We start from the raw sequence: 128,586 nt of genomic DNA, 5'->3' as shown, positions 1-128,586 counted from the left end.
CTTCCGCCCACCCTGGAAGGGCCCAGAGGAAAAAGGAGGCTGGCTTACGCCCAGACAACAATCCAGTCCCAACCACTGTCAAGACTGGTGTCTCAGGGGTATTCTCCCTCTTGAATCCCCATAAAGGGAGTCTCAGTTTTTTTCTCCACATCTCCCTGCCTGACTTGTTAGTAAATTAAAAGGTGTGCATGCTAAGTTGCTTCAGTTGTGTCTGACTCTTTGCAACCTATGGATTGTACCCACCAGGCTCCTCTGTCCATGGGATTCTCCAGGCAAAAATACAGGAATGGGTTGCCATGAACTTCTCCAGGGGATCTTCTTGACCCAGAGATCGAACCCACATCTCATACGTCTTCTGCAGTGGCAGGCAGGTTCTTGACCACCAGCACCACCTGGGAAGCCTAAGTTAAAAGGAATCATATTTAAATTAAAATCCCCTTTGTAACTGCTAGATAAGATGTTGATCATGACCTCTTGGATCCAGTGTGGAGCTCTAAGTCTGAGGAGGTCCAGTGTAGGACCAAAGGTCTCTAAAGTCCTAGCCATGGCCAACTGCTCCTTCGAAGCTTCTTGGGGCAGGATTCTTGGGACATTTGTTTCATATTTTGACATGGCCTCAACCAAGATCGGCGGTAAAGAATCTGCCTGCAATGCAACAGACCCTGGTTCAATCCCTGGGTCGGGAAGATCTCCTGAAGGAGGGGTTGGCAAACCACTCCAGCATTCTTGCCTGGAAAATCCCATGGACAGAGAAGCCTGGCTGGCTATAGTTCACGGAGTCACAAAGAGTTGGATACAACCAAGCAACTGAGCACGCATGCACAACCAGGATCACAAGCCCCCAAGGTCACAAAGAACCTGTGATCTTAATCATGACAATGAAAACTATCTTTCCTGAAACACAGGGTTTCCATTTCTGCCTTCTTGATACTTGGGAGTTTTGTTTGTTTATCAAAAACCCTTCCAAGGGGAACCTGGGTCCATATCAGGGGTAAAGAATGGATAACCTGCCAAATCTAGAAATACTTGCACTCCATCCTTGGTTTACTTTATTCTCAATCCTGTTTCTATACTCGTTTTGGTTCTGAGAGGGACTCTTTTTTAATTTTATTTTTTGGTGTATTCAGGAACTGGTCCACTGGCCTGGTAGAAACACACCCAGCAGATGTATATGCCAGCCCCTCACCATTGGGCCCACCTGACTAGCAGCAGACCGGGTAGGGACATCCTGTGGTCCCTGGGGTGCCACGCTGGTCCCACTGGCTTTGCAGCCCTACCTACCCTGATGCCCGCACATCTCAACTGCTGGACCACACGCCCAAGAGTCTCAGTGAGTACCCTGAACAAAGAGAGCCCTGAAACGATTCTGAGAATGGTTAAGTATATCTTTTTTCTGGCTTTTTCTGAATGACTATTTTAAATTTGGCTTATCAGATGTAATTCTGCTCTTACCCATAAGTACCAGTTTACCTGACCAAATCACCTGGCTGAGAGTATCGAGTTTTCGAAGGAACTGGCTGGCTTCCTCCCACCATCCTCTCCTATTTCAGACATTTCAGCACAGTGGCCTTTGTTCTCCGTTCTTAGGGCTTCTATGCGTCCACAGGGGGCCAGATGCTTTCTAGGCTTTCCGTAGTAAATGTTAGATTACTTTCTTTCCCCAGTAATGGAAAAATTTTTCTTCTGACAATGTAATGGTGCCTGGAAATAACAATAAGGAGGGGGAGGAGGGGAAAAGATAGAGGAAGAGAGGGAGGAGGGGAGATTGGAGGAGGAAGAAGAAGATGGGGGAAGGAGGTGGATGAAGAGGGCTTTGCGTGAATTTTTAAAAATTTCTGTTGTGATATAGATAAACACACAATTACAAGCAATAATGCAGAGATCCCTTTACCCTTCTCACCCAGCAAACAGTGACACCTTACACAACTATGGTGCAATATCACAACCAGAAAATTGACAGTGAAAATAATACAATTCATAAGCCGTATTCAAAATTTCACCAGTTTTACATGCACATGTATGTGTATGTGTGTTGTGTGTGTGTTGAGTTCATTGCAGTTTCATCACATGTGTAATTCATGTGACCGTCACTGCTGTCAAGGTGCAGAACAGTTTCCTTGTGATGCCTTTTTATAACCCCCTCCACCCCACCCTCCACCTCTGACAACCGCTGGTCTGGTCTCTATCTCTATAAATTTATCATCCCTCAAATGTAGCATAAGTGTAATCATTTGAGCTTGCCTTGTTTCCACTCAACAGCATTTTCTGGAGATTCTTCACATTTTTAATGTGCATCTCTAGTCCCTTCCTTTTTTTTTTTTTTTTTAATTGCTGAGTGTTTCACAGTATCCAGATACCAGTTTATTTGACATTCACCTGTTGAAGGACATCCGGACTGTTTCCAGATTTTAGCTACTACAAATAAAATTGCTATGAACATTAAGCTAAACGGTTTTGTGTGAACATATGTTTTCATTTCTTTAGAACAGATGCCCAATGTAATTTTGCTAAGTTGTATAGTCATTGTATGCTTAATTTTATAAGAAACTTCTAGAATGGCTGTACCATTTTCCATTCCCACCAGCAACATTATCAGTGACCTTCATTTGCATTTGGTGATGTCATTATTTTTTTTAAACTTTATAGACAATCTCATAGGTGTGTAGTGATATCTCACTGTGGTTTCAATTTGTATTACCTTAATGACTGGTGCTGGAGAAGGCCATGGCACCCCACTCCAGTACTCTTGCCTGCCAAATCCCATGGATGGAGGAGCCTGGTAGGCTGCGGTCCATGGGGTCGCTAAGAGTTGGACACGACTGAGCAACTTCACTTTCACTTTTCACTTTCATGCACCAGAGAAGGAAATGGCAACCCACGCCAGTGTTCTTGCCTGGAGAATCCCAGGGACAGGGGAGCCTGGTGGGCTGCCGGCTATGGGGTCACACAGAGCCGGACATGACTGAAGTGACTTAGCAGCAGCAGCAACAATGACTGGTGCTAACATCTTTTCTTACCCTTGTTGTCATCTGTATATCCTCTTTATTGAAATGTTTGTTCATGTCTTATTTCTGTTTTCTAATTGGATAGCTTTTTTTTTTTTTTTACTGTTGAGTTTGGAAAATTCTGTACATATTCTAAAAAGTTAGCACTTTGTCAAATATGTGGTTTGCAAATATTTTGTCTTCATCTGCATCTTGACTTGTCATCCTCACCGCAGGATCTTCCACACAGGGAAAGCATTTAATTTTGAATAAGTTCAATTTTTCCATTTTTCCTTTTGTGGATTCTACCTTTGGTGTTTAGCCTAAGAACTTTTTGCCTAGGTTCAGAAGATTGTCATCTATTTTCTTTTTTTTATTTTTAACTAAAAGTTTCATAGTTTTACATTTTGTAGTTAAGTCAATGTGTTACTGACCTGGGTTCTTGAACACTTTAATCAAATGAAATTGATGAGGCCAGGTGAGGAATTCAGGCAAGGCTTTATTGAGACTCTTCCTATAGCACCAAGGAGTGAAAACAAGTAACTGTTTCCCTTGCTTGCTCTTGAGGGTAGGGGTGAATCCATGGGCTGGGCCAGAAGGTGGCTCAGGTGGTCTGCCCGCCCCCTCGGGGGTGCCCTGTGCGGGGATCACACATAATACCTTGCTTTTGCTCTCCACACCTTAGAAGGGGTATTTGGGCTTTTGGTCTTTTTGTATCTTTTGTTCATAATTTGCACCAACTACAGCATGTTTGCAGCTATTTTTAGTCCCTTTCTTTGTATTTTGTTGCTTAGGAGATGTTTCTCTAAGTGTAAACACTGCAGCAAAGAGTCCCAGGTGCCTGCCCATCTCTAGTGAGTGATCCATTTTGAATTAACTTTTGAATAATGTGAGATTAGGTTAGTTCATTCTTTGCCTATGGATGTTCATTTTGGTATATATTTAAAGATTAATCCTTATAACAACCTTCTGAAATAAGTATAATAAATATATATAATTATATATAAATATAATATATAATATATATAAACATAATAATACAAAATGAGTATATATTGTCATCCCATTTCCCAGATGGAGGAACCTAGAGAGATTTGGTAATATGACCAGTGCCCAGCTGCTGATAGGTGGGAGGAAAAAGTTATGGTTTGAATGCAGGTCTTCCCGCCTCGTGGGTGTCTCAGGTAGCGCTAGTGGTAAAGAACCATCTGCAGGAGACATAGGAGAGGAGGGTTCCATCCCTGTATTGGGAAGATCCCCTAGAGGAGGGCATGGCAACCCATTCCAGTACACATTCAGTACACTCCAATATACCCACTTCAGAATACTCCAGTATTCTTTCCTGGAGGATCCCACAGACAGAGAAGCCTGGTGGGCTACAGTCCGTAAGGTCACAGAGAATTGGACACGACCGAAGCGACTTCTATGCACACACACTTTCTGACTCATGTGCTCTTACATTTCAGCCCTGTTGCCACTCCCTCATTCTACCCCTTCTTTCTGGGAGAATCTTTTTCCTGAGCAGACATCCCAGTTTCCTGAACACATTCCTTCATCTTGACCAACCCTGCCCTCACCTCAGGTCATGGGCTACAAAAGGTTGGAGCCTGCCTGAACTGGTCCAGGTGTCCTTCTGTGACACATTGCAGGGTGCAGAATGGGGACTGATTGGGGAACTTCCCTGTATGCAAAGAGCTTGTCACTCCAGTCTGGGGAAAGGCTCATATTGGATTCAGCATCTTCCAGAGTATTGCAGAACTGCACCTCCAGCTCACTTCACTGGTCTGGGGATGGGAGCCCACCACTCCCCCAGAACAATCACACACACACACACACACACATACACACACACACTCATTTAATAATTCTGAGTCCAGAAAATTTTCATCCCTGATCTTCTAAAATAAAATATACTGATAGAGTCAACAGGAAGAACTGACAGCATCTTGGAGCAAAATTCCTATGGTTAGAACGTGCTTCTTGCTCTTCCTGGTGGGACTGGACCATGGTCAGACTACTGTACCTAGTTCATTTCCATTCATCACACCCATTTCCTTTCATGGGCCGAGGGCAGTGAAGGTGAAGCTTTCCTCTCCAGCTCTCTGCTCTCTACCCACTGGCTGTGGACCTCCCAAGCAGGCAGGACCTAGGAGCTTCTGCACTCAGACCACTGGGAAAAAAATCAGCAATCTCTAAATTGACTTTGGGTTTTTCCAAATCCCTAAGCATCAGCCCACCTATTAATGACAAGTCCAGGAACTCTGTGCCACTGTGACTTTGCATTCAACAAGGGCCCCTCCCCTTACTTCTCTCAGCGTTTTTCCAAAGACTACTAGGCTTTTGTCCTCACTCACTTTACAGAGATAAAGGAAGCCCAACTGCAAGAACATATCTGTTTTGTAAAAAGTGAAAGTGATAGTCACATCTGACTCTTTGCAACCCCATGAACTGTAGCCCGCCAGGCTTCTCTGTCCATGGAATTCTCCAGGCAAGAATACTGGTGTGGGTTGCCATTCCCTTCTCTAGGGAATCTTCCCGACCCAGGGGTCAAACCTGCATCTCCCACATTGAGGGCAGATTCTATACCACTGAACCCTCAGGGACTAGGTATACATGCATATCTATTTTGCCAGATTCTTCAGAAGTAGGGGTGCCTGATCCCTCAGCTTGGCTGTTTCAACAGATAGGTCAACAGTAACACATCCTGGGTCCTTCCACCCATGCTGTAAAGAAGAGCAGATGAATTTAATTCAGGACCCTGGCAATCTGTCTTGAGCCCTGGATGTCTTCTCCCGCAGGGATGAAGCTCCAGCATTCCTGTGACGGTTGCTGCAGAGGGCCAGTGGCAGCTTCTGGTTTCTTGCTCTCCCTGGAAAGCCACTTCAAGTGTTACTGATCCAAGGAGAAGTTCCTTAACTGATTCAGGCCATTTGACCCTGGCATTTCCTCCAGTGGTCCAGACAGATCATGTTGAAGGTCAGAGAGTCATCCTTCCTTAGGTCCAGTGGGCCAATTTCCCAACCTCCATGCTCACTCACCCAGCAGAAGGTGAGAAGCATCTCCTTGGTCTCCTGATAGTCATGTCCTCTGTCATCATTGGGCTTCCCTGGGGGAGGGTCTGAGACTTGTCAGGAGCAGGCACGGCTACTCCAGGGACAGTAAGTTCCATCGTGCTGTCTCACTCCTGCCAAAGCAAGCCAGGGCCTCCCTCTGACATTGTAATTAGGGGACATCTCCTGTTCTAGAAGCAGTTTCCATCACCTCCACCCTCTTCCAGGGAGCATAGCCCCATTCCCCCTTTTCTGCCATATCCTTTAAAGGCTCCATTATGCCCAACCTTTTCCACAGGGACCAAACAGACCCAGGATTGAATCTCAGCTTCCACTTACTAGCTACGTGGTCATTCGCTACTTACTGTCTTTAAGCCTAGTCTTCTCATCCCTCACAAAAACGGAGATATTAAACCTCATAATGTTGTTGTGGATTTAAACAAGATCATATCTATAAAGTATGCATAGTAGGTAAAAGAGCTACTGATCCTGGGACAAAGTTAAGGCTCAATAGTGGCACAGTCTCCAGGCCAACTTTCAGTTCTCCACTCTGCCCACCAGAATTTATCCTGGGCGGGAGGGGCAGGTCAATTGTTATGGGAAGAGCAAGTGCCCCAGCCCCAGCCTGGGATCCCTACTCACCTATCATGCCCATGCTGTTCCCCAGGAGTCTGGTAGGAGTCAAGAATGGACTCAAAGGCAAGGCGTGTCCTCCTGTGGTAGGTGGGCTCCTCAAACTTGAGGACGGTCACTCTGGGAGGTTCCCCGCGGATGCTGGCTCACCTGCCCAGTTGCAGGTGAGAAGTGACCTACCCCTCACTGCCCTGTGACAGCTCATTTAGCACTGCCTGCGCTGGAATGGCCCTGGGAGAGCCACCTGTTTAAGCACTTACAATTTCCCCTGCTCTCGGGGTCTCTCAGGTGAGAGGGCAAGTCCATGGACTGAAGACCTAGAGGCACTCCCCACCCCTACTCCAGACTCAGCACCAGGTATCCTGTATCCTCACTTTACCCTCAGAAGGACCAAGGGACCTCCCACGGTGGATGCAGGGAAAGAGGATGGAAGTAGGGAGTTAGGGGAAGGAAGGGGAGTCCACCCGGATGTGCTTCCCTGGGCCGCCCCCTGGCCCTGCCCTTGGCTGACTTCCCCCCCCAGGACGGCTTCCCCTCCCTCCAGCAGCCACGTTGGCCTCTGCAGGTGGATTTTCTCCCCTTCCTGCCCCAAGTCTCTGCCCTGAGCCCTTGACCAGGTTCCTCCACAGCCTCACACTGCTCTGCGGTCCTCGGCTCCCAGGTTGCCCCTCCTCCCAGCAGACGGGACCCCAGTATGCTCCACATGCTCCCTGAGCCTCACCTCTGACCCCCACCCCCACCCCAGCAACAAGCCACCCCAGGAATTGGACCAAAGAGTTCACCTCCCCGGTGATCAACCCCAGCCCTGGGGCTCATCCCTCTGAGGTTGGGGCCAAAAATCATGCCAGGAAGGGGAGCTCCCTGTGACAGAGGTCCAGTCCCTCACCCCAAGGGTCCTGACCCCTTTGGTTGACCTTTTACATGCAGAGACCGACGAACAAAAAGTCAACAATAACAAAGGGAGCATTAACTCAGTCAGGCCAACAGATTCACACCAGAAAATCTCCGCTACAACTTTTTTACTCCATATTTGTTATGGAGGGGTGGGTTCCAGGTCCCCACACTCTACAATGGAGACCCCCAGCACAGCCCTGAACTTTTATATGCCTCAGGGCATATAAGCTCAGACGGTAAAGCGTCTGCCTGCAGTGTGGGAGACCCGGGTTGAATCCCTGGGTTGGGAAGATCCCCTGGAGAAGGAAATGGCTACCCACTCCAGTACTCTTGCCTGGAAAATCCCATGGAAGGAAGAGCCTCGTAGGCTACAGTCCACGGGGTCGCAAAGAGTCGGACATGGCTGAGCGACTTAACTTTCTTTCTTTCTTTCAGGACATATGTGAGTTGCATAAATAAATGAATCAACTTCCGCACAGAGTTAGATCCACATCAAAGAGGACCGACTGCTCCGGCCCAGACTCCCGCTTCAACTTCAGGATCCCTTCCTCTTGCAGCCCCTGCCCAGGCTCGAGCTGGGGGAGGGGAAAAAAAGAAGAAAAAAAAAAAAAAAAAAAACACAGGCAGAGACTGCGGACGCATTTGAGGGCAGGATCTCTCAGGGTGCTGAGCCGGGAGGGAGCCCCCTTCCCTGACTGGGCCGCCATCGCTGCCGGGGTCCTCAGGCCTCGGCTGGGTTTCCTCAGCCCTCACTGGGCAGGGCCGGTGCCTCCTCACACCACAGGAGGAGGAGGGAGGGCCGCCGCCCGCCCAGCGCGCCCCTCCGGGCCCCGTGGCGCACGCAGGGAGGCAGCCAAGCCCGGAGCGCGCGGGGCGCCAAGAGCGCGGGCCGCGCCGACGCCATGGCCGCGCGCGTGGAGCGGCGGCCGGCGGCCTCCCCGCCTTCACCCGCGACGACGTCGAGGCCTAGCGGCGCCGAGGGCCGAGCGGCGGCTTCGCCGGGTGTCCCAGGCGCCGCAGCAGCGCTGGCGGGCCGAATGCGCGGTGGAGAGCTCCCCGGCCTCCCGCCTGAGGCCCCCAGACCGCCGCCCGCCTGCCCCGCCCCGCTCCTTTCGCCGAGCTTTCAGTTCCTTTAGGGGAGGGGAAGCTGAGGCCCGGGCGCGAGGACGGGGCGGCCGGTCTGAGACTGAGCACCGTCCTCTCCGCCTCTGGAAACTGTCCGGTGGCCTGAGCTCCCCCAGGCGCAGCCTGTCTGTTTCCATCTGAAATACGCTCAGCTCTGTCTGCGGACCCAGACCTGTTCGTTGAAATCCACAGAGGTAAAGTGAGCAGATCCCTTTGTTCAATCCCACCTCCGGATCGGGTCTGGCCTCCTGTTTTGCAGCCTCGCCTTCCTTCGGGGTGTCAGCCTGGTGATGACGGCTCTGGGTGGCCCTTTGCCGCCCTCCTAGCCACCCCTGAACCCACAGAGCGGGCAGGCAGCGCTGGGCTTGCTGAGGAGCTGCGGTACTTGGTTCAGCGATGCTCGGTGACCTGGGGGAAGTGCCTTATCCCCCTGGTGTGGTCCCAGAGCAGCCAGTGCACGCTGCAGGGGGCTTGGAAGGTGGAGGCTGCCGGCCTACTGGCCTGAGAACCTGCCCAGCCCACTCATCTGCCGGCCCTCACAGCGGCACTGCCAGCTGCCCGAGCCTGGCATGCTACAGTCTGTCCTTTTTTATCTTTGGCTCCTCCCAAGTCCCATGATACATGCTGTGGCCTCTCCCTAGCAGGCCTCCTTTTCCCTGGTGCTAACTCTCCTGCAATGCTTCCACCCATCTCTGCCTTCCCACTGAGATGCATCTCCAGTCCCATTCCTACCAGATTGGCCAGGACTTGGCTGTGCCCTGGCCCCTAGTGCAGCCACGGAGGAGGCGCTTTGGGATGTGAAGTCTGAGATAGGCACCATGTCCTCCTCCCAAGGCTCCTGGGATGTCAACTGGAGGTCCTTGGGGGTGCGGGGGACAGTGTGGCATCTTTTCTAGACATTCTCCATGGTCACTACGCAAGCTCCCAAGACACAGCCTCCCATCCCACACAGCCAAGCCCCTTCCTAGTTCCCAGACCCCTTCCTGCTTAACAAATAAGGGCAAAGTGAGACAGTCCCAGACTCACCCATCTTCCTCCTTCAACATCCTGGCTTGGGAGTAGAGTCAGATCATTGTAGAATCTGTCCAGATCATTTACAGCCTTTGAAGCAAAGAGCAAAGGGAAACAGATGGCATTGATAAGACAACTCATGAGACGTTGACAGTAACTCCCATCCCAATTCCCTTTCCAATCCCAAAGGACTAAGAAATTTATTTACAGTAATTAGTGCCTGCCACCTGTGGAGAGCTCCCCTGGGAGTTTTATGGGTATGACTTCACTGGATCCTCCTTTCATCTTTTCATTCATTTGTCCTCTTGATGAATGTTTATTGCTCACCTATTATGTGCCAGGTGCTGTGCTGGACCCTAAGATATAATGAATATAATGATGAATGCAACAGATATGCTTCCATGGTGACTCAGTGATACAGAATCCACCTGCCAAGGCAGAAGCAGCAGGAGACTTACATGCAAACCTAACAATGCTTATAATTTTGCTTTTGCTTATACATTTGTTGTAACACTTACAACAAATTGATAAGCAGAATGTCATAGGAACTCTTCTGCTCTTTGCATGGGTCGATATCCTAGGGTTTGTACCCAGATACCTTTAAAAAACAAACTACCAAATCCATTTGAGCAGTCCAGCTTATGCTGAACTCATGAAAAATTAAAGCAAGGTAGGGTTGTATTGCTGGAGGAGGGCATGGCAACCCACTCCAGTATTCTTGCCTGGAGAATCCCATGGACAGAGGAGTCTGGTGGGCTACAGTCTACAGGGTCACAAAGAGTCAGACACGACTGAGCGACTAAACACACAGCACACACATAGTTGATTAACAGTGTTGTGATAGTTTCATGTGTACAGCAAAGTGACTCACTTATGCATGTGCATATAGCTTTTCTTTTTCAAATTCTTTTTCCATTTAGATTATTACAGATATGAATATTGAGCAGAGTTCCCTGAACTATACAATAGGTCTTCCTTGGTTATCTTTTTTTTTTAAGTTTTTTTTGGATGTGGACCATTTAAAGAATCTTTATAGAATTTGTTATAATATTGCTTCTGTTTTATGTTTGGGTATTTTGGCTATCTATTTTAAGTGTGTGTGCGCGTTGTGTGTGCTAAGTCGCTTCAGACCTGTCTGACTCTATGCGATGTTATGGACCGTAGCCCACAGGCTCCTCTGTCCATGCAAGATTCTCCAGGCAAGAGTACTGGTGTGAGTAGCCATGCACTCCTTCAAGGGGATCTTCCTGACCCAGGGTTTAAACCTGCATCTTTTACGTCTCTTGAATTGGCAGGAAGGTTCTTAATCACTTCTCCGCCTGGGAAGCCCACTATTTTAAACATAGTATTGTATATATGGGGCTTCCCAGGTGGCACTAGTGGTAAAGAACTTGCCTGCCAATGCAGGAGATGTAAGAGACACAGGTTTGATCCCTGGGTCAAGAAGATCCCCTGGAGGAGGGCACAGCAACCCACTCCAGTATTCTTGCCTGGAGAATCCCATGGACAGAGGAGCCTGGCAGGCTACAGTCCATGGGGCACAAAGAGTTGGACAGGAATGAAGCAAATTAGCATGCAAACATGGATATGCAGATGACACCACCCTTATGGCAGAAAGTGAAGAACTAAAGAGCCTCTTGATGAAAGTGAAAGAGGAGAGTGAAAAAGTTGGCTTAAAGCTCAACATTCAGAAAACTAAGATCATGGCATCCGGTCCCATCACTTCATGGCAAATAGCTGGGGAAACAGTGGAAACAGCAGCTGACTTTATTTTTCTGGGCTCCAAAATCACTGCAGATGGTGATTGCAGCCATGAAATTAAAAGACACTTACTCCTTGGAAGGAAAGTTATGACCAACCTAGAGAGCATATTAAAAAGCAGAGACATTACTTTGTCAACAAAGGTCCATCTAGTCAAGGCTATGGTTTTTCCAGTAGTCATGTGTGGATGTGAGAGTTGGACCATAAAGAAAGCTGAGCACCGAAGAATTGATGCTTTTGAACTGTGGTGTTGGAGAAGACTCTTGAGAGTCCCTTGGACTGCAAGGAGATCCAACCAGTCCATCCTAGAGGAGATCAGTCCTGGGTGTTCATTGGAAGGACTGATGTTGAAGCTGAAACTCCAATACTTTGGCCACCTGATGTGAAGGGCTGACTCATTGGAAAAGACCCTGATGCTGGGAAAGATTGAGGGCAGGAGAAGAAGGGGACGACAGAGGATGAGATGGTTGGATGGCATCACCGACTCAATAGACAAGGGTTTGGGTGAACTCCAGGAGTTGGTCATGAACAGGGAGGCCTGGCGTGCTGCGGTTCATGGGGTTGCAAAGAGTCGGACATGACTGAGCGATTGAACTGAACTGATGCACTGTGTATTTGTCAGTCCTAAACTCCCAATTAATTCCTCCCCTCTTCCCCCAGATTCTCGCTGTATTTTGAAGGTAGCACTGACGGGATGTGCTGAGAAGCGGGTTGTGGGAAGGAGAGGAAGAGAGGAGTCCAGGATAATCAAGATCTGTGACGACTAGAGGGACGGAGCCCATTCACTGAGATGGGGAAGGCTGAGCGGGGAGTGGGTTTGAAGAGAGAATCGGGAGTTTAGTTTTAGACACTTTAAATGTGAATACCCAATTAGAGATGCTGAGGTTGCCTGGAGACACTGGGACTGGGTCTAGTGATCAAGTAACAGAACAGGAGCCTGCGAAGGAGGGACCAATCCCACTCCAAGGACAGAAAATTGCCTGTAGGCTATAGTGATAACTGACCAGTGAGACATTAGGACCGGAAACCAGATGAAGGGGTGGGGGAGGTGAGGAAGAGAGACGGTGGCTGTAGCAAATACTTTCAAGCAGAGTAGGTCCCAAGGGGAGTTGTGCACATTCCTGTTTCCATTTTACAGTTAACAGACTGAGACCCAGAGAGTTTGCTTGTTCAAGGTCGTACAGAGATGAAATTGGGATTGGAAAGCAAGGCAAAGTGGCCCCAGATCCTGTGTTTTTTCCACTTCGTGATGGATGTCTTCTCAATTCTTATGATCTCAAAAGGACAAGAGGAGACAGATAAAAAAAAATAAATTGCAGAGGTTGGGGGAGGGGCAGGGAGATCTCTTGAATAGTAGAGAAGACAAGAAGCCCTAAACCTGGACCAGCCAACCTGTCCAGTTGCGGGGGTGAGGAGGGGTGGGCAGGGACAGGTGCCTTTTCCTGGAGGTGAGGCGTCTCTGGCTGGCTTCCCAGGGAGGCCCTATGAACAGATTTCCAGCAGCCTCTGACTGCAATGCCAGCGCAGCTTTGCACATACTTTGCTTTTTTTTAAAAAATGTCATTTCTCCTTAATCTTCATCCCCACTGTCCCCAAACAATCTATAACAATCTGCATATTTGCTGTTCTGTGGGCATGGGCAGCGAAGAGTGAAAGGTTTTGCAAATGCTTATTCTGTAAGGCTTTCCCTTCAGTCTTGACTTCAATTCAGCAAAGATGCCTTGTGCTATGTGTGGCTGTGTGCTGTGACGGGTACAAAGATGAATAATTATAGTTCATCTCCAAAATGGAATCCCATACAGCCATTACAGAGCTCGCTTCAGGAGAATAATGATTCAGAACATGTTCACGCTACCCTGACAGGGAAAAGCAGGTCAAAAACAGCCCACACTATGTGATGGCAAGGGAGAGTGTAGGAGGAAAGAGGGATAGGGAGGGAGAAGAGGAGAGAAACTCCTTGAAATGTATTGTGAAAGAATATAGTAAATTATTAACAGAGGCCAACTGTAGAAGGTTGGGTTGCTGCTGCTGCTGCTGCTAAGTCGCTTCAGTCGTGTCTGACTCTGTGCGACCCCACAGACGGCAGCCCAGCAGGCTCCCCCGTCCCTGGGATTCCCCAGGCAAGAACACTGGAGTGGGTTGCCATTTCCTTCTCCAGTGCAGGAAAGTGAAAAGTGAAAGTGAAGTCGCTCAGTCAGTGTCTGACTCTTCACGACCCCTGGACTGCAGCCCACCAGGCTCCTCCGTCCATGGGATTTTCCAGACAAGAGTACTGGAGTGGGGTGCCATTGCCTTCTCCAGAAGGTTGGGTTACTGATGATTTAATTGGTGAGGGGAGGGGGGCATGCCATGCAGCTTGTGGGATCTTAGTTCCCCGATCAAGGGTTGAACCTAGGTCCTACAGTGAAAGCGCTGAGTGCTAACCACTGGGCAACCAGGAAATTCCCTAATTTTCTAGTCCCTTGATGTTCTACAAGGTATGTGTGTGTGTGTATGCATATACATATATATCTATTACTTCCATAATCAAAAAGGCAATAAATGATATTCTTCCATATTTTTATTATAGTTAATTTACAATGTGTTAATTTCTGCTATATAGCAAAGTGACTCAGTTACATATATATATATATATATATATATATATATATATATATATGTATGCTTTCTCTAAATACTCTTTGCCATTATGGTTTATCATTGGATATTGAATATAGTTGTCTGTGCTACACAGTAGGGCCTTATTGTCTATCCATTCTATATATAAAAGTTTACATCTGCTAACCCAGCCTTACACTCCATCCCTCTATGAACCCCCTTCCCCTTGGAAACCACTGGTCTGTTCTCCATGTCCATGATTCTGTTCTGTTTCATCGATAAGTTCATTTGCATCGTATTTTAGGTTCCACATATAAGTGATATCATATGTATTTGTCTTTCTCTTTCTGACTTTGGTTAGTAAGATAATCTCTAGTTGCATCCATTTGCTGCAAATGGCATTCTCTCATTATTATGGCTGAGTAGTCTTCCACTGTATATATGTACTACATCTTCTTTATCCACTCACCTGTTGATGGATATTTAGTTTGTTTCCATATATTGCCTATTGTGGATAGTGCTGATATGAACATAGGGCTCATATATCTGAGTTATAGTTTTGTCTGAATATACGCCCAGGAGTGGGATTGCCAGATTGTTCAGCAGTTTTTAGCTTTTTTGAGGAACCTCCATACTGCCGGCCACAGTGGCTGCACCAACTTACATTCCCACCAACAGTGTAGGAGGGTTCTCTTTTTTCCACTTCCTCTTCAGCATTTGCTATTTGTAGACATTTTAATGATGGTCGTTCTGATTGGTGTGAGCTGGTACCTCGATAAATATTTTAAAACAGAAGCAGGAGGCCTGTTTAGTCCTCCATGGGCTTGTGGTCTCCTGTGGGAGATAGACATATATAGGTAGCCAGAATAAACAGCAGGCTTTTGGTGGCTGCTTCTGTAGAATGGGCTGACCCCTAAATTCACAGACTCCTTCGCTTCCTGTTTTGTTGCTGGACCCTAACCTGAGCATCTTTTCATATCTCTCTTTCCTCCTCCACCACCTCACAAGCTCCCAAAGAGGTCTCTGGGTCTGTGCAGCCTGGCATCAAGTCTAGTTTGTGTGTCCTGCTAGTTCCTCTTGTAATTAAAGGGTCGCCAGCTTCCATCTTTCACGCCCCCTTCTCCATAGCTCTGATGTGAATTGCCTCATTGAAGAAGCAGCCGAAATGGAGAAGATCAAGTTTCAGCACATCGTGTCCATCTGTGGGATTTGCAGGCAGCCCCTAGGTGTTGTGATGGAGTTCATGGCCAGTGGCTCTCTGGAGAAGATGCTTTCCACTCACAGCCTCGGCTGGCAGCTCAAGGTCTGCACCATCCATGAGACCAACCTGGCCATGAACTTTCTCCACAGCATTAAGCTGCTGCTGCTCCATCTGGACCTCAAGCCAGGCAACATCCTCCTAGACAGCTACATGCATGTCAAGGTTACCCTGTCTGTCCCCTGCCACTCCAGAGTCTTCTCCACAGGAGCTGAATTATCTACTGTCTGGTTGGCCTGTCATAGAGTTCTAAGCAGCTCCCTTCATGGCCAAATACTAAAGGCATGGATCACACCTAAAACAGATGGATACATAGTGAAATTTGGGGCATGAAACTGGGTATCAGGATGCCTGCAATAATCCTCTTTGGACCTCAGTCTTCCATTTCTAATGTGGACAGAATCATCTCTATCCCATTCTTTGATTCAAGTAATGATGTGTGTAAGTGAGATGTTTTTAAGAAGGGTCATGATGACCTTTTGTGTGTTTTTTTTTTCCAGTTCCTAAGACATATTACACTTTCATTCTGCCCTGGAACCTTTGCACATTCTGTTTCCACTGTCAAGAACAGCATTCCACTAGTCCCTCCTTGTCTAGCAAAGGTCTCCTCATTTTTCAGCTCTCAGCCTAAATAACACCTCCTCAGGGAAGTTTTCCTTGATCCACCCCCATGTGCCTCTGTTATATATCCTCACTGTGTCTGTCTCTGCATATTGCTAACCCCAATTGTAAGTATATAGTCATTTATGAAACTGTTTCATTAGTAACTCTACTCCTTATTTGAATAACCACTTAGAAGAGTAATGGGTGTGGGGGGTTCATCTTTCAAAGAAGAAATTTTTTTTTTTTTGGCCACGTTGGATCTTCATTGTGGTTTGTGGGCTCTTTGTTGTGGCCCGGGAGGGGGGGGGTCTTTCTTTCATCGTGGCATGTGGGCTTCTCATTGCGGACCACGGACTCTAGAGCACACAGGCTCAGTAGTTGCACCTCATGGGCTTAGATCCCCCATAGCATGTGGGATCTTGGTTCCCCAACCAGAGATTAAGTTCGTGTCCCCTGCATTGGAAGGTGGATTCTCAACCACTGGACCACCAGGGAAGTCCCGGTTTCATCTTTCTTATCTGCTGTCTGATTCTCAGTACCCAGCCTGGTTGGAATTCAGTGAACTGGCAATTGGTATATGAATGAATCAATGGATGGAAGCAGAGCGTGGGATAAATATACATGGCGTCAGTGCTTCAGGGCCCATGGAAGTGGGATGAACAGAAGCTCACCAAAGGCAGCAACTTTATCCACAGACCCTTCAGGTAATGGCCACACCTACCAAGTACTCATTGTGCACCAGGCACTGTCTAAGTGCTTTTTTTATATTTCCTCATCCAATGCTCATAATAGCTCTACGAGTTAAGTTCTGGTATTATTCCCATTTTATAGATGAGGAAATGGAGGCTCTGAGAAGGTAACTTGTCCGAGGTCATTCTGTCGTCCACGGTAGCTATGGGAGAGAGCCTGTCCTCTCAGTGACTACACAACAGTGGAAATGAGGAAGGCGGGAGGGATGAGGAACTCAGGCAGGTTTCTGGAGGCAAGACCCTATTGCCCTCCCACCCCCACCCTGGGCTTCCTTCCAGGTTTCAGACTTTGGCCTGTCCAAGAGGATGGAACAGTGGACCCAGATGCAGTGCATCAAGAGGTCAGCTCTGCAGGGCACCCTTAGCTACATCCCCCTGAGATGTTCCTGGAGAGTAACAAGGATCCAGGGCCCAAATACGACATGCACGGGTGAGCTGGGGGCGGGGCTCCCGGCCACATACCCAGCAAGCAGCTTGCTGTCAACACGCTGCCTGGACCCCAAGGCGCAGAGGGCAGTACAGGGGTGACGTCGGGTCCCACCCTGCCCATGTGGGAGGAGGAGGGGTGCGGCAGGACTCCGGCCAAAGAGGCTTTGCCTGGGATTTTGTGGTCCACGGGGCCCCTCTGGCTGGATACCCGAGGAAGTCACTCAGGGTGCACTTGCCCTGTCTGCAGCTTCGGGATCGTGATCTGGGAGATACTCACTCAGAAGAAGCCGTACTCAGGTAGCAGGTGACAGTCGTGCCGTCAGATGGGGACCTGGAAGGGACTGTGGGAGGCGGGGGCTTCGTGGGGGCGGGGCAGGTGCAGGTTTATGTTGGGGACCTCACCCTCCTACCTTCCTCCCTCTGCTTTCTAGAGCTCACACGACAGTGAAAGAAAGGGCAAACTTCAGCCCAGACCATGCTTTCTGCCTCTGATATTCTGCCTCAAAATATTCTTTCCTGTCTCTCCCACCCCCAGCCCTGCCAGGATGTCAGGTAAACAGACTGTCAGGGAACTTGGATAATCTAGCAAAGTTCAAAATCAAAGCCTATAACTAGGCCTGCCAGTCAGTCCGGCTGCCTTTGGACAGCAAAGGCTCACAGTGACGGGCCATGGCCAGTCTTGGCCTGGGAGGATCTGGAGGTGGTCCAGAGACCCGGCTGCTCAAATCTAAGCCTCCTGCCAATGCAGGAGACATACGAGAAGTGGGGTTGATCCCTGGGCCAGGAAGATCTCCTGGAGGAGGACATGGCAACCCACTCCAATATTCTTGCCTGGAGAATCCCATGGACAGGGGATCCTTGTGGGCTACAGTCCATAGTCTCAAAGAGTCAGACATGACTGAAGCAATGCTTGTGCATGAACACACATACACACAAACACACACACTCCTCCAAGACAGGGTCCCAACTTGCCTGCTTCCTGATGCTCATGTGTGGGTGCGCCTAAGCCCGGGGCTGGGTTTTGGGAGGAGGTACAGGGGACATGGTAGAGGGAAAAACACTTAAAATGGGGAAGAACTGCAGTCCAACCTGTGGCTTCTTTTGCTGTGTGTCTGTTTCTTGGGGACTTCCCTGTAGCTCAGATAGTAAACAATCTGCCTACAACGCAGAAGACCCAGGTTCGATCCCTGGGTTGGGAAGATCCTCTGAAGAAGAAAATGGCAACCCACTCCAGTATTCTTGCCTGAAGAATCCCATGGACAGAGGAGCCTGGCGGGCTACAGCCCATGGGGTTGCAAAGAGTCAGACACAACTGAGAATCTAACGCTACACTACTAATGTTTCTTAGAGCAGACATCATAGCGGAGACAGACATGCTGCTTTGGCTGCTCCAGAGTCCGGTGGCCCACCATGAGAGCGAGGCCTTGGCCGGGAAGCTGTCCTGCGCAGCGTGCCGGCCCGGGGAGGTGCATAAGTGCGCGGCGGGGCCTCATCTCGCAGGCACTAAGGATGCGCATGCAAGTGTGCGCGCCCCATGAGGCCGCCTGGCTGCGGGGCAGGTGGGGACCAGACTCAGCGCGTGCTCTGCTGGGCAAGCCGCACAGTCGCTCAGGGATACCTTTTCCTAATTTGCTCGAGGGTGCTCTGAGAGCTGGTGGTGGCCGCGGCCAACCCTGAGAAGGACATGCCCTCCCTGACGTGTGTGGGGTTAAACAGGCCCCGTCCTGCAGAGGGCGCCCGTGGCTCGCCCCCACTTTCCCCGCCCTGCCGGTCAGCATCGTACCTGCTCCGCTGTCCTTACCCGCCTCACCAGGGAACCAGCTGTGAGCCAGTGCGGGACTCCGGGCTGAACCCACAGGGCTACCACCCTGCCTTCCCTATGGCCCAGGGGGCAGCCGAAACCCTGGGCCACTCTTTCTTGGGCAGGGCATCCCCAGCTCAGGGCTTTCCCCTAGACACAGCTGGTGGCGGGCAGGAGCGAGGAGGGGTCTCCTGGTACAGGGTGGGAGGAGAGCCCTGAGAGGCGAAGGGAGGAGGCGAGGCCGGCATGGACCAGAACCACTCTGCGCTCATCTGATCCGCCCCCTGTCTTTCGGTTCCCCAGGTCAGTGAGGAGATCTGCCAGGAGCTAACAGACTCTTGAGAGTCCCTTGGACTGCAAGGAGATCCAACCAGTCCATCCTAAAGGAGAGCAGTCCTGGGTGTTCATTGAAAGAACTGATGCTGAAGCTGAGACTCCAATACTTTGGCCACCTGAGCGGAGCTGACTCTTTGGAAAAGACCCTGATGCTGGGAGGGATTGGGGGCAGGAAGAGAAGGGGATGACAGAGGATGAGATGGCTGGAGGGCATCACCGACTCAATGGACATGAGTTTGGGTAAACTCCAGGAGTTGGTGATGGACAGGGAGGCCTGGCATGCTGCGGTCCATGGGGTCGCAAAGAGTCAGACACGACTGAGCCACTGAACTGAACAGACAGCAGTGAGTCCAGACAGGTCTCAGCTGGAACCTGAGAACGCACAGCGGAGGAGTAAGGGAACTCAAACCGATTCTCTGCCATCCTCCCTGGCCTACCTCCTCTGCAGGCCTGGAGTTTGTGTTCCCTTTCTGGGCACCCAGCCCTGAGTTCCAGAAATGCCTGTGTCCCTGGGGGGCCTGGCCCTGCTTCGCCTTCAGGACTGTGTTTTTTTCAGGCTGAACTCCTCCCTCCCTGGCCAGGGAAAGGGGAACATCAGTTTTCAATCCTGGTGGCATAATGGAATTTCTTGAGGGATGAAAGAGTATCTGGTTCTCCTGAGCCATCCTAGAATAATTTATTTACTCAGAATCTCTTGGGGTTTGGTCTGAGCAGTGATTTCCATTTGTTTGTGGGTTGGTTTGTTTGGATTTTTTTTTTCTTTTTGGAAATCGTTGCTTTTAATTCTAATACACCACTGGGTACAGCAGGAGGAAATGGGTCCCTGAGCACCTCTGGAGGAGTTCACATCACGGAGCTCCACCACAAATTTATCTTCAATTTGCATTTATTTACTTTGTGCCAGGCACTTCTCCGGAAGTTCTTACCTACAGGATTTGTCTTCACGATGGTAGCACAAGGTAGCCATTGCTTGTGTCCTCCTCAGGGATCAGGACCCCCAGGCTCAAAGAGGCAGAGAGCAGGTGATGCTAAGTGGTGGAGTCAAGGTTTACTTCCGGACCGGCCCCTTTCTGCCTCATCCTTACAAGAAGAACTGCCAGACTCAGCTGCTGTCTAGGGCGATGGAGCCTGAGTAGAGATCCAGGATCTAGGGAAAGGACCTGCATTTACCCCATCCAGGAAACTCTGTTCCTGGATGGTACTTCCAGGAGGTAGAGGGATGACTGAGATGACCCCTGGACAAAGTCAGAGGTCCTTTTCTCAATCTTGTCTTCCTCCCTTCAGACTCAGGAGACTATTTGAAGCAGGTTCTGTGACTCTTGGGCGGACAGTGAGAGCCTGGTCCCTAGTGATGAGCAGGAGTGAATCTATGAGAACAAGCTCACCACCCCCCTTCACTTCCGGGTAGCCTGGGACCACATGGAGGGGGTGAGGCTGCTGCTGGCTCAGGAGGTGGACGTGGACTGCCAGACAGCCTGCGGCTACACGCCCCTCCTCATCACTGCTCCAGATAAGCAGGCTCCTGGAGCACCGCGCAGACGCCAACCTGGCGGATGAGGATGGCTGGGCCCCCTTGCACTTTGCAGCCCAGAATGGGGACAACAGCTCCACCCATCTGCTCCTGGACCAGGGGGCCCGTGTGGATGCCCAGGAGCACGAGGGGTGGACCCCACTCCACCTGGCAGCACAGAACAACTCTGAGAATGTGGCCCGGCTTCTGGTCTCCCATCAAGATGACCCCAACCTGCGAGAGGCTTGAGGGCAAGACCCCTCTGCATGTGGTCGCCTACTTTGGCCACATCAGCCTGGTCAAGCTGCCAGCCAGCCCAGGGGGCGGAGTTGGGTGGTTAGCAGAGAAACCTGAGAATGCCACTGCACCTCGCAGTGGAGGGAGGCAAAGGGAGGGCCATCCAACATCTGTTAAAAAGTGGGGTGGCCCCTGATACCCTCGACCAGAGTAGCTACAGCCCACTGCACACCGCCACTGCCAGGGGCAAGTACCTTATCTGCAAGATGCTGCTCAGGTATGAGGCCAGCCTGGAGCTGCCGACCCAACAGGTCTGGACACCCCTGCATCTAGCAGCCTACAAGGGCCACCTGGAGATCATCCACCTGCTGGCTGAGAGCCAGGCCGACGTGGGGGCTCCTGGAGGCATGAACTGGACCCCCCCTGCACCTGGCTGCCCGCCATGGGGCAGAGGTGGTGGTGTCCACCCTACTGAAATGTGGGGCTGCGACTCCAATGCCGCTGAACAGTCGGGCTGGACACCCCTTCACCTGGCAGTCCAGAGGGGACGCCCCTTCCTGAGCATCATTCACCTCCTGGAGCACCATGCAGACGTCCATGCCCACAACAAGGTGGGCTGGACACCTGGCCACCCTCAAGGGCAACATGGCCATCCTCAGAGTGCCGGTCAAGGCTGGCGCCCAGCTGGACATCCAGGAAGGGGTTGGCTGCACACCCCTGCAGCTGGCCCTCTGGAGCCAGAAACAGGGCATCATCGCCTTCCCAGAGGGCAGGGAGCCCTCACTGGCCATTCTGGGTGGAACTGAGCTGGGAGCCCAGATGGAAGTTTAGACCACCTGGGGTCTCCTTCCCTGTAAGGAACACAGGCTGGTGGAAGTGAGCCTGGGCTCCCGGCAGGGCCCTTTCCCTGTGCTTGCTGCTTGCCTCTGTGACCTGGAGAGGAGACAGGAACCTGGTCTCCTGGGTGATGGAGGGGCAGGGAGATGGGCACTGAGATTGTAGCTGGGGAAGGGGCCCCTGGCTGGAGACCTCCTTTCAGCCCCTCCTCCATGTGTATCTCAAGCAGACTCTCAGCTTGCTTCTCGCTGCTGCTAAGTCACTTCAGTCGTGTCTGACTCTGTGCGACCCCATAGACGGCAGCCCACCAGGCTCCCCCGTCCCTGGGATTCTCCAGGCAAGAATACTGGAGTGGGCTGCCATTTCCTTCTCCAATGCATGAAAGTGAAAAGTGAAAGTGAAGTCGCTCAGTTGTGTCCGACTCTTAGCGACCCCATGGACTGAAGCCTACCAGGCTCCTCCGTCCATGGGATTTTCCAGACAAGAGGACTGGAGTGGGGTGCCATTGCCTTCTCCGGCTCCTTGCTGCACCCAGACTCAAGCCCCCGCAGAGAGTTCCCTCTTTATTCCCAGATTCCTTCCACCTTTAATCAGTTGCCCCTGAACTCACAGGAGCCCTTGCATCCTGGAACTCACCCTGAAGAAGAAGGGAGGCACAGAGAAGAGGGAAACGCTCCCTCCCAGGTCATGTCTGTATGACTGGGTCAGGGGCAGGACAGACAGACACATGTGTTTGTGGAAGGACGGGCGCTAAAAGCTCAGAGGAAATGTCCACTTCCGGTTGAGAGCCCTAGCCAGGCCCCTGTTGCTACACTGACCGCCTCCCTGGTGGCCCTGGCCCCAGCGCCCAGGTCTGCTGTATAGTCTCTTGTGGTGATGGGAGGGTCTGCTCCAGCTTCTCGTGAGTGATCCTCCATGGGACGCTGGTCCCTGTCCCCCCAGCCTCACCCTCACTCTGTCCAGTTAAATTACCAGACCTAACTTCAATAAAGTTTCAAATCTAACTTCAATAAAGCTGTGTTTCTGAGTAACTCCCAAGAGGTGGACTGAGCTACAGGGCCAGGTTGGATATGAGGGCCAGTAGTGTTAGTACGGGGTGCGTGTGTATGTGTGTGTGCACATGTGTGGTGTGTATGACGTGTACATGTGAGTTCCCACCAGGGAGGAGGCAGGGGGCAGATGCGGGGAGGGGGGGTGGTGATGTCACCTGGGGGCGGGGTGGTGATGTCACCTGGGGTGGGATAGTGATGTCACCTGGGGTGGGGTGGTGATGTCACCTGAGGCGGGGTGGTGATGTCACCTGGTGGGGGTGCAGCTCTCTGGGCTCCGTGTGAAGCTCACTGGGCAGGGACTTCCTCCTGGGAAGCGGCTCAGGGAGCTCTGTCTTGCCCCTGTCAGCCGCCCCCGTCAGCAGGGCTGGGGCTGCTCACATTAGCCTTGTGTGACCCAGCCTAGGCTTGCAGCCAGTGGCTTCTGTTTCCTCTCTGGTTCGGCTAGGGCTGGCCCACTGTTGGGAGGGGGTGGGGCAGGACTGTGGGCGAGGGTAGGAGTGCCCTAGGGGTCCTGTCCAGCTCCTTTCTCCCTCTTCATGATGCTGGAGCAGCCCCTCCAACTCAAGAAGTGTTAGTCGCTCAGTTGTGTCTGGCTCTTTGAGACCCCATGGACTGTAGCCCTCTGTCCATGGGATTTTCCCAGGCAAGAATACTGGAGTGGGTGGCTGTTTCCTTCTCCAAAAGATCTTCCCAACCCAGGGATGGAACCCGGGGCTCCTGCATTGCAGGCAGGCTCTTTACCGCCTGAGCCACTGGGGAAGCCCCCCTCCAACTCAAGGATGTTTGCAGTTGTCAAAGAAGAGAAAATCTTCCGCCCCAACTGAAACAGGGGGGGAGAGGGCAGGGCACAACATTTAAAAGAATGATATAACCTGAGGACATGCCATCAACATTGAAACCAAATGGGTCCAAGACAGCAGAAGAACCAACTCCACTGGAACTTGAGCCTCAATATAGGCTTATGGCCACACATCGGCAAGCTAAGTGACATACCCCCCTGACGGACCCTGACGTTCTGAGGCTAACCATCAAAGTGGGTGATAGCCCAATTCCTGGAAATCTGTCCCCTCAACTCCTTCCCAAAATAGTTGGAATACTCCTCTTACTCATTAGTCTGTGAAATTACCTAGCCCTTAAAACTAACCATGCCATATTTTGAGGCAGCTCTCACCTTGAGAGATGACCCACACTCTGTGGAGTGTAAGTGGGCCCGATGGGTTTAAGTCCCAATCTGAGTTATGCGGTTTCACAACCCCTAACGAGCTGCAATCCCAGGCCTGCCTTCGAGTGTCCCCCTCGTGGGCTGCTGCAGTGCCATTGGCGTAGCCTCTGCTCCAGATCCAGAGGTGGAGCAGAAGACACCTGTTTGTCCCACGCACATACCGAGTGCAGGAGTCCTTTCTGGCAGTGCTGGCAGCAACGTGTCTCCTATGCTGTGGTCTCTGGATCATGGTGCCAGCCTCAGGGGCCTTGGACACTTCTCTCCACACAAACCACAGTCTACCGCAGTCTACCCTGGGAGCAGCTTTGAAAGGGGTCGTGCCCTAGAACACAGGCTATAAATCAAGCCTGCATATTAGGATCTCCTGGGTGAGGTGTGGCAGGGTGAGGAGGAATGTAAGAGTTTTTAAAACACCTGGCCCCACCCTTGAGCAGTTAAACCAGAACTGACCCCACCCTCAGCCAGTTAAACCTAAACCAGGGTGGTGGCGGTTTAGTCCCTAAGTCATGTCAACTCTTGGGATCCCATGAACTGTAGCCTGCCAGGCTCCTCTGTCTATGGGATTCTCCAGGTGAGAATACCGAAGTGGGATGCCATTTCATTCTCAAGAAGATCTTCCCCACCCAGGAATTGAACCCGGGTCCCCTGCTTTGCAGGCAGATTCTTTACTGACTGAGCTATGCCCTGAGATCCTGATATCAGCTGGAGAACAGCCAAGGCTGAGGATAACCGCCAGGGGGCGTCCTATGGTTTTTCTCTCTGTGCCCTTAGCATCACCGTGAAGACGGTCACTGGCCAGCAGCCCAGGGTGGTGGTCTTTTCCTCTCCCAGTTGGATAAGTGGGGACCCCGGGGGCCGGGACAGGGTGAACTCAGTGGGCTGTTCCATCCGCCTGCTCTCTGCTGACTGCCTGGCCCATCCTCCTTGGGCAAAACTTGTAGTTCCAAATGCCCCCTGGGAGCTGTGTCTTTTCTAGAACATGCTGGAGTAAGAAGAGGGAAAGAGGGGACATGATGGTGTTTGTTTCTCCTCACACCCTGAGATCTGAGTTTAGCTCCACGCCTAGGATTCTGAACGAGCCAGAGAAGGGGTGTGGAGCTTCATGTTCAAAGCCAAGTGAGCTCAGATCAATAGTTAGGAAAGAACCACAGAAGGGCAATAGTGTCTGACTTATCCTATTGGGATAAGGGCTTCCTCTGTGGCTCAGTTGGTAAAGAATCTGCCTGCAATGCAGGAGACCTGGCTTTGATCCCTGGGCTGGGTTGGGAAGATCCCCTGGAGAAGGGAATGGCTACCCACTCCAATATTCTGGCCTGGAGAATTCCATGGACTGTATAGTCCATGGGGTCACAAAGAGTCAGACACAACTGAGTCACTTTCACTTTCACTATCCTATTAGGAAGAGTTTGAGGAGAGAATTTGAAGAACCAAGTTAGAAAAAGTAAATGATTTTTTTGGGGGTTTGCACCTATTGTCCCATAAATGGCGAGGATTCCACAGAGATGCAAACAGGATTATCCCTAGGATTCACTTCAGTTCTGATGACCCCAGGGTCTAAACGGTGATTCTCCAGACCCTTGCTTTCTCTACTCTCTTCCTCTAAGAGATAATGGAGTTCACGGTGTCAGGCCAGCTCCAGCCAAGACAGCCCTCTTTTTGCCTACTAGCACCTTCTTCTCCCTTCCCGAGCCATCCCAAGCCAGACACAGACACAGACCCTACAAACACACACAGCTTCTACCCTGAGTGCCATTTCAGCACAGCTGTCTTCTAGGGGTTTCCTAGGGATATTTAGAGTTGGATTTTACTAAGGCCCTTGAAATTCCCAAGGAGAGGATCTCAGTTGAGTTTCAAACCTGTTTAGGGGGGATTGGGGTGGAGGAGGAGAGGAACCTTTGATTTCCTACTGGACATTTCCACGTGGGGGTCCTACAGACCCTTAAACTCAGTGTCCCAAACTGAACCCCTACAAGCCCTACTCCTTGCCCTTTTCCCTCACTTAGTTCTTGTTTAGTCACTGAGTCGTGTCTGACTCCTTGCGACCCATGGACTGCAGCATGCCAGGCTTCTCCATCCTTCACTATCTCCCAGAGTTTGCTCAAACTCATGTCCATTAGATGGACGTGCCATTGAGTCATTTAGTTGCGGGGACCCCAGTCACCAATCTAGGAGTCTTTCTAGACCAGTACTGTCCAACAGAACTTTCCAGGAGGACAGAAATATTCCATATCTGCCACTAACTCCATGTGCTGCTGAGCACTTGAAATGTGGCTGATGCAACCGAGGGATTCGATTTTTCATTTCGATTTGTTAAATCTGAGCAGCCACAGGTGGCTGGTGCATAGACAGGGGAGTCTACCCTCCTCCTCTCCTCTCCCCTCATCCTACCATCCAATCAGTTACTAAGCTCCCCGGGAAGGGCTTTCCGGGAGCTGCAATGTTGGAGAACGACAAGGACATAGCGGACAAGGGGCAAGGTGTGGACTAGCTGGAAGGGGTGGGGACCCCAGAGGCCGGGCAATGTGAACGAGCAACGAGCTTGTCTGTGGGTGTGGACAGTCCAATGGAAGAGCAGATGGCAGGCGAGAGGGTGGGCACTTCACGGGGAGACCTTGACACCCTTCCTAATTCCAGAGCTTGGACTCAGCGTGCGGGGGAGTTGGGAGCTGCGGTCACTCCACCAAGAAGGAGGATTCCATCAGAACAAACTGTGTCTTCCAAAGACCCCTCACCACATGCAGGAGGAGGAAAGGGGTGATGGAGAAGGGAGTCTGCCTGTGAGGGGCCTTGGAGTCTGGCAGAGCTGGGGTGGATTCTCTCTCTCTCTCTTTTTTTTTATATTTATTTATTTGACTGAACTGGGTCTTAGCTGCAGCATGAGGGATCTAGTTCCCTGACCAGGGATTGAACCCGGGCCCTCTGCACTAGGAGCACAGAGTCTTAGCCACTGGACCACCAGGGGAGTCTCTGGGGTGGCTTCTTTACCTAAACTCTAAGTGCCGCCTCCCTCTCTGTAATAGGTACTGTTGAGGGGATGAAATGAGAGGATGCACATCGCCAGTCTGTACAGGGGCCACCTTCACTTTCTTCTCCATGGTTCCGGTCCCACCTTTTTCTCATCATCACTTTGTTCACCTACTCACTACCCTCTGTCTAGACAATCCTCAACACCACTGCTTAAGCCAATACATCCCACCCCCCACCCACCAAGGAGAGCCCTGGGAGATGAAAAGTGAAAGTCCCTCAGTTGTATCCGACTCTTTGCGACCCTATGAACTATCCAGTTGATGGAATTCTCCAGGCCAGAACACTGGAGTGGGTAGCCTTTCCCTTCTCCAGGGGATCTTCCCAACCCAGGGATCGAACCCAGGTCTCCTGCATTGCAGGGGGATTCTTTACCAGCTGAGCCACAAGGGAAGCCCAAGAATACTGGAGTCGGTAGCCTATCCCTTTTCCAGGGGATCTTCCCGACCCAGGAATTGAAATGGGGTCTCCTGCATTGCAGGCGGATTCTTTACCAGCTGAGCCACCAGGGAAGCCCACCCTGGGAGACGGCACTGCCTGTCTAGCTGTCCCAGAGACGCTGATGGGATTTGTTCTGCCTGGGAGGCCTCCTGGTTGTGGGGTCAGGAGTCCAGAAGGAGCAGAGGGGTTGGCAAGCTGTGTTAACAGGAGTTAAAGGCAGGGAGGAAGTCCAGACCGACCCTGGGAACCAGTCCCCAGGTGCGGCACCTGTGTAACCTCACACTGCAGTCGTGAAGGTTCCCCCAGGGAACCCAACTCCACGGAAAAATCCTGGGACTGAAAAGACACCCTAGAAGTATCAAGGAATGAGGGGACTGGGAGAATGTCCCACCAAAGCCAACCCGGGAGGGTGGAGCTCCATGAAAGAGTGCCGGGCTGGACGGAGGATGGGCCTGGTCTCCAGCCCGTGGCCGGGAGTGCGGGAGGCACAGCCAGTGGGCAGAGCACCAGCGGAGCCTTGGGGCTTCCTGAACGCAGGAGCAGCAGCTCAGGTCCTCTGTTCAAGACCATTCACCGCTTTCTGGCCCCAACCAGCACCCACAGAACACAGTTCCAGAGGGGGCTCCAGAGGGGATTCCAGAGGGGGCTCCGGCACCCCCAGGCCCGTTTGCCTCTGGCCCTCCAGCTGGTCCTGCCATTATGCTCACAAGCACAGGCCCGCTCCACGCCCCTTCTCTTCCTGGTCCCGGGCCCTCCTCCTCCCAGTGTGGGTCAGAGGCCTACCGATCATCTTCCAAGACCCAACTCACCTGTCCCTGCCTGTAAAGACATCTCCAGTTGCCTGGCCGGAGACAGTCACTCTGTCCCAACACTTCCTACAGTGAGGTTCCTACCTGGGTGTGAGCCCATCACTGCTGCTGCTGCTAAGTCGCTTCAGTCAAGTCCGACTCTGTGTGACCCCATGGACGGTAGCCTACCAGGCTCCTCCGTCCATGGGATTTTCCAGGCAAGAACACTGGAGTGGGTTGCCATTGCCTTCTCCCCATCACTATATCTGCTTATTTTTGCATTCTATTAGTACCTGGTCCTCCCTTCCCACTCCATCCATGCCTGCTGGGTCAGATACAGGCAGCAGGGTTGTTACTGTAACTGAAGGGATGGCGGTAGCTGCCAGGCAGGGCTGAAGTGAGGAGGGAAGGTGTCGGGGGCTGGGTAGTGGAAAGACCATGAAGCTGGGCCATCCGCTAGCATATGACCTTGTGTGTTTAGTCACTCAGTCATACCTGAGTCTTTGCAACCCTGTGGACTGTAGCTCGCCAGGCTCCTCTGTCCGTGGGATTTCCCAGGCAAGAACACTGGAGTGGGTCGCCATGCCCTCCTCCAGGGGATCACACCGGTGTGTGACTTTGGGCTGCTGAAACTTTCTTAGACTTGGTTGCATCATCTAACAGCTTATCTCCTGCTTATCTAACTGGCTTGTGATAATGATCAGATGCCCTGTGGTCAGAGGGCAGATCTGTTAGTAAGCACTCAAAACATTATTTTCTTGCAGTTTCTCCCAAGTCAGAGGAATTTTTCTCTTGGAGGAGGACCCCAACAACCCAGCCTTCTGCAGTCTTTTGTCAAGGATACTCTTGGAAGGAGCTGACTATTTTTCTTTGCCAGCCCATCCAGAGGAAGAAGGGGTGGCTCTCCTTCAGTACCTTGGGGGTGGGCTGTGACCCTGTGACCTCTTGCAACACACCTAAAGTAGTATCAGGCCAGCTGGAGGGCAGGGCAAGCCCCGTCAGTGGGCCATGCCCCCCGACACACAGCTGCGAGGCCCCAGGAGACATACAAGCACTTCCATGTCAGCAAAGTAAGGCGGCCGTGCCTGCATCTACCAGGAGGGGGAAGGGTCCAGGGCTGACGTTCCAGAGGGCAGAGGCACAGCGTGAGGGCTCAACCTGCTCTGAAGATGAAGAGGATGGGGAACGGGGCAGGGGAAGCGATTTGGACAAGACTGAGATCGGCCGGGGTGAGGGTGTCCCTGCTTTGGGCTTTTTGGCTCTGTAACCCACAGCAGCACCTGCTGTGGGAAGAACTAGACCACAAAACTTGTCTCCTCCTGGCAATTTCCTTTCTATCTTGCCCACGCCATCCTTTCCGTGTCCTGGATGCAGCTCGGAGCCTGGCCTCCTTAGACTACACTCATGGGGCCAATAGGACAGTGTTTGCAGTTGCACCTGGTCAGGAAAACCCTACGAAAGAAACCTCCTGCCTCTCCCATGTCCCAGCTGGTACCACCTCCCTCCCCCCAACTCCCCGCTTCTTCCTCAGCATCTGACTCCTAGCATCTGACCCTGGGGATCTGGGGGTTTGGGGGTGTGGGGTCTGCCTTCCTCCCTCCAGCCTCACACACACATCTCCAGACAGAGCTGGGTGAAGATGGCAGAAAGCACCATCCAGTGAGGTGGTCACGCAGCATCTTCTGTGGACTCGGACCTGCATGGCTCCAACCACGTAAAAGTCCTTTCCGGACGCCCTGCCGGCCGGGGGCTGTGCCCAGCAACGTTCACCTTGCTTTGTTTGCCAAGTAGCAGAGCTGGGATGGGAGAGGGAGTGGGAAGCTGATCCTACCAAGTGCCCCCTTCTCCCCGCCCCCCAGAGATCCACTAAGCCAGCGTCGTCTCTCTCTGCAAAGAGGGTCTACTCTCTCCCCACCAGGTTCCTACTTCCCTTGATCCCCCCAGAACCAGAGGCAAGGGAGGGATGCCTGGTTGGCAGGAGGGGACCTCCAGTCACATGGATGCCCAGACTCCTGCCTACTGCTACTGAAAACCCACCAAAACCCGCTCCTCCTAACCTGCACGCCCACCCCCAGCACATACTCATGTGGTCCAGCTGCGCAAATGGTCATTGTTCTACTCAGTCACCCTACGGGCCACACCCCAAAAGTCTGGTCCCACATGGTTTTCTTTTTCTCTCTCCTGTTTAAAAAAATTTTTTTCCTGACTACAGTGCCTTCTCCTAGCTTCACTCAGGACTGGTCAGGGAAGGGGCTGGATGAATAACATCAGATGCAGAGTTGAAAGGCCTGGGCTCAAAGGCCAGCCTTGACCCCTGACAACCACCCTCCCTATTTGAAAGGTCTCTCCTCTGTAATGGGGCATCATATGGACTGACCACCGGGGGTCACAAGGGGGGAAGACAGCATGTGAGGCAGAGGTGTCTGCCAAGGCCACGGACACAGCCTGGGTCCTGGGGCCCAGGAGGGCGGAGAGGCAGGGGGGCGCAGGCTGGGCCACACATCTGCAGGACAGGGGTGGTGTGGGAAGGCAACCCAGGTAGGTGGGCCCCCCGGCAAGACCCCCAAAGCACACTAGTCCTCAAAGCCCCTGGGTGCAGGCAGCTGACTGCCCTGTTCTGAGCCCACCCGGAGCAGAACGTGCAGTCGCTTCCAGGGGCCTCCGCCCCACCATCGAGGGATTTTTCTGCCATCAGACTTCCTGCCCTCCCCAGGTCCCTACCTATTTGCTCCGGGGTCAAGGCACCCTGGGGCTGCTACCTCCCGAGTCGCCCTCGTCATCTAGGTAAAGAGTGCCACGGGCTGGCCATTGCGTGCCCGTGACAGTGGTCGCCGCACCCAGCCAGGACCCTCCCCAGAGCTTTCACCACCGTTGTGTGATTGTTGGGCTAACGCCTGACGTCCACTGGATTGTGAACTCCGCAAAAGCAGGGAGGTAACCCCCTTCTTCACTGCTCATTCCTAGCACTTCGCTCAGGGTCTGGAGTACCATAAACAGTTGCTCAGTGAATATTCACCGAGTAAGACCATGCTGGGTGGATGGATGGATGGATGGATGGATGGAAGCAGTTTATCCTGCACTACCACCTTTTCAATTCCTGGGACATCTCCTGAGCCCGTGGCCACCTGGACCTCCTCCAGAGCCCAGCAGGGGGTGAACAAGGGACTGAAGCTTTGGAGACTCGCGGCCACAAGCAGACATCTGAAAGTATGGCTGCACTGCGCCCCACCGTGCCTGACCAGGAAGGCTCCTGCATTAAGTGGTGCTTCCTGGCTACACTCTGGGGGAGGGCGCCCGGCGTGCAGACTCCATGTTCCATAAAGGCAGATCAATGATCCTTTGATTAAAAGGCATTCTACAGACAAAGACGGGCACGGAGGCAGAAGCACAGGGGAATGGCCAGGAAAGAGAAAAACAGAGGGCTGCTATGCCCAGCCTGGGACTCCCTTCTGCCCTCGCTGATCGGGGCAAAGGAGACAGTCAGAGCCTGGGCCGCCCCCTTCCACCTTGTGCTCCTGGGTCCCCCGCCATCCCTTTGCCCCCGAAGCACTGAGGGGGGAGGAGGTGGAGCCCAGCCCTCCCCCTGCCCACTCCAGCTGTCAATCTGCTGTCTGGCACAAAGACTTGAAGCTTCGTGACAGCTGTGGGCAGCTTTCCCCGCCCCGCCTCCCACCCCTGCCTGCCCTCTTCCCCTCTTCCATCAGTGCTCTCCCCAACCTGCTCTCAGGCTACCTCTCCTCCCTCCCTCCTTTCCCTCTCTCCTTCCTTCCTTCCTCCCTTCCTCCTCTCTTTTTCTCTCTCCGTCCTTTTGTCATCTCTTCCACCCTGTGTGACCCCCTAAGATTTCTAATGATAACAGGAGTTTTTAAGCTCCTGTTCCGGGTCAAGATCATTCATAGACTGTGTGTGCGTGTGTGTGTGCATGTGTGTGCGTGCGCATGTGTGTGTGCACGTGTGTGTGTATGTGCACGTGCCCTCATGCATGTGCCTTGACTCCTGGGTGGGTAACAGAGCTGAGAGGTCCCTGGGGGTTCTAGCTCCCTTGGGGGCCTAATGTCTTTCCCAGGAGGGCGTGGCTGGGTTATCGACCCCCTGCCCTGAGCTAGACTAGGAGCCCGCTCTGCCCATCTTCTGGAATCGGGTGTTCTGGGGACAGGAGCCTCTCCCAGGGCTTAGTACTATGTTCAGGTTCAGGGAGAAGATCAAAGTCCATAATTAAGTGTTCAGGGCAAGTCAAGTGCTCCAAACTTTTGGTGCTAAAAATATTGTATTTAGCATGCAAATTATGCCCTGACAGCTCCCAGGAGCCTGAGCCCGTGGGTGCCAGCACCTTGTTTGTTACCACCACTGTTATTCTCAAGGTGGTAAGAATATTCCTCCTTCACTGGCTTGACTTATATTTCATTTTTAAAAAGCCAAACTTCTGTTGTTGGGTCAGTGCCAAGTCATGGCCCCGGAAGGCTGCGACCGGTCTGGAGGCCAGGAGGACACCAGGCCACGTCACGCAGTAAGTGGGTCCTGATACCAGACAGGGCAAGGCGCAGGCACAGACCCGGGCAGAGCCGCACCTCAAAGGCCACTGTTTCCAGAAGCCTCGTCTGCCCTGGTGGGTGAGCAGGGCTGAAGCCTGAGCCTGCAGAGGTGCTCGGACCTGGAGAGAGGAGGCGAAGGGCAGGAGGCAGCCTGGCTTGCCGTGCGGCTCTGGTGCTTTAGGGAACCCTAGGGACTCCACACGATTCCCACTGGAAATGTTCTGCCCCCATCCTGCCGACAGGTGAAGCACAGGGCCACCCCACAGCAGCCCTGAGCGCTCAGGTCCACTGGGGAGGAGGGGCCGGGATGAGGGAAACACACACAGGCACTCACCTCTTCTCCTGATCCTCCCAGCACAGCCCCTGTGCTCCTCCGCCACCCCCCCAGCACCCAGTCTTGTCCCTCTGATGGTGTCAGGGCCCCCCCCACCCCGGGGTCTCTCCAGCTCGCAGCCCCGAACACACAGAGCCCTGGCCACACCCGATGCGGAGGACGGAGGGGACGCTGCACCCCCTGCCCGAGGGGGCCTGGAGGGGACTCTTGTCAAAGTTTTATTAGTGTGGAGCATGTGTGGTGATGTTACAGAGTGTGGGGCCTGGGGGCCCCCCCAAGAGGAGAAGCTGCCCCTCTCCCTTCAGCAGCCGCTCAGCCGTGGGCCCCTCTAAGGCAGAGGCAACAGAGAAAGGGGACGGGACTGCGAAGAGGCGAGAGGAAGAGAAAAGGACAGTGGCTTGTGGCAGAGGGAGGCAGGCCCCCCACCAAGGACCCCAGACACCTCCAACCCCGGCCCCAGACATGTGACAAGCCCGCCTTCTCTGCCGGAGTCCCCCTTCTCTGCCGGAGCTCCCGCTGGCCCAGCATTTACTAAGAGAAGGGCTGTACCGGTGTCCGTCAGCCAAGCAGGCTTGGGGTGCCGCGGTCCTGTCCACACAGACCACCCCCACTCCAGGCCTTGGAGACCGGGGCTCCTCCCTCTCAGGGGCGTGGAAACCTCCTGGTGGGCGGGGCTGGGATCAGGACCACTGATGTGGATAAGTGAGGGGCTTCTGCCAGGCCAGGTGGGAGAAGGGGTGAGGAGTTTGGGCTTCGGCTTCTCTGGGGTCCGTCCAGACCTGGGGTGTACGCGGGTCTCCCAGGCCTGACACTGCCTTGGGCCGTGGCCAGAGCTCTGGCTTCTCAGGTGTGGGCCCTGGGGGGCTGTGACTGTCCACCCCTCTCCACCGCCCGCTCCGGCTCGGCCTGTGAAAACCAGGCCTCCGAGCCTCGACACTGGCCCCGCCACCCCAGAGTCCCAGAGAAAGGTCGGAGAAGGCAGCTGCGTCTTTGGTGCCAAGGAGAGAGGGCCTGGGAGTGGGCGGGGGGCCCCGTGAGCTGCCCCTGAGCCCGGGGTCCGCCCGTGGCGCCTCGCTCTCTAGCGCTGCCCCCCGCCGCTCCAAGGTGCGCAGCGTTGCGGGGCGGGAGCCGAGCTAACACTGCAGGGCCCGCGGGCGAGGACATGGCCGAGGCCGCCCTGCCCCCCTTGCCCGCGGCTCCCGGGGCCCCAGGCGGGGCCGCAGGGCAGGGAAGGGGAGAGGCGGGCTGCTGTGCAAGTGGGCAGCAGGGTCAGCAGTGTAGGATCTTCAGGAAGGCCTTGCGGAACTCGATGTTGAAGGTGGTGTAGATGATGGGGTTCACGGCGCTGTTGACGTAGCCCAGCCACGTGAAGGCGCTGTAGAGCACGGGAGGGATGTTGCAGTCACAGTGTATGTTCAGGATGTGGGTGATGAAGAAGGGCAGCCAGCAGATGATGAACACGCCTGCGGGAGAGGGGGGCAGTCAGGGGGCCCGGCGGGGGAGCCGGGAGGGGCGGGGCCCGAGGGTGCACCGGGTGGGGTAGGGGGTGGGGGACTTGGACCGAGATCGCTCGCTGCAGCCCCGCCCAGGCACCAAAGCTCACGCCCAAAAGCCTTGTCTCGCTCACCCTCATTTAGCTGGGCCGAGGAGGGGGGGGAGTTGGGGGGGGAGCCTCAATTAAAGCCTCACTGCCCCTTTAATTGTTCACACTGGGTCTTGGTAGAGGCAAGTAAACTTCCTGATTCCTCAACGATAGCAGCATTAAACACAGTGAACCGTACTGACTTGCCGTTGTAAAATGCTTTCACCACCGTGCATCACTTGATGACCACAACAACCCTGAGAGGTAGTCTCCTCTGCTGACAAGGAGATTGAGAGAAGTGACTTGCTCAGGGTCACTAGGTTCTCAGAGCCACGATGGTACACTGGTCAAGTTCAGATTCTACAATCGGCATGTGCTTGTATGTGTGCTAAGTTGCTTCACTGGTGTCCCGACTGTGCAACCCTCTGGACGGCAGCCCGCCGGGCTGTTCTGTCCATGGGATTCTCCAGGCAAGAATCCTGCCTGAGTTTAAATCATGCATCCTCTTTGATCAAGTTACACAAGCTCTCTGAAGCTCAATTTCCCCATCTTTAAAATGAGCATAATTATAGCATCTACCTAGTCAGGTATGCCGTTGGGTTTGACCTGTGCCTGAAAAGTGCCAGTCCTGTGACCTACCAGCCTTGGTTAGGGAGTGATGGCAGGTAAGGGGGCCTACATTGCTGGATCCGTCACCCAGCCAGGGTTGGGCAGGGCCAGGCTGTGGCCAGCAGCCAGGACCGACTCACCGAGAACAATGGCGAGCATCTGGGTGGCCTTCTTCTCCTTCTGCTGGGAGAGCTTCCTGCGGCTCATGGTCTTGAGAGAGGTCCGGGTTTTGCCATTGGGCATGGACTGGATCTCAAAGATCTTGGCAATCTTGGGGTGGTCTTTGGCATGCCCGTTCTTCTCTGGTTTGGCGGGGCTGTCGGGTGTGCTGTGGAGGCCGTGGTGGGATGGGTCGGGGAGGGTCAGCTGGTGGTGGCTGGGGGGGATGGGGCTGTACCGGGTCCTCTCGGGCGGGCTGGTGCTGGAGAGCATCTCCATCTCTAGCTCCTGGGCTCGGCGGGCGGCCTCCTGCACAGAGGCAGAGAGCACTGGGTGGAGCCAGGCAAGCTCTCAGCCTTTGGCAACCCCTGCCTCGCCTGGCCTCACCTGGCCTCACCCAGACTCCCTTATCTCCCTCTGAAGACTCCTGCAAGCACCCCAGGGTCCCTCTGCCAGAGAGGCAAGGGGGATGGTCACTGGGAGGCCAGGACTGGGTGGGTACAGGACCCAGGGCCCATGACAGCCCCCACCTGCTGGTTCACCCCCAGCCCCTCCCTGGAGCAATCCTCAGGCAGCTTCAGTGACCCCACTGCTACCCTGTGGGGGCTTCATGCCCAGGCCCTTCTCTTCCAGGAGCTGAGCAATACTTGCTGAGTGCCAGCCAGGTGCCGGGAGCCAAGCTGGATGTTGAGAGTAAGTTAGTGATTGACGTTTGATGCCTGCCTCTCCAGGAGCTCATGTTCTAACTACAGAGAGGGCACCCTGTTCCCCCCGCCCCGGCTGACATGAGGCACTTGCACCAGCACTCACAGGTGAGCTCCACTTCTCCTGCTAGACTGCTGGAGGTGCCGAAGGACGAACCCCTCTATCCCCACATCTTCCCTGCTGGGCTGATCTGGAGGGCCCTGATCTTAGGTCTTCATGGCCTCCCAGGTCCTTCCCCATGCCCCCTTATTCCAGGCTTTGGGGGCTCAGCCTGAGCTTCTGAAATGCAGCCTCACTGCGCCCTTATCCTTGCTCTCAAATGGGTCCTTGGAGTCCTGCCCTTGCAGGTGAACATCAACTGTTCAGGTGGCAAGCAGGGGCCCTGCTTGCTGAAGACACCTGACCTGGACTCGGTGTACAGTTCTCCGCGTGTTCCCTGGCCCCCATCCTCTGCTCATGCTGGGGGAAGGGACGTGTGCTGCTTGGACCCCGGTGCTACTATCCCTGGGCAAAGCCTGGGATCTGCTGGGATTCTGGGTTTCTGGGCTCTAATTACAGGCTGCACTGCACTGTGATCCCCGAGTGTACTGCTCCCTCCCTCCCTCCACCAGCTCCCAGCCTCAGGCCCCCAGACCTGCCTGTCTGTCAGGCTGTATGTACAAGTAAAAAGAACATGGGCATGGGTTTCAGAGAGTCACTTAGGTCCGGGCTCAGCTATTCACTCTCTCTTTAGTCTTGAGTGAGTTACCTAACCTCTCTGAGCCTCTGTTTTGTCTTCTGTAAAATGAAGATCCATAAGATCAATAAGACTTACCTCTCAGGGTCACTGTGAGGATTTGATGAGCAAATAGGAAGATGGTAGGTGTTCAATTAATGGGTATGGCCATTAATATAATTGTTATATGGCCAAGCGCTTTCTTCCATTCACCTCCTTGCACTAAGGGTACTTCTCTGTGCCCTGTAGAATTAATTGAGCTGTCTTGCTCCATGCCTGCTTACAAGTGTGTGTGGTGAGCCTGGCCTCAGCTGAGGCAAAGTGGGGGGTCCTGGGAGGGGCTTGTCCCTCGGACCAGCTGGTGAGGTCTCTGAGAATCATGGCAGGTCGTTTCCCTGGAGGCAGACAGACCAGGCTCTGGGTCCCTGACCTGAACACTTACCACTCTCCGCCTGTTCACTGGGAAACTCCCATTAGACTTCATGATAACGGTGCAGAGTTTCATGTCCTCAGGGTGAGTACAGTTGGCCTGTGGAGTGAGCCAGCACATGGGGTCATGATGGGGAGGGGGATAGGGACAGAAACCCAATGCAGGGTAGTCAGATTGGGCTTGGGAGCTCAGAGAAGGGCAGAGATTAGGAGGGCGGGGCCTGAGGAGGCAACTAAGGCAAGGTTGAAGGTCGGTAGTGTGATGCGAGGAGGTGGGCAGGAGGAGGGACAACAGGACTCTGACTTCTACGTGACACCTGCTAAGGCTCTGGCACCCTACCGGGCATGCCCAGTCCCTCTCTCACTGAATCCTCAAGACCACCCTGTGAGATCGGTATTCTGATTCACATTTAACAGATGAGAAGACTGAGGCTCAGAGAGGTTAAGCAACTTGCCCAAGGTCACTCAGCAAAAAAGCGGCAGTGCCAGGATTTGAACATGATGTGCCTAAGCCCCAAGCTCTTATTCCTTCTGTGCCCACATACCATCTTCCTCTGGCAGGGCTGAGTGGGGGGTGGGGGTGGGAAAGAAGTCACAAGACACAGGGTGGAAATGCAAAGGGGGCAGAGGAGGGAAGCAGGTGAGAGCAGGTGAGCAGAGGGAGGTTTGAGCATAAGAGGACGGAGCACAGAAAAGAAGATGGGATGAAGGCATCCGAGGGCCGGAAAGGGAGATGAAAGGCTAGAGTGAGCGAAGGAAGAGGAAGGAGAGGAGAGGAGCAAGCCGGGCGCCAAGAGCTGCTGCGCTCTGACAAAGGTTTCCTTCCGGGTGGTCTCCACCCCCTCCCCACCTCCCCGTCCTGGAGACTCAAGACCCACTGAGGCCCCAGCTCTGAAATCTGCCCTCCTCGTGGCTCCTTCAGCCTGGATCCCAGCCCTCCTCCCACCCGCCTCGCCCTGGGGGTCTCGGGACCTTGAGCGGGGCCTTCAGGTTGGCCCGGAAAGCCCGGCTGCTACGCTTGGTGCTGACGCGCTTGCGCCGCCTGCGGAGGACGATGTAGATCTTGATGTAGACCAGCAGGGTGACGATGAAGGGCACGTAGAAGGAGACGATGGAGGAGTAGACCACGAAGGCGGGGTTGGCGATGATGCACTCATTCTGGTCTGGGGGAGGGGGGAGAAAGCCCCGGGGATGGGTGCGTCAGCGAGGCCCCCCAACCTGGGGCTACAGTGCCTTCCTGCCGCCAAGGAGCAATGTTACAGAGAGTAGGACTAGATGCCTAAGGTGGCCTGGAAGTGTTAGATGTAAACAAATGCGCAAATCAGAGTATTAAAAACAACCATGAACAAAAAGCTGCTTCCAAGCGTTTCCATTAATAACCCCTCATTGCTTCCTCATTCGTTTTGTCATTCAGGAGCGCACAAGTGGAGCCACGGGTTTTTTTGGAAAAAATAATAGGAGAAAATAATTTTTAAAAAGTAGATTATTACTGTAGCTTTTCCTGTGTATGGAGTGGCTGGGGCGGGGGGGGGGGGGTAGATCTGATACCTTTTAATTTTAGGAACAAGACAACTTGGTCCTCTTTGCTGAACCTGTTGTTCCACTGTCTTTCCAAGTTCCCTGTCAGATCTGGCAGATGACTGTGCTGTCTCCCAGGGTCTCTTTCCAGATTAATTCAAGCATGTTTAGCCCCATTCCTGCTTCTTGAAATTCCCACAACACTTAGATTTTGAATCACATGCTTTTGAGTCTTCCCTGTGTCCTGTTCAGTAATGGTCTCCAGAGGCACGCTGGCATTATGTCACCTCCCTCATGGGGGCTGTGCCTTCTCTGTCTGAGATGCTCCTGACTGCCTCACACAGGACCCGGTCACAATGGGCTCTTACTTTCTTCTACGTTTTCTGCTTCAGGTGGCTCAGGCCTGGCCTGGGTTTGGCCAGCCCTTGGGGCTGCAGCTTCATTATCAGGGGTAATGGAGGTGCAGCAGCCTCCCACCCTGGGCGCACACATACAGACAGGCACAGATATGCAGTCTACCAGGCTGTCTGGTCGGCTCCAATTTAATAAACAAAGTTGAAAATCGCCAGGCATCCTCCCGAAACATTATCCCCATTCCTCACCCAACACCATTGTGCTGCAAGCCATTTTTCCTCTCTGATCTTACCAGGAACAATCCAGGAGACCTGCGTCACCTTGACCCAGGAGACTCAGCCTGGCTTCAGTCCAAGGTGGTGAACAGGCTCTTGGTGGGCCACCACCCGCATCCACACCAGGGTTCAGCTCCCTCAGGGGCCAGCTGAGCCCCAGGAGGACAGAGGCAGGACTCACCTGTGTTGTTGAGTCCGAAGAGCATCGGGCAGGAGATGGTGAAGGACAGGACCCAGACGATGGCGATCATGACCGTGACTCGGCGCTTGGAACTGTAACGTGTGTTGTAGAGCATGGGCATGGCCACGGCTGTGTACCTGAAAGGGCACAGGGTGTGGCCCCTGAGTCTGGGGTGCAGGCCCAGGGACTCCTCACTCCACAGAGACACCCCACTTTGGGAGGATGGAAAATTGGTCTCCCTCCTGTTTACCCTAAATCAACCCTTTCCTGTCCTGGACTTAGCAAGGAAGTTGGTGACACTCATCAAGTGCTTAATGACTGACAGGCTACCATTCAATCCTAGACTGTGTCTACCACTTCAGTCTCCCTGCTTGGATTTTAGGTTTCTTGAGGGGCCATGGCCTGGGTCTTTGCACCTGCTGCACCTGTGCTGGGCCCATGGAGGGTAGAAGTGTTTATTGATGGATTGGTGCTTGGGCCCCATAAAGCAAGGATTAGGTCTCATTCAGCAGAAAAGAATAACAACACTAATTGTTTATGAGCCACACATGGTTCTGCTCAGCACTTCTCTGACATCAGCTCCATTCATCTTCCAAGAATCCTGTGGAGGGCAGAGAGTCAGGGCTTCTGGAAGCCCATATGACTTGTGTGTGCAAATTAGTAAAAGGCTCCAAATGTAGAACTTAGCAAAATGAGCAGAGCCTGAGTCCCCTTGGCCAGGTGCCCAGTGCAGGACACAAAACGCTCAACTGACGGTAGAGTCACACATGGGCAGGTGTCATCATCTTGGTTTCTAGACAATGAAACTCGGGTTCTAAGAACATCCACAATCTGCCCAAGGTCACATAAGTAAGAAGTGATAGGGTCTCCTGCAGTCAGGTCGAGCGTTTGTCTTCTATGCTGATCTCTGTCCAGGGATTCTTGGTAGCATTGTTGTCCACACACACCTCCCTTTATGAGGTCTGTCCTCTGCCAGCCAGACACACATGCACACACACATGCATACAGACAGATGGACTCGGGCACACAGCCAGCTGTTCAGCATCATGGATAGAGCCTAACCCTGCAGGAGAGGCAGGGCAGCCCACACAGTGAATGGTCTGGGTCACCTCTCCCACCCTGGCTGGGCTCACCTGTCAATGCTGATGGCACACAGGTTCAGGATGCTGGCTGTGCACATCATGACGTCCAGGGTGACAAAGATGTCACAGTGAATCCTGCTGAATTTCCACTCGCCCACCACCTGGAGACAAACCAACATAATGGGTGGACAGCAGCCAGGATACTGGCTCATGCACCAGAGCTGGGTCTCCTGGGGCAGGTCTCCTGGGGTGACGGGCTCAGCTGAGATCTGATGGGTCTCAGTGATGGGTCTCCAGCCTGGGGAGAAAAGGGGCAGCTTTCTGACATGGGGAGTTTTGCTCGTGGGTGTCCGAGGTCCTTGCCTGGGTCACCCCTCCTCCTAGACAGGTAAGGCCACGCATTCTATGCCAAGAAGTTTGGTAGAAGAAAGAAGATGAAATTACACAAGTGCTTCAGCTTTGAACCTTCATCTGTAAAACCTTTGTGTGAAAACCTTACGACTCTCATGTTACCAATGGGGAAACTGCCCCAGAGAAGGGTGGGGACTCGCCCGAGGCCTTCCAGCTCAATTTCTGGCCCGGTCCTGGCCCAGGTGTCTGGGGGTGGGGGGCCGGGCTGCTCCTTCAGTGCCCAGCATGGGGTATGACACAGAGCTGAGACTCAGTGTCTGTGAAGAACAACAGTGAGGATGTGATTATGAAACAGTGAAGACATTTCTGCTCCTCGCTGCACTTGTAGAATGAAAGAGGGGGTAGCTTTCAGAAGAACAGAACGGGCTGGGGAAGACGTGTAATAAATCATCCCTGGTTCAGTGCAGAACCAGAAGTCCAGCTTGTGACACAAGCATTTTGCACCCTTCTTTCGCCTGACACACACACTCACACCCCGCATGCACACCCCCGCCCCATAACTCCCCTTTACCCATACAGACACACACACTCACTTAGCAGGTTACCCTAGCGGCTGTGGAAGCTTGGGGCAGCTCCATCCCTGGGGACAGAGTCAAGACAGGGAGGTACGACTTGGGCCACTACCTATTGGAGAAGGAGGAGCAGGAAAGCCTGTCCTGGTGATGTGAGCAGAGCAGTGGCCACTCTGTGCGGCACAGCAGGGCTAGTTACAAAGCTGATTCTCAGCGCTGCCCTCTTAGCTGCTCACAGGCGTAAAACCAATTGCTGGCATTAAGGACAGAGATGGGCAGTGCATGGAGGAATCTGTAGCTTTCCCTGGAAGACAGGAAGCCTCTCGTGCGGCACTGCCCTCTCTGGGGCTCATGTGAGGCAAGGGTATCTAAGCACTGGCCAGGCAGGCACGAGGCCAGGGTGGGGGGCATGGGATAGGAGGGGCTTCCCTGGCATCAACAGAGTTTCCCTTTAAGGCACCCCTGGGAAAGTCCCAGGCACACCTGCTCTGTACCCCACCTTGACATCCTCCTAGGGTAGAACCAGTATTTCCAAGCTGCTCTCACCCCCCTGGCAACCTAGGTCTGAGATATCACGGTCGTCTCCTCCATCCTCCTCGCTTCCTTCCCCCTTCCCTGCCTTGCTTACTTCTAATAGACACTTACTGACCATCTTACTATGTGTCCAGCTCTGTCCTAGACTCTGGGGCACAGCAGTGAACAATCCTGACAAAGTCTTTAGGGAGCTCTCAACCCCTGTCCCTAAAGGGTTTCCCGGAGCACAGAAGAAGTGGGAGGGGGGCTTCCTGCAAGGTCCCAGGATCAGCTGCTCTAGAACGCAGGTTGGGGAAATGCTCAAGAAAGTGTGTCAGTAGCCACTGTTTATAGAACATCTCCCACGAGCACTTTACCTCATTTACTGTAAATTAAAGCTCATACAAGAGGGTGCTGCTTATGCCCACTCCTGGATGAGGGGTGAAGCTCTGGAGTACACCCAGATCATGTGCAGCAGGGCCGGGATTTGAAGCAAGTTTTGGGGGCAGCACATCCTATGCTCTCTCCCGAGCTGCCTTGGAAGGGACCATCTAGTTTGTCAAAAGAGGAGAAAATTACGTAAAAAGTCCTTAGATAAACAGGGCTTTCCAGGTGGCGCTAGTGGTAAAAAATCTGCCTACCAATGCAGGAGAAGCAAGAGACACAGGTTTGATTCCTGGAGTAGGAAGATCCCCTGGAGGAGGAAATGGCAACCCACTCCTACAGTATTCTTGCCTGGAAAATTCCATGGATAAAGGAGCCTGGTCGGCTACAGTCCATGTGGTCACAGAGTTGGACACAGCTGACTAGATAAACATATCTAGTCTAGACACAGCTGACACAAGCACTAGATAAGCATAAAGTGGGAAAGGAGTGATTGTAACTGTACAGGTAAACTAATTCGAGGTCAGGAAGGAAAAAGATTTGTCCAGGCTCTCCTGGTGATTTAGTAGCAGAGGGAGGACTGGCCCTCAAGTTTGCTAGTCCCACTTGAGGGCTGTTTCCTCGGAACCTTTGACAACATTCATCAACATCCTTGCTCACATGAGGCTGGGATCTGCAGAACGGGCTTTGTCATTTCCATCAGATTCCACTGTAATGGCCTTGTCAGGGCCTCAGACCCCAGTCCCGAAGATGCTCGTGGCTGTTGACTAAGTCAGTAACTGTGATCTGAGTCTGTTACATCTGCTCTTCTGAAAAATGCACCCAGCAAACCTCCCTTCAAAGGGCTGTGAGGTTGAAACAGCACAACTGGCAACTGAGCCCTGGCTCTCTTCTCTCAGCTTCTCCAGATGCAAAGTGGTAGGGTCAAGACCGGAGCCTGGTCCTCTCACTCCAAAGCCAGCATGCTTTTCTTATTCTGAACAGAATAAAGGATGCACATCTAGTCCCACCTAGCCTCAGGCAGGACATGGGATGGACCAAGGCTCGGGGTCCCCATAAACGTGCCACCATGGAGGAACCGGATGCCGGGTCTGTGGACCCTGTGCGTTTTTAGGTTGTATTGTTTCTACTGTTTGTTTCTTGCTGGTTCTCTCTTAACATTCAGGTCACTTTGAAGGTTACAACCTGTCTGGGTTATGCCAGAGGAAACCAGGGGAGCGATGGCCCAGAGCTCCCTGTGGTCGTGACAACAGGAGGCCCTGGGGACGTGGAGACAGAGGGACCAACCTCCCCTCCCCACCTCTGCTTCTTCTCCTGGATGTCTCCTCTGCTCAACCCGCAACCGTTTCTTGCTTTCTTTGAGAGGTGCAAGCATTTCCCTCCCAGGCAGGGCCTTGCCTCTACAGCACAGGTAATTTCCCCTCGCATCCAGGGCAAGAAGTTCACAACACAGAGATCTTAGTGACCTTGGCATCTGAATACCTGCCCAGCTTCCCATGCAGCCAGACACAGCCCCAGAACCCTGGGAAGAGAAAAGGGCCCCCAGCCAGTTTCCACCCCAGCCCCCTAGTCCCTCCCACATCTACCTGTCAGCTCTAGACAGTGTCCTCCTGGAGACGGGGCCCCACTTTGGGAATCCCAGAGGTTTCTCCCTTTGCTGTGTGATCTGGAAACAGACAGGCAACTTCTCGAGTATGACCAGCCTGTGCTCACGCCACTGCCCTAGACCCTCCCACCTGTCAGCTCTGGACAGTGTCCTCCTGGGAGCGGGGCCCCGCTTTGGGAATCCCAGAGTGTGATCTCCCTTTGCTGTGTGATCTGGATACAGACAGGCAACTTCTCACAGCTTCTGTTTCCCCTTCCTTAAAGTGCAAAGAATAGTATCAACTCAGGAGCAGCAGGAGTATTTGCTGAGAATGGGTCTGTAAAGAGCCCGGTAGCTCCTGGCCCCCAGTGGGGGCTTCGGGCTGGGTGGGCTCTGTCCCCAGCCGAGTAGTGGGTCACCGTGTGGCCCTTCCTAAAGAAACAAGCAGAAGCACAGTTCACAGCCGCCGCAACCTCGAGATCCTGGACACACGGTGGGGTGGGGAGGCAGAGAGGAGAGTGTGGAGCTGCCTCAACCTCGAGATCCCAGACACACGGTGGGGTGGGGAGGCAGAGAGGAGAGTGTGGAGCCGCCGCCCCCATTCTGAAGTCAGGGTGAGAGGGATAAAGATATCAGGCCTGGGAGCACGAGCCTCTGCTGTCCTCGGGGATTCTCGTCAATGACTCCCATTCTCCACGTGACCCAAAGAACCGACTCTGGGGCCCTGGCTCCAGTCACCGTGTGAGGCTGGAGAAGTCACCTAAGTTCTCTGACCATCTAGAAAATGCTGTGAAGACTCAGTGGGGAGATGCTGTCTTTGAAGGACTAACACGAGGCCTGACAGTTATTGCGTGCACACGTGCTCAATCGATTCGATTATGTCCGACTCTGTGCAACCCTATGGACTGCAGCCCACCAGGCTCCTCTGTGCATGGGATTCTCCAGGCAAGAATACCGGTGTGGGGTGCCATTTCCTCCTCCAGGAGATCTTCCAGACCCAGGGATCAAACCCGCATCGCTTACATCTTCTGCACCAGCAGGCAGGTTCCTTACCACTAGCACCACCTGGGAAGCCCCTGGCATTTACTTAGTAAGCACCTTATAACCTGTAGCCAGGACTGTTAAGGAGACAATCCACTCATTTTTGTGAGACTGAGCCCAGAGAGGAGAGAGGGCCTACCTGAGAAGGCACACTGTTGATAGGAACCAGTGAGGAGCCTGGACTCCTCCTTGGATGGGAACCAAGGAGGAGCATCTCCGGGGGAGGTGCCAGAGCTCTGCAGGGGCCCAGACCTACCTCCAGGTAGACCACCCAGGGCATGACCAGCGTGGCCACCAGGAGGTCAGCCACAGCGAGGCTGACGATCAGGTAGTTGGTGGTGGTCTGCAGCGCCTTCTCACGGGACACAGCCATGCACACCAGCACGTTGCCAAAGACGATAATGAAGATGAGCAGGGTGAGCAGCATGGCGTAGTAGTTGTAGTGGGGCCTGTCGGACTTCCCTTCGGACCCGTTGAAGGGTCGGCTCCAGTTCCGGCTCTCTGGATCATCATCATACCAGGACAAGTTCAGCGGATCCATGGGGGCGGTGGGGCCACTGGGTGGCCAGGCTCTGGCCAGGAGAAACGGACACAGGGAGTGAGCAGGAGGACCCCCCAAAGCATACAGTTATCCATGGGAGGCTCGGGGCTAACACCCACCACAGGAGGTTAAAAGAGAATTCTCCAGCCTCAAGATTTTAAGATTGCATCCCCAAATTTTCTTGAAACATTGCAGCCTGCTGCCACTCTTCTGCTAGCAGGTTCTTGCTGATGGTAAAGCAAATGAGAAAGTACCATTTTTTAAAGTATAATAAAATCAATGAGCTTGAAAAGAGCTGATCATTTATTCACCCATTTATTCAACAAACAATTAAGCACATCCCATGCCCCACACAAATTCACGAGGAGTTCTAGCTTCCAGTGGTAAGAACAGAAATATGAATTCATTCCGTCTTGATTCTGTAATTGCTTATTGAACATTGTTCTATATAATGCCAGAAACAGGCAGGAACAAAATATACATAGTTCTCCAGCTCACATTCTAAAAGAAACAATAGCCAATTAACCAAGCAATTAAATGTCTGAGTGGTAGGCATTAGAAAATGGAATGAGGAGAGAGACACAACCTAGATTAGGGTTTCAAAGAAGGCTTTCCTGAGGAAGGGATGTTCAACAAACACCTGCAGGATGTTGTCAGGTAAACAGTTGGGAGCCAGGGGAAGGGTCTAGACACAGGAAGCAGGTAAGCAAATGATGGAGCTGGAGAATGGGTGCTATGTGAGAGGGATAGTGGAGGATCCGGGGCAGCTGGAGCGCAGAGAGCTTGGAATGAGCTGAACTGGAGGCTGCAACGGGCTTGATCCTAGAAGGTTTTATAAATCACTCCAGGAGTTCAGACTTGATCTCAAGGGCAGCAGGAGCCACATGATGAGATTTGCCTTCCAGAGGGAAGAGTCTGACTGCCATGCAGAGAATAGAAGGGTGCTGCTAAGTGGAGAAGCAGGTCACCAGCTGGGAGGCTGCAGGGACCCCAGGAAGAGCTGGTGAGGTTCTGCCTTTGTGCACTGAGAGCCCTGAGAGCCCTGAGAAATGGGCATCTCATCTCAGAGGGAAAAGACTTCCTGAGGGAGGCATCATCGGAGATGAAGTAGACAGAGGAGTGAGCCGGGCATCTGAGTCCAGGGGATACACCCCAGCCAGAGGGAACACGACACGGTCCCAAATAGAAATTAATTCTATTTGGCTAAAAAACTGTAGAGCATAATGGATAAGCTGGGGAAAATTAAGCCAGAGGGCTCTTTGTGGGGCCAGAATGGGTCTCTTAAGCTTGGAGTCCCTGAAAGTTCAGGTACAAAGGAATGACTCCATTGGATTAGTGTTTAGGAAAGGTTGCTAACTGTGCAGTCAGCTGGGATGTTAGCAGGAAGTGAGGTTGTGACTGTAATTCGGGTAAGAGATGGTGGTCCTCTGAATGATGGCGTGGGAATAAACATGGAGAGACATGTTCAGAGTCAGTAGCTAACCTGTCGATTTCATGGAATTTGGTCACTGAATAGATATGGGGTGGGAGTAGGGGTAGGCAAGCCGGGAGAGAAGGAGATGAGGATAACTCCAGATTTCTGCGCTGGGCTCTGAGAGGCTTGGAGATGCTTCTTACTGAAAAAAGAAAGCGGAGGGGCTCAGAGGCAGCAGGCATGGATGAGCTTGACAGCCTGTGTTTTGGTTGTGATTGAAACATAATGCACACATAATACAGTTGGCTCTCCTGCTAACAAAAGTGTTCCTATTTCACACAATGGAACTAAATGAACAGTACTTCAAGGCATTCCATACAGAACTCCACAACTTCCAGGTGTTTTGCTACCCGAATGAATTTGAAATCCAGCAGTTTATTCCAATCGATCTGAACATGGTACCATATCCAAATCAGGGAGGAGGGCACACCAGCCTCGACGGGTCAGAGGGGAGCCCTGGAGAAGGGTCTGCCCAGCTTCCCCTCGCTAACACATCTGCTCTGCCAGCTCTCAGCAGAGGAGGATAGATGATGTCCAACCCAGCACCACCACTCCGGAGCCTCTTAGGGGAAAGCAAAATGCCTAATTCCATGTGGAGTGACATGGAATGCCATCCTTGCAACAAGTCTTCCTGTTCCAAGGGAGCGAAGCACTGGGCCACGTGGAGGCTGCCCTCTGCAAAGCCCACTGGCTCCTCTTCCCATTTGGAGCACACAGCAGGAGACCTGCGTGTCTATATCGATCAAGCAGCAGGGGCTGCTCCTGCCATTCATTTACTCCATCAGCATCTATCGAGCTTGCCGGGCAGAAAGCACTGTGCCCAGCACTGTCAGGGGCCTGAGAAGTCAGAGACACACTCCCTTCCCCCACAATCCTGACTGTGCCTCTCTGCCCTGCTCCTACCTCTGGTTCCTCTCATCCCACCCATTCTCCATGCCCAACCAGACCTTCATTTCTGCAGCACAATTCTGAACCTACATACGATGACAGCTTCATCTGACTGCAAAGGATGTGATCGTTTGCCAAGTTTTTTTCTTTTTTAGATATGCTATCTCATTTACCCTCAAAATAACCTCTAAGGCTTATAGTTCTCATCCTCACTCTACAAATCAGAAAAGTACCTGGAAAATTTCTTTTCCCTTGCGCCTACTGGCCAGTCCTACATGTCTTTCAAAGCAAGTCCCTCCCAGAATCCCCCTGTCCTGGAATTTGTCCCAAGTTCTCCTGGCTGGACCATCTCCCTCCTTCCTGGGGGCTCCCAAGGCATTGCCTTGTGGTTCTGTTCTGGAACATTCTCCATTCGTGTGTGTGTCTGTTCAGTTCATTTGTGTGTGTGTGTGTGTGTGTGTGTAAGCATCTTCAGGGTTACACCATGTCTTGCTCATGCCTCATCTTATTCGTGGGATAAACAAAAAATCATACTATCTTGTTTTTCCCTTTTGATTCTTAATGCTATGATTGGCAGGCAGTAAGTGTTTAACAGATGTTTGCAGAACTGAATCAAAGGGTGAGTCCAACTGGGAAGAAAACCCCTCCACACTTGAAATGTAACTGCTAGCATAACCCATCAGATCAACAAGTGACAAAGGGGAGATGCAACCCAAGAGTATCATGGGTGTTACACGTTGGTCCCCAGGAAGCAGACAGAGGAGAAGGCAACATGCAGATCTACTGGGGATACAGTGATGCTCAGGCCCCAGGGAGCATGTGTGTGTGGGCACAGCTGGGGTGTTCATGGAAGGCTTCCTGGAAAGGGAAGAACTTCAACTGAGACTTACATTATGGGTGCAATTTTGATGGCAAATGCGAGTACTGATGGGTGAGATGGGGGGCGGGGGTGGTGGCTGGGGCTAACACTTACTCCTCTTCGGTGCTGGTTACTCCACAGAGTAAATCTTGCCAAAGGCTGGAAAGGCCTCATGCATTTAATTTTCAAATTGACCATTTATTCTTAATTGTGCTTATAGCGTTTTGTTGATACAAATATAATATAATCACATTATAGAAAAAAATGGGAAAGTATGGAATATGCCTAATTACCTGCAGACCCTTTTAACTAGTGCTGAGTGAGCTCCAGATTCTCCTGTGTCCTCAGCAACCTTCCTAATCGGGGCTGACATCTCTTAACCACAGGGGCTGCCCGGCTGGCTCTCAGACTGATCTGGGATCTGGACATCAGCAAATCTGGACATCCACCCCCACAGATGGGGTTTATTGGCATGAGAGACACTGCTATAACATAGGGGCTGGAGACCAGAACACCTGGGTTAAATACCAACTGTAGCTCTCCTAACTCGAGGGTCTTGGCCAGATTTTTTGGCTTTCCTAAGCCTCGGTTTTCCCATCTGCAAAATAGGGACTGCAGTTTTTGTTGTGAGGATTGAGTAAGGTGATGCATATGTGGCCAGCACGGGTAAACCCTCACGGAAAAATCAAACCTTTGAGAAAACAAACCAAGCAAAATAATCCAAAGAAACAAACAATCAGACAACAAAGCTAAGACCCTCAAGGGATGAAGTGACAGGCGCTGTCCAAATGCAGCCCATCAAGGTCAGAGGACCTGCTGGGCTCCTCCTGTGACACCTGGCCACTCATGCTTGGAAAGTGGGCGCTAGACGAGGAGAAAATTCTGAGATGCAGCAGTTGAGTCATTGGAAAGGAGTGAAGGAAAGAAAAGGTAAAGTGTATTCCCAGACTGTGGTTGCTGGGTGAATCTGAAGACCCTCGGGATGGGGTAGCAGCTGGCCTGGAAGGACCAGCTCTCCCAGCCCACTTGCTCCCCACTGGAGACTGTCGTATTTCCTAGGTTTTAAGGCAGAATTAAAAGTAAGTTGTCTTATGTACCACTCGGAAAGAAGAAATGCCATCAAACTCCAATACAGTTCTTAGATGGCATTGATTGCAAAAGGCATTATGACTTCAGAGACTTTAAAATGTCGGAGAGGCTCTGCATCTTAGCATGCATAAAATAGAGTGATCTGCAGGCATTTCTCTGCTGGCATTTTCTCAGGAGGAATTTTCTAAGAAAGCCTGCTGGTCCCCAGGCTCCCCCTGCTCCAGCCCCCAGCCCCAGCCCTTCCTCTTTTCCTTCTGCCCAGGGCTCCCAGGGGCATCCGTCAGAAGATAGAACAAAGGAGAAGCCAGGCTATGGTCTTTTTCACTCCAGAGGCGCCCCTCCAATTCCTGCCCCTGCCCTGCCCCTCAAATTTCATCTGTGTCAGAGCCTGCACCTGTCGGGGGAGAGCTCTAGGTAAGTCTGGTCTGGCCCTGGGTCTGGAGAAGCCGGGTGAGACCAGCCAGGTGAGATTAGGGGCTCCTATAAGATGGAAATACCACACAAAGCTGTCTCCCTGGATATGCCAGGATGGTCCCCATTTCTTACTCTTTTGAAAAAAAGGAGTTAGGCTTTATGTATAACCCAAGGAGAATTATTCCTACAGTTAAAAGACCTCAGATAAGTAATATTGCATATTATTTTAAAAAAATTTTTTGTTAGAACAAGCATTTTGATTTGGGATTATGAGAACATGATCAACTTGCTCATCAGCCTCCACATGCCACCTCCATCTTCCTCCCAGGGGGCTCCTGCCATATGCATAAAAGCTCCAAGTCACAGTCCCCAGTCAATGTCACTCGATGAGCTCCAAACACATGCATGTTTGTGGCTGTTTCTAAGCTCTCGGGGGGGGGGGGGGGTTAACTGCCTGGTTCTGTCTCCTGGGAGCGGGATGGATGATCTGAGCCTGCTGCAATGGACTGAGCTGTGTTCATACAAAATTCATATGAAGTCCTAACCCTCAGCATGATCCTATTTGGAGATGGGGCCTTTGGTTAGGAGAAGGTCACGGGGGCAGGGTCCTCATAAGGGTAAGGATGTGTGTGTTAGTCGCTCAGTCGTGTCTGAGTCTCTGCGATCCCATGGACTATAGCCTGCCAGGTTCCACTGTCCATGGGATTTCCCAGCAAAAATCCTGGAGTGGGTTGCTAAGCCCTCCTCTAGGGCTCTTCCCGATCCAGGGATCAAACCCAGGTCTCCTGCATTGCAGGCAGATTCTTTGCCAAGGTTCTTTTCAGGCTCTGAGCCAACAAGGAAGCGTGAGGGTAGGGTGGCTGCCCTTCTAAGGAAAGACACAAGAGAGCTCGACCTCTCTTTCTCCCTGCCACGTGAGCACACAGTGAGGAGCAGTCACCTACCAGCCAGGCAAGGAGCTCTAAGAACAGCCTGACCACCCTGGCCCCCTGGTCCCTGACTCCCCGCCTCCAGAACTACGAGAAAGTAATTTCTCTCACTGAGCCCCCTAGTCTAGGTGTTTTATGAAGGCAGCCCAAGCAAGCTGACAAAGACACATGCAGATGCCGGGCCTCGCTCACGGCCTCTTCCCATCCTCACCTGGGCAGCAAAGTGGGGCAACCACTGCTCCCGACCCCAGCCTCATCAGCAGCGGGGCAACTGCGGGGTGGGGCCACCGTGCCCTGACCCCGACCTCATCAGCAGAGGGGCAACTGTGGGGTGGGGCAACCATGCCCTGACCCCCAGCCTCATCAGCAGAGGGGCAACTGTGGGGTGGGGCAACCATGCCCTGACCCCCAGCCTCATCAGCAGAGGCTTCCAGGTGTGCTCTGACACCACCTGTGTTCTTCTTCCTTAACTGCTTTAGTGTGGGGGAAAGTGGAAAGAGCCAGGAGCAAGGGGAGACCCCATCTGTGTGGGAGTCTGCAAGCCTCTGGCCATCAGAGTGCCAGGGCTCACCCAGGCCTCGTGTATCTTCAGGACTCACTGCCTCACCCCTCGCAGAAGGCCAAAGACGTACTAAAAGAACTTCTAGAATCATCCACGCTGGTGGTCAGTACCCCGCCATTGTGCATGCATGCTAAGTTGCTTCAGTCGTGTCTGACTCTTTGTGACCCCGTGGACTGGGGACTGCGACTTGGAGCTTTTATGCAGGAGGCCCACCAGCCTCCTCTGTCCAGGGATTCTCCGGGCAAGAATACTGGAGTGGGTGGCCATTTCCTACTCCAGGGGATCTTCCCAACTCAGGGATCAAACCCACATCTCTTTGGCTAACAAACACATGAAAAGATGCTCAACATCACTCATTATTAGAGAAATGCAAATCAAAACCTCAATGAGGTACCATTACACACCAATCAGGATGGCTGCTATCCAAAAGTCTACAAGCAATAAATGCTGGAGAGGGTGTGGAGAAAAGGGAACCCTCTTACACTGTTGGTGGGAATGCAAACTCGTACAGCCACTATGGAGAACAGTGTGGAGATTCCTTAAAAAACTGGAAATAGAACTGCCATATGACCCAGCAATCCCACTCCTGGGCATACACACTGAGGAAACCAGATCTGAAAGAGACACGTGCACCCCAGTGTTCATTGCAGCACTGTTTATAATAGCCAGGACATGGAAGCAACCTAGATGCCCATCAGTAGATGAATGGATAAGGAAGCTGTGGTACATATACACCATGGAATATTACTCAGCCTTGAAAAAGAATTCATTTGAATCAGTTCTAACGAGATGGAAGAAACTGGAGCCCATTATACAGAGTGAAGTAAGCCAGAAAGATAAAGACCAATACAGTATACTAACGCATATATATGGAATTTAGAAAGATGGTAACAATAACCCTATATGCAAAACAGAAAAATAGACACAGATGTACAGAACAGAATTTTGGACTCTGTGGGAGAAGGTGAAGGTGGGATGTTTCAAGAGAATAGCATCGAAACATGTATATTATCTAGGGTGAAACAGATCATCAGCCCAGGCTGGATGCATGAGACAAGTGCTCAGGCCTGGTGCTCTGGGAAGACCCAGAGGAATCGGGTGGACAGGGAGGTGGGAGGGGGGATCGGGATGGGGAATACATGTAAATCCATGGCTGATTCATGTCAATGTATGACAAAAACCACTACAATATTATAAAGTAATTAGCCTCCAACTAATAAAAATAAATGAAAAAAAAAAAAAAAACAAGAAAAAAAAAAAACCCCACATCTCTTACGTCTCCTGCATTGGCAGGCAGGACCCCTCTGTCAAGTTCTCCCTAATGGCCAGTCCATCTCCAGCCTGGTGTGATACCTGCTCTCTTCAGAGTCTCCACGGCAGAGCTTCCTCAGGAGATGTCTAGGAGGATGGGGCTGCGTGGGGCGATCAGGGCAAGTGGACGGTGGACCTGGGTGTGTCCAGCCCCCAGGACCTCTGCCATTACACTGTGCTTTCCAACTGTTAGCACTTTGTGTGTGTGCTCTAATTTGAAAATATGCTAGCTCTCAAGCGGAGAAGTGCTCCGAGAGCCCAGACAGCCACCTGGGGCTAAACTGGTTCATCGAGAGGGCCCAGGCCAGCAGCCCACCGGGCTCAGACCCGCCCTGCCCAGTGGTGGGGGATGGGTAGACAGGGCAGCCGGGAGGGGGGCTGAGCTAAGGTCACTTTCCAGCCTGTAAACAGAAACAGCTTCCAATAGGTCTGCTGGAAGAGGAAAACCTCTTCTGAAGCTCCACAGTCCGAGGCTGACCCCTCAGTCTGATATTTTCCTCTCAGGAAGGACAGAAAGGCTGTGGTCGCCCTGGTCCCTAGCCCGGCAGGGTGAAGGCAAAAGCGTCAATCTGCTAGAGTGCCTGGGACCCTGGAGGAGAGCTGGAGGGGTCAGGGAGGAGAGGTGCGAGGATCCTGTTCCCTGGTTTGGATTCCCTCCAACAGGGAAACGACAGGGCGCGGGCTAGGAGGAAGGGGTGAGGAATACTTGGCACAGAAGAAACTTCAGCAACCTGTTTCCCTGCTGCTGCCTCCCCTGGGAGGTTGGCATTTGAAGGAGTCAAATTGTCTAATTAAAATTTAACAATCCCTTATTGGGCTCGATGGCGGATGAGACACTGCTGTCTTAAACACATCATTTTTCCCTCATTTCTGAGACTTGAAGCATTTCAATGAAAAAGGGGGGCGGGAAGTGCTTCACATTTGCATTTCAAAAGCAGCTGCTGGCGCTGGGTGGGAATTGGAAGTGAGTGGTAAGGGGGCTCCTCCCCACAACCCCAGTGATTCAGGTCACCCTCTGCGCCTCCAGACCAAGGTCCAGGCTGTGACTTGGGGTGGGCACTCCTCCAGCTCCTCAGGCAGCTCTGGGAAGGATGGGTGGGAGAGGAAGGGGGAAGAAGCCCCCACCCCAACTCCATTCCTTCCTTCTCCAAAGGAAAAAGGAGAAGAGTCTGTGAACAAGGCCTCACTTATTGACCCTGGAGGGTGGCCTCATCAGGGCAGGGGTGCCCAGGGTCCAAGGCCATGCAGCCTCAAGAGCCTTCCGCATCCAGATTTTGGGAAGGCTGGCGTGGGCCATTGACGGGTGCAGTCCCGTCTTACCTGGAAAGGCTAAGGAGCAGAAAGGCTGCTGAGCTGGGGGAGTGGGTGGGATGCTGGGGAAGGGTCTTTGGAATGGGGGGGCAGGAGGAGTGGAGACGGAGGCATATTGAGGAGAATAAGGGAGACTGAGTTGTGGGGCTGGTGCAATGGGAGTGTTAATGCTGCCTCAGGGCTCAGCCTCTCCTGGCCTTAAGCATCTTTCCCAGTGACCCAGACCCACATGCACAGAGGAGCTGGGTGGTGAGGCTGAGTCTGTCAAGCAGCAGCAGCTGGAAGGAAGAATCCCAGTTGATTTTCTGCAGTTTTTGGAGAGGGACCCTCCAGGGCTCAGACAAAGGTCCAGTTCCCAGAAATTCCAAGGTTCTTCCCATGGCTGCCCACGTGGCTGCCTCCCTCTGCCCAGAACCTCAATGCTGCCTGTGGGGGGACAGATCAGGACTGCTGAAAGGAGCCATAAAGAAGGCTGAGCACCAAAGAATCAATGCTTTTGAATGGTGGTGCTGGAGAAGACTCTTGAGAGTCCCTTGGACTGCAAGGAGATCAAACCAGTCAATCCCAAAGGAAATCAATCCTGAATATTCATTGGAAGGACTGACGCTGAAACTGAATACTTTGGCCACCTGATGTGAAGAACTGACTCACTGGAAAAAAAAACCCCTGATGCTGGGAAAGACAGGGCAGGAGGAGAAGGGGGCAACAGAGGATGAGGTGGTTGGTTGGCATCATCGACTCAATGGATATGAGTTAGAGCAAACTCCAGGAGATAGTGAAGGACAGGGAAGCTTGGTGTGCTGCAGTCCATGCAGTCGCAAAGAGTTAGATGTGACTGAGCAACTGAACAATAAAACGAGGAACCTTGTTTGGGGAAAGGTTTAGTGGGTAAACCTGTCTGCAGTGGCCTGGGGGGAGCAGAGGTCACACTGACACCACCCCCTAGTGCTCCTCCAGGACTCCAAGCTTCCCTGGCCCAACCCAGAGTTCCACAGGGCAGCTCGGCAGCAGAACTCAGACCACTTATCTGTGGAGAGAACTGCCCAGGGCTCCTTAAAGTGTGTGCAACAACGTGGGGGAAGCCCTCCCATTTCTGCTGTCCCGCTGTGTCTGGTCCCACCCAGCTGGAGCCAGGAGGGTGGGCCTTTGAGGGCCTTCAGTTACCCAGCATCTAAAGTTGGTGAGCTGGCCCCGCTCTGCCCTGGAGTTACACGTGGTCAGGCATCGTCTCCCACCTCAGAGCCAACAGAAGCTACCCTGGGACGCTCGTTCACTCAACATCAGTTCACTCAACATCAGTTCCCAGCCCATCCCTCCCAGCCAGGCTCAGGACCCCCTCCTGGCTCAGGTCCTCCTCCTTCTCATCCTTCAGGACAGCCCCTCCCCAGCAAGGCTCCCTGATGCTCCAGCACAGAGCCGACCTGTTACTTCAATCTCTCCTGGCGCACATGCTCCTTGGTGGCATTATCACAGGTAAAATTAAGCTGTTACTTGTCTAATTATTTATTTAGTGTCTGTTTTTGCCAAACCGTGGGCTTCACCCTGTACGACTCACACCTGTCTCGACTCAGCGTGGCTTTCTTGCCTCCCAGCATGGCTCCTGGCTATGGCAGGTGCGCCTTAAATGTCTGAGAGGCGTCCACGGGAGGTAGTGCTTCGCTCCGGTGTGAAGGAGCCAGCCCCTTGGTCTGTCTCTACCCTGGTTGCTGTTTCTCCCCTGGATCCTCCTCAAGGGGTACCCAGGAGCCTCCTTTGGGATCTCTCCCTGGCCCCCTGGGGCCCAGTCATGGGGTAGCTGGGATCAGATGTCCAGATGGTTGGGGAATCACTCACGTAGGCCATGCCTGGGCACACAGGGTTAAGAAGCATTGAAAGAAAAAAGAGAATGCTCCACGAAGGTGAGTGTAGGTATGTCGGAAGGTGGGTGGGGAGATAACTCAAATTCTGTAGAAAGGGGAGCACCGAGGCTGGAGGGGAGGGCTTCTGGTCTACCGGAAGTCCTGGGGACCCAGGGTTTGGCGGCAGCATCCAGACTAGCGCCCCCTGTGGGTGTGAAGTCTCAGCCGGCCAAGGCGGCGGCCGGGAGTCAGCCCCTCCTGAGCTCTAAGCCTTCCCGGGGCACGCTGGGGGCGGCTGAGAGCCAGTCCATCCGAGGATCTGCGGTGGGTGGGGGGTCCCAGGGAGAGGCAGCCACAGCTCGCGGGCCAGCTGGGGAAAGGGGGCTTCTGAGTGAAAGCAGGAGACCAGAGGAGAGCGCAACCAGCCTCCTCCACTCAGGCTTCGTCCCGGACGCCCCCTCTGAGGTTCCGCTTCTCCCCAAGGCGGCCAGCGCCCCTGGGTCTGGAGTCAGGGCCTCGTGGCCTCACCCCAGGTCTCCCGGGGGCTGGGCCAGGGTCCCTACGTCTAACAGAAGAGGGACAGATGCACGCGGGAATGGGTCTCTGCCTGACAGTCCCGTCCCTGTGGATTTTGATGGCTCCGTATTAAAAAAAAAAAAAAAAAAAAAAAGGCTCCTCACAAACTGTCAAAGTGTCACAAATTAATTAAGTGTTAGCTGGAGTGACTCAGTGTGGGGAAGGGGTGGGGAGTGGGGGGCGGCGGCACCGTTCTCTGCCTGCTCTGCCTTTTGATGAAAAAACTTCTCAGCGCTCAGCACAGTGCGGATCCGGGGGGCGGGGGGGGGGGAGCTCAGGTGCAGAAGGGCAGGCGGGAAGCAGGGCAGAGGGCTGGGGCTCTGGGGTCCCTTCCCCGGAGAAGGGACCCCGTGGGGACGAAACCTCCAGAAGCTGCTCAGGAAATTTAAAGTCAGAAGGCAGTCCACAGGCTTGTTTTCTGTTTTCTTTCCTCTTCCTCCTCAAGCTTCCCCCAGGAAGGAAAGAATTGGGAAGTGGATCTGGGTTTGCCCCAGGGGCCTGGCTGGGTCACCTGAGTCCAGGGGACAGGACCCCACTTAGCTGCCGAACTCACCAGCAGGAGCTGGAGAGGAAGGAGGACCCGGCCTCAGGCCAACCTCCTTGACCTTTACTTTAATTTCAGGAAAGAATTGAGAAAACACGCTCTTGAAAGTCAAGAGGGAGACAAATCCTGAACCTTATTGCTCTAGAAGGATGAAAAACAATCCTCGCTATCTGGCAGAAAATTGTTCTGCTTTATGAAAAGACACCCCTGTTCATAAAAACAGAGAGAGCGGCCAGTCCAAATAAAAGCCCACATCCGTCATATGCTGGGGACCGCCGGGAAGCCCCTCTCCTGACTCCCTCATCCTTCAGCCCCAGCAGGCTGGCTCAGGGGATGCCAGGGACGTTTCTTTTCCACAAAGGATAAAGCCCTTTCTGAAGGGGGGTGGGAGGTTGGGGGTGGTGGCAAGCAAGCTGTAACTTCAGGACTCCCACGGAAATAGCTGTTTGGTGTCCATATCTCAAAGACGAATGGAGGGTAAAACTTCGCCACAGGAATGCAATCAGCAAAAACCAGATTGTGGAAAATGAACCAGAACAAATGGTATGGTTTCTTCCAAAAATAAATTGCAAGGACACAACAGAAAGAGATGGGGGTGGGGAGAGAGCCTTCACAGTAACAGAAACTTAAATGCCTATCAGCCAATTGCAACGTGTGGACCTTACTGGAATCTTGATTCAAAAGAAACCAACTTTTCGTGACATTCATGAGACAACTAAGTGTTTAAAAGAGTGCATTTTGGATGATATTAAGGAGTTACTGATAACAAGTTTTAGGTGTGGCAATGGCATTCCGGTTCATCGTTTTAGAGTCCTTATCTTTGAGAGAAACTTACTTGAAATATTTACAGTTGAAATTATATGATGCCTAGGATTTATCTGAAAATAATATGAGATGGAAAAGATGAAACAAAATCTGATTATGTAAGCTGATTATGGTTAAAGCTGGGTGATGGATACATTGAGGTTCATTATATTATTCTTTCTAATTGTGTGCATGTTTACAATATTCTATAACTGTTTTTCAAAAATCTAACTTTCTCTTTAGCTCTCATCACCCACTCTCCCCCGAAAACAACATGGATATAAACCAGGCTTCAAGCCAGTATTCCCATCCTGCTCCCTTATTATAAATGCTGATTTCCTTTCTTGCCAGAGGGGCTCCCAGTAGACCATCTCCTTGTCCGCATCACTGCTGTGCCCTGCCCAGGACAGCTGGAGCCCTGGGACCCTTCCTTGATCTAATGGGCTATCTCCTCCTTTTCACAGAGGACAGTGGCTCTGCTGGTAGGGAAGGGAGGTAAGAGTGGATGCCCACTTTAATGACAAACATAGCCACTACTGAACTCCTAATTCTATGCCAGTCACTGTGTGAAGCACCAACCACATGCATTCATTTACCCCGCACAGCAGCCCTATGAAATTAGATACTATTTCCATGTTGCAGACCAAGAAACAGACACAGAGAGGGTAATTCGCCCAAGTTCACCCAAGTGCAGGGCCTTATGTATCTGCCTGCAGGACCCAGGCTCCGCTCCTCATACCAGGGGATGAATCTGGGTCTATAACTTCATCAGGCTATTAGGGCTCAGACTGAAGCCCACAGGAGCCCCTCAAACCCTTCTCAGCCTAATAAAAAGGGAAGATGCAGTCTCAGCCTCATAGTCCTGACTGCCCTTAGGCAACCAGATGCTTTCCAGAAAACGACACTCTAGAGGTCTCCAGAGCATTAGGCTGCCTGGATCAAGTGAGGCAGAGGAGGACAGACATGCTGGATTCTGCAAGGCAAGGAAGAGCCTAGACATATCTCCAGGCTCATCCATCTGGGCCAGTTCAGCCCGCTTTCCTCCTGTCCTTCCTGTGTTTCCTTTCCTTCCATGGGGTTGGGGCGCTGCGGGTCCAGGCATCCAGCGCCCCCTTCCGCTCCCCCAGCCCCGTCCTGGGCTGCTGGCACCTCACTCAGGGGAGGGGCGCACCACACAGTCACAGAAGGCAGTGGGGGGCAGTTTCCCTGCTGCAGCGAAAGGCTGGGGATCTCAATTAGAGCCTCACCTTCCTCTCCCACAGGACAGAAGTAGCTCAGAAGGGCAGTGTCGGTGATGGGCACAGAGCCTTGATGGTGAGCTATGCGCCCACTTGCACTGCGTTACCCTCCCCCATCCCTGTCCTCAACATTAAGGTTTTTTTAAGCAGTGATGACCAGAGAAGAAAGAGGAGGGGCTTCCTTCTGTCCTGAAGGAGAGCAGCCAGGTTGGCCTGGTTGTTTTTAATCAAACAGATAGACCTGGGTTTCAGTCTCATTTCCAACATCTGTGACCACTGTGGCCTTGACAATGTCATAGTGCTGAGCCTTGGTTTTCTCATCTGTAAAATGGGGATGATAAATCCCTCCTCATTGGAGTGGTTGTGAAATTAATGTAGAAAATGCAAAATGAAGGGGTCAATAAGAGGCTCAATGATCAGAAAGTCGTTTCACTGTTAGGGGCAGGAGTAGGGGGTGTGGAACTCTGCCAGGTCCCAGCAAAAGGGTCTCCTCTGAGCCAAACACTATGTTAAAGACTTGATGTGTCTTGTTTAAGCTTCAAAATAATCCATGAGGAAGGTGGTCTCACCCTGTTTTAGAGCCACGCAGAGTAGCACTGTTGCTATCAGTGCCCGCCAGTACCACTATCAAAAGACCCACACTGGGATGAGCGCCCTTGAGAGAAAGAAACCTCCTACTTCTCCGTAGCCCCCAATCCTCTGAACACTCTGGAGGGACTCCAGTCACAGCCAACATTTGGCTCCCACCAACCAGCCCTGAGCTAAAGACCAAGAGATGTTGGGGACACCTGGCAGGTGACCTTGGTTATGATCTTCTCAGAGTGTCTCAACTGATGTTCAGCCACCTTGACTTCAAGGAAAAACTCTAGTTGGCCAGGAACCTTCCTGATAAATTCTATGGCTAAAACAGATGTCTCTACTCTCTAAGGCAGAGGTGGGCCAGGCATCCAGTGAGACCGCAGGGACTCTGAGAGTCCACCATCGGCACTGGATTATTTCATCCACCTGCTGGAGTCTGATAGGCAGAAGAATAATCTAGTTCCCTTAGATGAGATACTTCCCTAATTCTCAACTTAATAATTGATAATAATTTAATGAGAGCAGTCATACCTGAAATAATCATGTAAATTGATATATTTCAAAGTGCCCTACAAAGTCTGCTGCTGCTGCTGCTAAGTCGCTTCAGTCGTGTCCGACTCTGTGCAGCCCCATAGATGGCAGCCCACCAGGCTCTTCTGTCCCCAGGATTCTCCAGGCAAAAACATTGGAGTGGGCTGCCATTTCCTTCTCCAATGCATGCATGCATGCTAAGTCACTTCAGTTGTGTCCAACTCTGTGTGACCCCATGTAGAGCAGCCCACCAGGCGCCCCAGTTCACCGGATTATCTAGGCAAGAATACTGGAGTGGGTTGCCATTTCCTTCTCCACTACAAAGTCTAAAGTCCTATAAAACATTACTGTGCTATTAGCACTTCAACCTAGACCTTCCTTTGTCATCTGTAAATTGATCCCACAGACATCCTCACTAGAGGGTTGGGGGCTGGTGCCGTTCACCAGCTGTGTATACATATTCTTTGGTACTTCCTGGCTTCAGTGTCTGTCCCGCCTCTGTGATGATGGGTCTGTGAAGCCTGCTGGGCAGAGGTTGTCTTAAGCCCATTTATATCCTTAGCATCTCCTCGGGTGCCTGCTCAGTCGTTCAGTCGTATCTGACTCTCTGCAACTCCATCACCAGTAGCCCTCCAGACTCCTCTGTCGATAGGATTTCCCAGGCAAGAATACAGGAGTGGGTTGCCATTTCCCTCTCCTAGTGGTCTTCCTGTCCCAAGGATAGAACCCAAGTCTTCTGAGTCTCCTGCACTGGCAGGCAGATTCTGCACCATTGCACCACCTGGGAAGCCCCTATTGAGAAGGATACCAGCTTGCTAAGAGTTAACGTGTGTCGGTAGTACTGGTGGGTGTTGACAGCAATAGTGCAGCTCTAAAACACGCTGAGACCACCTTCCTTGTGGGGTTATTTTGAAGGTTAAATGAGATACATCAAGCCCTTAGCACAGTCTCTGGCCCAGAGGAGACATTCAGTTATTCCTATTCTCTTGACGGGGAAAAAAATGTAGAATATTGAATTTTGCTTGTCAAAGAAATCTTATCTAATATAGTCCCTTTATTTTACAGATCAAAAAACTAAGACCCAGAAAAGTGTAAAAACTCACCCAAGTTCACGGAGCTGGTGGTTTTCATTACCAGGAATGCCATTAAGGTCTCTAGATGGGCCCCCAGCTTGACCTTACATGGCCTCTGTGGCTCCTACAAAGGGCTCAATAAATAGCAGGTGTTAGCTACCATCACGGCCTCTATGATCGTCATCATCAGCTGCATCTTCAAAGCTATTAAGTCAGCTAAAGACAGGGTGACTCCGGAGGCTCTGTATCTCTCCTCAGTCTAACCTGGATTCATCCAGTTTCTTGTGTATGCTCATCTTGCCCAGAGATACGTTAGCAGAGATGAGCAACAGCAGGCATCCAGGAGCCGTCTATACATCCAGTCCCCACTCAGCCTGTTCACCCTGGAAATAATCCTTTCTTTATAAGCATTGCTCTCTAAACCTGACATTCTTCTCTCGCTTTCCCCTGGATATTGATGAAGCCATGTACATCGCAGGTTACGTGCTCATGGACTGTGTCCTGAACATCTGTTCAGGGAGCAGTCCTGGGGCCACAGGGTGTGTTAGGTTTCTTTGTGTGAAGCTGCTCCTTGAGACAACTTTTGGAGGAGGCTTTTCTGTCCTAAATTCTGTGGACAGAGGAGCCTGGCGGGCTACAGTCCATGGGGTATCAAAGAGTGGGCCATAATTGAGCACGCACGCACGTGCGCACACACGCGCACACACACACACACACACACACACACACACACACACATTCTTCCCCAGGAGTCTAAGGAAAGGGCTGAATCTCTGGCTTTGCTGCTCAGCAGCCTGACATGGCCAAGGCTGGAGACAACAGCAGGAGCCAATAATCCAAGTCCAGGAGGGATGCATGAGATAGAGGATTCCCAGGGGGCAGAGCTGCTCAGCCACAAAGGATAAGGGATATGACCAGAAACCTGCTCAGCTGGAAACCCACCTATGGAGTCAGGAGACAGAGGAAGGGAGGGACGGAGACACACACAGAAAAGGTGCTCCTTGGGGAAGTCACTAAGGAAACACCTCTGGCTGGAGTTCTCACGCTAGCTTCTGATCCTGAGAGTATCTGAGGCGGAACACAAATACTTTCGGTCTTGTCTTGGGACTCCTGGGACACAGAGCAGCTAAGTTCTCTCAGCCCAACAGAGCAAACAACACAACATCGCTAATCAAACTTCCAGTGCACCCACCCTATTTGATAAATCTGCCAGCCTTTTGATGCACTAAGTGAAGATGAATTAGCAGTAATGAGGCTGTGACAGCTCCTCAAGGCACAGGCTGATGGAGAGCTCTGATGGCTGTGGCAGGAGGGAGGCGAAGTTCTTCTCAGGGAATAGTTGGAGCTGCCAAGTTTGTGAAAATAACCTACTGATGCCAAGGCACCTTGGCTTCTCCCCACAAGCCACGTGCTGTCACACACAAAGTGGCTGTCCAAGATGTCTAACCCGCTGGGTATCCGAGAAACAGAGTTGACTGTCTTCCTCCAAATGAGCCTCATGCCATAAGCCCCAACGCAGGAACAACTTTGGGCAAGCCAGAAAATGCCAGAATGTCCAGTTGCCTAAGGGCACCCAGGACTCTGAGGAAACACAGGTATGGCCTGGACTGCATCTTCCCTCTTTAGAAGGCTGTGAAGGGTCCGAGGGCCTCCTGTGGGCTCCAGCCTGAGCCCTAAGAACCTGGTGAAGTAAGACTCTTGACACACTCATGAAGGAACTCTGTCTGCAGGGAAATAAAGGCACCTGTCTCCTGGGTGTCTCTGGGGTTTGGTCCCACAGACCTCACTCCTTGCTCTAGACCCAGACTCACACCCTGGAATAGGGAGAGGAGCCTGAGTCTTGTAGGCAGATACACCTGTGTGCATAAGCCACTGCAGTTGGGTGATGTTGGATGAGTTACTCTCTCTGTGCCTGTTTCTTCGTCTTAACATGGAAATAGTATCTAATCTCATAGGGCTGCTGTGCAGATTAAATGAATGCATGTGTTTGGCACTCCACAGGATGACTGGCACAGAATAGGAGTTCAGCAGTGATTATGTCTGTCTTTAAAGTAGGCCTCCACCCCCACTTCCTGTCCCTACCAGCCAAGACATCATCCTCTCTGAAAAGAAGGAGACAGCCCATTAGCCCAACAAAGAGTCCAGAACACACCAGAACATGCCAGAACACAGGGTCCATCTATTTTGTTGCGTGGGAAAAGTGAAGGTTGGTGATGGCAGGCTGGTAAAATCCTTACTATACACAAGTTTGCCGACTCCTTGGTTATGTTTTCTGCCAGTCCAGCAACAGAGACCCAGCACTGGCTAGCTAACCCCTTCACACCAGAAGCTGCCAACTGGCAACCTATTGGCCGCATTTGGTTTGCAGACAGGTTTTGTTGGGCTCACATAGCATTGTTGAAAGATGGCAACTTGTTGCCAATAGTTAAACTTTGGAGTTGTCACATGAAAATACAGGTTCCCATCAAAAGAATCACAGGATTTTGGAAACACTGGGTCAGAGTTCTCACAAGGGAACAACACTCTGGGGTCAAAAGAGGCAGCCCCCCCCCCCACCTATTTTTGGTTCGTTTTGTTTTAATATTTATTTCAAATAATCACAAAGTTATTAAAATAAATATCTACATTCATATTCCTGGTCCTCATCAAAATAATAGCATTTTGCTATGCTTCTTTTTGTACTGCACCTACATTTTAAAAGCATGTTCCTGGTTAAATTGTCTTATATGTCCCTCCTCATAAACAATCACTTTTATGAGTAAGATTTCTATCTCTTCAATGATCTGTATAATTTTATGGACTGCTACAAATATATGCATTCACAAACAAATATAGTAATTTTGCAAGTTTTTTAACTTTAAAAATGCATGCACATAGTCAGCCACTTGCTTTTTAAAATACTTTTGAAATGTATCCATTTTATATGTATAGTTCTAGATTCTGTAACTTCTGTCCACTATTTTCTATCATGATTTCTTTTTTTCCCAATTATTTTTAATAGTTGGAGGCTAATTACTTTACAATATTGTAGTGGTTTTTGCCATACATTGACATGAATCAGCCATGGATTTACATGTGTTCCCCATCCTGAACCCCCCTCCCACCTCCCTCCCCATCCCATCCCTCTGGGTCATCCCAGTGCACCAGCCCCGAGCACTTGTCTCATGCATCCAACCTGGACTGGCGATCTGTTTCACACTTGATAATATACATGTTTCAGTGCTGTTCTCTCAGATCATCCCACCCTCACCTTCTCCCACAGAGTTTAAAAGTCTGTTCTATACATCTGTGTCTCTTTTTCTGTCTTGCATATAGGGTTATCGTTACCACCTTTCTAAATTCCATATATATGCGTTAGTATACTGTATTGGTGTCTATCTTTCTGGCTTACTTCACTCTGTATAATGGGCTCCAGTTTTACCCATCTCATTAGAACTGATTCAAATGTATTCTTTTTAATGGCTGAGTAATATTCCGTTGTATATATGTGCCACAGCTTTCTTAACCATTCATCTGCTAACGGACATCTAGGTTGCTTCCATGTCCTGGCTATTATAAACAGTGCTGCAATGAACATTAGGGTACACATGTCTCTTTCAGATCTGGTTTCCTTGGTGTGTATGCCCAGGAGTGGGATTGCTGGGTCATGTGGCAGTTCTATTTCCAGTTTTTTAAGGAATCTCCACACTGTTCTCCATAGCAGCTGTAGTAGTTTGTATTCCCACCAACAGTGTAAGAGGGTTCCCTTTTCTCCACACCCTCTCCAGCATTTATTGCTTGTAGACTTTTGGATAGCAGCCATTCTGACTGGCGTGTAATGGTACCTCATTGAGGTTTTGATTTGCATTTCTCTGATAATGAGTGATGTTGAGCATCTTTTCATGTGTTTGTTAGCCATCTGTAGTTGCAGGATATAAAATTAACACACAGAAATTCCTTGCATTCCTACACACTAACAATGAGAAAACAGAAAGAGAAATTAAGGAAACAATACCATTCACCATTGCAACAGAAAGAATAAAATACTTAAGAGTATATCTATCTAAAGAAATAGAAGACCTATACATAGAAAACTATAAAACACTGATGAAAGAAATCAAAGAGGACACAAATAGATGGAGAAATATACTGTGTCCATGGATTAGGAGAATCAATATTGTGAAAGTGTGTATACTACCCAAAGCAATCTATAGATTCAATGCAATCCCTATCAAGCTACCAATGGTATTCTTCTCAGAACTAGAACAAATAATTTCACAATTTGTATGGAAATACAAAAAACCTCGAATAGCCAAAGCAATCTTGAGAAAGAAGAATGGAACTGGAGGAATCAACCTGCCTGACTTCACGCTCTACTACAAAGCCACAGTCATCAAGATAGTATGGTACTGGCACAAAGACAGAAATATAGATCAATGGAACAAAATAGAAAGCCCAGAGATAAATCCATGTACCTATGAACACCTTATCTTCAACAAAAGAGGCAAGAATATACAATGGAAAAAAGACAACCTCTTTAACAAGTGGTGCTGGGAAAACTGGTCAACCACTTGTAAAAGAATGAAACTAGAACACTTTCTAACACCATACACAAAAATAAACTCAAAATGGACTAAAGATCTAAATGTAAGACCAGAAAATATAAAACTCCAAGAGGAGAACATAGGCAAAACATTCTCTGACATAAATCACAGCAAGATCCTCTATGACCCACCTCCCACAATATTGGAAATAAAAGCAAAAATAAACAAATGGGACCTAATTAAACTGAAAAGCTTTTGCACAACAAAGGAAACTATAAGCAAGGTGAAAAGACAGCCTTCAGAATGGGAGAAAGTAATAGCAAATGACAAAACAGACAAAGGATTAATCTTAAAAATATACAAGTAACTCCTGCAGCTCAATTCCAGAAAAATAAATGGCCCAATCAAAAATAATGGGCCAAAGGTCTAAACAGACATTTCTCCAAAGAAGGCAGCCCCCTTTACACAGAGTAAGCAGTAACTAAAGAAGGCAGTGGCCCTGCCCAGCCAGAGGAGGGGCCAGTTTTGGGGGAGAGACAGTCTCTGCACTCCAAGGGTGGAGGGGGCAGGAGGAGCTCCATCCCTACTCTGTGTTCCTCACCCCCTGCATTCTCCTCACTCATCCCAGTTTGCAAGGGGCCAGGGCCCAAGGCTTTGGCAGAGCTCCGTTCCTCCTCTTCCTTCCCCCTTCCAATGAGTTGGGGTACAGTGCCCTCAGGTTTGCCACAGTCCCCACCTATCTCATTTATTTATTTGGCTGTGCCAGGTCTTTGTTGCAGCAGACAGACTCCTTAGTTTCGGCATGTGAGATCTAGTTCCCTCGACAGGGATCAAAGCCAGGCCCCGTTCATTGGGAGCATGGAGTCTTAGCCACCGGACCATCAGGGAAATCCCCTCACCAATCCTTACAACCCTGCACCAAACCTTACAACCCTGTGTCACTCAGGTTACGTTTCTTTCCAGGCCCCGCATACATTTAAGTTTGCAGCCCCTGTTTTGTAACAGTATCCGGGGTAACTGAGTTGCAGAGACATTGCTGGACTACAAAGACTGGTCTGAACAGTACTCTAGGGTCTCCCCACCTGATCCGCACCCTTAAGCCTGGTGGCCGCAGGAAGATGGGAACCCTCAGGGCTGGGGAGGCTTTAGGAAACACCAGTGCCATTTGGACAAAGCTGAGATTTTCCTACCACTCCTAGCCCTGCCTGAAGGTTTCAGCGCTCTTGCTGGAGGCCCTTGTGTCTGAAGCACAGCCTCTCTTGGGGCCCTTTCTGCCCAGCTGATATTAGAACTGACACCATAAAACAAATCTCTCTCCCCCAAGTCTGCCTTGGCTTTAGACTTCCTATGATTGATCATCTAATTACAATTGCGGCCCAGGAAGCGGTAATCTCTTCAGCAAATGGGGTGCACATCGCAGGCTGAGACAAAACATTCCATCTTCCTGGTATGTGGCAAACCGAGGTCTGGAGTTTGCCTCATGTACCAGCATGACAGGCAGGCTGCTACTGAGCTAGGAGATGTGCCTGTAGGATATCTCTGCTGCCTTCTTCACTCTGTGAAGTGCTGGGCTTCCCCAAGAGAAGACTGCTTCTGCCGCCCCATCCTCCTCCCTTATCTGTTAATTCTAACAGACACACCAGGGATTACTTGTTGGAAGGGAGGCCCAAGGATCCTGTCCCCTCCAGGGAGGATGCTAACAACAGTGAAGAGCTGGTACCTTCTGCTTCCGTTTCAGAGAACACCCCCATCCTGAGTTCCTTGAGAGGAAGATGCTCGGTGATCCCTGCTTCTTCCAAACCCCATTCTCACCTGTGGTCTCTAATGCCACCTCCTCCAAGAAGCCTTCCATGGTCTGCTTCAAGGGAGGGTTACTTGTTTATTCTTCTTCCATTTCACAAATAGGATTTTTTTTCCTTTTTGGCATCTGTGGTATCAAAACCTGCAAGTCTATGTCTTCCCAGCTCCTGCACTCTTTCAAGGCAAGGTCTATATCTTATTCTTCTTTGGTACCTCCAGCATCTGGGACATGCTAGCTGTGAAGTGGGAGCCCCACAAATAACAATGAAATTAAGATGAAAGATTGTTTGCTTGATCTGAGGGGGATAATTTTAGTTTTATTTACTTTTTAAATAAGAAATACATTGATGTGATTCAAAGTTCAAATTGTATAAATGATTAACAGTGAAAGGCCTTTCGTCCTCACTGCCTAACAAACCACTCCAAAATACTGGCTTAAAACAGTAATGACAGAGCTTCCCTGACGGCTCCGTGGGAAAGAATCCACCTGCCAATGTGGGAGTCACAGATTCGATCCCTAGTTTGGGATGATCGCACTTACCAAGGAACAACTAAGCCCATGTGCCACTCTAGAGCCTGTGCTCTAGAGTCCAGGGGCCACACCTACTGAATTCCCGCAGCCTGGGTGCCCTAGAGCCCATGCCCTGCAACAAGAGAAGCCACCACACCGAGAAGCCCGAGCACCACACCTCTAGAGCAGCTCCCGCCCGTAGCAACTAGAGAAAAGCCTACACAGCAAGGAAGACTCAGCACAGCCAAAAATAAGTAAATAAACACACTTAATAAAAAAAAATAGTAATGATGTCATTAGTTACTAATGAAGTTGGTGAGTCCATGGGTCAGTTCTCCTTCAGGATCCCTCACGCAATTACTGTCAGAAAGTGGCTAGATGCGGATTGTCTCAAAGTTTTCTTCACTTATAGGTCTGGTGCTGGACTGGGAAGATTCAAGCAGCTGGGGCTTCTAGGGCATTTCTCTTCACTCCCTCCTGGAGGGACTGTCCTAAGGGAAGCCTGCAGACACTGCAGAGACTTTGCAAATGCTGCTTTGGACCTCCCACAGCACCACTTCTACTGCATTCTACTCCTCAGGGCAGTCACAAAGGCCCACCAAGCTCCAAGGGAACGGCGTGGATTCCTCCTCCTGATGGGAGGAGGGCCAGAAAGATCATATACTTTGAAAGCTCTCCAAGACCCTCCACGCTGCTGGCCCATTGAATTAGTTCTCAATCTCAGGAAAAGATGCTGACTGTACCCACGGCACGTAGCGCGGCCACTGTAGGAACCCACGCTCTGCTACTCTCCCTGCACACCTGGAGAGCTGTCTGCTTTCCCGTCACATCTGTTCCCAGATCCATCCATGCTAGTTTTCCTTGTAACTGCCATTAATCTAGCTCACTGTTTAATAAACAATAAAATGTGAATACCAAATTAAAATACTGATTCCATAAAAACTAATTTGAACAGACTGGGGACATTTTTTGATAAAGAAAAATTGCTTTAAAAAAAAAATCCTGACCAGTTATATGTGAATAAGATGATGCAAAAAATTCTGAAAACCAGGAGTCTACATTTATATTCTTTTTTTTTTTTATTTTTTTATTTTTTTAATATTATTTTATTAGTTGGAGGCCAATCACTTTACAACATTTCAGTGGGTTTTGTCATACATTGACATGAATCAGCCATATAGTTACATGTATTCCCCATCCCGATCCCCCCTCCCACCTCCCTCCCCACCCGACTCCTCAGGGTCCTCCCAGTGCACCAGGCCCGAGCACCTGACTCTTGTATCCCACCTGGGCTGGTGGTCCGTTTCACCATAGATAATATACATGCTGTTCTTTCAAAACATCCCACCCTCACGTTCTCCCCTAGAGTTCAAAAGTCTGTTCTGTATTTCTGTGTCTCTTTTTCTGTTTTGCATATAGGGTTATCGCCACCATCTATCTAAATTCCGTATATATGTGTTAGTATATTGTAATGTTCTTTATCTTTCTGACTTACTTCACTCTGTATAATGGGCTCCAGTTTCATCCATCTCATTAGAACTGATTCAAATGAATTCTTTTTAATGGCTGAGTAATATTCCATGGTGTATATGTACCACAGCTTCCTTATCCATTCATCTGCTGATGGGCATCTAGGTTGCTTCCATGTCCTGGCTATTATAAACAGTGCTGCGATGAACATTGGGGTGCACGTGTCTCTTTCAGATCTGGATTCCTCAGTGTGTATGCCCAGAAGTGGTATTGCTGGGTCATATGGCAGTTCTATTTCCAGTTTTTTAAGAAATCTCCACACTGTTTTCCATAGTGGCTGTACTAGTTTGCATTCCCACCAACAGTGTAAGAGGGTTCCCTTTTCTCCACACCCTCTCCAGCATTTATTGCTTGTAGACTTTTGGATAGCAGCCATCCTGACTGGCGTGTAATGGTACCTCATTGTGGTTTTGATTTGCATTTCTCTGATGATGAGTGATGTTGAGCATCTTTTCATGTGTTTGTTAGCCATCTGTATGTCTTCTTTGGAGAAATGTCTGTTTAGTTCTTTGGCCCATTTTTTGATTGGGTCGTTTATTTTTCTGGAATTGAGCTTCAGGAGTTGCTTGTATATTTTTGAGATTAATCCTTTGTCTGTTTCCTCATTTGTTATTATTTTCTCCCAATCTGAGGGCTGTCTTTTCACCTTACTTATAGTTTCCTTTGTTGTGCAAAAGCTTTTAATTTTCATTAGGTCCCATTTGTTTATTTTTGCTTTTATTTCCAATATTCTGGGAGGTGGGTCATAGAAGATCTTGCTGTGATTTATGTCGGAGAGTGTTTTGCCTATGTTCTCCTCTAGGAGTTTTATAGTTTCTGGTCTTACATTTAGATCTTTAATCCATTTTGAGTTTATTTTTGTGTATGGTGTTAGGAAGTGTTCTAGTTTCATTCTTTTACAAGTGGTTAACCAGTTTTCCCAGCACCACTTGTTAAAGAGATTGTCTTTTTTCCATTGTATATCCTTGCCTCCTTTGTCAAAGATAAGCTGTCCATAGGTTCGTGGATTTATCTCTGGGCTTTCTATTCTGTTCCATTGATCTATATTTCTGTCTTTGTGCCAGTACCATACTGTCTTGATGACTGTGGCTTTGTAGTAGAGTCTGAAGTCAGGCAGGTTGATTCCTCCAGTTCCATTCTTCTTTCTCAAGATTACTTTGGCTATTCGAGGTTTTTTGTATTTCCATACAAATTGTGAAATTATTTGTTCTAGTTCTGTGAAAAATACCGTTGGTAGCTTGATAGGGATTGCATTGAATCTATAGATTGCTTTGGGTAGAATAGCCATTTTGACAATATTGATTCTTCCAATCCATGAACACGGTATGTTTCTCCAACTGTTTGTGTCCTCTTTGATTTCTTTCATCAGTGTTTTATAGTTTTCTATGTATAGGTCTTTTGTTTCTTTAGGTAGATATACTCCTAAGTATTTTATTCTTTTTGTTGCAATGGTGAATGGTATTGTTTCCTTAATTTCTCTTTCTGTTTTTTCATTGTTAGTGTATAGGAATGCAAGGGATTTCTGTGTGTTAATTTTATATCCTGCAACTTTACTATATTCATTAATTAGCTCTAGTAATTTTCTGGTAGAGTCTTTAGGGTTTTCTATGTAGAGGATCATGTCATCTGCAAACAGCGAGAGTTTCACTTCTTCTTTTCCTATCTGGATTCCTTTTATGTCTTTTTCTGCTCTGATTGCTGTGGCCAAAACTTCCAACACTATGTTGAATAGTAGTGGTGAGAGTGGGCATCCTTGTCTTGTTCCTGATTTCAGAGAAAATGCTTTCAATTTTTCACCATTGAGGGTGATGCTTGCTGTGGGTTTGTCATATATAGCTTTTATTATGTTGAGGTATGTTCCTTCTATTCCTGCTTTCTGGAGAGTTTTAATCATAAATGAGTGTTGAATTTTGTCAAAGGCTTTCTCTGCATCTATTGAGATAATCATATGTTTTTTATCTTTCAATTTGTTAATGTGGTGTATTACGTTGATCGATTTGCGGATATTAAAGAATCCTTGCATTCCTGGGATAAAGCCCACTTGGTCATGGTGTATGATTTTTTTAATATGTTGTTGGATTCTGTTTGCTAGAATTTTGTTAAGGATTTTTGCATCTATGTTCATCAGTGATATTGGCCTGTAGTTTTCTTTTTTTGTGGCATCTTTGTCTGGTTTTGGAATTAGGGTGATGGTGGCCTCATAGAATGAGTTTGGAAGTTTACCTTCTTCTGCAATTTTCTGGAAGAGTTTGAGTAAGATAGGTGTTAGCTCTTCTCTAAATTTTTGGTAGAATTCAGCTGTGAAGCCATCTGGTCCTGGGCTTTTGTTTGCTGGAAGATTTCTGATTACAGTTTCGATTTCCTTGCTTGTGATGGCTCTGTTAAGATCTTCTATTTCTTCCTGGTTCAGTTTTGGAAAGTTATACTTTTCTAAGAATTTGTCCATTTCATCCAAGTTGTCCATTTTATTGGCATAGAGCTGCTGGTAGTAGTCTCTTATGATCCTTTGTATTTCAGTGTTGTCTGTTGTGATCTCACCCTTTTCATTTCTTATTTTGTTAATTTGGTTCTTCTCTCTTTGTTTCTTAATGAGTCTTGCTAATGGTTTGTCAATTTTGTTTATTTTTTCAAAAAACCAGCTTTTAGCTTTGTTGATTTTTGCTATGGTCTCTTTAGTTTCTTTTGCATTTATTTCTGCCCTAATTTTTAAGATTTCTTTCCTTCTGCTAACCCTGGGGTTCTTCATTTCTTCCTTCTCTAATTGTTTTAGGTGTAGAGTTAGGTTATTTATTTGGCTTTTTTCTTGTTTCTTGATGTGTGCCTGTAATGCTATGAACCTTCCCCTTAGCACTGCTTTTACAGTGTCCCATAGGTTTTGGGTTGTTGTGTTTTCATTTTCATTTATTTCTATACATACTTTGATTTCTTTTTTGATTTCTTCTATGATTTGTTGGTTATTCAGAAGCGTGTTATTTAGCCTCCATATGTTGGAATTTTTAACAATTTTTTTCCTGTAATTGAGATCTAATCTTACTGCACTGTGGTCAGAAAAGATGACTGGAATGATTTCAATTTTTTTGAATTTTCCAAGACCAGATTTATGGCCCAGGATGTGATCTATTCTGGAGAAGGTTCCGTGTGCACTTGAGAAAAAGGTGAAGTTGATTGTTTTGGGGTGAAATGTCCTATAGATATCAATTAGGTCTAGCTGGTCCATTGTATCATTTAAGGTTTGTGTTTCCTTGTTGATTTTCTGTTTAGTTGATCTATCCATGGTTGTGAGTGGGGTATTAAAGTCTCCCACTATTATTGTGTTACTATTAATTTCCTCTTTCATACTCGTTAGTGTTTCCCGTACATATTGCGGTGCTCCTATGTTGGGTGCATATATATTTATAATTGTTATATCTTCTTCTTGGATTGATCCTTTGATCATTATGTAGTGACCTTCTTTGTCTCTTTTCACATCCTTTATTTGAAAGTCTATTTTATCTGATATGAGTATTGCGACTCCTGCTTTCTTTTGGTCTCCGTTTGCGTGAAATATTTTTTTCCAGCCCTTCACTTTGAGTCTGTATGTGTCCCTTGTTTTGAGGTGGGTCTCTTGTAGACAGCATATATAGGGGTCTTGTTTTTGTATCCATTCAGCCAATCTTTGTCTTTTGGTTGGGGCATTCAACCCATTTACATTTAAGGTAATTATTGATAGGTGTGGTCCCGTTGTCATTTACTTTGGTGTTTTGGGTTCACGTTTATACAACCTTTCTGCATTTCCTGTCTAGAGAAGATCCTTTAGCATTTGTTGAAGAGCTGGTTTGGTGGTGCTGAATTCTCTTAGCTTTTGCTTGTCTGTAAAGCTTTTGAATTCTCCTTCATATCTGAATGAGATCCTTGCTGGGTACAGTAATCTAGGTTGTAGGTTATTCTCTTTCATTACTTTCAGTATGTCCTGCCATTCCCTTCTGGCCTGGAGGGTTTCTATTGATAGATCAGCTGTTATCCTTATAGGAATCCCTTTGTGTGTTATTTGTTGTTTCTCCCTTGCTGCTTTTAGTATTTGTTCTTTGTGTTTGATCTTTGTTAATTTGATTAATATGTGTCTTGGGGTGTTTCGCCTTGGGTTTATCCTGTTTGGGACTCTCTGGGTTTCTTGGACTTGGGTGGCTATTTCCTTCCCCATTTTAGGGAAGTTTTCAGCTATTATCTCCTCGAGTATTTTCTCATGGCCTTTCTTTTTGTCTTCTTCTTCTGGAACTCCTATGATTCGAATGTTGGGGCGTTTCACATTGTCCCAGAGGTCCCTGAGGTTGTCCTCATTTCTTTTGATCCTTTTTTCTTTTTTCCTCTCTGCATCATTTATTTCCACCATTTTATCTTCTACCTCACTTATCCTATCTTCTGTCTCCGTTATTCTACTCTTGGTTCCCTCCAGAGTGTTTTTGATCTCATTCATTGCATTATTCATTTTCAATTGACTCTTTTTTATTTCTTCTAGATCTTTATTAAACATTTCTTGCATCTTTTCAATCTTTGTCTCCAGGCTATTTATCTGTACCTCCATTTTGCTTTCAAGATTTTGGATCATTTTTATTATCATTATTCTAAATTCTTTTTCAGGTAGATTCCCTATCTCCTCCTCTTTTGTTTGACTTGGTGGGCCCTTTTCATGTTCCTTTACCTGTTGGGTATTTCTCTGCCTTTTCATCTTGTTTAGATTGCTGTGTCTGGAGTGGGCTTTCTGTATTCTGGAGGTCTGTGGTTCCTTTTTATTGTGGAGGTTTTACCCAGTGGGTGGGGTTAGACGATTGGCTTGTCAAGGTTTCCTGATTAGCGAAGCTTGCGTCAGTGTTCTGGTGTGCGGATCTTGATTTCTTCTCTTTGGATAGCAATGGAGTGCCCAGTAATGAGTTTTGAGATGGGTCTATGTGTTAGGTGTGACCTTGGGCAGTCTGTATGTTGACGTTCAGGGCAATGTTCCTGCGTTGCTGGAGAATTTGCGTGGTATGTCGTGCTCTAAAACTTATTGGCTCTTGGGTGGTGGTTGGTTTCGTTGCAGGTATGGAGGCTTTTGTAGGGTCACTTATTACTTAAAGATTCATGTAGTCAGGAGTTTTCTGGTGTTCTCAGGTTTTGGGCTTAAGTCTCCTGCTTCTGGATTTCAGTTTTATTCTTCCTATAGTCTCAGGACTTCTCCAACTATACAGCACTGATAATAAAACTTCTAGGTTAATGGTGGAAAGTTTCTCCCCCGTTAGGGATACCCAGAGAGGTTCACCGAGTTACATGGAGAAGAGGAGAGGGAGGAGGGAGATAGAGATGGGCAGGAGGAGAAAGAGGGGGACTCAAGAGGAGAGAGACAGATCTACGAAGTTGTCTGATCCCAGAGTGTTCTCCGTAGCCCAGACACCCACAAAGATTCACAGAATTGGATTGGGAAGAGAAGGGGAAAGGAGGAAATAGAGGTGTTCTGAGGTAGAAAACAGAGTCAAGATTGGGAGAGAATAATCAACACACTCGTGAATAAAAATGGGAGCTGAATATTGGATTCTTAAATGTTCACAATTTATATCATATACTGAAAAACAAAAATTAAAAATCTAGAGTAGAGGTTAGACTCTTAAAAATACTATATTAAAAACAAAAACCAAAACACACAAAAGAAATTTTAGAAATATATATGAAGTTTGGTATAGAAATAGGGCTTCTCTTCTTTTTTTTTTTTTTTTTTCTTCCCTTTCTCCTTCTTCTGTAAGGTTATAGTGGATTGAAAATGAAAATTAAGGCGTAGTAAAAGGAGTGCTAGAGGGCTTTAAAAGAAATAAGAGAAAAAGAAAAAGAAAATAGAAGAGAAGAAAAAAGAAAAGAAAAAAAGAAGAAAAAAAAAAAAGAAAAAAGAAAGAGAAAAAAAAATTGTTTTGCCTAATTAAAAAAAATCGTAAAAATCTATGAAAATGAAAGTTAAGGAGTAATGGGGGAGTAATAAGGAATTTTTAAAGGAAAATAAAAGAGAACCAAGAAAAAAGAAAGAAAAGAAAAAAAAAATTTTTTTTTTTCCTTACTTAAAAAAAAAAAAGAAAAAAAGAAAAAAAAAAAGAAAAAGAAAAAATATATCTAGGAGTTTCCCTGGAGCTGTTGCGGTCAGTGTGGGTTCGGCTCAGCTTCAGATAGCTCCTCGTTCCAGCTTACACTTCTCGATATCTACAGGCCCTTCCGGTGTAGTCAGTCCGTGGTTTCTTCAGGGATTTTAATCTGTTACACCGGTCCCTTTGTTTATTTGGGTTCTGTTGCCGGTCTCTCTTCCGTGCCTAATTTCCGCCCTGACACAGGGGGCGGAGGTGGATTCTTATTCAGGTAGCTAGTTCCGTCGCGCTGCGGCGAGGGGCTGTGCGGGGAGGGACCGGCGCTCCCGGGAGAGGCTTGCGCTCTTTTCTCGGTCTGCGCTGCTCAGGCTCCGGGCTGCTCCGTCTGAAGCGCGCGCCACGCTGCGCGCGGCTCCAGCCCTCGGGCGATTCACAAAAGCGCGGCACACAAAGCCGGGCCCGCGCTCCGTCCCCACGCCGCCCTAGCGGCCCAGGCAGCCAGGCGCTTGACGGGCGCTCTCTCCCCGGGTGCGGCGCGTCTTCTGCCCTGCGCGGTCCCAGTCTCAGATTCCGCCGGAGCCAGTCGGGCGTGTGCGCCCTCCGCCCTCCGCGTCCCCAGCCGCAGCTCCCGCCCGCGCCGGTCGGGCGCCCGCGCCCTCCGTCTCGCCACGACCCTCCCGGCAGGCTTCGGCCGCCCAGAATCTCGGTCCCTTTGTTCTGCGAACGGCCGGCAGTGTGTTCGGGCCGGTTAATTTTCTGTCTCTTTTGCTCTCCCACAGTTCAAGTTGGCAACTCACAAAAGCTCCCTCTGATTGTCCTCAGGGCGCTCAGGCCCGGACCCTGCCCCAAGTAATGCCGCCCGCTCCTCTCCGTTCCGTCCCCACTTGCTGGTGGCGGATGCGGGCGTCTGGGGTACTTTTCTGCTGGGAGTTGCTTTTAGGCTCTTAATCTGTGGGTTTTATTTATTGTATCCCTCCCAGTCAGATTCAAACTCTTGAGATTCCAACACTTCCCCCAGGCCCGCCAGAGCGAGGGTTTCCCGGTGTCTGGGAACGTCCTCTATTAAGTCCCTTCCCCGGGACGGATCTCCGTCCTTAGCTCTTTTGTTTCGCTTTTTATCTTTTATATTTTGTCCTACCTCCTTTCGAAGACAATGGGCTGCTTTTCTGGGCGCCTGATGACCTCAGCTAGCGATCAGAAGTTGTTTTGTGAAGTTTGCTCTGCGTTCAGTTATTTTTTTGATGAATTTCTAGGAGAGAAAGTGGTCTCTCCGTCCTACTCCTCCGCCATCTTGGCTCCTCCCTCTACATTTATATTCTTTTGTAAATTTAAGTCTTTGCTCTACTTTTAAAAATAAAAGCAAAAATACTGGAAGTTGTAGCCAAAGCGTTATGGGGATTCTAATGCAAATAAGATGAGGCAAAACTCTAGTAGGTGGATTCATACTCAAAGAAAAAACTCAAAATATATATCAAAAGTCTGGTAAATTAATGGACATAAATATTCTAAGGTACAATGAAATGTTTGAAGTATCATTTTTAATGCATCTTCTCTTTAATTAAATTTTTCAATTGGTCAATCAACCATGCTGAGTTAGAGGGCTTCTACTGTGTAAAGTGGTAAGAATGGACATCCTTGTCTTGTTCCTGATCTTAGAGGAAATGCTTTCAGCTTTTCACCATTGAGTACGGCGCGAGCTGTAGGTTTGTTGTATATGGCCTTTATTATGTTGAGGTAGATTCCCTCTATGCCCATTTTCTGGAGGGTTTTTTAAAAATCATAAATGGGTGCTAGTAGTATTAATGTTAGTCACTCAGTTGTGTCCAACTCTTTGTGACCCCATGGACTGTAGCCCACCAGGCTCCTCTATCCATGGGATTTTCCAGGCAAGAAGACTGGAGTGGGTTGCCATTTCTTTCTCCAGGGGAGTCTTCCCAAACCAGGAACAAACACACATCTCATGCATCTCCTGCACTGGCAGGTGGACTCTTTACCGCTGTGCCACATGGAGCCTGCCATTTAATTATAGCATTGAACAAACCTTACTTCCTTAGTTTTGATAATTGTGCTGGGGCTCGATAGGATGCTAACATTAGGGGAAGCTAGGTGGAAGGTAGAAGAGAACTCTCTGTTCTACTTCTGCAACTCTTCGGAAAGTCTAAAAGTATCTCAAACCAAAACTGGCGTCCAGATGTGGAGTGTTGCATGGTCAAGTGGATGGCACCTCCAGTACCCAGGTGTCTGGGTGAAGGGGCAGGGCCACAGCTCCACCAGCAGACAGGAGGCCAGAACGCCTCCTGAGCAAAGAGGAGGTCCCCCGTCCCTTCCCCCTTGGATGGAGCACAGACAGAGTCAGGTAGGCGTCAAGCTTCCAGTGCAAGGGCAGGAGGTGAAGGAGAAAGAAGCAAATTAATATTGCTATCTGCCAATTGATCCACACCAGTCATTTTGATCCCCTATTGTGTTCTGGACATAAAAATATTCCTTATTCACGCTCCTTTAGCTCTCATAATGCCCCCATTTTTCAGGAGACTGAGGCCCAGAGAGGGTCAACAATGTATGCACAGTCCCAGCTAGAAGGCGGCAGAAGCAGGTCTCTACCCAAGGTCAGCCTGTGCCCAGAGCCCGTGCTGGAAACAGAGATGCTGAGAGTCGCCTGGCTTGGAGGTGATTCCCAGCCAAGGCTCTGGTACCTTTCCAGGGGCCTGAGTCTGTGAGTTCCAGTGAGTTGCCCACTGTCCTGATCCAGGAAGTTTTTCTCTGCCTGTCCTCCATTCCTCCTCCTGGGGCTTCCTGGCAGGCCACAGGGCCTGTATCTCTCCTGCTGGGACACGTGGACTCTGCTTCATGCACGGGAAGCAAACAGACGGTCTTAGCTCCAGTTCACCTTGGAACTGCACTCTGAGCCTGAGGTTCACGGATCCCACCCTTAATTACCCAGGCACCCTCGCCATCCAAGTGTTTCTTATAACTATTTCTGCTGAGAAAACTGTTGTCTACCCCTATGCCATTGAGGGTCAGAAATGGGACTGCTGAAAGTGCTAGAGAAAATGGATTCTCATTTATAACAACAACAGTCATAGTAATAGCAGCTACTGTTTCTTGACCATTGGCTGTGTACTCAATACCGTGTTGCATACTTTACACTCCTTTTTTGTAATTCTTAAAACCACCTTAAAAAGTAAATACGATCAATCCTTTCATTACAGACGAAGCAGGGGAGTCTAAGGGGGTCACAACTTAGCACAGTGGGGAATTGAAGCCTGGGCGTGTCTAGTAGCAGAGTCCCTCTTGTCCACTAGGCTGTAAGCCCCTACCAAGTGCTTGGAAAGCAAGACACTCAGAGATTTTACCAGTCTCACCACTCAGCCTCACAGCAGCCCTCCAGAGTCAGTACAACAACCCCTTTTCACAACATAGGTTTAGGCAAGTCATCATGAAAATAAGAAGAATCAGGTAGCATTTATCATGCCAAAGTGTGAAGCCAGAAAGCAGAATGCCATCTCTCCCAGAATAAGGTGCTGCTAGTGGCGCTAGTGATAAAAAACACACCTGCCGATGCAGGAGACTTAAGAGACGTGAGTTCGATCCCTGGGTCAGGGAGATCCCCTGGAGAAGGACATGGCCTATTCTTGCCTGGAAAATCCCATGGACAGAGGAGCCTGACAGGCTACAGTGCATGGGGTTGCAAAGAGTCAGATATGACTAAAGTGACTTAGCATGTACACATACACAGTTCTCACCTGTCATTCCACCCAGAAACTTCCTGACCATCACACAGCTGGTAAATGACAGATCTGCGGTTCTCAGCCAGGTCCCTTGGTCTCCCCCAAAGCCCACACTTCTGCCATCACCAAAGCCAAGTCCCTGTGGCCTCACGCCACTGGTTGGTAATGCACAACCCAACCAAAGGAAGTCCGGGGAGCTGTGTCATCATGGGGGCATCATTTAGAAAGTGGGTGTCTGTGACTGATGAAGGCAATGCTGTCACTACAGTGAGTCATCCTCTCCATGTTCCAAATTGGGAGAAGCTTCACGGGACCATCCACATTGTCCCCTCTGCCTGCCCGCATGCCGCCCGTGCTGACCGGCTGGAGTCACAGAACCCTGACTGGCCTCCTGTGATCTCATGACAGCCTGGACCGCAGCAGAGCTAGAACTCTCCCGAGAGCGCTGAGCTGATACAGATCTGGGCCGAAGCCCTCAGAGCCCACTGGGACGGACCCAGGAGCATGTCTCAGCCCTTGGAAGTCCATACTCTGCTCCAACCTCCAAAGATAGCAGCCCTTCCCCCACACACGGGGCCTGGACGGGGAGCGGCGTGGGCCGAGGGCCAGAGACCCACTCCCTGCTCAGGAACGTTCCGTTCCTCTGTCTGCATATTTGTGCCCACTGCTCTGCGCTGGCAATTGCATGGTTTCAAGAGGCTGTTTTTAATGATCGTAACATCGTCTCGCACTCCCGCACCTTTCCTGGCCCACTCTCTCGGGTTGCCTGTTGAATTTGCATCCTTGTTGCATAGGAGGCCTGGCCTGGCTGATGGAAGTGGCTGTAAGAACAAGACAAAGAAAATTTTTAAACTTTTCAAGGCTCCCCTATCACACTCTGGGAGAAAAAAAGATAGAAAAGATGCAGCTTTCTCAGTGCTCCGAGAACACACAGGTCAGCCAGTCATGCTGCTGTCATCACCTGGCGCCCAGGCAGAGCTCCAGAGCTGGGTAAGTACCTGGGGACAAGACGGATGAATGGACACAGGAGGCCAGCTGTGCCCTACGCCTCCAGCCATGTGACCTCTGAGCCTCAGTTTCCTTTTCTAACAGGGAAGTATGGCTGCCCTGGAGCAGCTCCAAGGCTTCTTCCCCTCAATGTCCTCCCACCTGCCACCATGACAGCTCCAGCCCAGCCAGGGCTGAGGGCTCGGGGTGGAAGGAGGGTAATCAGAGGGCCTGGGCAGTCCCCCATCCGCCTCATCAGTCTGAGGACTGCTGTCTGCTGCAGTTACTGCTCACTAAAGCAGATGTCTGTGGTCGTGATGAGGGCAAGACCCCATAAAGGACCCCAAGAGGTCTCTGAGAGGGGGCCGGCAATAGAACACGCTCAGAAGAACTTCAGGCAAGAAGTCACCATCACTCAGTGAAATGGGACCCAGAAACAGAGCTGGGTGAGTCACAGGGATAATGAGCTCTGAGACAGGAATGCTTAGCCGTCTTCTGACACCCTTCTGAAAGTCCTGATGAGATCTCAAGTCCATGGGCCAGCAGAGCACTCATGCCCAGAGGGGAACCCAGAGCAACGGGGCAAACCAGCCATGGAGGCAACTGGCTGACCACCATTGCCCAGAGGAGCTGTGGCTGGAGACCACACTCTCTGCTCTGCTTATTTCTGGAAACACAGGGACGCGTGGCACCCTCCCAGAGCTGCTCCCCACTCTAATAAGCCCAGGAGTTCCTGCCACAATATTTTCCTCTTGGAAGGAGCTGGTGTCTCAGTAATTGCCACGTGGTGCTTCCTGGAAGCAGTATTAATCTCCTCTCCCCTTTCCAGACTCTCCCAGTCCATCCAAGAAAGAAGGAACCTGGGGAGGGCCAAAGCAGAGGGGCCTGGGGCCGCTGACTGCCCCACCCAAGGGCAAGGGCAATACAATCTGCCTGGTGCTTCTCTCAAGCCCCATCCCGCTTCCCAGAGAGGCTTGGAAATGACAGATCAGACTTCACTCGGGTCCTCCTGAGGTGGGAAAGGGCAACAAGGAGCAGGCAGCACTCCTTGGCCGCCCCCAAGGACCTGAGCCAAGCGTGGCCTGTGGGGAGAGATCAGGCCCAGAGGCCACGGGCGGATGGAGGCGACATGATGGGGGAGCCAGAACCCAGAGTCTCTCCCCCGAACCCCATCTCCAGCCTCACCTCCAGACTACCTGCAAGCTCTCCTGAGATCACCTCTTCAAGCCACAGCTTTTGGCTGCCGTCACCACCTCGCTCAAAATACCTTCAACCAACCACTTCCCCCAAAGGAGACAGTCTAGATCCTTCTATTTTTGACCTCCCTAAATGAAACCTGCTGCTCTGCTGTGGGAAGGAGACTCGAGTTGAGCTGATCTGTGCTTTTCCGTCCTCCTCTTGCCTCACCCTCCCTGTTCCCTCAACTCTGAAAGCTGCCATCTATCCACCTGCCTCCCCACTCTCCGCATCCCATGGACCCTTGGAGGGGCAAAGCCCACCTCCTAAAGGAGACCTTCCCTGACCACTGGACTCGGCAGATTCCCTCAGAGCAGTGACATGAGGCTCAGACAAGGCAACATTCTTAACTAGCTTCTATTATAAAGCTGAGAAGCAGCCTAAATCCCTGGGGAGGGGGTGCCCAAGATGTCTTGGGTAGGTGGAAGGTGGGCCGGCCAGATGGCAAGAACTCAGAATTGACGAGGCTCAGGCAAGGCAAGTGTGTGCCATGCCCTGAGCTGTGAGAGGCGGCTGTTGCCCCCGCCGGCACAGGTCACTGCCACCAAGGGCAGGCCGAAGAGTGCAGGGCTTCTCCCACGGGGCACACACCCATAGCAGATGCCCAGGAAAATGTGCTGAATTAGTATACGCTCCCCTGGCAGAGTAGCAGGGTGACCTGGAGCTGTTTCCGAGATGGCATTTGCCAGGGGGATAGCAATGGGGAGTTCAAAGCCAAGATTTCAAGCTGGAGTCATAGTTGAAAAAGAACAGAACTAGCCTTAGCATCTGGCAAGTGAATCAGCTCAGACAAGTCAGATGGGTCTTCTAAGAACTGGAACTAGAGAGATGACCAGAGAAGCGAAAATCAGCCCCAAAGTCAGAGCAGGATGGCTGAAAACCAGGAAGGAGTCTGGGGGTGGTGTTTAGGGAGCAAAGATGCATCACTCTGCGGGAGCACTGATGGCTTCCTGACCTCCCGCTCAGACTGGCACCGACTCTTGGGTGGCACTTGTCACACTGAACTGTTAACCCAACGTTTGCTTCTGGTAAGCTTCTCTTCCCAGCATCATACCAGGCACCTGCGGGCTGCCTCCATAAACTCAATCCTCTGGAGAGAAGTAGCAGGCAGGGCAGGTTAACTGGAAACAACAGCTCTTAAAGGATACCTTACAGTCTATCGCCCTCATACAAGAATGTGCCAGAAATTCCAGTGCTTCAAGAACAACCAGAATCAGGACGTTTATTTGAAATCCCCTTATTTTAAAATGCTGGCAACAAATTAATCACATCATTTGAGCCAAAGCACTTTGATAGATCAGATGCAGCTTGCATTCTCCACTCACACCATCTAAAACACCAAAGCTACACAAGTAGCCACAGTCTAAAGGCACTGTGTTTAACTGGATCACTTTGTTGTACACTTGAAACTAACACAACATTGTAAATCAACCATACTTCAATTAAAAAGTAACAATAAAGACATGGTTATATTTTTCAAAAGCTTCACAGCAGCCTTCTTTCCCAGCAGGGCAGGGTTAGTACTCCCTTTTTAAAGGTTAAGGAAAATTACTCAGAGAGGCTTATTAATTTGCCTGAGGTCACCCAGCTAGTTAGTAGCAAAGGCAGAACCAGAACTCACATCTTATTCTTTCTCATGGGCTCTCTCCCCAGAGCCCACATTGTCTCCAGGCCCTAATGGACAGCAGAATCAAAGCAGCAGTCAGAAAAGTCTGACTCACAGGGACCTGTTGAACCAGCTGGTTGACCGTGGTGTTCCCAGAAGAGACATGAATGGTCATCTTCTAAATTCCTACCTGATGTGTTTAAGTGGAAGAGTCCTAGATCAAGTAAACAGAAGTCTAATTTGAATAACCAAAAAAGGGAGTCATCACCTCTCAGTCAATTCCCAGACCCAGTTCATTTACCCAGAATCCCTTGAATGAAGGGGAGGCCAGGGCCCCTTGTGGAAGATCCTCACTACATGGTGAAAAATTAATAGCTAATCTTTCTCCCAGCCTTCCCCAAAGGGATCTTTAGTCTGTTACCAGGGTGACCGTGCACTGGAGAAAAGGAAATAATCTGACTTTTCTGGGACTGCAGCCTACCCTGTTTTATTGCACTTCAAAGATATTACATTTTCCACAGATTTGAACGTTTGTGGCAACCCTGCATTGTCAGGTCATGGTTAGCATTTTTGAGCAATAGAGCATTTTTTAATTAAGGTATGTATTTTGGGGGACATATAAACTACAATATATTGTAAACATAACTTTTGTATGCACTGGGAATCCAAAAAATTCATGTGATTCACTTTAGTGAGATATTTGCTTTATTGGGGCAGTCTGGAACTGAAGCCGCTATCTCTCTGAGCTCTGCGTATAGTGTACTTTGGCTGTGAACAGGCACCAATGCCAGGAAACCCAAACATCACCGCGATCCACCAGTCCTCACAGGAGCTTACGGAAGACAGGTGATCAGTGGGTCTTTGAGCTCAATGCTTCTCACAATAGGTCCAATGGGTCACCGAACCCATGTTGTGGTTCTGTCCCCAGACCGGGAATGCATACTTGAACTAAACATACTCAGCAACTGGCAGAATCCCAAGTAGCACGGGACCAGCTGGATTCCTTTGAGCTGTTAAGAAAACGTGGAAATAAGCCAGCAAAGCCACTGCAGGGGAGTGCCCTTTGTTTATTTGCTGTTCACTATCCATTAGGGGCCCAACCCTGTAAGATAGATATTAACAGAGAGAAACTGGTAGTATGCAAATGTCTTCCACCCAGTAGAGAAGATAGTCCCAAATTCTATGATTTTATTGCCCTATAAGACATTAATGCTCTTTATCAAATTTAGCAATCTTATTCCAGCTTGCTTCCTTTCTTTCACTGATTTTTTCTTCCTTTATCTTGTTTCAAATCTAGCTTGTCATCTCACTGGTTGCTTCATTAATAAGGTAAATAAATTGTTAACATGTAACTGTTTGATTAACAGTTTTTAACCTTTGATTTTTAACCTTTAACCTTTGATTAATGTTTTTAACCTTTTGAAAATTATTTAACAGTTCACATGACTCATAAATTAAGCACTGACAGGGATTCCAGCATCTGGGGATGGAGCAGTGAACTTCACTGTCTCATTTCTCTCTACCTCACCTGGCTTCCTGCCAGCCCAGAGCGGGGTCCACACTCTGCCTGCCTGGGGGACAGCGTCTACACTGCCTCCTCAAGCGGTGATTCATGGCTTCAGGCTCTGCCCTTGTGGTTGCACCCTGTCCTCAAAGTGAGAGGGGCTGACTCTAGATTATGTGTAGGTGACAGGCACTTTCTAAGTGATTGGAAGCATGACAGCCTCTCCTGGAGTCAGAGATGAAGGCCATGAGAAAGGTCAATGGCATCTAAGCAACCTAGGGGCTGGTGGATCCTTTATATAAATAACAAATATCCACATGGGAGAAACAGCAGCTGCTGCTGGCATATCTCCTGTGGAGTCTCCATGAGATGGGGTGAGCTTGTCTGAACATTATCCCCTTGCTTTCCACACTGGAGACCAGGGGTCAGGGGCACTGGGCTGTGTGTGTGTGTGTGTGTGTGTGTGTGTGTGTGTGTGTGTGTGTGTCCGTGTTTGAGGACAGGAGGATGACATCTGCAGATCCAGGTCTCCCTCCAGCTCCCCAGGCTCCCACTCAAGCTCAATGTCTTCTGGAAGCTTCCCTGACCACTTGACATCCAGTAGTGCCAACTTTGTCTGAAACAGTGCTTGTTCTGTACGTCCCTCACACTGTACTTTATTACCCTGTTAGAAAGCCTAGGCCTTAATCTTGGTTCCACACCCTGTTAGCTGTGTGACTTTGGACAAGTCACTTAATCTCTCTCTCCCTCTTGAAATCTGTTTTCTCATCTTCATGGAGGAGAGATTTTGTAGTGTTGATAGAAATAACAACAGAACCCCTTTCTCCACTGCTTGGGGCAGTCATGATCAAGTTTGAGGTGTACATCCTGGCTCTACCTATATAATCAAAACCACTGGGAAATCCACTGGGTTGGCCAAAAGGTCCAGTCCCAAGCAAATATTTAACTGCTGTTGTTCAGTTTACTCATATATGAAATGTGGATAACAGTAATAACAGCACCAATTCCACTCGGTTGTTGCAAAGATTAAATGAGATAACACTGAATGATTGTTAATACCTGATATACCACAAGCATTCAGTAGGCATTAACTGTTTGAACTGAAAATGCTTTGAAGCACTAGGATTCTTATCAAATGGAAAGTTTTGTAATTATGGCTCTTGTATTACTCTCTGAATGTTTCAGATGCATTAGCTACATCTCCTCCTTAGATAGCTTTCGAGCTTCAGAAATCACCTGACAAATACTTGTTGGAGACCTTCAAGGTGCCAGACAGCGTGGATACCAAACAAACACACAGTCATTGTCTTCAAGGCGATCACAGTTTGGTGGGAAAGACAAGCACAAAGGTGGTTAAAATGCTACATGAGAGAGATTACAGCCTATGGGAGGATCACCTAGCCAAGCTGGAGTCTCTGACAATAACAGACTCAAAGCAGATCTCCTGCCTGTTGAGTTCGTGCCCTAATACTCTGCTCCAAGGACAGGGTTTTGTATATAATAGGAGCTCAATACATACGAATACATAGTTAAAAAAACATGTTAAATAAACCCAAGAATTCTTTCTCAGGTCACAGAGTCCCTGCGGTGGAAAGAGGTGAGGAAGGGAACTTTATTGAGACCCTGAGAGCTGCCAAATCCTGGGCAAGGCAACTCATGGGAGGACCAGTGATGTGCTGGAGCCGGTCTGCAGATCCCTCCTCCCAACTGCGTCCAAAGACACCAGGTTGGTGGCTTGAAATTAGCCTCGGTCTGAGTACTTACATAACAAAATCAGCAAATGCTACAAACCAGAGCATTATTTTCTCTTGGAAAGCTCCTTGTCAAAACATTAACCACACAAAACCACAAGGATCTTCCACAATAATCTATTTTAAGATAAAGACATTAAGGTTCAGAGCGGTTAAGTAATTTGCTCCAGATCACATAGGCCATAGAACGCAGACTTAGGATTTGAACTGCTCTCATTCTAAAGCCCTGGCTTTTCTCTTTGTAAATTACAATTGCCCTCCTCCCCTGTCAGGCCCTAGTGGGCTTGATCAACAGCCGATTAGAGCATCCTCTATACCTTGTCCTGGCTGAAGAGCAGAGCAGAAAAGCTTCACCTTCTACTCAGCCTCCTTGTGAAAATAGAGCTCCCTGGACCCAGGCCAAGGAGCCCTGTGATATCTGCCTTTTTATTATCCACTGTGAAGATTCTTGTTCAGTTCCACCAAGAATGAGTGAACCTATGAAAAGATGTTCAACCTCACTAGTCATTGCTTTTGTTTTAGTCACTAAGTCATGTCTGGCTCTTTTGCAATCCCACAGACAAGCCTACCAGACTCCTCTGTGCAAGGGATTTCCCAGGCAAGAAGACTGGAGTGGGTTGCCATTTCCTTCTCCAGGGGGTCTTCCCAACCCAGGGATTGAACCCATGTCTCTTGCATTGACAGGCAGACTTTTTACCACTGAGCCACCAGGGAAGCCTTCACCAGTCATTCGAAAATGGCAAGTCAAAACCACAGTGAGGCATCACATCACACCATTAAGGTGGCCACTGTTTAAAAAACAGAAAATGATAGGTGTCGGCAAGTATTTGAAGAAATTGGAACCCTTGTGCACAGATGGTAGAAATGTAAAATGCTGGAACCTCTGAAAAATAGTATGAAGATGCCTCAAAAAATTGGTCACCACCAATCCTACTTTGAGGTATACACCTAAAAGTATTGAAACAGGATCTCAATGTGATGTACACATACAATGGAATACTATCCAGTCTTGAAAAGGCAGGAAATTCTCTCATGTGCTACAACATAGATGAACCTTGAAGACATTATGCTAAGTGAACTAAGCCCATCATGAAAGGACAAGTACTGTGATTTCACTTATAGGAGGAATATAAGCAATCAAATTCATAGAAACAGAAAGTGAAATGGTGGTTGTCAGGGGCTGAGAAGAGGGGCAAACAGGGAATTAGTGTTTATGGGGTAGAGAGTTTCAGTGTTGCAAAATGAGAAAGTTCTGAAGACTTTCACATAACAATGTGAATACACTTAACATCATTGAACTGTACACTTCAAAAGTGGTTAAGATGGTGATAGCATGAAAGCGTTAGTCACTCAGTTGTATCCTGCGCTTTGTGACCCCATGGACTGTAGCCCACCAGACTCACCAAGAGGCAGACTTCTCCATCTCCAGAGCCACTGTGCTGGAAGACGGACCTCAGACAATCCAAAATCCAACCGGCTCTGGAGGCAACTGTCATCTAAGATATTCTCAGAAGGAATCGGAGAAATAAAATGTCTGTAATTTGCCCAAGTTTCAGTAGCTAACTGAGTTTTAGTAGTTTTAAAAGAATTCTACACGTTTCAGTAGTTATAGAAGAATTCTAAAAACGTATGCATTCATTTTAACAAATATGCATCTGTGCCTACTGGATGCAAAGCACTTTGCCAGGGGTGATAAAGAGACAGCACGCTCCTTCCCAAAGCTGACGTGTGTGTAGGAGAGGCAGGCCAGTGCAGGGGAGCTGCTGGAAAGGGCACATGGAGCTGCTTTTGAATCCTGATTGTGCCTCTTCCTTGGATCAGTCACGCCACCTCTCTGAGGCTCAGCAGACACATCTGTAAAATGGAGATGGTATCTCTTCCCTCAGTGCGTCTGGATAAAAATGGATTAAAGGATATAAGCCTCATACAGTGTGTTGCTTTGTTCAACGAATTTCCATCCTTTCTATCAGAGAGAACTGTATGTAAAGAGCAAGAAGGACAGCTGTCAGTGACAGAAACAGTGACCCTGCGCTCTCATACATCACTTCTCTGTGATCTGTGTCTGTATCATTCTAGGCAGGGGACTTGAGGATTAATCTATAGGGCTGATAGCTTTTCTGCTTCCACTGAACCAAAGTTGTGTGGTAGAAATGGCTCTCAGCCAGCTCCAGCTTCGCTGACTCCAACACCTCCTTTTCCTCCTCTGGACTGGAGCCGCCAGTCTCTTCCAGTCTCTTCCTCCATCCATGGGGTTTCCCGGGCAAGAATACTGCAGTGGGCTGCCATTCCCTTCTCCAGGGGATCTTCCCAACCCAGGGATCAAACCCCCGATCTCCTGCATTGCAGGCGGATTCTTTACTCTTTGAACCACGAGGGAAGCCTTTCCCTCCTCCAGGCCCCTGTAACTGGGTCCTCAGGAACCAGAGCTGGAATCTCTCGCCATCACCACTGCCCCCAGGACCAGGATGAGAGCAGCGGGACTTTCTGGCAACAAAAGCTCTATTTGCATCTTAATGAAAAAGGTGGAGAGGGAGAGGGAAACCCGAGCTCGTGGACTGTGAATGAAATCACTTTTCTGTGTAAGATTTCCATTTGTTTGCTTTCTGCTGCTTCAGCCAGAGCCACCCCTGAGTGCTGTCTGCACCGCAAGATCCAAGCCTCAGAAATATCTAATTTGGAAATTACGTGCGCCATCCAAGTGGCAGCTCTCCAGGCGGCTGGTTTGATGCTCGGCCTGGTACCTCTGCAGGTAGCACTTCTAAGCAACTGATGGGCCTTGTCACCTTGGCCCTGCTCAGTAGAGCCTGGGCCAATTACCGCTCAGCCCTGGAAGCTAGACTTGCCGGGAACCACGAGTTCCCAGGGCTGCCCACTGGGCACGGGGCAGGGCCCCGCCAGGACCACCTGGGCTAGGGAGGGGCTCCGAAGACCCGCACTTTCCTAGAAGCAGCCGGTTTGGGGGTTTGCGGATAAGGGAGCAAGACTCTCTAAAAGGGATTAAAAGGACAGAATGAGACTTAGCTCCCCCTGGGGCTTCTAGCTTGCTGGTGACACAGCACAGACCTGTAATTAGAAAAACAACAGCCCGAGGCAATAGCTCAGCTGGTTAATTGTAACTAACCTGAGTATTTAGTAATTTTTATATATAAACACACAAATGTAATTTTTCAAATTACATGATCATTTTCCAGGCTTCCTTCCTATTTTGATAAATGCTTCTCTCTCCAATTTTCTCATTTCATGACTTGACTCTTCTGCATTTATAATTTCTGGCCCACATGGGTGACATAGAATGCCAGGTGTAAGCCTACAAATATCACTAGGAAAAAAAAAATGAGAAAAAGGTTGTGCTTACTGCGTCTCGATGTTTTTGCCATGTGGAGAGACAGCTCTGGATGGATTTTGATGGAGAGGCCACGGGGGTTACCCTTGCACTGGCGGGCAGGTTTACTCTTCCTCCAAATGTGTCAGCCAAGATTAATGAACTAACTTATTTGAAAGGACATGTATCATTTGTGATCTGGGGAAAAAAATGCTGGTCCATCACCATTTAGGCCGTGTGGATACCACCACAAACAAACACTGATTACTTGTGGGTATGTGTGTGTGCATGTGTGTGTGTGTGCATGTGAATTAGAATTCATTGAATTTCCATTATTGTGCATAACACTATGGAATATATATACATATATTCCCCAATTTCCCCAAGTTCCAAATTTTTGGAATACACATCCACCTTCATTCATATATTCACTCTACCTCATTCATGAGGGTCCACTAAACACCAAGGAGAGGAAGCTGCCCTAATTTGCAGGGGTGATTTAGGGGAGGTGAGTCATTATAATACATTGTGGCAGGTACTGTAATAAAAATGAAGAAAATAAACCAAGCACTTGGAGAATTTAAGGTGGCCCAGGGGCAGCCATACCAGCCAGACCTGTGCTCAATACAGCTTCATTTCCTAGCACCTGTGCGGCCTTGAATACAAAATTTACTCAATATCTCTGAAACTCAGTTTTCTCATCTGTAAAGTGAGGATCATGGTTCCTATCTTTCAAGGGCTCTCACAAGGATTAAAGACGATGTGTAGGAGATACGTAGCATACACAGCAAAGCCAGGATTTTAAACTGGTAGATATTATCCCCTTGTAATTTGAATACTACCATTGGTAAGAAGGCATCTGATTATAAAATTAACACCTAAATAGTAGATGTGTTTCAAAGCAATGCTTGTGACTCAAATGCCGCTCTGGGTGAAGGGAGACAGGATTAGAGCAGCTGCTGCTGGCCATGGTCTGTTTGTGCTGGAAGAGACCTCATCCAATCCAATCTCATCTTCAGAAATAGAAATCAGAAGACAGAGGAGGTTAAATATTCCTAGGACACCTGGTTAGGGTTGATCAAGCTTTACTCAGGCTCCTCAGAGAACTTTTTTCTACTAGACTTTGTCCTTGGGACCTCTCTTGGCCCAGCCCAGTTTTAGCAAGAATCCTGCTGTCAGTTTAGACAGAATTCCTCATCCCTGGCACCTGATCACATTGGCTTTGCCTTCAGCAAGAATTCCCCTCTCCCTGATGTCTCTGCTTAGCAATCTCCCATCCACTGCTCCTGACTCCCCACCCTTATTCCCATTCTACCCACTAGTTGTATCCACCCCACCACCACCACTGCTGTCTTTGTATATTTAGAGTTGAGGCAGCCCTCCAGCCTGTCTTATGATCATCTTGACACCTATGACCACAGTCCTGAATCAGGTCTCCCCTACTGTCTTTACAAATGTCAGAATAATGCTTTCTGAGGCTATAACCGAAGACTCCTGACTCCCTAGACCCCTATAAAGGCCCATGTGGGTCTTGGTTGCATAAACAGAAAGCAAATTAGCAGATTGCCAGATGGGATCACCAAGAAACTGGGCAGCAGGCTCCAAAGGGCAGCACCATAATCTGACAGAAACACACTGGAGTCCAGCTCTGCCTCGTATGTCTTTGCTCTTTGTATCCATTCTGTTAGGTTTTCCTAGGTCTCTGTCTGGTGGACTGAAACTCCGAGGACATGCCGAGAGGCACCATCCGATCTGCTGTCTTCAGACAAGTTGTACGTTTTAACCATTACCCTCGTTTATCCAGCTGCTCCCAGGGCCCAAGTTGCTAGTGCTGGCAGCTGACGACCCTGCAGGGATCCAAAGAGGTCCTTGAGACACCAGCCTCCAAAAGCCCCCTCCACCTGCTGCTCCAGAGCTCCAGGCTCCTTCTCTGAAATGTCCAAGGGCACTGCCGTGAGGCCCTCCTCACTGCCAGCCTGGATGGGGGCCCCCTCCCTCGCCTGCTGTAGTCTCACTGCTCAGAAGAGGCACGTGGACACTGCCGGCCACATGTCCTCCTGCCCTTGCCCTTTTCCACCTCTCCCCCCAGCAGGACCGTGGACCCCTGGGCTATGACATTGCCATGGAGACAGAGTAGAGAAATGCTATGGAGAGCAGGTAACTGCTCGGGAAACCAGAGAAGCTGGGCCCTGGCATTCTGGTGCTCAGGATGCTGGGGCAGGTCCCAAGTCAGGCCTCAGGCTGAACCTCTAAGACTTCAAATCCCAAAGCTGGGCTCAGGATAGCTCCCTCCCTGATTACAGCTACCCCACCCTCCACTCCCCACCCTCCCCCACCACACACACACACACACACACACACACACACACACACATGCCTATCACAGTGAAGAGATTCATTCACTTAACACAGAATTACTGAACATCTACTATGGACCAGGTCATTATAGACCAGCTTCCAAACTGAAAAGTCCAGGAGGGAAGGTTCAGGGGGAGGTAGGCCCACTGGGAGACACTATAAGCAGCTGCCACGCTAGCTTCTAAGGCAGGACTCCAAGGAGGTGAATCTGCAAGCCTGTGGGTTCCTTATCTGCAGGCATGTAATCCACACCAAGGGCCCAGAAGGCTCCCTAGCACCTTCAGCATCTCCCAGGTTCTGGAGGACTGGCCAGTTGGACAAACTTGACAATGGGGTTCCCTCGGGATCTGTGGTTTATAATGCAGAGTCTGTGAGCCTCTATCTGTGGTCCCAACCCTTCTTCTCTCCAGGGGGATCTCATTCCTCCCTTCCTCTACTCCCAGCCAAGCCGAGCTGAGAGCCAGGAAGCTCTCCGCACTGTTGCCTCCAATCCCACTGCCTCAAGGCGCAGTAGTAAAATGACTTCCAGAGACACACCTTGCATGTGATCAAGCCCTGTCCATACACACAGGTTGCTACTATTATTACTATTCCCTGGTGGAGTCCAGAGATTCCCTGTCAGACTGGATCATATGAGAGAAGAACAATGCTTTGTATAAGATACAAAGTACTGAGTTAGACTTGGCTTTTGGTCCTGACTCTGCCCCCAAGAGACCTTGGATGATTCCTTTGGCCCCCTGGAGCCTCAGGGTTTTCACCTGTGAAATAAGTGTGTCAGACTGAGGACCTGGGCACATAGGAGACATTTAGCAAATGTCTGTAGGATGAGTGTTGAGTGAGCAGTTCCACATTTCTGTGCTCCTTCCAACTACTTCACTTAATATTTGCACCCAGTCGCCAGCCTCATGGTGAGAAAGGCAAAAAGAGAAGAGAGCGGCAAAAGATAAGATGGCTAGATGGCATCACCGACTCAATGGACATGAACTTGAACAAACTCTGGGAGATAATAGAGGACAAGGATGCCTGGTGTGCTGCAGTCCATGGGATCACAGAATCAGACACAATTTAGCAACTAAACAACAACCACCACCACCCTCATGGGGCCTCAGCTAAATTGCTGTAGGAATTCAGGTTCCCACATCCCTTCTCCTTTCTGAACATTCGAGGGACCCCCTTCCTTCTTCTCTCACCCCTTAAACTTTTCCCCTAGCCTCCCCCTTACTAACCACCTAGCCAGCAAGTCGGTGGATCTCTTTTAATCCTGAACTCCCAGTCTTACTCATTGCTTTCTTTCTTGTCCTTATTTGCTTTCTAACTCAGGAGACGAGGTTTCAACCAGATAAGAAAGCAGCTGTTCTCAGAACAGGTGTCTGCAAGGGAAGTGGTCCTGCCTGGGAGGAGGCAAAGGATGTCTCTAGGGACCAGGAACCAGGGAGGCAGAAAGCTCCTGGGAGTGGGTTGGACAGTGTCCCCCAAATTTATGTCCATCCAGAGCTTCAGTATCTGACCTTATTGCAAACAAGTCTTTGCAAAGATAATTAGTTAAGGAGCTAGAAAGAATCGTATAAGATTAGGGTGGGTCCTAAATCCAAATGGAGAAGGAAATGGCAACCCACTCCAGTACTCTTGCCTGGAGAATCCCATGGATGGAAGAGCCTGGTAGGCTACAATCCATGGGGTCACAAAGAGTCAGACACGACTGAGCGACTTCACTTTCACTTAAATCCAAAAACTAGTACCCTTCTAAGAGAAGAGGAGACAGACAGACACAGGGAGACAGAGATGATGTGCAGATGGGGGCAGAGAGTGGAGTTATGCTGCCACAAGCCAAGGAAGCCCAGAGCCATGAGAAGCTGCAAGAGGTAAAGAGAGCCTAGAGCCTTCAGAGCACCTTAAGCACCTAGAGCCTTGCTGACGCCTTGATTTCAGGTTTCTTGATGCCCCAGAGCTCAGGGAACCCACACAGGTTTGCAGTCATCTCTTTCCACATTCTTTTCTTATCACACTTGGGAGCCAAAGCAAAAGTAATTAGAAATGAAGACAGCAGACGTTTGGCTTTTCCAGCCTGGTTTCCTGGGTTTTATCCAGCTTCTTCAAGATGTGATGAATCAGATCAGTTTTGAGCAAACCTCAAACTGCTCTGCATGAGAACAGTCTTCATTCATTCATGCAACAATTGTTTATTGATATCCTACCAACCACCAAGCATACGCTCAAGGTAGGGCCCGGAAGCTCCTCCTTCGCCTGTTCTTTCCCTGCTGCCCAGCCCTAAGATCTGACTGACGACCAAGGAGTGACCAGGGTACCTTATTATGTTATTGTGAATGATAGTAACATAGCATTCACGGGCCTTCGCATGTCATACGCTGTATAGAGCGAGCACCAGCTTGCCTGCAGTCTTCTTCTTTATGAGAAAAGGGGAACATTAATAGCCATTAAGGCAACCCCATTACTCAAAGCTGTAAGCCCCTCAAAATACAAGAAGTGCCCACTTGGTCCTACTTCATTTCACTCATCTGTGTTTTCCAGGCAACACAGTAGATCTGAGTAATAAAGGTCATCGACTCAACAATTCTGGACCTAGAAACAGGAAGAAAGGATAAAGGGATGATTTTTGGAGCTTGGTTACATTGAGGAAACTTCTGCTGCGGCTACCTGAGGCCAAACTGTGTGGCAAATACCATCTCTGTCTATCAAGCACAGTACAGAACACAGGCTTGGTGTGGTGGGAAATGGGTTGGTCACTGGCAGGTCTGGGATCTGGGTTTGGTTTGGGCTTAGCAGCCTTCAGACTGTTAGGGGAAGCACATTGACTGAAATTGACAGGCCAGGCACCATAGTAACCATTTGCGTGAGTTATTTTACAACAGGAAGTCCTAGTAAGGAACATGGAACTAGTAAGTCACCATCAACTAGAGTTCAGGAAAGGTCAAAAGGAGACACCACGTGTCCGACCACCTCCCAGAATCCTTCTCGCTGGCATCCATCTGGGCTGAGCAATGCATGTGCCACCAGGAAGGACTCTGAGTCAGATGACTGGTCAAAGAAAACCTGGAAACTAATCCCATCATCATAAAACCCAAGACTGCGAGCCACGTGACAGAGCAGTTCTCCTGGGTTTCCTCACCTATTGCTCTACCCGGGTGCCCTTTCCCAATAAAGTATCTTGCTTTGTCAGCATGTGTGTCTCCTCAGACAACTCATTTCCAAGTGTTAGACAAGAGCCCACTTTTGGGCCTTGGAAGGCGGTCCCCCTTCCTGCAACAACACTCTGGATGCCTCACTCAATGCCTTTCTGGGCACAATTTCTTCATCCATGTGTGAAGAGTTATTTGAGGTTCCTAAGGTTATTTACAGCCTTGACATGCTGGGGGCTCTCCTGTCTAAATCTCTCTCTGGAAGAACATTCTAGCCTGCCTTAATAATGTGGGGGAATTTAAAGATGAGCAGAAGACAGCATGCCCTCCTATCTTATTATTGTATGTACGTGGGGTGTGGGGGAATTCCCCTGATCACAGTCTTGCCGTGTGGAATTTAGTGAAGCTGGTACCTAAGCCTGGAAAAGTAAGGACTGCATTTTTGCCTTTGAGGAATTTATTATCTAGTGGAGAAAGGGACAAGTAAACAGGCAATTGCAGTATACCATGATAAATCTTACACTTCTTCCTATGGTAATATAAAGAAGAGTCCTTAGCCTAGGCTGGTGGAATAGTATAGGGGAAATCATTGAAGACTGCCTATAAGAGGTGATGCCTCTGCTCAGTTTAAAGCTGACTAGAAGTCAGCCTTTCATTTCAAGGAAGGGCTGGAGCATTCAGGCAGAGAAAACAACATACTCAGGGGCTGAGTGTGGGACAGTGAGCACAGAGGAACGAGTGTCCACAGATCCTTTTTGTTCCTCTTCCTTGTAATATCCAACCCTTTTACCTCTCTAATCCACAGCTTTATACCATCACACCACTCTTTTTCTCTCTCTTTTCTTGTCATCTTTCTCTTCCATTCTCTTTAGATAAAGAGAAGACTGTAATCCAATAAGTTCATGAGCTAGTGAGGGAGCGAGGAGAAATCTGGTGTGCTGAGGTCTGGAAAGGTGTGTACTGGGTCCCAGGAGGGTGGTCCTCCCCCCCCAGCCTCTACCAGGGCACTTCTTCCCCCCACATCCCTTCCCTGTGACTCATGATCACCTCACCCACCCTCTCACAAGACCCTGTTCTCTTGAGGTACCTGCCACCCTTCCATGACCCCTCCATCCCTCTGTCAGGGTCACCCACAGATTCCCAGTCACATCCCCTACTTTACTGATGACTGGCATGTAGCTCAACATCTTCCATGCCAGCCCATTTCCTGCCACTGACTAGGTGGAATCAGCTTCAAGTATCTTGGCCTCTCAGCTCCTTGACCCACCCCACCCCCCATCTCCAGTACATGTTCCACTTCAGTTCACCTATTTCCATGATTGCATCCTGGACCTTGTCATCTGCCAGGACTGCTCCTCTCTGAAGTCAGAAACTTTGTTCTCTCTCTCTGTGACCACATTTCATTCTCTCTCTCTGCATCCCAGTTCAGTCGATCAATTACTCCAAGTATAGTGGGTCACTGACCTCATCCATGCCATCAGTCCACTGATTCTAATTCCCCTTTATTATCCACAGATAGTCTTCACTTTCCTTTCTAGCTGAATCAGATTTCTAGCCCAACATTCAGACACTTTTACAAATATCCTTAATTTTCTTGCTTCATTGTCTTTAAATCATCATTGCCTTCTCCCTTGCTTTCATCTTCTTTGGTCCATCAATCATCAAGTTCTATTGAATTTTAAATAATTTTTCAAATCACCCCTGTCTTTCCACCTCCACTGTCCACCAGCCTCCAGCACGACTATCCCAAACAACTGGAAACTCTCCTCAACGCTCTGCTTCCAACTTCCTTCTCTACCATCAGGTCTCCCACTGGGCAGCCCCGGTGATTTTTATTTTAATGCAAATAAAATCAACTGAGTTATTCTAATGCCTAAAACCCAACCCGTTGAGATGACTTCTTGTTGCCCTCAGGATGAAGTCCAGTCTCCTTCACAAAAGCTTCAGGGTTCCTAGTATGGCCTTTGTCCCTGCCTCTGGCCTCACCTGGGACTGTTGTGTTAGTCACTTTTGTCATGTCCATCCTCTTTGCGACCCCATGGACTGTAGCCTGGTCCATGGAATTCTCCAGGCAAGAATACTGTAGTGGGCCATTCCCTTCCCCAGGGGATCTACCATGCCCAACTCAAACTCCATTCTTCAGCACTTAGTTTCTTTGAGTTCCTTGAATACTCCACGCTCTAACCTGAGGTTGGTGACAGCAGGATATGGCAGAAAAGGCCCTGGGGGGCAGAGGTGAATCCCAGTCCTGCTCTGCTCTGCTCTCTTGCTGTGTGACAGTGGGTCTTTCCAAGGATAATGCTCTATGAGTCAAATCCCAACTTGTCTAATTCCCTCATCTGCAATGACATCCTTTTTCCCTCCAGCAGAGAGAAGATAAAACTTGGAAATTGGGAAGGATCCTGTGGACATTTAAATGTTTTCTACTAATTATGATAGAATAATGATAGAGAATGTTTACTAGAAGCTTGCCACATGTCAGGCACTAGGCTAAGTACTTTATGTGCATGATTCATTCACTTCCTATAAAACCTTATGAAGCAAGTGTCACGGTCATCCCTAGTCTATGAAAGAAAAATGCTGATCTCAAAGGGGTTATAGTGATTTGATTGAGGTTAATGGCAGAACACAGGTCTGATCCTGTATCAGTCTGGCTTCCAAGATCATCTTCTGAATCACTTTGTTATATTGAATAGTTAGATGGGCAGAGAGTAGGTATCTCATTTTTTAGAAGTGATTTTAGGAGAAGGTTTAAACTATTACTATTTAATAAATAAGGGTCTTAGGTAATTATTGCGTCTCTGTACTTTTTATTTATTTATTTTTCTGCTTCCAGCTTTATTCTTTTTCCTTTATTTTTTTTCCATTTATTTTTATTCATTGGAGGCTAATTACTTTACAATATTGTGGTGGTTTTTGCCATACATTGACACGAATCAGCCATGGATTTCTCTGTACTTTTTAAATTAAGGCTCAGCCTAGTTCCCCAATCTCTAAATTCCAGCTTCAGAACAAACCACCTAAAGCCCCAAAGACCACTCCCAAGGAGTGTTCCATTCTGTTTGTTTTCAGGCCACCAGGCTGATCTGGGCCAACACATCTGTATGTGTTTCCTTGACAGTTCACCCAATACCTTCTCCTCTCTATACATGTCTGATTGAAGCAGTCTCCAACTATTCAATAACCCCTACTTCCATGCCCACAACTGTGAAGATTTTTAACCAAACTATAAGATGCTCATTGATGAAGGTACCCAGAGAGTGTTGGTTGATGATGAAAGAGAGATGAAGCATCTTGCTGAACCCCTCCACCTGTAGGGGATTCCCCAGATACAGCAGACATCCTTGCTGGCCTTGAGAGGTAAACAGTCACTCACCCACTCCCTCAGTCAACAATTTAAGTGACTACCAAGTGCTTAACATCATTTTCATTTATAACAGCTTCAGGAGAAATTTGAGACAGACTCTCTGTTTCAAGGAGATCTCAGTCAGGTGGGGAAGACAAGACATGCATCACTGAGAGATTAGCATTGAACATGAAGATGGCAATATAAGAAAGGAGCACAAGAATTGTCATCAGAGCAGAAAGACGTGTGTTCATCTTCCCTTGCGAGAATTCCAAAATTGCAACTTGTTGCTAAATAACCATCAACAGGATGAATGTTGGATCCCACCAAAAAAAGATACCCCACATCCAGGGGCAAAGGAGAAGCCCCAACAAGATGTTAGGAAGAGTGAAATCACTTTTAGAATCAAACCCATACCCACCAGAGGCACTCGGAAGGCTCAAACAAAACCGTGTGTGCACCAGGACCCAGAGATCCCACAGAGACTGAGCCAGACCTGCCTCTGAGTGTTTGAGCGTCTGCTGCAGAGGCACACATCAGCAGTGACCTGCCTCGGGGACAGGGGCTCGGGCTGCAGCAGACCTGGGACACACAGCGTGTAGCTTAAGCCCTCTTGGAGGAGGTCGCCATTAGCCCCAACATAGAGCTGCCAAGCAGATGACCCGCAAAGTGCAGAACAATTATACCAAAGAAATCTCACACTGTTAAGAAAGTTCTAGGACCCACAACAGATTTCCGAATCTGGGGATCAGAAAAAGGGCCTGAGAACCCCCAGGGAATTTGACTTTGGAGGTCAGTGGGACTGGGTTAGAGAACTTCCACAGGGCTGGGGAAACAAACTCTTGGAGGGCACAAACAAAGCCTTGCAAACACCAGGACCCAGGAGCAAGGAGCAGTGTCCTCACAAAGGACTGAGCCAGACTTGCCTGTGAGTGTCCAGGGGTCTCTGGAGGAGGCAGAGGCATGGATCGAGAGTGGCCTGCTGCAGGGTCAGGGGCACTGAATAAAACAGTGTGGGCCTAAGTCCCTTGGAAGGAGGTCACCATTACCACAATTACCCCTATTATAGTTTGGCTTTAGGCCAAACAACAGGGAAGGAACACAGCCTCCGCCCATCAACAGAAAATTGGATTAAAAATTTACTTAGTATGGCCCCACCCATCAGAACAAGTCCCAGATTCCCCCACAGTCAGTCTCTCCCATCAGGAAGCTTCCATCAGCCTCTTATTCTTATCCATCAGAGGGCAGACAGAATGAAAACCACAGTCACAGAAAACTAACCAAACTGATCACATGGACCACAGCCTTGTCTAACTCAATGAAACTATGAGCCATGCCATGTAGGGCCACCCAAGATGGACAGGTCATAGTGGAGAGTTCTGACAAAATATGGTCCACTGGAGAAGGGAATGGCAAAACACTTCAGTAGTCTTGCCTTGAGAACCTCATGAACAGTATGAAAAGGCAAAAAGATATCCCACCGGAAGAGGAACTGACAAGGTGACCAATATGCTACTGGAGAAGAGTGGAGAAATAACTCCAGAAAGAATGAACAGACGGAGCCAAAGCGAAAACAATGACCAGTTGGGGGTGTGACTGGTGATGGAAGTAAAGCACAATGCTATAAAGAGCAATACTGCATAGGAACCTGGAATGTTAGGTCCATGAATCAAGGTAAGTGGTCAAACAGGAGATGGCAAGAGTAAACACTGAGATTTTAGGAATCAGTGAACTAATTTTAGGAATCCAGTAGACTGGAATGGGTGAATTTAATTCACATGGCCATTATATCTACTACTGTGAGCAAGAATCATTTAGAAGAAATGAAATAGCTCTCACAGTCAACAAAAGAGTCTGAAATGTAGTACTTGCATGCAATCTCAAAAATGACAGAATGATCTCATGTTTGTTTCCAAGGCACGCCATTCAACATCACAGTAATCCAGTCTATGCCCCAACCACTAATGCTGAAGAAACTGAAGTTGAACGGTTCTATGATGACCTACAAGACCTTGTAGAACTAACACCAAAAAAAGATGTCCTTTTCATGATAGGAGACTGGAATGCAAAAGTAGGAAGTCAAGAGATACCTGGAGTAACAGGCAAGCTTGGCCTTGGAGTACCAAAGGAAGCAGGGCAAAGGATAACAGAGTTTTGTCAAAAGAATGCACTGGTCATAGCAAATAACCTCTTCCAACAACACAAGAGAAGGCTCTACACATGGACATCACCAGATGGTCAATACCGAAATCAGATTGATTATATTCTTTGCAGTCAAAGATGGAGAAGCTGTATACAGTCAGCAAAAACAAGACTGGGAGCTGACTGTGGCTCAGATCATGAACTCCTTATTGCCAAATTCAGACTTCAACTACAGAAACTAGGGAAAATCATAGACCATTCAAGTATGACCTAAATGAAATCCCTTATGATTATACAGTGGAAGTGACAAATAGATTCAAGGGATTAGATCTGATAGACAGAGTGCCTGAAGGACTATGGACAGAGGTTTGTGGCACTGTACAGGAGGTCATGATCAATACCATCTGCAAGAAAAAGAAATGCAAAAAGGCAAGGTGGTTGTCTGAGGAGGACTTACAAATAGCTGAGAAAAGAAGCGAAGCTAAAGGCAAAGGAGAAAGGAAAGATATTCTCATGTGAATGCAAATTTCCAAAGAATAGCAAGGAGAGATAAGAAAGCCTTCCTCAGTGATCAATGCAAAGAAATAGAGGAAAACAATAGAATGGGAAAGACTAGAGATCTCTTCAAGAAAATTAGAGATATCAAGGGAACATTTCATGCAAAGATGGGCTCAATAAACGACAGAAATGGTATGGACCTGACAGAAGCAGAAGATATTAAGAAGAGGTGGCAAGAAAACACAGAAGAACTATACAAAAAAGATCTTCACGACCCAGATAATCACCATGGTGTGATCACTCACCTAGAGCCAGACATCCTGGAATGTGAAGTCAAGTGGGCCGTAGAAAGCATCACTAAGAACAAAGCTAGTGGAGGTGATGGAATTCCAGTTGAGCTCTTTCAAATCCTAAAAGATGATGCTGTTAAAGTGCTGCACTCAATATGCCAGAAAATTTGGAAAACTCAGCAGTGGCCACAGGACTGGAAAAGGTCAGTTTTCAATCCAATCCCAAAGAAAGGCAATGCCAAAGAATGTTCAAAGTACTGCACAATTGCATTCATCTCACACACTAGCAAAGTAATGCTCAAAATTCTCCAAGCTAAGCTTCAACAGTACATGAACCAAGAATTTTCAGTTGTTCAAGCTGGATTTAGAAAAGGCAGAGGAACCAGAGATCAAATTGCCAACATCCATTGGATCATTTAAAAAAGCAAGAGAATTCCAGAAAAACATCTACTTCTGCTTCATTGACTATTCTAAAGCCTTTGACTGTGTGGATCACAACAAACTGTGGAAAATTTTTCAAGAGATGGGAACACCTGCTTCCTGAGAAATCTGTATGGAGGTCAGGAAGCAACAGCCAGAACCAGGCATGGAAAAACAGACTGGTTGCAAATTGGGAAAGGGGTATGTCAAAGCTGTATATTGTCACACTGCTTATTTAACCTATACACAGAGCACATCATGCGAAATGCTGGGCTAGATGAAGCATAAGCTGGAATCAAGACTGCAGGGAGAAATATTAACAACCTCAGATATGCAGATGATACCACCCTTATGGCAGAAAGTGAAGAGGACCTGAAGAGTCTCTTGATAAAAGTGAAAGAGAGTGAAAAAGCTGACTTAAAACTCAACATTCAGAAAACCAAGATCATGGCATCTGGTCCCATCACTTCATGGGGAATAGATGGAGAAACATTGGAAACAATGACAGACTATTTTTCTGGGCTCCAAAATCACTACAGATGGTGACTGCAGCCATGAAATTAAAAAACACTTGGTCCTTGTAAGAAAACTATGACAAACATAGCATATTAAAAAGCAGAGACATTACTTTGCTGACAAAGGTCCATCTAGTCAAAACTATGGTTTTTCCAGTAGTCATGCATGGATGTGAGAGTTGCACCATACAGAAAGCTGAGCGCCAAAGAATGGATGCTTTTGAACTGTGGTGTTGGTGAGTCCCTTGGACTGCACGGAGATCAAAGCAGTCAATCCTAAAGGAAATCAGTCCTGAATACTCATTGGAAAGACTGATGCTAAAGCTGAAGCTCCAGTACTTTGGCCACCTGATGTGAAGAGCCAACTGATTAGAAATGACCCTGGTGCTGGGAAAGATTGAAGGCAAAAGGAGAAGAGGGTGGCAGAGGATGATGATTAGATAGTATCACCAACTCAATGACATGAATTTGAGCAAGCTTTGGGAGATACTGAAGGACAGGAAAGCTTGGCATGCTGCAGTTCATGCAGTCACAAAGGGCTAGACGTGACTTAGTGACTGAACAACAATATGTGAAAGTGAGTTACAAATGAAAGAGATTACTATTATCTCATGGGTTTTAAAAATGAAAATGGAGTTCCAAATGCAGCTTATTATTACTGTTGCTCTTTAGGGAATAAGACAATTACTTAAAATGCTTAAAAATTCATGTAGACTGTAGACTCCCTCTGCCTTGAATGCTCTTCCTTCTTATATATACGTAGCTCACTTTCCCATATCCTGTGTCAGTTTTTCACATGTCACTTTCTCAATGACGTCCATCCTGACCACCTATTTAATAATGCAAACCTTCCTTTCCTCCCACCCTTCAGCACTCCACATCACCTAACCCTGATCAATTTTGTCTTTTTCCAAGCACTTATTGCCTTCTAACACATTCATGAATTCACTCTTTATACGTATTGTTTATCATTTCTCTCCTCCCACCAGACTATGTGCAGGGATCTTTGTTTCGTCATTGGTGTATTTGCAACCAAAATGAGTACCTAGTATGTAGTAGCTTCTCAATGATTTTTGCTCAGTGAAATATGAGAAGTGAAATGTATGTTGAATGGCTGCCACATCAGAAGTCATTCTTGCAGGACTGAGTACGGGAAGGCAGAATAAAGAAATCAGCAGCCTGGTCTTGGGAAGATGGTGGCTGAGAAGTTCATGACCGCAATGTGTGAAACATGAGTGATTTAGAATCCTAAAATAACAAACAAGAGAGCACCCCTTAAAACTCACAGAGGCAGTTTTAATCCAATGAGAGGAATCCGTCTTTATATATGGAGAATGAAGAGACTCCACGTCATTGTAGAAGAAAAGTTTGAATAATTTCCAAGTGTGTGTTAGTTTCCTACTATGCATAATAAATTATTCCAAATCCTAGTGATTTAAAGGGCTTTCCTGGTGACTCAGGAGGTAAAGAATTCACCTGCAATGCGGGAGACCTGGGTTCGATCCCTGTGTTGGGTAGATCACCTGAAGAAGGAAATGGCAACCCACTCCAGTAGTCTTGCCTGGAAAACCCCATAGACAGAGGAGCCTGGAGGGCTACAGTTCATGGGGTCACAAAGAGTCGGACACAATTGAGCAAATAGACTCCGTGTCATTGTAGAAGAAAAGTTTGAATAATTTCAGAGCGTGCATTAGTTTTCTACTAGGTATAATAAATTATTCCAAATCCTAGCAATTTAAGACAACAAAAATTTATTATCTTATAGCTCCTGTGGTTCAGGAATTCAGGCAGCTCAGTCAGGTGGTTCTGGCTCAGGGTCTTTCAAAAGGTGTGGTTAAGACCTTGGCAGCGGCCATGGTCATCTGAAGGTTTGTCAGGGGAGGGGAGATGGGCTTCCAAGATGGTTCATTCATGTGGTTATTGGCAGGAGACTTCAGTCCCTCACCACGCAGACCCGCCCACAGAGCTGCAAGCATCTTGATGACATGGCAGCTGACTTTCCCTAGAATAAGTGACCCAACAGCAGAAGAAGGTAGAAATCATGATATCTTTCATGATCTATCCTCAGAAGTCACAATCTGTCATTGACTCATTATTCTATTGCTACACAGGTCTGTCCTACTTCATGTAAGAGAAGATTACAAAATAACATGAATACCAGAAAGCAGGGAGTATTGAGGGTCATCTTGGAGGCTGGTTACCACAGGATGAAACTCAGGAAGAATGCAGAATGTGTGGCAGCAGCATGGATCTATGGAGAGCAGGCATCATCTCTCCCCACCCCCTTTAGCTGACCAGAGATGACTGACCAGAGAGCAGATTTTGTGTCACAAGTCATCAACAGCAATTCCAGGCCTTTTGCTGTACACATTGCTCAAGGTAATGTATGGAAACATGGATCCATTTTAGGGTACCTGACTTCTTCCATTTGGGACCCTAGATGCTGGTTTCTGCTTGCCAGCACATTTCTCTTGTTGATCTTGCCATTAATAAATGAAAGAGGAGAGGGAGCCCAGAGTCTAAGAAAGGAGTGCCACATGACCTAAGGAAGATGATCGGGGAACAGAATACCAGTGTGGCCTCAGAAATCCCCTACCATGGTTAAACAGTAAACCTTTTTAATTGCCTAGAAGTATATGTGTCAATGAAGAAAGAATACTACCCAAGGAAGGCTTCATGAGAAAAGAAAAAGCCCAAAAGAGGGTGTTTCTTTCATGACTGGAGACTCTTAAGGCTGCAGCTATCATGTTTCATCCTCCTTTCTCAGGCAGGTCCCATACTTCATCTAAAAAAAAAATGGGTAGCATTTGTTCCTGCCGTTAATGACTCCAAAAGATGGAGAGTGTGCATTTCCGCCAGCTTCGGAGACCTTAGAAAAAGAAAAATCTCCTTGTCCTTGGGCACAGATACATTCTCTTTGTTTTTCATTTATAATAAAAAGTGGTGTGTGCCAGAGTGCATCACACCATGTGACAATGACAATCAAGAAGACTCCAATCATGAGGAGGCAGATGAAGGGCCTGAGAAGCCAGGAAGAAAACTGAGGCTGTGCCAAAGCATCACCACGAAGGCCAACGCCTCCTCCCGGCTTGTGCGTGGTAAGATGGGAGCGCAGCGGAACCTAATTCAAAGGGATGACAAGCAACTTGAACCCCTCTCGCTCAAGATGAGTAAGAGCTTTCGACAGGCAAGTGCCAAAGAATTGTGGTGCAGATAAATAGAATGGAAGAAAGAAAGGTAAGCTTGAAGTCTGTTAAAGTTCTAAAAACATGTTTAATTTCAGACATGTAATATCAGAGGCTGAATTCATGCAGAAGAAAAACAGCTGAAAATGTTCCTCTTAAAGTTTCTTAATAATAACTAACAGTCATTGGAGTTAACATTTATAGAGTGTTTCTTTTTGTCAGGGACTCCCAAATGTCTTACATCTAAATGCCTTAATCAATCACCACAACCCAATGAAGTCAGTATTAATATACCCACTTATAGATGAGAAACTCAAGATGATAGAGGTTAACCAACTTGTTTAAGGTACCATCAGTTAAGTTCAGTATTTAGAGTCAGGATCTGAACACTGGCAATCTTACCCCAGAGCCCACATCTGTAACCACTACACTATATTGTTTTTAAAGGGTTTAAAAAAGGGAACAAATGCTGGTGAGTATCATTCATAGAATTCATGGGGAGATTCAACACAATGGTCTGGAAGTCTTCCAGCTCATTACGAGGTGAACACCATTATCTCATCACTTCAGTGGAGCCTTCTGTGCTGCTGAATCTCAATCCCTTGATTTTATTCCTGAAGAAATCAATGTGGCCAAGTACCCTGCTCAGGGCTATTGGGCCTCTACTGCCTCCGTCCACCAGAAAAGCACTGACTGCCCACCCAGCTCCCATGAGTCATTCCTGCATCTGTGCAGGGTCCCAGGCCATGCTACTCCCCCGCCCCACTCCCCTGCTGCCTCTGGAAAATCTAGGAGTTTAGTCTTGGAGATGTAACAAGTTTTCATCCGGTGATAATAAGAAAGCAACACCAAAGGCCTAAAGGTTGGAAGAAGTCTGGGTTTTACGGTTTGGACAGTTCAGTTCACCTTGGATAGGTGTGAAACAGGAGGTGATATTATTGTTTTTCAGGAAAGCTTGTATCAGTCCATACTCTCCTGCTCCTCCACCCCCAGGCCTCCTCCTGCTCCTACCTCTCCCACCTCTGCCCCCAGGACTTGTTGAGGTTCATCCCCAGTGCATTTCATCCAAAAACGCCTAGATCCAGTTGCCGAACTACTTCCTAGATGGTCCTCAGCTTTCGGAATCCCAAGAAGTTATTTCATCCTTTCTTTCCCCTCTGCTATCTCCTCCTTTCCTGCCTTCATATGCAAAGGTCACAGTCACTCCAGTTTATCGAAGAAAATGCCTTCTTATCCATATTCTCTTCCCTCATTCTGTATGCCACTTCTTATCCATATTCTCTTCCCTCATTCTGTATGCCACTTAGAGAGAAGCACTGTTTTAGCATCAGACGGTCTGGCTTTGAATCCCCTCATTAGCCATGACCTTGTGCAAGCTACCTACCTCTTTAAGGCCACACTTCTTCTGTAAAATGGGGATAATAATAGTGCCTGTTTCCTAGAGTTGTCGCAGGAATGGGAGTTGAAATAAAAAACACATGTCATGTGGGCAGCACAGTGTCCTGCACAGAGCAAATGCATGACAAACAGTGGCTGTTACAATGATTAGGTCAGTGACAGAGGGACTGGTGAGTGGGGTCACTTGTTCAGAGCAGCCCTTCTAAGGAAGCCTCTGAGTAAGCCACTTTTCCAGACCAAAGGTTCCAGGGGAATTGCTAGTGATATTGCTGCCTGAGGTAACAGAAAGGAGAGGAGGCAATTATACAGCGTGTAACAAAAATAATTTCATTTCTAATGTCTTTCCCCTGCTGGGCCACTTAGACTCTAAACAATAACAACAAGGTGGGGGTGCAAATGAGGCATGTTCTGAAGGAGCCCAGTGACAAATGCACAGGCCCCACGACTCACTTTGGCTCCCAGACGTCTGCAGGGGGGTGTCCTTGGGGACTGTGGCTGCCATTCTGGGTGCTGAGCCTCAGTGCCTTGGAAGCTGGGTCTGCCCCGGCTGACTGCAGGCTTATCGACAAGGGCCCTCGGGGCCGAATCTGTCTGACTTCACTTAACCATCATCTTCTGTCTGGGAACACAATGACATCACTCAGAGGGCTCCAGGGAAAGCCAGGGGTCCTCCCTTCTTCCCCCTCCCCCGCATCCCGCCATCACTGGAGACAGTAAAGAATTTCCCCTGTCTGTTCCTGGAAAAAGTGCAAATCGTCACAGGTGCCATCAGATTACGACAAATCACCCACTGCGCCACACTGATGCCTTACACATGCATATTGAACATCAACTGCTTCCAAGGGCCCTCAAGAATCCACTTTCCTCAGCTCCCACATCCATGACGCTGGCCCCACACTCTCAGAGGCCCCCACGGCTTCCAGGGCTCTGAGTTTGGGACCCCGCGTGGGCACAGCCTTTTCCATCCCTGGGAGTGGGGAGTCCCCAGGCCCGAGGGCATTGCCTCTGGCTCCTTTCTGTTCGCTGAAGCCAGCAGGGGCCTCTGCTCCTCCAGAGAAGCGTTCCCAGGTCTCCTGGGGGAAAGGAGGTTGCACCCTCCCAGGGGGCTTCCCACCTGCCAAGGGTGTTGATTTACCTCATTCATCAGATTGATGTGAAAGGGAGGAGAAGAGGGGAAATGTACAAGACCAGAAGGGCAATTTTCTCTCCTTTCTCTGGACCCAAATGGGAACAAACCAAGCGGCTCAATTGTGGAGTTTTACTCCTCCACCCACATGTACTGACACTATAATCAAGCTATTTTCTAAGCCTATGCATTTAGATAGTATGATTCTATTGTTTAAAAAAAAAAAAAAAAAAACAAGAAAGAAATCTTCCATTACACTGGTGACAGGGACAGGTTAGAGGCAGCGGTATATTAACATCGGATTCCAACACTGCTGCAATAATTAAATAGACTGGAGATAATATCAGTCTACCACCCAGAATTGGTAAATAAGTAACTTGCTTAGTGGCTCTATGTAGTAACCTGGAGAGCTCATACAGAATCCCAAAGCAAATGCTGGAGTCTTCCCAGGGCCGTAAGAGGCCCTACTGGCGGGTGAAAGGAAGGAACTATGACACTGGGGGTCATCTAAGTGAGAGGCCACACACAGAGGAGGACGCCTACTGGGAAGCTGAGCCCTTTCTGCTGCCTGTAGTTTCCAAGTACTTCCTAGATGTAGGATGCTCTCCTGCTAGCAGGGCTCTTGATAAGACAGAGAAGCTTTGATTGCCAAGCTCAATCTTGGTGCACTGGAACTGCAAAGTTTACATCACTCTTGTTTTTTTTTTTAAGAAATTTATTTACAGGCTATATATTTTAAGTTGATCTCCTACTTTTTTATTCTTTTAAACTTTTAATTTTGTATTGGGGTGTAGCTGATTAACAATGTTGCAATAGCTTCAGTTTCAGGTGGACAGCTGAAGGGACTCAGCCACAAATATACATGCATCCATTCTCCCCCAAATTCCCCTCCCATTCAGGCTGCCACATAACATTGAGCAGAGTTCCCTGTGCTATACATTAGCTCTTTGTTGGTTATCTATTTTAAATACAGCAGTGTAGACATGTCCATCCCAAATTCCATAACTATCCCTTCCTTCTGGCAACCATAAGTTCTTTCTATAAGTCTGTACCACTCAATTTTTGGAGAAATTTTCTAACAGGAGACAGAAACCATATTTCTGGACTAAAGAAAAAGCTGCCGTATTTGGAGTCAGGAACATCCAGAATGATTTCTGAGGAAGTCCAAATAGTCTAAGGATTTTAAAGTCCTGGTAACTATGTCTGAGGGGAAATGGAACTGACTGGGCAGTCATCCTGTTCTTTTCAAGCCCTCATATCTTAGGTTGCTGCGACCTGTGATACACAGTCTGATTCTGGGAGATGCTGGAGATATGGCTTGGGGTCCCAGCATTATAAATCAACTTTGATTCTCCTCTCCCTTCCTCAACCTTCACTGTTGGAGATTCATGGGTATTACACCACATGGGAGGGCAAAATGAGGGGTGGCAGGTCAGAACATATGAGTCACTGGAAGGGGAAGGATTGACTCAAGAAAGTCTCATCACGCTCTGCCCCCTACCTTCACCACACACATCACCTGTGCTATCTTCATAGCTTCTTCCTCAACACCGAAATACAACTTCCACGTGCAAGGAAGATGGAGACAGCTCCCTGCAGATCGAGTTCACAGGCCTTTCCCCAATACATGTTTAAACAGAGAACAGGGGTCTTAGACCAGTCTGGCTTCAGCAGGTCAGCCCCAGGTATGTGTGAGGCCAAATTTCTATGAGATCCTGAGCTCCCTTTGTTTCCACTGGTAGGAGGAAAAAACAGGCTTTCTCTCAAGTTCAGATTCTCCTATATCACTGCACATTCTAGACAGAAATAATTCAACCTTGCAGGTAAAGGAAACATACTGACTAGCCCACAAGCCTTTTCACTGGCCTTATTTACCGCTACAAGCTTCCCAGCTTTTATAGAGCACAAGAACCAGATCGATACAGTCAATATGTCACTGCCGATAGGGCACACATGGCTACCAGCCTTGGGGAACATGGTGTGCTGCTAAGCTGAACTAATCACTCCTTGGCATTTCAGGAGCAGTTGGGTTAGCAGATCACGGCATAAACACACTGAACGAGGATGATTCCCCTACAAGGGGAGGGGAGGGAAAACAAACCGGGTTGGCCCCCAGAGGAGACTTAGTATTTACACAGGTCAATGTAAACCCATATTGGTGATTCTTAGAGAAACCAAAAATCTGTTTTAGAAAAAAGGGAAGCCCAGGCAGATCCTGTGGGAGGAGACTGGGCTGCAACCTCTATCACAGCAAGTGAACTGGACCAGGAGGCTGGTTCATCCACAAGCCCACATCCAAAGAATTTAACACGTGTAACTGCAGAAGGCAAGGGGGTAGACTCAAGACCTTAATCATGTTCTCTCTAGTTAAGGAAGTAATAACTTGTATGAGAGATGATTTCTTAACCCAGTGTACATATGAATCACCCAGAAATATTGTTAAAATATACATTTCTGGGCCTCAGCTTGAGACTATCATTCAGCTGTTCTTCAGACAAGAAACAAAATCATGCATTTTAAACTAGCTTTTCTGGTGATTTAGATACAGAGAGTTTATTAAAACAAAACCCAGCCCTTAGAGAAATGCTGTCCCAGACCTCTATAATAATTCAGAATCTCCCATGTTCTAGGCACATTCCTCCCCCCAGGATGTACAGGTAAGACGGAAGGAACTCAGAATGCTCTTCAAGAGACCAAGGCTAGAACCACGGTGGCCCTCACTTGGCTCTCAGTCTAACCCTCTCAAATGTCTTCCCCACCAGATGTCTGCTTTCAGAGAAGGCATCAGCAGCCCCCTCCCAGTCAAATGTGCCAGGAATCCTGAATACTAAGCAGACAAGTCAAAGCCAGGGGACTGGGACACAACAAATCAGCTCACTAATTCTCTTGCAATTGGTCACATTCACCACAAGCCTCTCTTTCTGTCCACCTTCATTAAATAGCAGCAACAGGGAGAAAAATGAAACAAAAAATGATTTCTTTTTCAAGTGGTCCTAATGACACAGGATGAATCAGGGGTAAGCAGAGCATTTGCTTCCAGTGGGGTAAGAATTCCTGTTGATGTCGTCCTGGGGAAGAGCAAGAATTAGTCTGAAAGGTTTATAGCCTGGTCAAAATCCAGAAATGGTTGGATCTGAAGATGGAACTAGAGAGCGATCCACAAACTGTCTTGCACCTCACCAACCTCAGGACCCCCCCAGGACAAAAAGTAGTGGGGTGTGAGGTAGGCGAACAGTGTGACTCATTCACTCAGAGAGCTTCCCCGAGGCTGAGAGAAAGGACCTGTCCCTACGGAGGCGCAGTGCTGTGACTTGTGTCCATGGCGAAGCCGGTTGTGTAGACGCACAGGCACCCTCTTACCTCTGCTCTTCAAGAGGAACGGCTCCCAGGCTACCGGCGGCAGCCCGGGATGCACACGCGCTCTGTCTGGCGCTTACAGCTGCCTCTTGTCTTTGTACACCGCCCTACCGGGGCTTTTGGTCCATTCCAAAGTAGGAGAATCACCCTCTGCCTCTGCGCCTATCGTCACCCCCATTCCCGGGTTGAGATGGGTCTGAAACCCCAACCTCCTTCCTCCACTGAATCGCAAACGGAGAGACGGCCAAGAACGTAAATCCAGAACCAAGGACAGCGGCATATTAGCCGTGAGAGCAATTAGTCAGAACCAGCCTCTCTCTCACCCCTGGCTTCGGTCCTTAGAAACTGAAAAGTCTCAGGTCGCACAAACGCAGAGTTGCCAAGAACAACCCTTTTCCCTCCAGGGCGATCGGAACTCTGGCCGCGCGCACTGGGGGCTCCCGGCTTGGGTGCCGGGCGAAAAGTGCCTTCCCGAGATGGTCCGGGAACCGGCCGCCCTGCGAAGCCCCGGCTCCGCGGGGTTCGCTCTCGGCGCTCCGCCGGAGGCTGCATGGCACAGCCCGCCCGTGTCCGGAGCGAGGATTCGCACGCGGGCGGTGCGAAGGATGCCCAGAGGGTGGGAGAGAGGACAGCCGCCGATGTTCACCTTCGTCCCCGAGGAAGCAGCCCGACGGAGAGTCCGGGAAGAGCAGGGCAGGGCGGTCCCCGGGCAGACGAGCGCCAGAGTGGCCGGACAAACTTCTGGTCCCAGGCGCGCCGCCCTTCGAGCTCCCTCCTCCTCTCCCACTGACCCTGTCTGGGCCCGGGCCGCCTGTCCTGCACCCTGTCGGCGCTTACCTTCAAGCCATAGGGCGCCCAGGGGCAGAGACGGCTCCGGCTGCTCGAGGCTTCCGGCTCCCGCCGCATCCACGCGCGGCCGCCCCTCCGGCAGCCGTCCGGGGCCGCCGCTCTCCTCGGCGGGTCCCTGTCTCCCGGCCCCGCCGCGCCGTTCAGAGCCCCGGCGGGCAGCCGCTTGGCCGGCTTCGGCCCGCGGGGAGCAGTGGACCGGCCGCGGCGGGGCGGGGCGGGGCGGGGCCGGCCGGGCGCGGGGCGGGCGAGCGGCGCAGAGACCTGGCGCGGAGGCGGCGCGGTGCGCGCGGCAGGCGGCCGGCTCCGGCACTGAAAAGCTGGACAGCTCCGCGGCGCTCCAGCGCGGAGAGCGCGGGGAGCGCGGGAGGGCGGGGCGGGGCCGCCTGGACCACGGGGCGCCTCGAGCCCCGCCCCCGGGACAGGCCCCGCCCCGCCCTGCCCCATCCCGCCCCCTGCGCGTTGGTAAGCGAGATCCAGTGCCGGCAACACCCGCGTCGCTAGCAGGTGGGCATTGCCGCCATCCTTGACTTTGAGGCAGATGGAGCCCAGGCAGGAACTGAGCCTTCCCACCACACCCCCAAAGTAGCAATCTGTAAATGCCCGGCAGTGGGGACAGGTGTCATCGTCGCCTGTCTCTTCCCTCCTTTGAGGAGTCAGAGGACAAGGGTTGGGGGAGGCACCTTCCATCCAGGGAGTCGAAGAAGGAGAGATCCGGGACCTCTTCAAAGCTCTGGTCAGAGCTGTGCTAAGTTCCGTTGCTTACCTCATTTCCAGGGGAAAGCCTGCTTGGAGCAGACTTGACATGGAAATTCAAGAGGCCCAGAGATTCCAGCTCACCTTTGATTCCAGAAGCAGTAAGGGGTTGGAGTGAGAGGAAGGGAGATGGTGGCGAGGGCTGCTCAGCTGCTGGTCCTCTGTCGCTGGTCTTTGCCTGCAGAGGAACTGCCTTCCCACCTTTCCCTCTTCCCTTTACTTCAAGGAACTGGCCCTTGAACAACAGGAATTTGAACATCACAGGTCAAAAATGAGATACTTTTCAACAGTAAATAATACACTACTACATGGACAGAGGAGCCTGATGGGCTACAGTTCATGGGGTCACAAGAGTCAGTCATGACTTAGTGACTAAACCACCTACATTATATGGGGTTGGTTCACACCACTCATGGAGAAGGTGGGTAAGGAGGGTGGACTGTACATTAAATGTTGATTTTTGAGGGTTAGCACCCCTAGCCCCCACATTGTTCAAGGGTTAGCTGTAGTTACTGACTGTCCTTCCTTTGCCAGGCTCTGTGTCAGATTCAAGGGTCACAAAGAGGAATGAAACCAGGCTCCTGCTCTCACCTCCTGCCAGTTTAAGCCAACATACCTGTAGCTTATAGCAGTGCCATGGAACAAACAAAAAGGGAAGCCTGACAGGAGCTAGGCATTGAAGAAGCAAATACCAGTTCCCTTGGGGGAAGAAGGCAGTGTTCCAGGCAGGGGGGAATAGCATGGAGAACTACACTTATATATCAGAGAGTCAGTCCATCGTGGCTGGAGTCAAGCTGCTCCAAGACTTAGAGACTCTAGGCCCTAAAGGTTAAATTTGACTCAGCATTTCCTTCAGTGACACACACAATTATCAAATATTAGAGTTGGAAAAACAAATTAACATTCATCTAAATCCCACTCACCACTCTACAAGAGAGAACTGAGGTACAGAGAAATGGAATCACTTCCAGATGCCACGGAGATCCAGCTCTGCATCAGTCCCCCATCTCTGGGGGCTCAGACCAGCACATCTATCATTTCTGGAGGCAACTGGAGGGAAGGGAAGAAATGTCAGTGGCGTGACACGTCTCTTCCCCTGCTCTATGCCTTTGGCGCTATACGTGGATCTGGACCATTCCCATCTCCCTGCAGGCTTGATGGGGAGATATTATAGCAATCAGGAATCCTAACATTTTGCCATATCTGCTATTAAAGCAATAAAAAATTGCAGACATAGTTGAAATCTCAGGGTTCTGCCTTGTATAGCCTCACATCACTCTTCCCAAGTGACATTTAAAATCCACTTAAAGAAGCACTTGGTACCTCCTGGCTCAGCACCTGTGCATCAGTCAAGGCCCACAGTCACACAGTGGACAGGCCACCCCTCTCCTGACCAGTCAGAAGACCTGGATTGATGTCCTGCTTCTGTCACCTACCCGTTGTGTGACCTTGGATAAATAGTTTAATCTCTCTAAGCCTCAGATCCCCCATCTATAAATTGGGGCTAAAAATACCTATCTCTCTGAAGTACACTGGGGATAATAGATGAGGAAGTATTAGAGAAATGATAACATGGGCAGCCCCTGGCTGCTACAAGGTGGGGAGGGGAGCCAGGCTTGCTCAGGAAATAGGAGATGACCTCCGTGGGTCATCTCTGCGCCAACCCAAATATACATTAGCGGTAGCTCTGTTCTGCCTCTTCCACCCTGATCTTGCATGGCTGAGTGGATTTCATGCTGGCTCTGAGTGAGACGGATGGATCTTTTAGTTTTCAATTAGCAAACGCCTCGCTCTTTAAACAAGTGGCACAGCAAACAGATGCCCTGAATGATTGATGACAGGGAACATCTGTGGCCAAGCAGGTGGCTGTACCGGAGACTCAGGCTTCCCAGAGTGGCAGGGCCCTCTGGAGATCATTGGGTGCCTCCCCTCTGTTCCAGGCAGAACTGTCCCCAGTCCAAGCAGGCCGGGCAGTGGCAGGATGGCTCTTTTCCTTACAGCTTTCCTGGAAAGGGGGCCACAGGACCCTCCTTGAGTTTCCATATGTTCCAGAACCTCAGAGTCAGGAAGTTGTTCCTGGTGTGGTATCTATACCACTATTTCTACTCTTTATCCTTAAAAACGGTAAAGCAATGTTTAGCAGTGACTATTAGGGGCAGAGGATGGGTTGAGGCAGGAAGAAATTTCGCTGGCCCATGGTAACAAGGAAGCAAAGGATGGATCCAACAAACAGGAAGGAAAATCTAGAACTCCCTCTGTGCTCCAAGAATGGCTTCTGAGCCAGAGGAGGAGGCATGGCTGGGGCTTGGAAGGGAGAGTCCCTTGCTGGTCTCTGTCAAACCCTGCACCCACAGGGAGACACACAAACAGGCTGTCAAAGGGCCCTTTCTGGAGATCATTCCACAGGAGACGAAGGCCGTGCCCTCACTGGAGGGGTTGGAAGCAGAGCCGGATCAGGGAAGCAGCATCGCTGGAGTCTCACAGGAGTTCACCGCCACATTCCACGCCCTTGGGGAAGTTCTGAATGTCTCCCAGCCCCCACTTTGCTTCCTCATTTGTGAAGCGGGGATGCCGATCCTATCTCGGCGTTATTGTGGAAATTAAGTGGGAACAACCACCGGCATATCAGTGCTCAATCAATACGTTTTGCCTGTTTTCTGCTCTCGCTGAAAACTTCAACCAGAGAAGCACTGACAGAAATGCACACAACTCTTTGTGGTGTCCCAGCCTACTTTTCAGATTTCTTAACCTACCTCACAGATGAAAACAGAGTCCTTACTTTCAAACTCTGGGAATGCTTCTTTTCTTGTCCTCTTCCCTTTTGTCATTTTGTGCTTATCCCAGTTGCAGACGACTCTGAGAACACTAAGGTGGCAATCTTTCTGGATCAGAGGAGGTACAAGGCACAAAGAAAATGCACATGTCCTTTTTAGACTTCATTATTTTTATCAAAGAAAACCTTAGAGAGAGAGAGTTCTTGGTTACCCATGTTGCTGAGAGATCCATGGCCCCATGTCAGAATAGCCTAGTGAAGGGACTGAAGAAAGCGGGGCTGGGTCTCCCAAGGAAGGGGTGGGATGGAGAGGATTCTTGTAAAAGGCAAGGTTCAGGGCACACTCCTTGACCAAGACAGGAGAGCAGAGAAAGAGTTACCTGAGAGTTTTGACGTCTGCGTGTGCAGGTCACCCTTAGAGACTCATTTCCTCACCGGGATTTCCCACATCAGTGTGAAATGGACATTTGTAGATGCTCACAGGGATTTCCCACATCAGTGTGAAATGGACATTTGTAGATGCTCACAGGGATTTCCCACATCAGTGTGAAATGGACATTTGTAGATGCTCTTTGCATCCTCCTGTTGTGGAACAGTAAAGAATACAGGTGTGACCCACTTTAAGAACATCTATTATACAACAGAGTTACAAAACAGATAAATTAAAATGCAATTATTCACATGAAAAATTTACTTAATGCTTGATGGGCAGAGGTCATAAAAATACATGCCTTATTGGTACACCCATGTTCATAGTAGCATTATTCACAGCAGCCAGAAGGTAGAAGCCACCCAAGTGTCTATCAACGGATGAACAGATAAATGAAACAAAATACTACATACAGTGGGGGTATTAATCCAGTCTTAAAAGGCAGGAAATCCTGTCACACGCTCCAAGATGGATGAAACTTAGGACATTAAGCTAAGTGACTTAAGCCAGTCACAGAGGACAAATGCTGTAGGATCCCACTTACATGAGGTACCTAGGGAAGGAGGAGATCCCAGTCGCAGTTGCCAGGGGCTGGAGGGAGTGGTGAATAGGGAGTTAGTGTTTTAAAGGTACAGAGCTTCTGTTTCAGAAGATGAAGCCATTCTGGAGATGGATGGTGGTGATGGGTTGCACAACAATACGAATTTACTTGATGTCACGAAACTGTATGCTTAAAAATTACTAAGCTGATAAATTATATATTATCTATATTTTACTGTATATAGTATGTATTTTATGTATGTATAGTATACATACTATGTATATACTATACATACATAAAATATATAAATCTTGTGTTTCAGTAGCCGCTGAAGTCACCATATATATGAAAACAAAATAAAACATCTTGGAAATTACCAGATATTAAATAGGTGGAAAGGTGACTGAAATTAGAAAGCGATCAATTTACATCTAACTTGGGAAGTTGTATTTAGGGAAGTTCAGTCAGTACTGCCTTAGATTTCCTCAGCCCTTTCTGTGATTCATCTACCTTCCAAAAGCTCTGTGATGTCAAAAATACCATGATTTGGGGTTAGCGCTGGGAAGGTTAAGGGGCTTCCCCTTCTAGAACATAGGAATAGACAAGGGTGATAGTTTTCTGACAGTCTGCACATTCAAGCACTCAGCTTTGTTTGTTTAATTTCTATCAAATATAGTTGATTTACAATGTTGTGTTAGTTTCAGATGAACACTAAGGTGATTCAATTATATGTGTGTGTGTACATATATATATGTGTGTGTGTGTGTATTCTTTTTTTACCTTCTCTTCCATTATAGCTTATTATAAGATATTGAATATAGTCCAGGGTGCTGTACAGTAGGTCCTGGTTGGTTACTGTTTTATATACAGTAGTATATATGTGTTGATCCCAAACTTGTAATCAAGCATTCAGGTTTTGAATGGAGTGGTACAGTTCAGAGAAAGTTCTAATAGTGAAGAAAAGCTCAATTTGAGCTTTCCTTATCGAGGATGAACAAATCAGAAGCAGAGGCATTTTCAGTCTGTAAGCCAACCAGCAGCATTTGGGGTTTCTTCTCACGCCCTGCCCCTTTACACGTTTGCCTTGTCTGAGGACCCTACCCAGCTGCTCATGCCCTTGCTACCTCCGACGCAGTCAGGGTATCAATCAGGGAACGTGGATGCAAAAAGCAAACAACTTGGGCAGTTTAAGCAGGAAAGGAAGTCATTGAAAATATTGTAAGGCTCACAGAGTCACGAGGGAGATGAGAACATCAGCCTTATAAAACAGGCGGCAACAAAACAGCCAGATGATGTTAGATCTGCAACTAAAATCAAGCCCACCTAGTGGTCCAGGAAGATTTCAGTTGTTGCAGGTAAACCCAGGGCACCAGACGGCATCTGACTCTGGCCTCCCTCTGACCCTCTGTCCTGCTGCTTCTGGAAACTGAAAGTTGTGGCTGCCTGTGCCGCCTCTGGAGTGGATGCTCTGTGGTCTCTGCCTCTCTGAGTCATCAGCACCTGGTCAAAATCTGGGGCATTTGTCTCTTGTTGAGCTGACCGAGAACCACACAGTGAGGGGCTCTCCAGTGTTGGAAGGAGGCTGCAGAGCCGAACAGCGATGACCCACCGCATCCCAGACCCAAAGGAAACAAGAGACAACCCAGTTCCATCCTCTCTACTTTCTGGACGCCCGCTCGCTGCCACCAGTGCAATCCAGCTCAGCAGCAGCATCTCAGACAGTTATCACCAAAGCCTTTTCTCAGGTCCCCCACCTCCAGCCCGTCTTCCACGCTGCATGAGAAGGCTGTTTCTAAAACATAAATTTGATCATGTCACCCCTGCTGAAAACCCTGCGAAGTCTTTCCCTTGCCTTTGAGATAAATTCTAACCTTGTTAAAATGGATTAAATCTGCCATATCTGTCCCTTGCGTCTCTCCAGTCTCATCTCTGCTGGTGTCCCCTTTGCAGAGAATGAATCAATGAGTGTCCAGAAGAGTCACAGAGATGAGCTATCCCAGAGTCTCCCAAACAGCAGTCCTTGGGTTAGATGCAATAGAAATCCCGGGGAAACTGAGAGAAATACAGGTATGGGAGCCCAATGTCAGACCTACCAGATCAGAATTCAGGGGACGGGGGTTCCAGTATTTCTAAAAAGCCAATCAGCAGTTCCAAGCACCAGCCAGATGAGGAAACACTCTCTAATCCACTCCCCTCACTTCATAGACATGTGAGCCAAGGCCTGGACAGGTTAAATACTCCGTGTGTATGCATCAGTTTTCGTGCTGCAATGAAGCAAAACTTTGAGCAAAGTTGACTGGACCAATTTAGTTTTCTACATGTCACTATTGGGCGTGTAGAGCATAGTAATTTGGAGCAGGAAATGGCAAACCATTCCAGTATTCCTGCCTGGGAAATTTCACGGACAGAGGACCCTGGCAGGCTACAGTCCCTAGGGTCACATAGAGTCAGACACAGCGACTAACGAATAAGTGGGTAAACTTACAGAGGGAGTAAGTTTACAGAGGAGTAAGTCCTCCCTCTGAGAGAGGACTATAATTGCAGTTATAGTAACTTATATGCAGAGTATATCAAGCAAAATGCCAGGCTGGATGAAGCACAAGCTGGAATCAAGATTGCTGAGAGAAATACCAATAACCTCAGATACGCAGATGACACCACCCTTATGGCAGAAAGTGAAGAAGAACTAAAGAGCCTCTTGATGAAAGTGAAAGAGGAGAGTGAAAAAGTTGGTTTAAAACTCAACATTCAGAAAACTAAGATCATGGCATATGGTCCCATCACTTCATAGAGAATAGATGGAGAAACATTGGAAACAATGACAGACTATTTTTGGGGGTTCCAAAGTTACTGCAGATAGTGACTGCAGCCATGAAATTAAAAAATGCTTGCTCCTTGGAAGAAAAGCTATGACAAACCTAGACAGCATATTAAAAAGCAGAGACATTACTTTACCAACAAAGGTTCATCTAGTCAAAGCTATGGTTTTTCTAGTAGTCATGTATGGATGTGAGAGTTGGACCTTAAAGAAAGCTGAGTGCTGAAGAACTGATGCTTTTGAACTATGGTGTTGAAGAAGACTCTTGAGAGTCCCTTGGACTGCAAGGAGATCAAACCAATCAATCCTCAAGGAAATCAGTCCTGAATATTCATTGGGAGGACTGATGCTAAAGCTGAAACTCCAATACTTTGGCCACCTGATGTGAAGAGCTGACTCATTGGAAAAGACCCTGATGCTGGGAAAGATTGAAGGCCGGAGGAGAAGGGGACAACAGAGGATGAGATGGTTGGATGGCATCACCAACTCAATGGACATGAGTTTGAGTAGGCTCTGGGAGTTGGTGATGGACAGGGAAGCCTGGCGTGCTACAGTCCAGGGGGTCGCAAAGAGTTGGCCATGACTGACTGAACTGAATAGAAATCAAAGATTTGGGGAGGGTCAGCTTGATGGGGAGAGGGAAAGGAGCACTGGGAAAGATTAGGGTGCAGCTCTAAGGCTCCATAGAGGGCCCCAGGTCTATCATCTGGGATCCAGCAGGTCTGAAGGTAGGTGAGGTTGCCACAGACTTGGAGTCATCTGGGAGCTGAGTTCACGAGAGGTGATTCAAGGCCAGCCCTTAGACAAGACTGGAGAGAGGGAAGTTCCCTGAGGGTCCAGTTGCTTAGACCCCGCACTCCCAATGCAGGGGTCCTTTGTTTGATCCCTGGTCAGGGAACTAGATCCCACATGCCACAAGTAAGACCTGGAGCAACCAAATAAATGAAAAAATATTAAAAAAAAAAAAAAAAAAAAGATTGGAGACAGACAAAACAACCCCAGGTCCCTCCCTGCAGTGAGGACTGGAGCTGGCTGGGTGGGACGTCATGGGAAGAGAGAGGAAGAGGGATCCTCGATCTTGGGTCCTTCCATTGCAGTAACAAGCCAGGGGATGGGACTTAAAGAGATCCCTTTCTCTGCCTACTTTCAAGCAGAAGCCTCTTCCTCACACAGGAATTGCCCACTGAGTCATGTTCCAGGCCCATCTCCAGGGCTGTGCCCGCAGTGCTCTCTTTGTCTGAAATGATTGACAACCCCCACCCCCACCCCGCCACCGCCCCACCACGGATTCCCACTGGTCTTGCAAAGCCTAGCTCAGATAGCTTTGCTCCACAGGTCTTTCCTCGTCTCCCTCACCCTACCCAGACATAATGTCCCTTCCCAGTTTTAGTAAACTCACACACCATTTTGTGACATCCACGGCATGATTATTTGTGTTCTTGTCTTACTTCTTGACTAAGCAGTGAAATCCCCTGGCTCCCCTGCGTCCCTTGCTCCATCCCCCAGCACAGAGCAGACTCTCAGTAATAGTTATCAAGAGAAATCTCCCCAGTTAGTCATCCATTTGGCTTAATGAACAGACACCCCTGAGGGCTTAAAAGAGAGTTGTCTGTTGTACCCAATTTACTGTGAGTTGTTTTATTTCATTGCTTCCTAACTTTGTAGCCGAGAGTCTCTGGGGATGTGGAAGCCTTGATGGGGAGTAAGAATGGGGAGAGCTGGGGGCTAAGGAGCGAGGTCCAGATGCCCAGAGTGTGGACAGAGGGTTGCTGGACAAGTGGGTTTAATTATCAGGGCTTTCGAGAGAGTAGTTGGGTGTCGACTTGACTCTGAAGTCCCAGGACAGGAGACAAGGGGAGAATGGGGGAGGGAAATGTAGGGAGAGGTGAGAGGTAGCAGAGAAAGAAGGAGAAAGATGAGGAGGAGGATGAGACCAAAGACGTACCTGCCTCTCTTTGTTATGTGACATGTTCCTGTTTGGGTGTAGCCCCTTCTCCTCTGCAAAGAGCTAGGAGAGAAAGGAGACCCCGCACCAGTCTCCCAGGCCCACCTGAGTCCCTGGTCTGCTTGGGTTCTAGGAGGAGAGCTCCCTTGCCCGTGTCCTGACCTTCCCACAGAGCCAAGCAGCCAGCTTTCCTGTCTGATTCTCCCTCCCCGAGTTCTATCACACATTTGCTACAGGCGTCTGCGCTGAGATGACCACACCCATGAAGGGCCCCAAGAGTTGTGTGCTTCTGCCTAGCTCTGTGGCTTTGAATGAGTCATAGTTTCCTTATCTATAAAATGGATATAATAATTTATTTTTAAAAGTTTTGTGAAAATTAGATGTTATCCTGTATGTGGGAGTTTCCTGAGAAAGAATGTTTGACCCATAGGAAGGGCTCTTTACATGGGATTTACTGTTTTTTAGTGATGGCACCTGACTTAATGGGAATTATGGAGTAAACCTGTCTACTTTCATAGGCATCCCATTCTCTCTTGACACTCTCCTGGGGAATATCTTCTCCAGCGAGGGGATGGGATCCTTCCTCATCTTTCCCCACCCTGCCTAGCTCCCAGCAGCATCCATCAGGCCCTCCTAGAGGGCATTGGCTTCCCTCTTTGCCACTCAGGCTGGGAACCTGAGAACTGCCCAGGTTTCCCTTAGCCTCATAAATAATCCCATAATTACACATAGGCAATATAATTTGTTGGGGACTATGACAATCCTAAGGATGGTTTAGGGGAACTTACTTCTTACTCAGACAGCTGGGGAAAGCCACCTGCAACGAGGAGGCAGCAGCAGCAATATTTTCAGTCCTTTGGGGGAGGGTTCCCAGCACCACGCCAGGTATGATTGGCGCAGGGCCGGTAGCTGAACTCTGATGGAGTCTGCAGGACCAGCTCTAACTGGCACCCTTGTCTAGCTCAGGTCCTGGTCCCCTCCCATCTGGACCATTGTAACTGCGTCCTCACTGCTCTCTCTGCCTCCTAACTTACCCCTAGATCCAACTTTGGCTCAGGGTCCAGAGAGAGCCATCCCACAGCAGATGTAACCACCTTGCCCCTCTGCTAAGCCCTTCAAGGGCTGCCCGTCGGCTCCGAGGGAGCATGGTCCTCCATGTCTGCTCCCAGCATGCGTACAGCCTCTCCTGCCTCCCCGCAGTCCTCAGCCACACCTCTCGCGCCTCCTCTTCTCCCACTTTACTCTGCAGTGGTGCCCAACCACGCCGCAGGCGTTCACGTCCACAGGTGTTTGCTCATACGCTTCCCTCTGTTGGAGTGCATTTCTGTCCCCAGGCATCCTTCTCTCCAGCAGGTCCCCAGTGGGGCCCCCAGAGCACACTGTGCACCTCTATCTAACCACACTTCCCATTATACTGGAATTACTAGGAAGGATTATTTTACCCATCTTTAGTTTTCTCAGTGCCTACCATGGGGCCAGAAATAGAGAAAACAACTCAGTTAATGTTGAGCTGAGATTGTCTGCTGAGGTCTCACGCCAGCCTGAGCATCCTCACAGCTGCCTAACCAGCTGGATGGACCATCTGTGAGCCTCCACGTGGACCCCCTGTCCCCTGCCACTTGTTCCCCAGTCCCCAGATATCCACCTGCGAGACTGACCAGCCCTCCAGGTCTACAGGGCTCTGTTTTCTGGGGCCTGCTCTTTCAACAGCAGGTGGTCTTTACTGCTACTTTGACTTCCATCTCCTTTGACTGGTTCTCTGCTAGTCACGGGGTAATAGATTGGCTAAACTCAAATCAGAAAATGAAGTGATCAGGTGATCAAGTGATCAAATGAAGTGATCAGAGCAGTGATCAAGTTCTCAATTTAAAACTATCTCCAGGGATTTCCCTGGTGGTTGGATGGGTAAGACTTTGCTTTCCAATGCAGGGGGTGAGGGTTCCATCCCTGTTCAGAAAGTTAAGATCCCACATGCCTCTTGGCCAAAAAAGCAGAACATAAACAACAGAGGCAATATTGTAACAAATTCAATAAAGACTTTAAAAATGGTCCACATAAAACATCTTTAAAGAAAAAAAAAAGTCTCCACGTTGGAGATGTCAGACTTGATCCTTCCTAGCCTGCTTTCTGGCTTCCCTGATAGCTCAGTTGGTAAAGAATCCATCTGCAATGCAGGAGATGCCAGTTCGATTCCTGGGCCAGGAAGATCCGCTGGAGAAGGGATAGGCTACCCACTCCAGTATTCTTGGACTTCCCTTGTGGCTCAGCTGGTAAAGAATCCGCCTGCAATGCCGGAGACCTGGGTGCAATCCCTAGGTTGGGAAGATCTCCTGGAGAAGGGAAGAGCTTAAAAGGCTGCTCTCTAGCCTTCTCCATCTGTGGTGTGCCCTGGAGCTGAACTGCATGGACTGCGTGAAGGCCCCTTGCACTCTGGGACCAGTGGAAAGAAATCAGAAGAGAATGAGGTTCGAGTCGGCCCTCAGTTGGTAGCTTCCTTGCCTCTCCGCTCCCTGGCAGCCTTTCTGGAAACCTGGAGAGACTGCTCTTGAGCCCCTCAGTCATGCTCATCACTATAGGTCCTCACCCCGGGACCCTGACCCTCCCCTTGCCTTCCCTGGGGTCCAGGCTATTCTCTCACTGCCTGTGTCCGCCAGGGAGTTCTCTGTGGCTCTGAACACACACCCTTGCCTCCGATCCAAGTCTGAATGCATTGGTCGCTGTTTACAGAAAGAGGAAACGACTCCTCCCTGGGGCTTACTCTGCTGCAGGCTCTGTGCTTCCTCTGATGGTGTTGGATCCCCACGGCCCTCGGATGTCACAGATGGCAAGACGGGCTCTGGGACTGTTCAAAGAGGGAGAACCAGGGTTCAAAGCTGGGTCCCTCGAACTCCAGGCCCCAGTGCTTGGTCCCTTGTGTTTTCATGGAGCATCACCTATACCAGGGATGGCAAAGAGATTTCATCTCACCTGTCAGTTCTGATTGACTTAGTCACTGCCTGGAGTGCTGTGGGGAGAAGGATTACGAGGCCACATCTGTGCTCCGTGGGAGAGTATCATGATAAATTAGAGATGTCTGGCGCGGGGAGAACCGGAGGGAGTGACAGGCAGTGGTACATGTGTCACATATTTGCCGCCTTTGGTCAAAGCCATTTTTGTGGCAGCCACACGGGCGTGGGAGCAGACACTGTCGGAACCAGAACCTCTCTGCTTTACATTGCTCTCCTGCCACAGGGCGGACTCTCAACCAGAGTTCAACTTTCAGCTTTATTACTTTTTTTCTTTTCTTTTTTGAATTAGGGTATAGTTGCTTTATAATATTGTGTTACTGTCTGCTATGCAATGAAGTGAATCAGCTGTATGGACACATATATCCTCTCCCTCCTGCACCTCCCCCCACCCCCACCCCTTTTATCTAGGTCGTCATAAAGCACCGAATTGAGCTCTCTGTACTATATAGCACCTACACCCCGCTAGTTATCTATTTTACACATGGTAGTATATGATTCTTGACACTCCCTTGGACTGCAAGGAGATCCAACCAGTCAATCCTCAAGGAAATGAATATTCATTGGAAGGACTGATGCTGAAGCTGAAACTCCAATACTTTGGCCACCTGGTGCAAAGAACTGACTCTTTCGAAAAGACCCTGATGCTGGGAAAGATTGAAGGCGGGAGGAGAAGGGGACAACAGAGGATGAGCTGGTTGGATGTCATCACTGACTCGATGGACATGAGTTTGAGCACGCTCTGGGAGTTGGTGATGGACAGGGAAGCCTGGCGTGCTGCGGTCCATGGGATCACAAAGAGTCGGACAAGACTGAGCGACTGAACTGCACTGACTGAGTACATATACATGTCAGTGCTGCTCTCCCCGTTCATCCAGCCCCTCCTCCCCCACCCCTTGGCCACAAGTCTGGTCTCTATGTCTGCATCTCTATTCCTGCCCTAGATATAGGTTCATCTGTACCAGTTTTCTAGATTCCACATATATGCATTAATACATATTTGTTTTTCTCTCAGCTTTGCTACTTCTCTGCCATATAACCTCAGGCAAGTTACTGCATCCCTTGGGCCTCAGTTGCTTTGTCAGGAAAATACCGCTTAGTGTAGTACGTAGATTCTTTCAGCAAGTCTGACTTGGTATAATGCTTTTAGAGCCCCTGGCGCAATACCTTATACACAGTAGGCATTTGACAAATTTCAGCAGCAGTAGAAGTTGTCATTGGCCTTCATTCTGTCAAGACCTGTTGCCCACATTGTTGCACCAGCCTCCTGTCTCTGTGATCTGCCAAGGGAAGAAGCACCCAGTCTTCCCAGCTGGCCCAGACTCTCCTCCAGGGCCACTGGGTCTGTGACTGTCAGTACTGTTTACCATGAAGTCCCGTCACCCTCCACTCTATTGTTAGACATCTCAAATCCTCCCCAGGGGCTCCCCCTTATTAACGTGATTACCTATCCTGAGTGTTTCATTAAGCTCTTTTTCATAGAGAGGCTGATACATATCTGGCAGAACACGGAAGCTCATTATCATCTCAACTGGAGAAGATGACCTGGTAAATAACACATGTAATTTAATTGCTAAGGTAAACCCCATAAAGTGAATGAGAAATCAAAACCCATAATCAAAGGTTTTGAAATTTCTGGACAGGAAATTCCCAGGTCTGGGAGCCACAGGGGTCAGGCTCCTGCAGCTCAGCAGGCTGTTGACTTTTCCCTGTTGGGGACAAGGTTCGAGCCCTCACCCTTCCCAGCAGAGGAGAAGGTGTCTCATGGATCCAGTGTTTTCTCTGGACATGTATTCATTCTATTAAGTGTCTCTCAAGCACCTGGTACTTTTCTAGTGGGTTAGGGCTGCCTTATCCTCGAGGACACCTGTTCTTCTCCCCACATGATGAGAGAGAGTGTCAGGAACTAACTCCCCTAACTCCCTGGCTTTGGATTCCTTCTTTCCAGAAATACCCAGGACTTTCTTTCCCCCACTGACCCTACCATGCCTCACATCCACGCTCTTTCCTTTGATGTCTCTCTCCTCTCCCACTGCCTTGGGCTTCCTCCACCACAATGCCAGATGTCATGGTTTCCCGTAGAACCAACTTTTCAGTAAAGACTTTCCCATTCCCTCACTCTTTAGCTGAATGGCTCTTCTCATTCTATCTTAACTGGAACCTCCTTCAAATGCTGTTTCCCCTGCAGGCTTCTCAATGAGGAATTGCTCTTTCTTCCACCATCCATAGATGTCTCTGTCAGGAGCCAGGAATGACATCCTTCAAGCTCCCTGATGCAGCTTTCACAAATTGTGCCTTTGCTTCCATGTAAGGCCTTGCCTTCCAGAGGTCTGGGTCCCTCCCCACTCCACCTCTATCTTCTCCAGGTTCTCTGGAGACAGCCTGCCTCATAGTCTCCTCCAACCCAGTTCAGTTCAGTCGCTCGGTTGTGTCTGACTCTTTGCGACCCCATGAACTACAGCACGCCAGGTTTCCCTGTCCATCACCAACTCCTGGAGCCTACTCAAACTCATGTCCATCACGTCGGTGATGCCATCCAACCATCTCATCCTCTGTTGTCCCCTTCTCCTCCCACCTTCAATCTTTCCCAGCATCAGGGTCTTTTCCAATAAGTCAGTTCTTTGCACCAGCTGGCCAAAGTATTGGAGTTTCAGCTGCAGCAGCAGTCCTTCCAATGAATATTCAGGACTGATTTCCTTCAGGATTGACTGATTGGATCTCTTTGCAGTCCAAGGGACTCTCAAGAGTCTTCTCCAACACCACAGTTTAAAAGCTTGAATTCTTCAGTGCTCAGCATTCTTCATGGTCCAACTCTCACATCCAAACATGGCTACTGAAAAAACCATAGCTTTGACTAGACAGACCTTTGTTGGTAAAGTAATATTTCTGCTTTTTTATGACCAATCTAGGTTGGTTTTAGCTTTTCTTCCAAGAAGCAAGCATCTTTTAATTTCATGGCTGCAGTCACCATCTACAGTGACTTTGGAGCCCCCCAAAATAAAGTCTGTCACTGTTTCCATTGTTTCCCCATCTATTTGCCATGAAGTGATAGGACCAGATGCCATGATCTTAGTTTTCTGAATGTTGAGTTTTAAGCTAACTTTTTCACTCTCCTCTTTCACTTTCATCAAGACGCTCTTTAGTTCTCCAACCCAGTGCTGCCATAACCCTCAGGATTTCATCATCTGTGTGGACCACTCATCCAAGCCCTGGGCCTCCCAGTGCCTTACTGGCCTTAACTCTGACTACCTTCACCTCCTTTCCACTCCAGATACTTATAGTCACAGCTTGAGTCTG

At 49.3% G+C, this 128,586-nt stretch overlaps 2 protein-coding genes across 3 annotated transcripts; one reads left to right on the top strand and one right to left on the bottom strand.

Moving 5' to 3' along the window:
- Positions 1-8,463: 8,463 nt before the first annotated feature.
- On the top strand, positions 8,464-21,810 carry ANKK1 (ankyrin repeat and kinase domain containing 1). The gene is given in 17 exon segments (XM_065946142.1): positions 8,464-8,475; positions 8,532-8,556; positions 8,559-8,739; positions 15,185-15,479; positions 16,946-17,033; positions 17,036-17,096; positions 17,343-17,399; positions 18,444-18,561; positions 19,200-19,231; positions 20,512-20,554; positions 20,556-20,749; positions 20,751-20,988; positions 20,990-21,058; positions 21,060-21,398; positions 21,400-21,465; positions 21,468-21,610; positions 21,612-21,810. Coding segments are annotated over 17 exon segments (2,160 nt in total).
- Positions 21,811-33,421: 11,611 nt separating this feature from the next.
- On the bottom strand, positions 33,422-113,197 carry DRD2 (dopamine receptor D2). 2 transcript variants are annotated; one of them, XM_065944377.1, is made up of 8 exons: positions 113,013-113,197; positions 45,521-45,836; positions 40,870-40,979; positions 39,737-39,873; positions 38,381-38,571; positions 37,422-37,508; positions 35,541-35,868; positions 33,422-34,672 (listed from the first exon to the last, which is right to left on the bottom strand). In XM_065944377.1, the coding sequence occupies exons 2-8, from the start codon at positions 45,803-45,805 to the stop codon at positions 34,479-34,481; spliced, it is 1,332 nt and encodes a 443-aa protein (XP_065800449.1). In that variant the 5' UTR covers positions 45,806-45,836; positions 113,013-113,197; the 3' UTR covers positions 33,422-34,478. The 2 variants fall into 2 exon arrangements, with proteins under 2 accessions (XP_065800449.1, XP_065800450.1); XM_065944378.1 differs by lacking the exons at positions 45,521-45,836; positions 113,013-113,197 and adding an exon at positions 45,404-45,511.
- Between the last annotated feature and the right edge of the window lie 15,389 nt (positions 113,198-128,586).

This window comes from Muntiacus reevesi, chromosome 9, assembly GCF_963930625.1.
Source record: "Muntiacus reevesi chromosome 9, mMunRee1.1, whole genome shotgun sequence".
Classification (NCBI taxonomy): Eukaryota; Metazoa; Chordata; class Mammalia; order Artiodactyla; family Cervidae; genus Muntiacus; species Muntiacus reevesi.
The sequence above is the reverse complement of the archived record's forward strand: the minus strand, read 5'-3'. Positions and strand labels throughout refer to the sequence as shown.

Bases quoted from the DNA above. Each gene is read 5' to 3' on its own strand.
- DRD2 (XM_065944377.1), bottom strand. From the start codon at position 45,805: ATGGATCCGCTGAACTTGTCCTGGTATGATGATGATCCAGAGAGCCGG. The intron at 37,509-38,380 runs GTCCCGAGACCC...CTCACTCCACAG, and splicing joins ACCTGAAGGCCCCGCTCAAG to GCCAACTGTACTCACCCTGA. The intron at 34,673-35,540 runs GTGAGTCGGTCC...CCTCTCCCGCAG, and splicing joins GATGCTCGCCATTGTTCTCG to GCGTGTTCATCATCTGCTGG.